Source organism: Zosterops lateralis, assembly GCF_965231275.1.
Source record: "Zosterops lateralis genome assembly, chromosome: 1".
Classification (NCBI taxonomy): Eukaryota; Metazoa; Chordata; class Aves; order Passeriformes; family Zosteropidae; genus Zosterops; species Zosterops lateralis.
Window position 1 is genome coordinate 33384686 of NC_139762.1, and position 136452 is coordinate 33521137.

General features: G+C 41.0%; 1 protein-coding gene across 2 annotated transcripts; it reads right to left on the reverse strand.

The window, feature by feature from the left end:
• Nucleotides 1–1164: 1164 nt before the first annotated feature.
• On the reverse strand, nt 1165–113352 carry IGF2BP3 (insulin like growth factor 2 mRNA binding protein 3). 2 transcript variants are annotated; one of them, XM_083867591.1, is made up of 15 exons: nt 111500–113352; nt 110187–110247; nt 87352–87400; nt 42463–42514; nt 42306–42369; nt 33888–34172; nt 31594–31728; nt 30903–31025; nt 28362–28497; nt 26419–26550; nt 11359–11478; nt 7269–7343; nt 4185–4316; nt 2956–3069; nt 1165–2034 (listed from the first exon to the last, which is right to left on the reverse strand). In XM_083867591.1, exons 1-15 carry the CDS (start codon nt 111672–111674, stop codon nt 1933–1935), a joined length of 1755 nt encoding a protein of 584 aa, XP_083723717.1. In that variant the 5' UTR covers nt 111675–113352; the 3' UTR covers nt 1165–1932. The 2 variants fall into 2 exon arrangements, with proteins under 2 accessions (XP_083723717.1, XP_083723718.1); XM_083867592.1 differs by lacking the exon at nt 111500–113352 and adding an exon at nt 110680–110883.
• Between the last annotated feature and the right edge of the window lie 23100 nt (nt 113353–136452).

Sequence of the window (136452 nt, forward strand, 5' to 3'; positions counted from 1 at the left end):
CTATGTAGTAATGCCTCTATTTCAACATGAACCTAAGAGGTAGATAACAAAATGATGAAACAAATGTTTTTGCTCGCTGTGCCCCTCAAATCAGTGCAGCATGGTGATTCTGATCATCTCATGCACAAAAAACATCACAAAAAAAGGTTCAGAGGTAATAGCATGGCTCTGTCGACCACACACACACAGGCGCGCACGCGCACACACACACACAGCAGTCTTTATGCACCATGTGTTGCCACATTTTTTTTTCTTAAACTGAGGTAGACTGAAGTTTATTGTAGAAACTTGAATGTGTTACTATTACCACAATCATCATTCAAATTACATTTGGAAATTAAAAAATTTGGTAACTTTCCTGTTATCCCTGCCTTTTGACATTTTTTTTTTTGTTCTCCTCTAATGGTTGGTTGCAGAACGTGCATAAATCCTGCTGCATCTATTATAAGCCAGGCTAGAGAGGTTGTTGTTTTGTTTGTTTTTTTTTTTCTTGTAATCATTTTCAAACCTTCAAAGTGGCTTAGTGTGGCCCATAACAGCGGCTGGATATGTAAACTTAGCCTTTCATTATCTTTCAATGTGATCAAACACTGTTTGACCTTCCCCCATCGTGGTAACTGAAAGCAGTATGATGTGATCTGCAGAGAGCAGAGACCCTCCTGGCCTCAAAAATGCTCCAGCAGATCAAGTGTTCTATCAAACTGAAGATGAAGCTTGCTCTTTGAACAAAATGGCAAAGTCCAAATGGGCTGCAAATGGTTAAATGTAGCATTATTAGGTAGTGATGGTCAAAGGCACAAAGGGTTCATGCATTCAATCAAGTAGCACAAAAAAAAAATTCAGCCTCTTGCAGCCTTCTAAATTTTTCCCCCAACCCCAGCCTCTTGCCATCACTTCCTTGTCCTGTTCCCAAAAAAGTACCGTCACAAACTTTTTCATCCCATCTTAAAAGAAAACTAAACGGCATTGCTGCTATCAGAATGTTGGCATCATTCACTATCTTTTGAACATTCATTAATTTTTTTTTTTAAACAAATGATGGTGTTGAAGCCCTCAGGAAATCTGAGGCTGTGTTTTTTTTACCCACCTTACTCCCATCAGCCAGCAGCTAGAAGTGCTCTACTATATTTTTCCCCGATAAGTCTGTAGTACTCCTGGCTGGTGGCTGATCAAATTTTAATTTTTTTTAAAAAAATAAAATGCTCAAGAACTATTAGCTTTATAAAGTATACAAAATACCAAAAAAAAAAGCAAAAAAGGAACAATTTCTCATTGAGGTACTAAATGCCTGAGGTAGTTTAGTAAAATGCATATTTATCTTTTTATGCCCTGGCCAACACCATTCAACACTTCCCTTAGGTTATTCATGGCAGTGTTATGTAAAAATGCAACCAAATTCTTTTTAAAAAATGCCACTTGTTTCAACATTGGGACTAACACTTAAACTCTTGTCAATACCCTTGCTCTAACCCTAGCCCACCCACAATCCCACCCTCCAAATGTGTTTCTTCTTTTACAACTGGACCTATAAGAGCAATGCCTTTTCTTTTTTTTTTTTTTTGTTGTTTTTTTTCTTTTCTTTTTTTTTTTAACCAGTGAACTCAGAAGAGAAAGCTTCATTAAACCAAGTTCTAAAGTTGTTGGGGAATAATAAGAACAATAAAAAAGACTAACGAGTTTATGTTAAATTGTGAGAATAGAACAAAAGGGAAGTGAAGGGGTCCTTATTTTAAAGCTGGGTTTCAAAAGTTTGAGAGAGCCTAAAGAATACATTCTCAGAGACAGCGTTCAACGGTTGCCTGGTCCTCGAACAGGTGATTGGCTTGGTGGATCTTCTGCATAAAACTTCAACAGGTGCTCACCACCTGTCTCTCTGTCACACAGTCTGTCTTTGGTCTGGCATCTGTCTCTGATGGGCCATTTCCTAAACCTTTATTTCCGTCTTGGCTGAGGCTGTCCGCTTTGCAATGTTTTTTGCTGTTGCTGCTGCCTTCTTACCTGAGCCAGTATTTCCTGAATTTTTCTCTGAGCAAGCTGAAGGACACAAAGAAGAAGAAACAACCCATCATGATGCCATGCTGCAGTGACTGCTTTTACAACCAACAAGAGATGCTACTGGGATTAAGAAAATCTGGGATGACTAAATTTCTAATACTGAAAAGACTACTTGTTAATTAAAATACATTTGAGATTAATCATGATGTATAACCTAAATTTTAATTTTTCTTCTTTTCTATCTATCACAACTATTTGCGTGGTTAGTTTTCTCATCTGTAATATAGAAAGCACGAGAATAGGAAGATGACTACTGATGTTGAGATTACTGAAGCCATAGCCTTCATTTTGCTCCTCTGGAAATAGTAAGAACCACTGTTTTAATAAAGAGGGTACAAATTTTTTATACACTGGGGTAACCAGACACTCAAGTCAGACTTATAGGATTTCCCAGCCCCTCATCTCATTTCTGGATTACAAGTCACCTGCAGCAAAATATCAAAAGGAAAGAGTCTGAGTTAAGTGAAGGAAATAATCTTGTGAGCCTTTTCTTTATGATATTAAACCAACAGATTGGGCAATGTGGATGAATTACGTATCTGGGTGTATTCTTTCCAGATACTATGATATAGCTTGTGTCTCTGCTCCTTCTGAATTTCAGCCCAATCACAACTTGGGTTTTCTTTTGATTTGAAAATTTTAGCAGTGCCAGAGCCTGCATAAATTGACAGAAGAATTTAAGGAGACTGTTTTGCATATGTAAACATGCAGTATTGTTATGAATCTCTCTCACAGGCATGAGGAAAGTTTATTGCAGCAAGACAACCAGAGAGGCCTGGCAAGCAGTGCTTTCTGTATCCTGAGCAAAAAATCTTCCATCCCTTGGCTCCTGCACATGGCTATAAAAGAGAGAACATGGAAACATCAAGGCAATACAGAAAATCATTGCAGTCCTCCTACCTGGCATGCATAGAAGTGACCAGTTATTTTCACAACCACCTGATCATTTTCATCAGGTGTCTGGTCACGAGGGACTACAACTTCTGCACTTGTCAAGTTTTGAAGCTCATTTACCTATAAATAGATAGTAGAAGTCAGAAAACTTTAAACTAATGAATGTTATACAACCACCAAGCCTCAAAGATACCGACCATTGAAACATCATCCTCTAAGCTACATTTTTTAAAACCTCTCACTAACAGAAAGCATCTTTATGCAGCAGTGTGCGCTCTACAAGATGAGCCTCTTGTGTCTCAAAATAAATTAGCACCAAGTCCTCTGGGTTTGTAGAAGTGTTTTAAAGACCAAACACAACACACAGAAGGTGTTAAATACATGACTTAAAAAAGGCAAATAGATGCCACAGTACTTACAGTTGAGTTTAAAAGTGTAAGGTCAGAAAAATCATATAATATAGGGAAGAAAAAATGCCAGAGTATTTATACAGGTTTCCTTCTAAAACCTACACAAGATTTCAGACTGAACAGTAGAGAAGTACTGTTTGTTCAAATTATTTTCAGCAGCTTATCAAGCTTCCATAGTTTTAAGTAGAAGTAAGGTTAGAGTCTTTGTCTCATTAAAACTAACTTTTAGAAATGCATTTCATTGTGTAATTAAAGTTTTAGATGAACAGCTTCTCAGACATGTCTGTCCTTAAGCCTCTTACCACTGCAAGTAAATGGAAAAGACCACATTGCGTCCTGACACTTGACCTAAAGACCCTGTTGCACTCAAGATGGACACCCAAGACTGAATCATATCTTTGCAAATATCATCTAGCTCCTGACTTAACCCCATATGAAAATACCTGAGCACCAGCGAAACACCAGCACCTTTTGAGGACTGAAAAAACTCAGTGATGTTATTTTGTACAACAAACTGAGCCTAAGAAATGCCATCAATTTAATTGAAACAAAGATAGGTACACTTTTTTTGCAATTTGAGGTTTCAACATGTCTTAAATTCCTACCACTTATTTAGAAATGAAATAAATCATTCTAAGATTGGCTTCAACTTCACAGTAGAAAAAAAGAAAATGTAGCAAGTACAGCTAAGAAAATAGCTCCTGCTTTAATGTAACATCAAAGAATTAGTTTAGCTAAAAGTGAATATAGTGAATATGAAATATAGTAAATAGTGAATATGAGACGTAACTAAGCACCACTAAGGGTTTTATTTCAGCTACTTACTGTTTTGCCTCCTTTACCAATAACTCTACCAGCAGCATAGGATGGCACTTTTATATGAGCCTCAAGTTTCACTTCTTCTTTAGGTCCAAAGAAATTTTCTTCTTTAAGTTTTCCATAGATTCTCCCTTGAGCCTGCAAAATTGCTTTCAGTTAGAGAATGTTCTTCTTGGAATCTAGTTAATGTCAAGAAATTCCACAGAAAGGAGAATTCTTGGTACACAATCCTGACAAAGTATTTTCCCTAACAAATACATTATTTTTCTAAAAGACGTCTTTGTACCAAACCAGGAAGTACCAGTGTCCAACTTTAAAGATTGCTTGATCAGGGAATCACACAGCAATTTAACAGAGACCATTATCATTCTGCTTTTCAGTAGATATATTGCTTTTAAAAGAAACCATCACATTTCTGTAGAGGTAAAGAGTGGTGGAGAGAAGAACTGTTAGGCAGAAGCTTTTTATTACACCCAGAAGCACAAAATGCAACTGATTCAGAAGCCTATTCTTTTTAGAATGTTAAATGAAAAAAGCCACAACACCCCCAACAAGTCATGGGATAAGGACTCCAATTGGAGCAAAGAGCTTGCTTTTATAATCCATTACAACATATTGTTTAAAAATAAATAAATTTGCACTTGCTCATATTTCCAAAGCAAAGAATCAAACTGCCCAGATCTAAATAGGACCATAGGAACAGTATTATTCCAACTAGCACATGGTTCCTTTTTCTGGGAAACACGCAAGTGCCAGATAGCAAGAAGAATGTCCACTGAGACATTTACAAGATTGCAAATTTGCTGATTTTTAAACACATTTATTTCCTTATTCACAGCCATTTATCTGTGAATTTGTGAGAAATGGTAACCAAATCTTTTACTCTGTGGCTCCTAGATGCTTCAATAGAATGTACATTACTGCCAAATTATAAAGAAAGATGGGATGTGGGCTTCTTTAAAAAAAATTGTAGATGCTCTTCCAACATCTCCAATCTTTCAGTTCTTGAAAAGGTGTTTAGGAAAGGAAACAACCTAACTGGGCTGCAAGCCCCTGCACAGTAAACTGGTGGCTGAAATGTATGAAATGTATGGTCTACACTAGATTCCACTTCACTTTCATATATCCTAGATCTAAGCAACACAGCCATGCATGAATAGTTGTGCCACAGGGATGCCTGAACTCTAGGGAGCACTGCAACAGAGGCTCTGAACAGTGACATGTTCCCTTCCCATTGTCTTGCTAACAACTAGCCCTCCACACTGCAACATCCTCAGGCTGCAGCAGCTGAGGAAGAAAGGGATGCAACCGCTGCAGCTCCCAGCAACATGAATCACAGAGAGCAGAGCACAATGGAGTAAGGAAAGGATGCCGAAGTCACAGGCTCTGGGATAACACTGCCTCTCCAAGAGCTCATTGCTCATTTGAGCAGCAGCTATTGCCTCTTCAAGTTGTTGAGTACCAGTTTACGTTCTTGGTGCCCCAGCAACCACTGTCCCAAGAGAGGAGACCCTTCTTAACCAGAGTTTAAGGAGAGCATTAATGAAGTGTGGACCTGGCTGTAAGGTCAGCTTTAGGTTAACAGCAGTGATAAAAGGAAGGACTGAGCTCTGCCTCTGCCCATCCCAGTCAAGAGGGCATTGCTCAAAGAGCAGCTAAAAGATTACAAGGTCTGGAGCTGAATAAAGCCCCAAGGTATAATCCCTTTCCTTCATAAGGCCAGCATACTCCAGGAGCATTGACTGTGCTACTAGACTGATGCACCTTTGCAAGCAGAGCTCAAGTGTAAAGTATTGACTGAGTGATGTGGTTTTAACCTGCATATGGGGTGCAGAAAAGGGATACTTTCCTCCTTGCATGAGTCAGGTTGGAGAGAAGAACTGCCAGGAGAACTCTATGGGACTCCCAGTTTATCCTGGGGAGGAAATCTGAGGACAAGCCTTTACCTACGCAAAACATCAGAATAAAAGATGTCCAAATTTCCTTTGGCATGCTACTCCTTGAAGTTAAGTCCACCAACATCTGATGAAAAGAAGGAGTAGCCAGCATCTGACCTTGTGCTGATCCTTGTGGGATCTCAGACTCCCATAAAAGAGTACCCAATATGTGGAACATCCCGTGTGGCCACACCCACATCCACACAGAAAATATCAAGGAGACAGAGCTTCCAAGTCATGCTTTGCCTTCAATGGCATCTCAAATGCATATGGTAACTGAGCAACAATCCCAAATGCATCTAAATTTGTTATTACCACTGCAAAAATACCTGGCCTGATAATTTTCCAAAAATCCTAAAGGCATTAATGAAACTGATATCCCTGAAGTTTGTGCACCTCCTTCTTGCAAGATGCCCTGAAGCAAAAATACGAAGTCGAAACTGAGAACAGGCAAGAAAACAATGCCAAGATACAAACTCTCCGGTGACTTTCTACATGCTCCAGGCCACATCTGTGATGATATGAAGCTGCTGCACTGGGCTGCCTGCATCACTTCTAGCACAGTCAACTCCTTTTGGGGTAACTAGATTTATTCCTTGACATTTAAGGCAGAAGGCCACTCTGGAACTTAATTTGAACACAGATGGGATAATCAGGTTGATTATCTCCTTGTAGTTGTAGTGGAAATACAATTAGAAATCTTGCATTTATCTGTAGAGCTACCCAAAAAGAATTTTTCATTTGGCACAAAACAGCAACCTGGGAAGACCTAATTTCATCTTGTCAGCTTTGTTATTTTAATTAAGCATGGAAAACTGTTGCACATACCAAGATAGATTAAAAGACTCAACTCAAAGGTGCTTATAGATAGAAGAGACATTTAGGAACATAATATGGCCATATTTTTATGCTGGACTTGATTCCTACTTACATGAAACACCCATGAGTTTTCAGGTGACCAGAGTGTGACCTCTAATAGTATTGTATTACTCATATTTCTATGAGACATATTTCAGCAAGAGGAAAGCAAAACCCAAGTGTTTATTAAAATTCTGAATAAAGTGTGCTTGGAACCAAGAGTTTTGTTTTCAATATTGTCCCTTAGGATCCAAAGGCCACTACATACATACTGACAAGTTTTTGTATGTTGTACCTTGAACTGAGCTTCTGGAGGTCCAGTGATGATAACCATTCTCAGCTTAGCATCTGGTCCTTCAGCAGGGGCAATCTGGAATGGATAAACATAGCTATTGGTAGCTGTCTTTTAAAGGAATAGTTTAAAGCCAACTCCTCCCCATTTCGGTCTCACATTCTGTTCAGGAGTGAAAAATTATTCGTTACAGCAGCAGCATCACACTTCAGTCATGACGGGTTTGTTCTCTTTAAAGTGCATTAATTAGCTGTAATGAAATATGGAGAAACTGGCTAAATCACCATGAGCAAATTTACTTCTGAAAATTAAAGACACAGCTACTCATCCACACATGGCAGAATCCCACATGGCGTTTTTATGTGGCTATGAGTGATGTAAGACATGTAGCCTTCAAAAAGACAAATCTGGTTAATAAACTGAGATTCTCATCCCTACCCACTTAGCTTGAATAGTCTTTCTAACAAGTTCTGCTCATTAGCAAAAGCTTGCATCCACTCCCCTGAGAACAGAAGATTTCTTTACTGTTGTAACTAATCAGATCCAAAACATTCCTCTATACTGGACAATGTGTGACCCAAATAAAAATTAAGCTCCACCAGAGCCAAGACAGATGCCCGTAGGGTCTTCAGCAGTGCATGTCACCACAACAGTAAGATTTCTGTGGGTGTTGTTCTCAGACTCCAGTGGCATTGAATAATTCAAACTAGCCTCTGACATTCCAAATGAATCTTTTGTTTATCGCAACTGACATTTCCATTGTTGCATCTAGTATTACATAGCTGCTGTTGAATGAGCAATATATTAAACACTACAGAATTTCATCTCAGCTGTTGGCACAGGGATGTTATTCATATTTAACAGCTGTAGTTTATTTCAGACAAATTTCTAGTCACCAGGCATCGTTTTCACTAAAGAATTTTGCTAAGGAAAGTTTATAATATTATTCATGTTGAACCCTAAGATGGAGAAGGCATTACATACTAGTTATCTGGTTTGCATATCTATTTTTTATTACTTATGAATTTCAATTGGATATATCTAAAAATACACATTAATTTTACAGCAGTACATTTATGTGACATGACGTTGTGGTAAGAACAAGCACAGACTAAATCCATTCATTCTTTGAAACAAGTATTTTAGAGGGGCAAAATTTCAGGGCACATTTAGAGGCAGCTGACTGAAAAGAGTTAGCCTAACAATTGTCATTTGTATGAAGTGGACAGTTTTGTCTCTCGGTCACCTCTAGTTTTCTTAACGAACCCTAGCACCTTTATTAAAATTTTAGGAAAAATGTTTTCTGTCAAGCCTTCATTACATCTTATGTGTGTCTAAATGTTCTGGGATGTATCTTGCTTTGATTTTATCCTAGAATATTCTGTTCTCAGAGGTTGGGGTGAAACATTGGCTGAGGGCTGCAAAAGGAACATATACCAACTAACATTTCAATGTCTGAAGGGATAACCTAAGAGAATACTGTATTAATTTTGTCTGTCTGCCCTTGGAAAAAGTAGTTATATGCATACAAATTGTATACAAGTGGTGAATTCAACCTCTGAGATTAAACAACTTTACATTCCTAACCGGAAAACAACCAATCTTCTATATGTCATGCCACAAACTTTATACACCCAAAGCCCACAAGGTTCAGCTTTCATCAGGAAAGGCTGCTCTGGAAGGAATGTATAGCCAAGGAGATGACAATCATTCACAACAGGTCCCAGTAGTGTAGCACAGGGTGGGCAACAGACAACTCAAATCTCTGCCTGGCTCTTTTGCTAAATAATTGCGTCTCTGGAGTCCCACACTGAGCCTGCATTGCCAAGTGACCCCCAGCACTGGGACACAACCTGAGCTCAGCAAGAGCCACCTCTGAGGTGACAGCCTGAACACTGCAGCCTCGTACAGAACCCCAGTGCATGTGCAGTTTAATCTTACATTGTGGGTGACAAGTTTCACCAGATCTAAAAAGCTCAGCATGAGCACAGAGAAGATGCAGAAGAATGTAAAACACTTTCAGCTGTAACAAGCTACAGCACAACTCAAAACAAGCATTATGCACAGACTTACTTCCTCCACAAAGTATGGTTACTGCAGTTTGGCAAGTTAGAAATTATTCAGGCAGCACTTCCTCCAACTCTCAGCTAAAAGCACAGATTCCTGATCCACAATTTATTATTTCACTCCAAAATTATGACAGAGGGCAGGTGGTCAACATGACAGAAAATTAGAAATTTTGAATAATTTACCAGTTACCATATTTAATACTTTCACACAGAAGCAAGCCTGATGCTCCAGATTGTTCTGCCAGATTACAGGTGAAGTTGCAGTATTTTAATAGATAAGTACGCATGCAGCTTCCCAACTTTGCAAGCATACCCTGTATCTGTATACTTTTGTTAAGATTTAATCTTATTTTCACAAAAAGGATCTTTACTTCATTCCTACTGAAGGAACAAAAGACCAGAACTTGAGAAAACTTTTACCTGAATTTAAATTAATACAGAACTGTTAAATACATGGAGTAGAGGGGTGCCAGCCAGTAGAGGAAGCCTGAGGCCACTGTTAGCCAGATACATGAGAAACACTGGAAACTCCCTTTCCACTAAACTCTCTTCCAGGGACCAACTGAAGAACTAGTTTGGACGGGTTCTTGGAGGTCCAAGTTGTTTCACATTTCTCTCTCCACCTAGCAGTACCTTCCATACACTGCTAAAACTTTAGATACAAGCTGCAGGAATGGAGAGGAGAAGAGGAAATACATGTGATACATTACAGCCCCATGCAATAAAGAAATGTTGACACCTCTCACTTTATTCTGTTTCATTTTCCCCTAAAAATATGGTTATTAGTGCTCTACTTAATATAAACTATTGGGGTCATGTAACTAACATTCTGCTCAAAACAGGATGGAGTTGGGCAGTATGTCATTGGTTGGCTGGCCAGTAAAGAGATCAGCACTAGCAAACCACCCACAAGACTTATTCATCAGGTTGTCCAATTATTTTGCTCTGCATACTCAGATGAACAACTTCCAAGCCAAGCTTAGCTTCACCAAGCTCAACGCAGCATAGCCAGCTCCTGCCTTGTGCCCCAGACTTCTGGTAGATCCCCGTGCCATAGCACTCACTAAACATATCACTTCTCTGAAACAAAAGTTAAGAGGGCTGAGAAGAAAACATTTGTTTTATCTGTGCAGTAAGATGTCCATCTAACAGCACACTAAAGCTACACACTGTACTTTAAATGCAGTGTTCTTTAAACTTTTCTTTTTTTTTTTTTTTTTTTTTTTTAATTTAGGCCCAAAACATTATCTTTACATCATAAAACAGCAAAAAATATTATTTGTATGGAAGAAAATGCTCAAGCATCTGGAGAAGATACTTGTGGTTACAAGGGCATTAGTGGCCAACAGCCAAGGCCTTCTTGCAACTGGTACTAACCCCTGTACACAGCCAAGGAAGATTTCACTAAATTGACTAAAACTCAAGCTTCTATTAGAGGTCAGCCTCTGCAAACCATTTTGTCCTTAGCTACACTGAGGTGGCCAATATGCAAACAGCTGGATGTTAAACCTGATAACAAGGTAGATGTGCTGTTTGAGAACTGACTGGCCCCAGGAGCAGCACATGGGTGAAATTTACAACACGAACAATTCAGCATGGAGCCATTTGAGCTTGACAGTCCAGACCAATCCATCTGGAACAGAGCAAGGGCAGCCACAAGAATGGGAAACTTCAACTGTGCTGCTGGGTTTAGAAGAGGAATTTACCCCACCAATTTTCACTTTACCTAAAGCAAGGAGAAAGCCTTTAAGCACTGCATCATTAAGGCACAAGTCTGTTTCTAAGACCACCAAAGTAGTTTTCTTTGCAGCTTATATTTCACACCTCAGGAGACGTTTGAAAACATGCTTCTAATTATCTTGTCTCAAGGAAGATTAAAAGATGATTTATAAACAAATGTACCATTTATCACATCACATTCTAAGCATGGAGTGGGGGAGGATGTTCATGAAAGCACGGCTTGTGCAAACTTGCTGAAAGTGTCACGTAGAATAGGCAGAAAGTTAGAGTTGGTGTAATAATACCTTAATAGATGCGCCTGCAAAACGAGAAAGTTGTTTGATGTGCTGTCCCTGCTTGCCAATAATAGCTCCAACTGCCAAGGCTGGGATGAACAGATGAACAGTTTCAGACTCGGGCTGTTGCTGTGGGGAAGAAGGAAAAATGCAGTGAATGTTTTTGAACATTATGAATCAGACTGACAGGAAAATGGGTACAGAACAGGCATGCATGGAAATGAGGGGGAAATAAGATTTCCCCCTGTGATGTCTGAGTATTAAGGGTCTGGCTTCTTTTGGGAATCACAAAATCCACAGAACAAGAAAACCAGTTTGAGCCAAAAGAGGATTCTTTCATCTTGTATAAAATACAAATTTTAATGCTTAGAGCTTTAAGAAACAATTGAGGTGTTGCTTCTTTGTGAGGCTTTCACTCTTACCTGTCGCTGTCTGGATTCTCTTCCACATGCAAGACCCTGCAGGTGAAGCTACTACAAGCAGAGAGAGGCTACTACAGCCTGAGCAGGCAAACTCTTTCTAGTTTCCTAGTCATCTTTTTAATTTTAGATTGTGCTGAGAGCAGTACAAAAAGCCTCAGAGTTACAGATATGCTACAATTTCCTTTGTGTGGGAGTGATCTGGAATGATAGCCAGCTTGAAATCTGCCAGTGATTCCTCCTGTGTAACATTATGCAACAGTTGGAGCCCTGGCAGCACTCCTCACGCAGGCTAGTAAATTAAACACTGTGTTTCTTAACAGTGAGAGGACCCCAGCATTGCACCCACTGGATACCAGGCATCACTGCATCTTCCTACTGCTTTCAAGCAGACATCCCAGCTAGAGAGCATGACATAGTACCTGAGATCCTCTCTATGTGCCGCATAGCAATGAGCAAACTGCAGGGTTGCATGTCACAGTAAGTCACAGCTATGTTAGCAGCCTCAGGAGAGCCTGTCTCAGATGAAGAGAGCACCACTGAGTACACACTACACTACTGGACCATTGGTCCACCCACTTCCATCAGGGTTACCTCTGAAAAGCATTTCACACAAGCCTTTCATTGAACGAGGAGGTATTTAAGACTCTACAAACTTCTCCTTCTAAAGCTTTTCTTCCTCTGTGTACCCCTCATGTATTTTCGAAATTTGTTTTGCTCATCCTCAATAAGACAAGCCAACAAGTCCTTTTTGTGCAGAGGTCTTGTGAGACAACACAGACATTCTCATCCTTGCTTTCTCGGCACCCACCATGCACACCAGCAAGCAGAGCACGTGGCACCAATGAAGCTCATATAGCTTTGCTCAGCTGTATATTTTAGTAGGGATACAGGCACATACAGAAGGCTCACCAAAACAGCTTTTTCTATGGTATTTTCAGAAAAAAACCCCACACCACTATCTGCAACACAAAGCAAAAAGTACATGCAACCCTAAAAACAACATCCCCACTCATTTTTAAATTTCAGTAAGTTCTTTCAAGGTTAAGTCTTTCAAGGCGAAGTACCAATGCATTAACCATAAACAAATCAGAACAAAACACTTGTTTCCAAGTTTTACCACTTCATTTTCAGTAAATACAAGTCAACTGTAACCTCAGGGGATATGAATTCCAGGCACAGCTCCATGTACCAGGTGAAGAAACCCCAAAACAGGATATTGGGAAGAGAAACACTTTAGGCAATTGCAACAGTTTACCTGGTGTTTTCACACCTACAAGGCATTAGGATCCATAGCCATTTCATGCTGATTTTAGTCCACATGCATGCAGGCCTCCACACCCAGCCTCCCCACTGCCTTGTGTGCTTTGAGGCCAGCAGGTTTGCAGATCCAGCTGATTTTTAAGGCAGGCAGTAAGTCCCTGACCCAAATAACCAGACCAACACACAAGTGGCAGTCTGTGACCAAGGGAGGAAGCAATAACCATTAGGGAATGGGAAAAGGTGGGAGCACCTCTTTTACTCTGCCTACAGATCAGTTTAAAATGATCTCAAAACTATGTTTTTATAATGAAAGATACCAGTTACTTCTGTATATATGTTAAACTCCTTTCCAGAAGATTACTCACATTCTCCTCCTATTACTACAAACATCCTGAGTGTTGTCACAGTAAGTCCTTTTACATATTCACTGTGAATCCAGTAAGATTTCCAGTAATTTGGAAATGCTACTGTAGGTACTCACTTAATCTTAGCACATCAAAAACTGTTTCTAAATGGTTACAAGTTTGTGAAGCATTTGGGCTTTTCCAGTTTTGTTGCAAGGACCCATTGCACTGGGTGTAGAGGCAATCCCTCATTGCAATCCTGACAGCTTATCCACCCCTTTTTGCTTGCTCCTTCTTCTTGACCCCTATAGTCCACATGCGCGCCAGCTTCTGCAAAAATCCACTGCTGAAGTTTTCCCTTTGACATGCTTCTCCAGCCAGCCTCTTCCAACTAATTACAACACTGCTGCAAATCAAACTCTACTTGGTTTTCAAGAATTTACACAGCTTCTACCTAAACCCACCTCCAGACACATTTCCGTACCACAGAAACAAATCAAACTTCATTATTTTTGTTTGCATATATTTCCTGCCTTCCCTCTGTTGCCCATCTGCCTGCTGAGCAGTATTCCCCTCTCCTTCCCAAAGCTTAATTTCAAGCCTTTTTCTTGGCTGGATTCAATTCACCACTGAAATTCCTTTTTGCTGCCTCACCCTTAAACACGAAACATGGGCAGCAAAGGCAACACGAGAGAGAAGAAGTACATGCGCCTTTCTAACTGTACAATCAGCTCACTGTAGCATCTTCCTCCCATCCCTCATAGTTTTGACTTTTTGATACATTTCAACTTCCTTTTTCCTAAAGGATTTTTAAAAAAATATTTCCTATGTGACTGAGGTTCTTTAATACTAAATTGCATTTTAGTATTGTGTAATAGTGATACATTATTAAGAAATAGTGGAGAATCTGTCAATATTTAACTGTTCATACATTGGAATTTTTAAAATTCTTGTCTGGAGTAGCACATTGGCATCATATACATATAACCAAATCCATCTCCTGTATAACATCACAGAAGATTTGGAGAAGTTATGTTATGCACGCTGATTTTTAACCACTCAAAAACCATACTGCTCTTTATTTCTTCTGGCAGAAATCAAGTCTAACTAAGGCTAATTGAGAGTATCACAACACCAAGTTCAAATTACTATCTGTCCATCTCCTTACCCACAATAATTTTTAAATCCTTTTGTATTTACTGGAAACCTAGCCTGCAAAAGAAGCACATCAAAACATAATGCAATGACTACACCACCCATCAATCTTACAGATGCTTCTGGGGATCTCAGGATGGAAGAAAATCAGCTATAATTTCATCTTACCCACGCCATGCCACATAAGTCATAGAGCTTTCCAGGAACTCCTAACATGAGTTATATCAGAAATAGATTCCTAGATCTTAAACATATGTTAGAAGCACTAAATTTAGGGAACTGATTTCCCACTCTGTGAAATCCGAGCTTCAAGGTTCACTCCCTTATAGCCAAGTTTGCTTAAATATATACTTACAATTTAAAAGCCAAAAATATATATGTGTGTATATTTTTTGACAAGAGTAAGGTCTCCTGGACAATTTTCTCCTCTTTCCCATTTAGTTTATTTTTTTCTCCACATAAGAAAATATTTTATTCAAAGTCAGCCCAGCCCTGGGAACTGACAGGAACACAAAGAAAATCTTTTAAAGTAGCAGCCTAGGTTCACCAAGATTTATAGCCCATACATCCATCCTAATTTGCAAGTAACCTTCTCCAGTATCTGTGATGTACAGACCACCTCTTCTACTCCAGAAATATTTGCAGTATGGGCTCATGGCTAGTCCACCCAAATAAGAGAAGTTTGTCTTGTGTAGCTGTGGCACACAGATAGCACTGAGACATTCACTTCAGTGGAGAATCTAGGCTGTTTTGGGGTTCTGTGGGGTTTTCTCAGGAGTTTTGTGTTTTAAGAAAAGAGCTCCAGAAACCAGGATTTCTTTGATATAAGAAACAGATTGTTCAAAAGCATGGGGACCAGAAACAATTAATTCAGTTCATAAACAGCTGAAAATACTTGCTTTGTTTCTACAAAAATCAGTCTGCTTTAGTCACAAAACAGGGTTGATAAGGAATTTTTTTCTATATCCAGCACATTGAACTAATAAAAACAATTTTAAATGCTGATTTTGTTCATTAATTGGATTCCAATTTCCATCCAAATGTTGCCTGATGAAAATCAGAAGTTAAAATTAATCAAACAAATAAGAAAAGCATTCATCATTTTTAACAGAAAATGGAAAAAATACATTACCCAAAGCAAATGGCAAACTGCATACTTGTATAAATAGAAAGATCTATTCACTGTAAGCAAAGGTACAGACCACTCTAAGGCTTTCAGAAAGGTAACTAAACTACACATGTAAAATTTGATAAGTCAACTTCAATCAGATTTCCTTCTTGCTCATTTGAATCATGATTGAAAATGTTGATCTAACAGGGAGACAGAAATTAATCTATCTCACTGGATGACACTAAGCAACTGCTGCAGCGCACTATTAGCTCTGACTTTTTACACTAACACAGCCCTTTCCTGGAGCAGCTTGGATACACCTCCTTCCATACCTCCTGCAAGTCCCTGAGCCCCAGCCATCTGTCCCTAGTCTAACAGTCCATACCAACCATTCCTTTTCTTTTTTTAATATTTCTCTTTTAAATTCCCACCACCTCCATCCAAGAAAAAAAAAATCATCTGTTGGTAAAACCTGTAACCCAGGGCTGCTTCCCCATTACACTGGGCTCACCTGAAGCCCCTGCACTGCAGGTAGCATCAGGATCGTCCCCATCACTCCAGCCAGACCCTGCAGCCCCCTACAGGAGATTTTCCCTTCTGCTGCCAACCCTACCACATTAACTCTTAGGAACTGCTTAGCAGAGCCATCATTTCCTAGTTTCCAGAGCCCCAGCAGGAGTGAGGTTCTTCCCCTCCTTGGGATATTGCCACTAGTCCTTCAGCATGGGGGTTGTTGCTCCACACCAGAGCTAGAAGCTGAGGACTCCCAGCCAAGAAAATTTGCAGATTCACTCTTCTTTCTGCAATCCTTGCTTGCAGGGTTAGAAAGATTTGTAGAGAACATCTGCCCTTAGGATAAGGTTGTTCTAACTTTCCTCTGCCAACTCCTGGTGCATCAGTCCTTCAAACTGCAGAAGGCCACACAGGAGGAGAGCTTTTCCCTTACCTCCTAGATTGTCAGAAGGAAAAGCATTGCTCTTCATCTCATACTTGGGTAACAGCCATAACGCAGCCAGGCAAGAATGAAAACTCAGAAAAAGGAAGCTATGACCCTCCAGGTAGAGGGCGGTAGGTAAAAAAAGCAGGTCCCAAGCCACTACAGCTGGGGGAATGGACATCCTATTTGAAGAATGGCATTTGAAAAACAAAGCAAAGAACAACACAGAACAACCAATAACACACAGAAAAGCCAACAGAGGTTTGCCTCCTCAGTTCTTCCCCAAGACATCCCCTCCTCTCTTGATTTTGGCTGCTGCTGCTGCTAGGTCACTCCGCAGCTCCCTCGGTCATCATGAGTGTGTGGTGTGATCATACCCATGGCAGAGCTCATAAGGGGGCATGTTTGTTATTTATGTCTCTCAAGTTAATTTGAACATTAATCTCAGTCTATTTCTGCAAGCCTGCCAACAGTACAAAATTTTTTCCAGTCTTGTGTGTAAGTGTCTCCACAGACCCCTTGCTCCATCAAATGCACGTGGTTGGTAAATCCTTGGCAACGTTTGGGATGAGGCTGTAAATCTTTAAAAATATTGTACTCAGTGAAGTAAATAGGCTTTTAAGCCAGACATGAATGGGAGAAAAATGAGATCTTTCCTGGTTTCTAAGCCTGTTATGTTTTGTGTTGCAAATTAATTACCTTAGCATGAGACATTTATTTTAAGTCACGAAGTCATGTTATCCATTTTGAGTCAGCATCAGGATTTTTAGTTGTGAAGGAAATAATTAAGAACTGTTTTAAGACTGCATGGAGCTACCATCTAGCCTGGTGAGATACTGTTTTTGGTTTATTTTTTTTTACATTGTAAACAAATCCACTTCATAAAAGTAAATAAATACAGACAGTAGGCAAATGAATTAAAAAGTTCTTTTCTGCCATTCTCCCCCCTTCTCAACAACCATGATTACCAAGACGAGGCAGATTTGTAGACAACTCATTTGGTTTTCAGAATACCCTGAGTTTGTCAGGAAGTGAGGTATCATATTATTCAAACCCTGTACCAGATCCAACGCCAAAATTTAAACCAGGTTTTTGCAATGTACTGTGAAGAATTATCCTGGCCCACAGCTATATTAAATGCTCTTATTTATTTATTTAGTAATAAAAACTTGCAGCAAGGGGAAATCAACATTAAGCCAAGTATCCTCGAAGACATTCTAGTTGGATTCAATGCATTGGTAAGAAATAAGCTTGAGATGATGGTGAAAGAAATCCTAGTGTATTCATTTTGCAATACTAATAGTTTAAGCCTTCATTGGAAACAAGGGACTCATTAATGAAAACAAAGTTTTAGTAGATAGGTCTAACATGATCTACAGTTTCCCAACATCCTTGCAGATACACCTTGTGTCATCATCTTGTACAATAGCCGAAGTGGTGCTGCCACTGCAAATCAACAAACTGCAGCCTGAACTCTCTGAACCTTTTAAAGATTTTTAGGTTTACTTCAAACAGATTTAGGTCCATGCTGAAAGTCTAAAGCTTTCTGCCATATTCACTGCCTGAAAAGTCAGGACCACACTCAGAAGAATTCTGCACTGATAAATTCAGTCACTCAAGAAGCAGCCAAATAATTTAAAAGAAGCAATGTGTATTGTTAACTTTGATCTGCACACTAAAGCATTGCTCATATTACCATGTGTGAACTGTACAGCCACCATCCAGCCAGGGTTTCACCTTCCCATGAACCTCAGGTTAATCCAAGATGCTTCTCTATAGTGTAACTGCTGCATTATGTGAGAAACCCTCGTGTCACTAGGTGAGCCAAGGGCATGGCCCTTTCTGGGACACAGCCCATGGTGAGGCCATGCAGCTCTATCTCTTTTCCCTACAATCAGCCCCAGAAATTTTGTGTGGGTGCTCTCTGTCCATCTAGCTGAGCTGGTCCTCTCCTCCTGGTTGAAAACCAAGAATGACTCACCTCATCTGCATTTCCATTTTGGGGACTACTGCATTTCAATACCTGAAACTCAAAGACAGCTGGTTCTTGCACAATGGTCAGTACTTTCAGTGAGATGCCACTGAAGTCATTTCACTTACTACTACTCCCTTCCACTTCCTGGCTCTCAAATTTAGTACTTCTCATCACAATCATCTTCTAACTTAGACTACAAAAAAATCACTGAAAGGACCACACATATCAGAAGTTTTTTCAACATGAGAGCCTAGCTAACAATAAGGGAGTAGAAATCATGGAAGCAGAGAAGTAACATTTTCTGGCAGGCTGGTTATAAGGCATTTCACAAGCAGGAACTGGTTTGACATATTTCTGAACATGGCATGAACTTTTTGTTTTTGCAAAATCTGACTGGCCACAATGCCAAAAAAAGCAATCTGCCACCTTTTATTCAGAACAGACAGCCAAAATCAGAAATCAACATAAGGAACAGATTGTGAAACTATGTAAGCAGGAATTTTGCTGGTCATTCACAAGCAGCAAGCATAGGTATTCAATGTTGCAACATTGTATGACCATCAAAAAGTATATGTATAGAAACACCTCCACTTCAAAATCATTGCTGTGACACAGCAGCCACAGGGGTACTCAACCCACAGAAGTTGCCCATGAAATCAGTGGCTTTGGAAGATGCAGGTACTAATCAGCTCTGGTTTATAAAGGCACTGCTCTCAGATTCCATGACAGCTGCCAGAAAAACAGGTTGTGTAAACACAAAGATCACTTATTTTCCCATCATGTTTAACTAACAAACAAACCAGAGATGGAGCCAGATACAACAGAACAAGGACTTGACCTATTTTTGTTTCTGGCGTGAAGGAGCTCAGAACACTCTAGTAACAAAATATTTGGCACCTTAAGGAATTAATTTTTCCATTTAGTTTAACATTCAGTAGTGTGGAGCCTGGTACTTAGAGCTTGAGAGTCTGAGATGGTCAAGGGAACTCCAATTAAATCTTCCCATAAGAATCTAAAAGCAGGGAACCAACAAATTCCAATTGTCTTGGTCCAAGAAACTACAAATATCTCTATGAATATTCAAACCTACAGTGAAGAAGGAACGATTTTTATTTTTAAAAATATGGATTACTAGTTAACAAGTGATGCTATTTGCATTATGGCAACCTTAGAACTATCAAAGAAGCTATTAAGAATAACTGAAGGCTTCAACACCTCGAAAAACTACCATTGACTTGCCAGATCTTTGTACATCATATGGTGCCAATTGCATTTTTCCTTCCCTCACTGAGAGGTTGATCCATCTCCAGAGGCAGAATAGTTTGACTGCTCTGGACACATATCCCTGCCAATACAGCATGGCTGAAGCAGGAGACTTTCAACACAGTGGGAAGACCAACCATTTTCTCCACAGGGCAAAACAATCCCACAATGTTACACACCATGAAGCAAATTTTCTAGTTGTCAAAAAATGCGTCATTAATGAATGTAAGAAATTAAGCATCAGTAAAGGTATATTTCAAGGCAGTGAGGTTACAATCTTCAAAAGAAGTCTAATTAGCTGCTAAATTTTTTTTCAGACAAAGCTGTTGTCCTATAGTGCCCTCCTCAAGATTGTATGTGCTGCACGAGTATGGTTCTAATTTTGCCGGTATAAAACCATTTAGTAAAAACACTGGCAAATCCAAAAAAAAAAACCCCAAAACCACATCCTCTTTTGGCTGCAGGACAGCTTCTCAAAAATCATCTACTGCTTAACAAGCTGGGCAAATTAGGGCAAAGCCACTTGTGACTACACACATTATAGATTGTACAGACATTACCTCTGGGTAGATCAGACGTAACAGTTGCACGAGCTAATCCTATCAAACCCAGACATCCAAAGGAGCCCAACTGCACCAAGTAAGAGTCAAAGTACCTGGAAACATAGGGCAGTTTTTCCTCTTCCTTGTCTTTCTCATCTATGCTCAGGGCATCAAATGAAGGCCCTCAATGAAGCAATTTTTTCATTTTAAATTACTTTTCTTTCCTGCCAAAAGCACAATACAGTTATTTCTTCTCTTACGTCTGTGCAATATAGAAGACGTCTTCTTTACTACTATTATTTAAGAAAGTTACTGGAGAATAAAGAAGGAATCTTTCTCTTGACCACAAGATCTTCTAAGGAGAAAGTTTTCCATTGGCATGTTCCTCACCTGCAACAAAAACCTTCAAGAGATGGCAAAAAGAATAAAGGAAAGCAACCTATCAGCCTAACTGTACAAGACCTTTTCTTGTAATCAGAAAAATGTGATTTGATGTCTTGGTTTTGTTTACTGTATGAAACGACCTTTTCTTTGGTTTGTTTTGATATTTTTTTTTGTTTGTTTGGGTGTGGTTTTTTGTTTTGATTTGTTTGTTTGTTTTTGTGGGGGTTTTTGGGGTTTTTTTTGTTTGTTTTTGGTTTTTTGTTGTTTTATTTTCTTAATATAATTTTCCTTTTTCTCCCCCCTCTCTCCTCCTAGAAGCCCATATGCATCTCACATAACCTGAAAATTTACTGTGAGGATAAAGAGAAGGTTAGGAAGAGTGCTTTTTTTGAAGGCAGAGCTTCAAGAAGCTACAATGGGTGTCCAAAAAGGCCAGCAGAGAAAGCAGTCCCACTGCAAGCAGAGGAGCAGCTCTTCACCTTGGCTAAGTTTCAAGGGGCAGAAGTTCATGTATCTCTTCTGTGACTTTACAGATGGAGGGCAGCTGGTGTGAACTCCTCTTATGGAAGCTGTCCACTTCTCACCTTACTTTATGTTTGAGTTTATCTGCCACAAGACAGAATTAATTCTACTACTCTGTTTCAGGACATTCAAGGGTAGGATTAGGTCTCCACAGGTTAGCCCTTCTTCCCCCATATCCTTGAGATGCAAAATTTCAGACCCAGAGGCTGCAAAATAAATGCAGTTGGATATAAAATTAAATATGCAAAGTTCCAATTATAAAAGGAAGGATGCAGCCCACTTAACCCCAGTAGGTGGGCCAGGAATATTAATTGCATGACTGTACACAGTTGGACTTTAAGATAAGGATTTCTTGTTTGTTCAGAGCTTTAAAACCTTCAGTGTTGCATGAGAAGAAACTTCTATTCTTGAGAGACAAGTATGTGCATATTCTCCCCACAGTTCAGAAGACAGAAGAAACAACTCCATCAAAACAGCTTTGAGCAGTACAACACTACATCTGAAGCAGTTTGGCTGGGATACTTGTTAAAACCTTTTTTTTTTGTGGCAACATATCTTCTGGAAAACATAAGCATGGGTGATATTTCCTTTTGCAGAACCTTGCTCTCCTCCTCATAGAAATCCCAGCACTTTGTGTGGGTGCTCAGGTCATGACATTTGTTATGAGTGACAGTGGGCAGACTAGCAAAGCTCTTTGCAATCGTGTCAGAGCTGCAACACACACAAGCATTTAAGTGCACAGCTAAGGAGAAAGATTTAAGGATAAACAAAAAGTGGTGTTTTTTCCAGGCCCAAAAGCAGCTGGACAAGACACTGGGTACAAATAGGCACAGAAAGGCTACTGGTCCTTAATATGGTCACATAAGGGCACAGGTCAATCAAAAAAAAGACCATTAGTTTGATCGTATCACCAGGATCAAAAGAGCAAAATCATGCCCATTTGACAGTAAAAAGAATTTTTCTCTTAACACTTTTAACTGAGACATTTAAGTCCTACTTTTTCCTCAATCCATAAAAAAATTTCAATAGTTCTCACATGTTCTGATTTGTCTTTTAGGAGCCCAGAGAAAAAATAAACAGATCTTGGATTTTTGCAAGAAAAATGAGGAAAATTCAAGAACTGAAACACAATATGCAATTCCATTGCCTCCCTTTTTAGTGACTTCACAAAATCAGTGCTTTGAGCAGGCAAAGAGAACTTGGACTCTGCAAATAAATGATACAATTGCAATATCAAGATTTGTTGCTAGCAGTAGGTAAAAATACAAAAAACGGATGGTCAGCCTGCACTGGTTGTGGTGCTCAGACAGCTAGCCATGTGCAATGGCCACGTGCCCACATGCATGCTTATATCTGTCACCAGACAAGTACCAAGGACAACTTGTGCCTTCCTGTGGGGGCTCCACTGCCAGGAAAAAGAGTAAAGCAGCACTCAGATTATTAGTGAGACACAATCTGCATCTCATTAGATTAAATTAAATGAGGCTTTGTTGTTGTACATCATTGTGAACCATTGTGGAGTAAAGTCTCTGAGTCACATGGAAATCATTCTCCCAAATGTGACCCAGTCCAAGGAACTAAATCCAAACTAGTGTTTGATAACATCAACGTTTCCTAAGTTTGTGATACCAGAGTGTACCTGAAGCAGCTGGAGAACAACGTTTATGCTCTTGTCAGATGTCTTTAAGGTTTGCATGAAGAGGGATAGGATAAAGCATCACACACATGTTAACACAGCTATTTAACTACTTGGTTCCAAGCTCTTGAGTACAGAATGTTTTAGGAACACTTGGCTCCAGCTGTATTTAAGAGCATTCAGACCTGTTGCTAAGCTCTGGCACTGTAACAAAATCCTAGATCTGTCTACTATGCAGGTTTTTCCTCATTATAGCCACGTAAAAAAAACAGCAGCAGGAATGTGATAGATAATTTTTCAATAATTAAGAGGACACTTCAGTTTCTTTGGGAACAAGTCCTACACAAGGTCACAGCCACACCTTGTCACTAGAAATTAGTACGTATGAATTATCAGCTCTGTATAGAAACTCTGCTGCAAATGCCCAAACTCACCCACCTAATTCTTCTGACCCGAGGGAGCATCCCCAGGCAAGTCCATCCCCACAACAAGGTGAAGAAAAGGTCCATACAGAGATATTACAAGAGCTTCAAACCCACCCTCAGACACAGCACAGGAGTGTCCCAAGGCTCATTGTATGGCTTGCAAGCACAGACTGCAGAGACTTGGATCCCAGGAGGCCCCTTGTAATGGTGTGGCTGAAACTGCTGAGGAACACACCTTTGCTCAGTCAAACAAACAGGAGATAGGGAAGAGCAGCCCTGAGCAGAAGGCAAAATTTGCACTACACAAAAATAAGCAGGACAGCAGCAGGATATGCTTCTTTACACCCTGACGCCAGCAGTGTTTTCAGAAAGGATTTCCAGTTGCTTGAAAGGGATATCCTCAGTGTCCACTAATCCCTGCTCCCAAGCATAAAAGGACATGCACTGAAAACAAGGTAAAGAAACTTGGGTTGCCCAAATGCTTTTGTCGAAATAAGGAATTTGGTAACAAATAGCTCATAGATAAATGGACATAAAGTCTCCCTGGGAGATCTTCAATAATTTTTCTTCTGAGACCTTTCCTCAAAGCCTCTTTTAGTTACACAGATTTTATTTTAGGTTTTAAATCCCTCATGAGGGCTCCTAGATCTCCCCCCACAGTTACCTTTAGCCTTTCATATTGTATCAACTTCTCCTTCAAAATGCAGCCAGACTTTTTTTCTTTTTCTACTTCTGCATGCCCCAATAACCTATTTAATCAGTGTCTGAAAAACTGTTCTAGTAGGGGAAAAAACTAGAGGAGAGTAAAACTCAAAAGTTACAAAAGAAAATAAATTCAATACATATACTTAAAAGTCTTCAAAAATGGAAACTAATGAATCCATTAAAGGAATAGACTCGTATTTTTTCCTTGTTTTCTCTCCTCAGAGTGCAACAAGCACTCCAAGTAACTTGAGGAGCTGACTCACCTGAATCCCATAGAAACATCTGCTCTTTTGCAGACACCAACACATCTAAGTACAAACAGGTGAGATAGTTCCCCCTGTTCATGTATTTCCTTTAGAAGCTTTAGTATCTGCCTCAGGGGCTGGATTGGTACCACCCCCAATCTCCACAAAATCTGCTGGAGTTCACCCTCCAAATCTGTGAGTTTATCCCTTCTTTCTGGACATTAGCTTGTCACACATCTAGACTGCATGGAATGAGAGCCATTTCAGAGCACTGAGCACAAACAGAAGCAAGAGAGTTCAGACAGTGGTCCTTCCAGCTGCCCAGTTTTTACAGTTTTACAAAATGAAATTTGTTTCTTGATGCTTTTTTCCAGATGTTGCCATTATCCTATTTCCAGAAACCTGGAAACTGCCAGAGATTTAGCAGGCCAAAAAAGGTGCATTTTTTGGAGTAAAGGTGCATTAGCAACAGAGGGACAGACAAGAGTAACCACCAAATTCAGCACTGTTTAGGTGTATATTAAAAGCAAAAAGAACCACAACAGGGGGGAAAAGTGGGAAAGAAATGAAGATAAACTGAGTGATGAACAGAACTGTGGGCTTACAGTATGAATCTCAAGAATAGCAAAGTAGTCTGCAAATCTGAAGTAAAAAGAAAGGAAAAGCCACACTTTTAATTCCCAGTAAAGAAAGTTATATACTTCTAACAAACCACATCTAGTAGGTCTTAAGAAAAAAAATTGAGGCAATTCATTACCTCAGATGGCATTTTATATAATACAGTGAGGTAGAAACCTGTATTGTTTAGTATAGTCTGCCAATCTAATTGAAGTGCAGAAGGACTGCGAGGGAGAGAATTTGCTTGTCATAAATGGAGGCTCTGTTATTGACAGTAAAATAATTGAGTATAAACATATTTCTATTGTAGCTTTCATTGAAGCACATTTTTCTGATAAAGCCATTATTATACTTAACATAGTTCATAATACATTCCTAACACAAAAGTTGTTCATTCTCACAAACAATGCTACAAGAGTGGATCTTTTCCTGCTTCTTGCAATGACTCTCTCTTGGCTTCTTCCTCTGGGAAAAATATTTAGACCACAACTACACTTTAGTACAATATAATTTGAGTTATTTGACAAAGTTGAGTGTGTTGTGCTGAATTTTCACTTTTCTAGTTCATGTAGAGTAAGTCTGAGTCTTAGCTCTCTAGATGTCACTGTTGGGCAAAGAAGGGGATGAAGTCAAATACAGCAGAGTCTGTAAATCTCTGTCATCTACTTAAGAGACTTATTAGAATTGTGTAGAAAATTCACCTTGCATTGAGTTGCTAACAACCACCAGCACCAGAAACAGGGAAGAGATGAAAAAATCACCTTCTCCTTGTAATGAGGCTGTCGTTTCTTGAAAGCAAAACACCATCTTCGTTTCAGACAGACTCTGGAGCTTTCTGGTACAACAAATGACCTTCTGCTCCATAGCTAAATATCTCATTTATGTTTGCTAGTCAGCACAGAATTTGAGTAAGATTCTTTTAAACTTTTTCAGACAATTTTACAGAGCAAAAGGGCAAGTAAATCACAGCTTTCTGGAGATTAATCCATGCAATTTACATCCTATATATTTAGCAGTATTGCATTTCAACAGGGCACTTATAAAATTGCTACATTCAAACAAACATTTTAGCTACATATAGATCCCCACTTCATGAAAAGAGATAATTTCTTTTTCTTCCATATCACAAGGAATAAAATTACAGACTAGCCCTATTAACTGCCAATTCCAGCAATTTTGAAATGCTACTTTATGTGAGATTTCTTTCTGCAATAATTCAAATTCTATATAAAATATAATCTAAGAGTTTTCTAAGCAGCACTATTTCCCAGTTTCACTGAGCATTTCACTAGAAAAACAATTAATGCCTGCTCCCAACTGCAGCCACATGAAATATTTTTCAGTGTGCAAGCAGGAAGACAGACAATGCTTAGAAAAATGACAGAACACAGCTAGCAAAACACCCTTCTCAGATTTTCCAGGTAACCTGGCAAAAAATGCAGCATTCCTCTTATTGAGGAATATAGTTTTGAGCAGCAGCATTGCACAGATTAGTATCACCATCCAAAATCAGAGCTTCCCTTACCCCAAATGGTGGATATGAAGCAGCAGCAGCAGCAGAGGCAACACTCACTGCGGGAGGTGGTATTCCTGAAGAAGAAGGTGGGAACAGACCCAAGGCATTCAGATTTAATCCAGGAATTAAATGTGCTTGAAGCTGCAATGGCAGAAGAGTTAAGATTTAGAGTCCTGGTTATTAACTTTAATAAAATCCTAGTTGGCATATGCTATTAACCTCATGGGATGTTATTTTTTTTTAAATTGTCTCCATTACCCACAAGATTCTCCTTCAAACCTGTTTCCAAGACACAGGTACAGACCAGTAACATTAAAAACATAGTAGGAAAGGCAGATGGGGATCACTTGCTACAACTTAATCACCAAAATACATTTCAGATTTTACAGCAAGATATTCAGATAATTGTACTATTTACTTTCAAAGTGAACAAATTTATCAGAAAAATAATAGTTTTGTCCTTATATAAAAGGACAGCCGTGTAGAAACAGAGAAAGATCATGCACAAACCCCTGCTTTTCTTACTCTGGGGGATATATATGTGACACTGTCACCTCATCTTTCCTCCCTTGCAAAAGATGAAGTAAGATACCTCCAGCAATTGCTGGGAAAGGATCAACTATAAAGTTTCATGTCCCTTATTTGACCACAACTGAGAAAAGTGACATCACCATGTGGTAGGAAGCATTTGTTGTCTGATACAAAACTTGTCAGCACCCTTTTCCAGATTATTACTCAAAAACATGATTATGCTTTAGAAATATCTCAGCTAGAGAGACAGACACTATCTCAGGCCATTAAGACAAGTCAGAAGACACCAAGAAACCTCAAAACTTCACAACTTCAGAAACTACCTTAATAATCACTACAAACTAAACTTGAAATCTATACAGTAACAGAGTAGTTTTTGACTTTCCATACCTTTGTGATATAGCAATGCAGTCTCTAACTCACCCCATGTTCCTGCTTGTTATATGAAACAAAAATGCACCACTGAATGCTTTGTTCCTCATGTGTAGCTCCTGTATTGCAATTTACTTTGTGTGGGGGAGGCAGGGGGGAAAAGTGGGGAGAATATTCTCTCCACTCAGTAGGATAAGCATGAAGAACAGACATTTCTAGAAAGTCAGGACTACCGTAAACTGAAAAAATATTTCCATTCTAACTGTAGACCATAAGATTTGGATACACATGCACATACAAAGCTTTTTCTAACTATCAAAAATCTCAGTCATTTCTCAATATGGATTAGTAACCCTTTGGCAAACTAATGAGGTATGTTGTTTTCATTATATAATCACCAATCATCTTCAAATCGCTAAATGCCTTTATTATCTATATCAAGAAAAAAACTTTAATAAAACCTTATTAAATTAAATAATTAAAAACAAGAGATCCTTCTTCCATATATTATTATGCTATTTATGTGAAGAGACTGAATCACTACCTTACAAAACATGCAAGCCAAAGCACATAAGCCACAACAGCACACCCTCCTTCAGGTTCTTGCAGCAAGGAAAAAGTTAAATGCTCTGCAATTTTCGCAATCTAAATAAAGTTTTCAGTTTCTCCACTCAAAAATAAGCCAGAAAAAGGCTCCATTAAAATAGCACACACAAATAAATAACAAAAATGCTTGCCCACACTCCCACAAATAAATAAGAGAGGCAACAGGGAGGCTGCAACAGAAAATTCTGGTGGGATATTAGGGAAAAAAAAATCATCATGAGAGCAGTGAGACAAGACACAGGCTGCCCAGAGACATTATGGGCTTTCTATCCATGGAAACGTTAAGGAGAAGATAAGTCCCCACACAACCCCGTTTAACTTTGAAGTGGGGCCTACATTGAGAAAACCCACTGCTGAGCCAGGTGACCTCCAGGGGTCCCTCACACTCAAAATCCTTCTGTAGTTTTAGCCCCAGGAAGAGCCCACACCCTAAGAAAACTCACATTCATAGCAGCAATATCATTTTCATAGGACTCCCTGATTTTCTTCATAATTTCTTCCTCAGCCTTGGCACAAGTTTCAATACTGCCTTTAACTGTAATGGTCCTTTCCGGATTATAGAGTGTCAAGTCCTGCAATCTGCAAATGACACAGAAGCACAGTTAATTAGCAAACAAAGAAGATAATCCAGATTTATCATTTGAGCGTGACAACATCCAAGCATGTTGAGTTTGCCTTCCAAAGACTGTAGCATCAATTCATAGCAGGGCTCAAATAGAGTTCTCAGATAATCTGGGGAAGCCCTGTCCCCGTAGGAAACACAACAAAACCCCTCTCAGTGAGGTTTGGCAGAGGATGGTTGAGACAGGCTTAGGTGCTGCACAAAGTGAAGCCACCAGGCTGTGGATGAACACAGGGAGCTGCTGTAGGGCAGGTCAGCAATGTCCCACTTCACACCCCACACCAGCACTGCCAACTGGAGAGAGCTTCAGGCACCCATTTTAGACATCCCAGAAATATGCCATAAGAAACATTCTCTCCTTGAGAACTACAGTGTATTCCTTAAGGAAACGTGAGGAAAGCCCAGCCTCAGTGAGACTGCAGGAGAGCCTCCAAACCCTCAAAATGGGAAAAAGAAAACCTGTGTGCTGCTCAACATTTGCTGCTCAACACTAGTAACTCCTCAGGAACACAAAAGAGTGACAGCATTAAACCAGTTCTTTATTTGGCAACAAATGCTAACCTGCTGTGATAACATGGATTAAACACACTGGGAAGCCATGGCATATCCATGTACTGAGAAGAGCTAAAGGAGTGATGACAACATCGAGAGTACGATGCAGGAGTGAGGAAGCCCATGGCAGGAAGAAGGGAAGCAGCATCCAAGGCCTTGCCTTCCTGCACTGCGTGGCAACCTGCACATCTCTGCCAAGCAGTGGCAGGCACAGACACATCCAACTAAGCAGTCCCTAACTTTCCAGTGCCTGAGCACTGAAGTACTGCCTCAGGAAGGAAAGTGGTGGAAAACACCCCAAAGAAGAGAGGAAACACTTTCCCCAACCAGCTGCCTTACTTTAAATTTGTGGAGAAGCTTACCAAATGAAGAGATCGTGAGAAAGATTAATTAGGTATAGCAAAATCAATGGGCATATATGCTCTAATTTATCTATTGATTACACCAGATGAGTTCAGGAGGCTATTTTAGGCATAGTATGACAAATGCAATCTTGAGGCCAAGATTTTAATGCAAATAAACCATTAACTTGCTAAATTGAAAAATACTCTGTAGCTGTTTACAGACAATGTGTTATTTGTGTCATCATCAATAAGGACAAGTGGATTTCATGGAATGAAGAAATTTTTTTTCGTGTATGCTGTACACATTTTTTCTCCTTTTAGCATTAATAGTCCGTGTACTGTTCACAGACAACATGTTAATGCAAACACATTCAAGGGAGCATGCTGGCCTTGCAAAATCTATTCTTGAAGCATACTTATTTTAGGTGCTTTTTCTCTATTTGATTTGTTTCTTCTTCCTCAGACTAATTCCATAAATATACACCTTTAAGGAAGATCTCAGATGCTTTCACCCAAATTTGTTTTCCTCTTTTTGAAGAGCCACATTTACTCCCAGCTTCCTTGTCCTCATCTGAGCTATTTCCTGCAGAACTTTTTTTGTCTCCTGCATGTATTCACACCTCTTCATACACCTTCATGTGTCTTCCAAACCATTTCCCTTTCCTACAGCCTGTAAGCCTAATTCGCACCCTTCTTGGCAAAAGCCAAATCCAGGATGCCTTCAAATGCTTGAAAGTTCATGCCAGAGCATTCATTATTCGGAACAGGAGGTTCTCTGAAGATATTACTCCAGGGTAAAACTACTATTGACTGCCAAGCTTCTACAGAGATGTTAATCTAATCAGTGATTTACAGATTTCCAGTAAAGGTGAAAACTGTTTAATCCCAGCTAAATTTGAGCAGGTCTTGGTTACCCTCACAAATTCAGACCAAAAGCTATTACTTTGAGGCAGACAAGCCAGTGCATTGTAATTTGGCTGTCAGTGGCCAAGAGGGACAGAATTGGTACTAAAGATACCCTTCTCAGTATTCAGTTTCTCCATTTCTTTCCCTCTAGTCCAAAAACTTAATATATACCAGAAACTAAAATATCATTAATTTCACTCATTTTCATACATAGCTCAGAACTGATCCAGACTTATAGTTTCAACACTCATCATTACATATGGTATAATATGTTAAAAACAACTGACTTAAAATATAGTAGTCTAACACAGGCTCCACACAGCCTATGTTATTTTTAGGCTTGCTCTTGACTGAGTTTACAATGAAGACTCACTGTTTACATAAAATTTAACTGAGCTTAAGTAACAGTTTAATCCATATGATGGAAAAGCCTCTGAAGGGCAGTTACCTCAGCCTTCAACACGCAGGATATTTTCCTAAGAACTCTGTACCTGAATGTCCCACAGCAGCATTGCTGCCATTTGACATCTCACCGAAAGGGTAGGTCACTAAAAACTTACGGCGATATTGTGATTTTAGTATCTGTGTCCTGCTCAATTTTCTTCAGGTTTCTTCCTTCTTTGCCAATAAGTCGGCCGACAAAGTTGTTATGTGCCAGGATCTTCAAGGGAATTTCTTCTGTACTGTAATGGAAGTTACACCTAGTGAGACTTTTGGAGACCAGAGTACAACCTTTTATGCAAATTATGGACAAATTTTATTTTCATAGAAATATCCACAACTCCCATTTGCATGTTTTCACTGGGTGCAGAATAAGTTCAGGTGCAATGGGCTTCTCAGCACTATCACCTGTAGCTTAATTGCAACATACCTTGAGCTAAATAAAGCTCAGACTGAAGTAACAAGAGCTGTTGGGAAGGAAGAAATATATCTGAAAGCTTTTAGTGAGGGTTCACAGCTTGTTACGTTGGCTCTGACTAAAAGCTGTCAGTTGCTCAAGAAACTTCCATATTTGCTCCAATTCACCTCAAAATCACAGCCAGACAACAACTGAAATCATGGAAGCAACACTGTGCCTAATTAAGCAAGTAGACTGCTCTAAAAAGTAAAATACGTCTGTTCCCATACCTACTTAGATACAGATAACAGCAAATATTCACTTGTTAGCAGCTTTAAAAACTACTTCTTTAAATGGAGCTTGTGAGAACTCAGAATTTTTAATGTTTCCACAATGAAATGCTTTTTACTCACAATTTAGTATCTTGAGCTTCCTTTTGCATGATCTCCATAATAATTTTACAAGCTGTTGAGCAGCCTTCAGGAGTTGAGTGGATGGTAATTGGTTTCTCAGCAGCACCTGCATTCTCTTTACGATGAATATCAATTCTTGAAAGAAAGAAAAACACTAACTGTAACCATATACTCCATAGTAAGCCTTGTGTATTTCCGACTCTCGTAAAACTAATTTAATTTGAGCTAACAGTGACTATTTATTAGTAGTTTAATTTTGAAAAGCTTACAATTACTTAAACATATCCTAAATACAAATTTGTGTGTATGAAGAGCCTCTCCTATCCTGATTTTACCAGCTAAACCCCACCTTCGTGGACACTGGGATCTCTTTTTCTTGCTAAATCCCCATCAAGATATTCAGGGGAGTTGTTAGACAATGTGGCAAACCCCTGAGGAAAACATCTCATCAAGTTTTCCCAGTGCTTCATCTCCATCCCCACTGCTCCACTTAGAATGACTGTGCAGCTATAGACAGTCAGGCTTTGTCCCATTGTATTTTAAATACCTCAGCAGTAGAGTTTCCCAGCACTCCCCCGCTAGCAAGTGGCATGGTAGTTCTTTGCATCCATCCACAAGATTAGTTTCTTATACTTTTCCAGCCTGATTTTGTCCTGATATTACCTTTACTCTACCCTCCGCCACCCTGAAACTACTAGTCTTGTTCTAAAACAGGTTTATGTAGCTCTAAGAATTTAGCAAAAATGAATTATGACCTGCATAAAGACAATGCCTCGGCTATTTCTTTTCCCTGCCAATAACTGCAGCTCACATATTCTTTCCACCTCTGCTTTTTGTTTTTGCCCCTCTTCCACATGTAATAGCTGTTTCCTAACTGAAACAATCATGCTGCTTTCCAAGAAGCCCCTTTATTTTTGCAGTTCTTTCAAGTATTGAAAACTCATTTTGTTTCACAATGAAGCATTCTCCAAGAAACCCGTGGCAATCCTTGGTGGAACTGAAAGTAGATGAAATTTCCTTTTTTTATCCCCAAACCAGTGAAAACATAATTCTCAGTGTCGCGTATCTGTAAAGTTAGCAACCTGCAATTATTTCTGCTCTACCCACCCTTCTTTTAGATGTAAAAGCTTTCCTTATGCCAGTCTTCCAGGATTTTTATAGTCCAAAAATCAGATATTTTATATATCACGTAAAAAATTGGTTACCCATAGAAAAATTACAACCAACTGTTGTCAGGACACCACAAATCTCTTAAACCTGTGCTGTTAAACACACTAAATAGTCTCCTGGGTTACATCGTGCTAATGAGAGGTTGGAAGGAGCATCATGATAATCCTGGGTTTGGGGAGGGGGGGAAAGCCTGTTTGTTGGGGGTTGGGGTGTAATTAAAGAGGAGTCCCTTACCCTCATTAACTACTCTCAAAACTGAGGCTCCCACCCACCCTCATTCCCCTCACACACAGCTCATTCCCAGGTCCTGCCTGCTGCAACTGTGGGACTGGGGGCTCCTACCAGTGGGCTGCTGAAGGCAGCATTTAAATTCTCTCTTTTAGGGGTATCCTAGACAAATTCTTGGAATAAGAACCCCACCTCCCTCTGCATCTGTGCTGAGCTCTTCCTTGTGAGTAGGGATTTAACACACACTGAAAACAATCTCTTCCAGCGTCTCTAGACCCGGGTGCTCTAAGCTTCTTAGGTCACTTAGCAGCTTGCTTTTTGCCTCCCATGCATTTCCTTAATCTATGTTTTGGTGTGCTCTGCAACTTGATAGCAACAAATGTATTCTCCAGAAGCAGAGGGGGTTAAGGTGTAAGAAGCAGTGAGGAGAGATAAAAGGGTTCTTTGTTTAAGGTTTTTTCCCCCTACATCTTCAATTGACAACATTTACAAATCCTAAAAATGCCCTAACCAAACTAAAACTAGAAAAAATACCCAAAGGCTTGGATACATCACCCCACTGACTGTATGTGCCCCAGAACAGCATATTACAGCTCTTTCAGTTTCACTTTTTGTGCCAGAACCATATTAGTACATTTGTAAGCAAAACTCTCCAACAGACTACCATCCAGCTAGCACTCCTCTTTTAAAAAGGGATAAAGTCAGCTAGCATTTGAACATGTGTCAAGGACAGAATCCAGTCCTTAACTAAATCTTGCAAAATATTTCCTGTTCTTTGTTATCTTCATCTGCTCTCTGACCATGCAGATCAGTAACAGAGTTTTACAAATTCTTCTCTAGGTGAGCAGCGATGACACAAAATTAAAACCATTAATTAGTTTTGTAAAATAACTTACTTGGACTGTGTCTGCTTGGTAATGTTTCTGATTGTTGCTCCTTCTTTCCCGATGATGGCTCCCACAAACTGTGTGGGGACCAGCATCCGCAGAGGAACGTCCGACTGTGGTTTCTGCCGTGTGGTTGCGCCGGGCGACCCTTGCCTGGGAGGACCCCTCTGGCCAAATCCACGTCTTCCCTGGGGGTGCTGTTGTGGAGGTTGCTGGGCTGCCATCTCATCAGGGATGTATGCAACTTTCAAGGAATAGTTCTCAAGCTGAAACCCGTTCAGTTTTTCTATTGCTCTGTTTTTTTGGAAAGGGGAGGAGAGAGGAGATTAAAAAAAAACCCAGGAGCACACGCAGGTCCTTATGAAATGACAAGTTATTCAGATGTAGGCTTCTGTCCTTTCTAACTTGCGTGGTGAAACTAAAAACTCATTCCAAGATGAAAAGTTACATTTGAAATCCTTCAGCCAAGATTTTGATTACACAAAGTCACCATATTAAGAACTACAAGTTAGCTCTTGCTTGTTCTGGGCTTCTACGCACTTTAAAGGTTTTCCTGGTCCAACCCTATCAGCAAAACCTCACAGGAGACAGAGCTTATACACTCAAAAGCATTCTTTTGCCTGATTTAATTTAAATCAATTTCCCAAATAGAATTAAAGCTGCACCAGAGGGAAAACTTTTTAGCTGCTATCACAGCACCTTCATTAGGGTTTTTGCCAGCACAGCTATTTGGCTGGAGTTTTTGCAATAGCTGATACAGCTGTGACAGGAATAAAAAAACCCCCAACAAACCACATTCATATGAAAGAAGACAGCACCTTCACCTCAGCAGGAAAGGAAGCACTCAAAGCCAGTCAGTGGCATCTGAAATACCCCTTAGACTGCAACAGCATCTTGCAACTTACTAATTAGTCATGTTATAGGAAGGTTTAAAAGTTAACAAAAAAATTAAAGCCCTATGTCTGTGTTAAACTCTCCATAAAAAGCAAAGATGTTAGAAGGCAGTTAAAATGTTGTTTCAACTTCTCTTGTTCTTTTAGTAAAGCATCACAGAGGGACACTGCCCAAATGTACACAAGCCCCTCTCACCGTGGTCCCTTCACAGTGGAAACCTCCTGGTTACTCAGCATTCCCTCTGCTAAGTCCTTCTTCCCAAGCCAGGACAAGTCTGAAGGCCAACCTGACCTGCTCTTGGGTCTCCTCTTCACAGGAAGAATACAACTCAACTTAAAAATGACAGATTTCCAGAAGGTAAAATACCTTCCACTCACAAACAGAGTGGAGTCAATATGACTAAATATCTAGGGCAAACAGTAGGAATAACTCAGCTACATGCAACACATTGGTAAACCGTGGTATAAAATAAACACATTTGCTCAAAAAAGGCATTTCAAGTTTTTGCTATAAGGGGTATTACTATTCAGATTATCAGTAATATACTGATCACTGAAATATGCACTGATTTGAGATAGTTTATAAATGCCAGACTTAATATTGGACCAAAGATTACTGACAGATTTTCCTTAAAAACAAAATTTAAATTAAAGGCAGTAGTAGAATTGAGGGAGTCTCCACCTTTTATTAAAGAACTCAAAAATATTTTCATTAAAAAGCTCCAACAATGATGTGCTCCGGAACAAGGCCTCTGAATTCAGAAATTTAACCCAGTCCCTCCATTCATATACATTTGCAGGACACTCTGCCAGTTTACCAAACACTGGCCTCAGCAACACTTTTTCTCCTGCCTCTACTACAGAGATAAAGGACGATAATAGCCAATTCACTACATTTTCAAGGGCAGCCAGTAAAAAGTACTATTTGTCCCCTGGGTGTCCCATTTGACAGTCTGGGTCACAAGCAGCTGCTGAAGCCCAGATAAGAAGTGGTATTTGGGGACTGAGGATAACATCTCCCAGGGGCTGAACCAGCATCCTCAAAATACTCCAGTCAGACAGTAAAGAGCTTATGAGAAAACAAGTAATTTGTGTCTTTGGAACAATGTTTAATAAGGGCTGATAATAAATAAGGCCCAAGGCAATGCCAATGAACAAAGAAAGCAAAATATTGAATAACTGATCACTGTTCATTAAATACTTCTGTTAACCAAATGAGACACAAGCCCTTTGGGAATTGGGCAGGAGTGTAATTACTCCCATAACAGAAGAATCCTTTACAGCAAGTAGGAAAAGTGCTGGATTAAAATTTGGTGAGGTTATTTCAGAGCTGACATTTTTAAACTTTTACTCCATGGACTTTGAAGAGCATTTTATTACACAATAAAACAGTTTTACAAAACAGTAAGAGTAGTGAGTAGACCAGCAAGAGTTGTGTTTCTATGGATTTGCCTCAATTTTCAGCTTCTGCATAGATTTCCAATGTCTGAAAGGCATTTCAGTGAAGTCTCTCTCTCTCAGCATCCTATTTGGAAATAGGGTTTGAGACCTTTACTTTTTATACACCGTGAACATGCTAATTTCTTGTTGGTTGCATTTCCAAGACCTCTCTCTCTAGGTTGAGTTTCACTGAAATCAACCAGAAAGCTGAATTGCTACCACGAAGGGAACCAGCACTGCCAGACCTTCCAATAGCACAAGCCCAGTTTCTTTTGAAATCAAACATTGAGATGTTGGAGCAATGAATGCCAACAATTTTGCAGATGTGCTGATAGGCTCCGTATTAACGTCCATCCCAACTCATTTCCCTCCACACATTTGACAAGTTCAGACATTGCTTCTTTCCCAAAATGCGTCAGCCTCCTCTGTCTTTAAAACGTCTTGGACCAGAATCTCAGCATTAACATAAAACCTGACAGTATATCAGTGCACCAGGCTTCTCATTCTTCCTTAGAAGTGGTTGGGAAAGGAAAGACTAGGCTTATTGTTTGCAACCAGGCTTCATACCTATCACAGCTTCACAACAAACATTTTACAGCAACAAACATATATATATGCAACATATTTTCCTGGAAAGAAGGTTGGAATTTTTCTTTTTAATAACAATTTATAAATTGCTAAATGGTTCCACATGCCTATAAGTACCTTAAATTCAAAGCAAACTGAGAAAAGTTCATTTGCCATTGTGGAAAACTAATTATGTCGGCAATGAACAATCTCTGGCCACCAAAGCCATATGATGACATGGAAAAATAACACACTAATTCACCCCTGTGAGTCACTGAGTTATCCATATTTTATAGCTTGACTTGTTTTATAATTTGACTTGTTCAAGTGATGGGAAGTCAGAATAAGAATCAGTAATTAAGTGCTGATCTCTCAAGTCTTTTGTGGAATTGATATTTCCTGGGTACATGGTCCCATACTCTACACTGATTTGGGTACACACAGTGGAATGCCAAGATAAGGGATTTTCAGTGCACATAGCACATATACAGTTCTAGTGCATTTCTTACAGAGGAAAAAAAAAAGTTTTTGAAAGGTCCCTTTGGCTGTTGATTCTGGCCTCCACATTCCAATATTTGACAATTTTCACTAGGTTTTTAAAGTATTGTCATACACTTTTCTTCAGTTGTTCTGGACTTTTTTTTATCAATTTTGTGGCGTAAAACAGAGGGCTAGAATTAGGCAATGTGATGACTCAGCAGCCCTTCAGCACCATAACAAGTTCAATTTTAGAGGCATCTAGGCACTGCTTTGGGGGCTGGAGAGATGTGTAAGAAAATCTATGAAGAGACAAGTAGTTAAAAACTACCTTCTAGATCGATGCAAAATTCCTGTAAAACAGCATCTAGGACAGCACTTGCTATCAAGGAGAGGCAGCCTTGCTCTCAGGAGAAGTCTGAGCCTCAGCTAAAAGCAAGTGACCAGTTTTCCACAGCACTGGGGACACCAGTTTCAGGCAAAGCTATCATCATTGCTACAATCCACCAAGTACAGGTTACATGGAGCTCCTTCTGTAAAACACACTCACTCATTGACTGACCACCTGAAGAACACAGAACATAGAAACAGTGCCTCTGCCTTCCCAAGTGCTGTGGGGGTCTCCTCCCATGACCACAAGTTAATAAAGGCCATGCACACTACATCTGTCAGGGAGCACTGCTGAAACAATGCACAAATCATCTTTTACACAGAGGCTAAAGAGAGATTCAGTGAGGACAAAGATGGAGAAAAATTCAGTTAACTGCCTTCCTCCCTGAAGTAATTTTTTAAAATTTATATTTAGTAGAAATGGAAAATGATTCCATTTCACACACCAATGAGAGCTGGTACACAGAAATTTCTTAGAATAGTTCAGAATTTTTTAATAAAATGAATTCATTAAGAGACTGCAGCAACTACTGTCCACGCACTGATAAGATGGATAGCGGCCTGGCTTATGCTCATGTGACACTTGCTCAGAAGCAAGACTCCCTACATAAAAATGAAACCTTTAAACCAGTATTCTGTGAATTAGTCACCTGAGTTTTTTCCCCATCAAAATGACATTTTACCACTGTCCTCTCATGAGCTCCCTACAAGAAGATGCTTGCCAAGCCTTCTCCCTCCTTTTGATGCTAGTAGAGGTTAAACACCCTAGATAAATTATTACAGTAAAAGCATTGAGTCTTGTGCTGGAAATCATTCTTCCACTGATAGCATGATGACACTAAGCACTAGAAGGAGAACATATTTCACTCCCACATGCGGCTTTTACATACACCACTTTTCTTTTTTCTTCCCTGAACAAATGCAATTGCATACAAGAAGACAGACATACATGGCAAATTTTCTTTAGGTGTCATCAGTACTTCTGAAAACAAAATGAAAACAAAATCTAAGCTTATAATACACCGCTGAATTTTCAGTATTATTCATATGGCAACATTAGCCCTGACCCACAATGGCACGTAAAAGTATTAGTTATGTGAACCTTTGTTCATTCAAGGCTACATATTGTGGGCACACACAGATGTGTGATTCATTGAAAGTGTAAGAAATATTTTTTTTGCAAGTAGTCTGGTTAAGAGGTGATCACTAGTGGACTTGCAAAATCCTGGGTAGAGCTAATCCTGTAGCATGTACTAGACTCCTACACATAGGAACCTTTTGGGGAGGGAAAGAGAAGGTGGTATAACACTTGAAGACAGCAGCCATAATTTAGGTGGCAGCATGTCACAAGGACACAGTCAGCATGTCCTGCTGGTTGCAGTCAGGGATTGATATCAGGAGGAGGGGGGGTGTCTTTTTGCAAGCATGTCCCAAGCTGCCTCAGCACCTGCATGCAGCTGGTTGGGTTGTGCAGGGTGAACCACAGGCTCCAGGCTCTGTCCCTCACCCTCTCCTCTCTTCCAAACATTCCACAACCCACCACAACGTTGAGTAATTGCCTGTGCCAGAGCAGTGCACACACTTAGTAAAGCCCTCTGCAGTTTCTGGGAAGGAGAGCAGCAGGGGAGTTTGAGAGCTGGAGCGAATCTCTCCTCCTCCACCTGCAGGAAGAGGAGAGGGATGTGGTGTCAGACCGGGGAGTACCAGTTTTCTCCTTGCTACTCACAATCCTAGAGAGCAAAAGGTGGTTTTCCAAGGTAGGTACACACATTGCTCTGCACACCCCTCCTGGGCTGCCAAAAAGTACCTGATCTGCCATGCTGCCTCCCTTGCTCTGGCCACATTGGCCAGAAGCATCATCCTGCTTTTTCTGACAAGATAGGCTATGCTTCTTCAGCTAGGAAAGAGGTACTGCTACAACAGGTCAAAGACACAGACCTCTCTCCCAGCTAGAAGTTAGGAACTGTGCACATCTCAGATTTTGGGTGCTCTGTGCTCTATGACTTCTTAAAAAGACTGCAGCAATCTTTGGTGTTTTCATTTTCCAAGTTAATTTTGGATGCAGAACTGAATTGAACATGCCACAGCTGTAGTACCAGCCTAGAGGAAAAAAACCTCTGCCACAACTACTTAAATTTGCAAGACAGAAGGCAGCTCAGTTTCCCAGCTGGGTGGAACCACAAGTTTTATTCAAAAGTACTGTCCTCCAAGCAATGCATACCACAGTTGCTTAGAACTGCCTATCAAAAGTATCTCCAGATTGTGTTACAGCACCCTCACCACAGACTGCCAGTACACACTCTAACAGTGATGGCAATGCCATACAGATACCCAGCAGGGAAATAGCCAACTTTGTCTGTTCTGTCAGCCAACACTACTCGAAGGTTAGTGTGTGCATTGCAAAAAGTACAGAAAAGGTGCAGTTAGAACTAAGGACTCGCTGTATGTGGCAGCATAGAGATCTTCATGTCATGGTGTTTGATCCAAAAGTCATGGCAAAGAGCACCATTTACCCTAAATTTCAAACGGGAAAGCTTGTTACCAGCTGCTGACTCTTCACAGCCCTAAACAGCTTTTGATAAAGTTAGTTCTTGTTACTGCATGTCTTCCATAGGATGGCCAGCGCTGCCTTTATCAGTTATCAGCACTTTGCACACTGCTCCCTCTCTCTCCACTGCCACTGCTGTGCCCCACAGCCTGTTCCAAGCAGCAAAGCTAGGTCATGTCTGGGAAAACCATTTCACTGAAACAGCACTGCGGTCACTATGGAAAACCCACACACGCAGGTCCCATAGTGAGCCATCATTCCAATTCCTCACAGGTTTTTTTTTCTTAAAAAATACCTTGATCTAGCCACTTCTCCTAGCAGTTTCTGAACGGTTGCAAGGTCACCTCCCAAACTCAGACAATCTGAGCTAAGATTTTTTGTACAAAATATGGACTCATCTGCTTAGAAAACCTGTGTCCACATGAAACCATCCACAAATGCAAATCAATGCTCCTCCTCTTACCCTTCCTGCTCCAAGGAACCAAACTGCCATCATTCAACCTGTATATTGCTTCAGCTCCCCTACAACCTCCATGCTGCATGCCAATTTGCCTGCTTCAAACTCAAGAGGTTCTTTGAAAATGGTTTCTTATGAAAAAGAAAAAAAATCCTCAGACACTTCTTCACAGTCTTTGCTAACCCCAGCATTTCCTTGGGATTGAGTTTAAAATTTAGCAAGTAGGGTTGGGGGAGAAACTGTTGTTTTCATCTTCAGAAGGGAGTGCACAAGTCCAGGAACCCACATCACAGATGATAGCTTAAAAAAAATACATCATGCTTCTTTCCATGGTATTTTTACTAATTCCCTCTTATATTTTCAAAGGAGAAACTGGCAAATGTAGTGTTAATCTGTAACATTGCACCATAAGTTTCTTCAGAACTAGAAATACAGTCTTTCTTAATTATTGTGCAACAGAATCAAAAGCAACAGAAGAACCTGAAGAACTTGTTAGAACAATTCATGTTTTGAGGAAAGTTACACAGTGATTTCAAGGAAAACATCATTTCCTTCAGCGCCAGTGTACACAGGAGATACCACTGACACAAGTTTCCCATCACATTTGTTTATAATACACTTACAAGTAACCTAATGCTTTGAAAGATTAAATACATGTGTTGCATTCAAGTTACGCACAGATCATAATTACTTAATTATATGTACAAATATTATTTCATTTGTAATTTTGAATTAATGCATACCATAAGCACACACCGCATCTTAACTGTTGGTTTTAGTCTGCCACAAGGTGGCAGAAATTTCAAAGTTAAAATAGAAAGATCATTGTAGGCTGTTCCACGAGTTTGGTTTTGTCTGACCTGCTATGAGTAGAAAGAGAGGAAGTATGTTTCTGTCACCAGGTTAAAACTTAAGGACCACACAAGTCCTTTTTTTGTGGCAGAGAAGCAAAATGAAACCTTTAGCATAGTACATAATACATATTTTTAAAGGAAAAATATGCACAAACAATGAGTAAAACATTTTTAAATTTTAGTATCTACATTAAAAATTCTCAATTACTGAAGATATAAGCAAGCATAAAATAGGTGGCCTAAATTTCAAAAATACTAAAATTATTTTAGGTATAGAGATTACACCTTTTGTGTGTTTGGAAGCAGCATAATTTTTTTTCTTTTTATAAAAAAACCCCTGTATTCTGGTTAGCTACTACTTTTTTTTCCCCCGTTATTTTTGCTATGATTGTTTGTTTAAAAACAGACAAAACCAATGCATGCTGCAAGACGGTATTGCTAAAACATAATTTTTAAAAATCATTAAACAGTAACTCCCATCCTCTCTCACTGGCAAATTAACTTTCTACTCTCCCCAGTAAAATATATTCCTTAATTTCTTCGGTTTTTTAAATTATTAATTTACTTTTTTCAAAGTGAAAGAAAAAGATTATAAAAAATTATAAAAAAGATTATAAAAAGATTATAAAAAAGATTATAAAAAATGTTAATTAAGGTTAATTACACCAGACATTCTTAAAAGTCTAGGCTTAATTTAATGTTAAAATGGTGATGTGATCAGAAGCAAAGTCACATATAAAGTCACAACAACATGAACTCCAAAATGCAAGTTAGATGACAGAAACAACTAAAGATACTTACTGTCTAGCCTGGTCCTTATTGCCATATGTTACATTTACAACTGCAGTCTCCGTGTCAGTGTTCACTGGAAAGGAAAATTCAACAGAAGGAGAGTAAGTTCAGAGTACATTCACTTCCCACTACAAATTTAAAAGCAAATTGAGAGTGGAAATAGTACCTTGCTCACAGTTCTCCACAGTTCCATACTGAGCTAACAAACTATCCAGCACCTATAAGAGGTAAAAGAAATGACAGATTTAAATTTCAAAACAGATTAACAAAACAAAAAAGCCTCTAAAATTTTACCTCTTTAAAGCCTCTTAAAAATTCACCAGAATTTTTAAGATTGTTGTAGGAGAATATAGATCATTTAACACAGCCATTCCAACAAAAAAGAAATTATTATTCCAAGAACAGCACACATTGCTTGTTTTCTCTCTCATATCAGAAAATTTCCATTTAAAATTTCATAAATATGAAAATACAAAGTATAACTTCAAATCACACTACACTGTACATTCCAAACCTCGAAAATAAACCTCCAAGTCACATGTCCTCAGAGTAGACTAAAGCAGAGCCAGAAGGAATTAGAGAACAGCAAATCAGAAATAAAACTTTCTCCATGGATTCCAAGAACATACATCTAACTTTGTCCCTGTTTGGAGTTGTTGGGGTTTTTCCTCCCAACACATTTAGGTTTTACATAAAAATGTTATTCTCTTCCTTAGAGGGGAATTATCTGTGTAGAGAAAGTAACAAGAACAACTAGCACATAGAGAGCTGTTTCACAATTATTTTGACAGATTTCTCAAAGATCGCCATTCCAGAGGAACCACACACAACAGTATCTTCACTATTATTTGAAAGTCACAACTAATTTTTCCTTCAGTAGAAAGCTAGGAAGAAACAGGTAAATGTACGTGACAAGGGACAAAAGAAATCTAAATTAAGTAGTTTTATTTTGAATACTTTGTTTTATTCTAGTCAAATGGAGGATGAAGAACGGGAAAGTACAAAAAATTCTGGGGAAAAATCAGGGTGACAGAGTATTCCAGTAAAAGCATTAGCACACCCACAGTTGTACCACATCTAAAATTCACATGGTATAGAGTTTATTTTCTTCCTGGCGAGAAATAATGTTGCAGAAAATGGTGACTCTGGCAGTAACTAGCACAGACACAAGTGTATCATTGTGGTGTATTGTATCCTAGTTTTGCCTCAGATATTTAACTGATGCTGGAAATGTTCACAATTTACAATAAGTGAAAAAGTAAGCTTGCAATCCATTCTGTAACTAAAGTGACATTTCTTCAGCTAGTCTCTTCAGGGGAAATGTAAGTAAGAGAGGGAGGAAACCCCTTTGGGAAAGGAAGGAAACAAGGAAGCGAAGATAGAAGGAAGGCAGTAGGCATAAAAAAGCATCTGTGCTTCTTCCCGTTGCAGTACACTTCCCTTTGCTGTATCGAATGTGCACAAAACCCCAGTCCCTAAAAATGTAAAAATGTAAAATTCAGTCTATATCTTCATGAGATTAAAATTCCTAAATTATAATCTATCAATTTACTACATACTTTTACTGCAATGCAAAAAACGTTTCTAAGATAGACTGTGGTTTATACCCCTAAACCTGAAGACAACTAATATCAGTGTAATTTCCACTCTTTACCACCTACTAAAGTTTAAACTGCACATAGAGGTTTCAAAGGTAACATTTCAAACCAGGTATTTAAAAGGCAGTGCAGTGCTCGCCAAGTTTGAGCAACGCATTACTGCTTCTAACTGCAGAATTTCCCCATCCTTCTTGTCGAGACTCTAGTAAGTTTTCTTGGCAACTGTTTTGTTTTCATAGACAAGTTGTTAATTGTCCTCTCATTCTACAAGTAGATATTAGCCTAGTCAGAGAGTTTGGCTTTTCAATCCCCTAAAAAATAATTCTTCTGCCACTCCTCAGATCTGACAATTGGAATCTAAGTGAACGTTTGCTCTGAAATTTTCTAAGTATTACTGAAGCAGAGATGCTCCAGGGGATTAAAATAAATTAAAAGTCTGTGGAAGATCCTTTTAAGACAATTGAAACACTGGCACAGATGAGTGGGAGAGTTGTGAGGTCTTGCAGGTCTGCAGCTGTACCTCACACGAACCAGGAGAGCCACAGCATGCCATTAGAGGAAAACCTTCTTCCAGAGACTGCTCAGTCTCAGGTGGGGTCAGTGGTTTAAAACAAGAAAAGCAAAGCTTTTCCTAACTTAGAAATCCTTTCTGAGATGTTTAGTTGAAATAGGATACCAAAGAGTTCATTAGTCTGATAAAGAAATTCCTTTGTCCCTACAGTGTGGGAATACCTGTGCTGTTCTACACTGCAGACCATGCCACAACATAAGTAAATATGTTTAGTTGTTATTACATTTGAACTGTGCAGAACAGCAGCTCATGGCCACTCTCCTCCAAAGCTTACATTATTTCAAAACAGAATTTAATTTTCATCCTTATCCATACAGAGCTGTGCTAGGGTGCCAGAGGTACCACAACAGTTTGCTTGGTAACAATCAATATTTTGTAAGGTATATCATATTAAATTTATATTCTGGGCTAAGCATACCATTATATTGAGACCCACATATTAAAGTCACCACCTTCACTAAGAAAAGAAATGCTTTAAAGCTGAATCTACAACTTTTAAAAGACATTTTCTCTAAAAAGTACTTTCAAGATGTTTGTGATCAGCCATCGGAAACTTCTCAACACACTATCCCTTGCATCTGCTCCCAGGAGCCTAAGAACCCAAAGGATGCTTTGCTGTTAATGCTGAGGAGCAGCCCAGAATGGCATATTCAGCATCCAGCAGGAGTTCTCCAATTATGCTGCACCTTAATCCTCTCCTGATCCATTTCAGTCAGACACAGTGTCCACCTGGGCTTTAATCCAAGCAATTGGGTTCCCATGTTCTTAAAAGAGTTACTTTACTGAAAAGATTTATGAGAAGTTTCCTCAAAGGATTGGAGCGTGCTTTAACCAAAATGAGAAACAATCCTCTTTGGTCAAAGACACTTGTTCTCTACAGCATTGTCCCACCAGGAGAAACTTGAATTTTCATCACCATCAGCCTCATGCAGCAGGATTTTAAGTGTGATCAACACTGCAGAGTTGTAACTAGACTACTTAAAATGCACTAGTACAAAAGTTTCAGCAGCTGTTGGGGTATATGTGTGTGTGTGTGTGTGTGAGGAGCAAGTTTCATGGGTGAGAACACTTTTAACTGAACCAGCTGATCCAACTGGGAGAAGTCATTGCAATCATATTCAAAGCCAGACCCTCTATCGTAACTCATTTTGAAAGCACAGAACTCGATTCCTGCATGTGTTTTTTGCTTCACATGTATTTACTGCAACAGTCAGTTTCTAGTCACATCTTTCATTTCTTCATGTCTCTCACTGTCTTTTCCCACTCCCCAAATTTTTCTCTCTAGCCCAAAGCCTATAGTTCTGGTGCAAAACAAACATGTTTTGTTTGAGCTGCGCTTCCGTAACACTCTTCGTGTACAGCCTTGTTGGGCAATCAGAACAAAATTCAAAGCCAAGTTGGTGCTGCAGCAGCAATTCTGATGAGCAGCTGAAAAGTTTATTTGTACAAATATTTAATCTGAGCTAGAAAAAAAAGGTCTTTCCTTTTCTTGAGCTCTCCTTCTAGCAGTTGTCTAAATTGGGTCTCCTGCTCTTGTTATAGCACAGATGTCTCTCTCACAAAAAGCTGCAGTCTTATACTGTGGACTTTCATTCATCAGGCTCTAAAAGCCAATTCTGACTTCATTATAAACAGCATTACCCTACACCAAGCCCCACAAATCGAGGCTGCTTTACATGGAAAAAAGAAAGAAGGAAACATTACTCTTCAGTGAAACCGAGAGCTTGATGCACACGCTAAAATACCGTAGTTCTCATACGGATTTCACAGGTTTAGAAGCAGCACTTATGAGCAAATCAGACCAGTTGTTTTCTGCACTTTCAGAGCAGACTATTTTATACACATCATCTTATCTCATCTGTAAGACTTCTGCTGTACACTGTAAGGAAATTAGTCTCAAGACATCTGGTCTGTAAGCACAGATATCCATATTATTTCCCTCTCACACATGCACTTAGCGACAGGAATGTCACAGTGGTGCTGTAGAACCCAAAGTTATTTCCTCCACTCATGTAGACCAAATCCATTAGACCACCGCCACCCCCTTGTTTCCATGACACGTGTGTCATGTTGGCAGGGAATTGAAATTAGACAACACAACCGAAATCATAAATAGCAGGGGCTAAAAGAGACAGAAGTATTAGGGATATTTGGTAGAAAAAACACATAGAAATTCTTGGCTGCAAAGACTTTGAGTGTACAATGTGATTTAACAAACAAACAATTTTGATTTAACAGAGGAGAGGTAGAGGTGAAGGAAAACAAAAGAGCCAAGTAAGGAAAGGAGAATATGGATGGGTAACAAATAGTGCTGATATCACAGATACTGAGCCTGGCTGAACCACAAATGCCATCTGCAAATTTCAAGTAATTTCTTCATATACTAAGTCCATACACACCAAAGGAAAAAAATATCATAATGCCATTTTTTAATTAAAAATATTAATTGAGCCTAACTAGTCTGATGTGGTCCCCATCAGGCCCTGGTGTACAAGAATTTGCAGTGCAGCAGAAGCAGACCTGGCTTTTTGTGACATTACCTTGGCAGAAGTGCTGTTCCTCTCACAGACACACCAGCTGCAAACAACTGACCATAGCAAAAGGGCTCTTCAAAGCACCTTCAGTTTGGTGTTATTTTTGATTGGTAAGAAAGAACAGTATCCCCAACAAGGGTCCCATGGCTTTGCAAGGGGAATTAAACTGAAGAAGCCCCTAATAAATTACTGAGGTTTGTTTTTGAAAGGCATAATAATTGGATTACACTGCATTGCCTGAATGGAGACTGTGGTGGACAGGTGAACTCAGCTCCAGGTCACCCAATGCATCTCCCACCAGCCTGGGCAGCCTCTCTGCATCACTGCCACCCCTCCATAGCCCAAACATGGCAATTTTGCCCATTTTCACTAAAGGGGGTCAGAGCATGCTGGTTCCTTTTAAAGGCAAAGCAGCATGGACATGGAATACCCAATCCAGTATGTGGTCTGCCAGGACACAGTTATTTTTCCAAAACCTCATGAAGGCATTTGAATAGGCAAAGCCAGTCTGCAATGGCTCAATGCGCTGCAGCGTGTGGTGATGGTGTTTTTCATCTTGTAGGCCCTCCAAAACCCAGTTTACTGTCTCATGAAACCATGACCATAGTCTTGAAGAATCAGAAAAATAAGCCTGGAAGCTGCTGAAGTCATTGTTTGCACACACCAGAAAGGCAGTGCCTGAAAACAATAACTCTGGCTTATTTACCACATCCCATACAAACCCTGGAGTGAATTCTTCTCCTGGGAACTTACAGTTATATCCAAATGTTCAAAACTAATAATAAGTTTACCCTATAATACAATTCTGTTTAGGTGGCATTACCAGGGTTTTAAGAATGTAATGCTGAACCACAGAGAACAAAGACAAAATTGTCAAAGGAACTACTAATTGAGTGACCAATTTGGACACCAAGGGCTTGATTTTCCATAGTGCTCAGCACGTCTGCGTGTTCAAAGGGCAGCTTCAAAGCCACTTTTGGTAGTAAGGAGAACAGGGCACTTCTGCAAGGAAGACCTCAGGCTCATCACAAGACAAGCTGAAGACATTGTTAGCAACTAACAGCAACTTCTGCTTCAGGAGGTTAGCACAGCACCAGAGACCAGAACGTGCAGGATTCAGTTTGCCGTGGCAACATTCAATTCCCCTAACCAAAAGGGTTTGTCTTCCTCAAAGCCCTCGACTTGCTACAAAATTAAGAAAGTGTGTGGTGAATAACTGGGTCACAACTCTTACAGTCTAGTCATCTCCACTGCACAGGCTGGGCTTGTTAGTGACAGCAGAGCCACCCTCTGGCCCCAGCCAATGTCCCTCCCTACAGTGCTAAGAGCAAACACTGGGTCCCAATTTACCTTGCTGTTATATGGGACTTCTGAAATGCTCAATTTAAAAAAAAAAAAAAAAAAAAAAAAAAAAAAAAAAAAAAGGTAAGAGATGTAGACTATTTCAATTTCAGTGTTTCAAATTAAGCAAAAGATAGAAAGCAACTGAAAATAGGTCTCAGGTAGAGCATCACATGCAACTATAACTATTACAACTAAATCCACATACCACGTGTTTAAGTACTTCCAGATAACACTGCTGGACCATTTAAATTTTTATATATATACACACACAACCCTGTGTATATTTAAAAAAAAAAAGCTAATGGAAAGAGGACTAAATGCTTTAAAACCACACTATTTTTAAATAACATTTAAAAGAACCTGCCTTGAATCTGCTAAGTCAGAAATTGCTTAAAGGATAATTACCATGATCTACCAATAGAAGGTTGGTTCCTAAAAAAACAAAGAGAAGGAATCCAACAAATATAAGCAACATGATAAATCATTACAGATAACATCAGCATCAAAACTTCCTCTCTCCTTTTTTTAAAAATAACTCATACAATAGAAAAACTCACTGAGAGAATATTCTAATGAAGCTCTGAAAATAGAAGAAATTTCAAAAGAAATTTTTGGGCTACAAAATTAGCCTAGGTACTGAACATAGCACACAAAAAATTCTCATGTGCTTTCATGTTCCCACATTACACCCTAAGCTGGAAATAGTCTCTTTAATGTCTGATATGGAAGAAAGATTAGTGTACATTATACTAAGGATGTATGAGATGGAGAAAGAAAAATCATAGTATCAAGGCTGACAAATGGCATTAAATGGTCGGCAAGGCTAAAAAAAGTACTTGAGAAATGTTTAAGAGAAAAGCAAAAAAACTCACTTATTAGATGCATGGGTGGCCTCCTTCACAAAGAGATTAAAGGGAACAGGATAATTCAGTTTGGAATAGAGTGAGAGGGAATATGATACAGGTATTATGAAATAACGAATCATGTAGAGATGGCCAAATTGGCAGCTTCTATTCACCCTTCATCTAAATTAAATGAAAACAAGTTTGAAAACACAGAGAATAAGTATTTATGCAACATTATCTGAATGCAATTAAGCACCTCACAATATCTGCTACAATCCTTCATTAATCTCCCCTCTCTTCACGCTGAAGGTATAACTTCAAGCGCAGTTTCAGATATCATTGGAGTTTATGAACAGGTTAACACTAATGCTAATGCTCCTGATTCAGTACCCATCCTTATTTCCAGAAAATTAAAAAGCACTGCCACACTGATTGGTCCTTAAGGGCAGGAACTGCTGTTTTATAGAGCTAATCCCCATTCCCAGTAGCTCCTTGTGGGCAGTGTAGGGGCCCCCTCCTCCTCAGGCAGACGGGCTACCAGGACATTTCTGTGGCTCGGCATGAGGGAAGGATCACATGCCGGGCTGGCAGATGGGTGTTGTGAAACGTAGTAGGATGCAGCAGCAACACTAGCTCGTGTTCATCTGCCTGCCCTCGAACCGAGGCGGCCAGCTTAAGTGGAAACACTCTTTGCTAACTTCTACGATGTCATTTGTAGTTTGCCAAAGGGAAAGAAAAAAAAAAAAGTAATAAAAGCATTACTATCCAGTGAACACTCATTACCCAACTCTGATTAAATGATAGACTACACAAAAGCAAAGGAACCAGCACATTTTAAAAGAATGTTTGGAAAAGACCCTGGGAGATAAAGGATGATTTTTCTGCTCTACTCACAGCTCTATACCAAGACACAATCACACCCTCATTGGCAGTTTCGACACTTTCCTGTGGAGGCATCAAACACTGGTCTCCATCAGGAAGGCTGTGGCTCAGGCTGACAGTGCAACTGCCATGTCCTGCTTTAGGCCATAAAAACTAGAACAGAAACGTTTATGTTTTCCTTCTCCCCTTCAACCTTTCAGTCCTCTCAATTTTGCTACCTCCATGTCATTACAGAAAATGTGTTCTTTTTAATTGCAAGCTTTATCAGGGAAAATTGTATTTCTCTTAAACACTTTACTCTCTTTTGTCTGTGTGTGCAAAAATAGCACCTTTAAAAGCTATTTTCTGTAGCTATTTAAAAGTCTTGATGCCACTTCATTACTGCTCTACAAGGCTGGTGCTAGCCTGATATTTTTAGTTTCAGCATAATAATAGTTTGTGCATTCAAAAAAATGCCTTCTCTAAAGTTGGAATCTTGCAATTATAACAAATATCTGTCAGAGTAAAAAAAAAAAAAAACAATTTTCAAATCATCTTTTGGAATCTATCAACAATTACAAATTCCAAGAAATCTCCCCAGAAAGGTACAGGCATAATTTCAAGAAGGGGACACATATATGAAAAGTGTTCTCTCTGGAACAGATATGGTTGTGCTTAGTAGAAACAGAGCCAAGTTAGAGTTGAATACCAGGGAAATCTTTCCTGGGAAGGTTGTCCCATATTTGAACACTAAGAAATTCTTCTAAGATCTGCTTGTAACTATCAAAAAACGATAGAGGGAATCACAGAGGAAAATCCTGTAAATGGATTTAGTTCACAGATCAGTGCAGATAAAAAGGAAGTATATTATATATAACTCAGATGGAGATCACATCTGAGACATTCCCTCTATTGTGCATGAGATGCAAAATGACAAGCTTTCAGGAAAGAGATAAGTTCTTAACAAGCACTTCATTAATATCTCAAATCTTTTTATAACCAGGAAAAACTATAAAAAGATTGAAGCATTTTTCTGGAGTTATAAGATCCCCCTTCTCCCTTTTTTAAAATGGTCATCCATAAGATGCATGCCATGCCTTTGGCTTCCCAGCAGTTTTGCTAAGGTACACCACTGCTGTGGACGAGACAGGTTTGGCCTCTATAAACAGTGAGGCTCTGAAATACATGAAACTGCTGAAGGGAAGGAACTATTATTTGCCATTACAGAGGCTCACAGATACATGGGGTTGCATTGCTGGATATCCTCTTCCAAAACTTTCCCTCAAGCTGTCAGGACACATCATACACTTCCCCTCCCTAGATATGCTTGCAGGACAAACCTCTTGCCCCTGAGTGTGGACCACCAGTAGCTGTCCTACAACTCACAGGAGAAACCAGTTACCCAAGTAGTTGTAACAGCTATGCCTGAAATTATGCAAGTCACTCCCCACAGCTAGAGAAGACTTCTTCCTTCTTTTCAACACACCTCTCCTCATTTGTATGGCCATTTCCATAGAGAGGAGAGGAAAGAGGACAACCTTACTTAGTTCCTACTGTGAGGACTGGGCACTGAAAAAAGGTAGTGGAAAGGAGTTGTAGCAAGACTCAAGAACTGAAGCCTGGGATCAAACAAAAGCAAAAATTATATACACTTTATAACAAGGAGGAGTGATCCTGGTAGAACAAGTACCCCACCTTCAAGTGCTTGAGTTACTTGAGCTGCAGAACTAAATTGAAATAAAATCCACAGTAAAGGTCTCCACAGTGCTAACACAGAGATGAAAGCTTTGCAAACAGCAACAATTACATGCTGTCAAAGCCTTCAGACTTCAAAAACATGAACCTTGGAACAAAGGGGAAACAGGATTTTTGAGTGCAGAAAATTTGTCTAGTAAAACACGTATTCTAGTAGCTACCTAATCACTCAGTCATAAAAACTAAGGTATAAGTATTTTAAACATTCAAAACCAAGTTACTAAAACCCCCCTTAAAGAAATATTATAATAAAATTCTGTTAAACACAAATTTACCAACATCTGTGAGATTTTCAAGTCCACCTTAAAGAATCCCAGTATTAGGGCCAACTCATACATTAATCTGACAGGTAAGGTTTAAGAGTATGTTTACAAATAGCAAGAAACTTTTGAATGCAATTATCTAAACTAGAAATTGAGATTTCAAGAGATGCACTATGTTAATACAATTTGACCTATATACACCAAAGCAAAACAATTCAGAGTGTGAATACTGAGTATTGGCTGACAGCTTGTGGACTATGAATTACTTTTAAGAGCCAGTTTTGAAGGAGCAGTCAAATGAAAAGTAAGATGACTGGAACAACTCAAGGAGAAGGGCCACAACTAAATGAGTTAATTACAGCTAGGGTGTAAGAGTGATATTTGCTTCCATCTACTTGCATTCAGGGCCTTCTACAAAGTAGTGAGTTTTCCATTTGCAGCCATGCAGAATGTATTCAGTCTCCAGCAAGCTCTCAAACATTGAAGTTTATTGTTCAACCACATTATTACTAAAATTAGAATGTTTTCCCTAATTTTAATGGGAAAACAAAAGAAATGCTGTCACAAAGGAGGCAAGCTTACACTGTTGCACTCACTCTGCAGTAATTATTACTCTATAATGGTACAGATCTGAAAAAACTACCCTCATTCCTTTCAAGCTTTGGGATACATAGAGGAAAGAGGAACTATTAAATAATGTGAACGATAAATGGCTTTGGAGTGTTTGCTGTTCTTTTATTCAGCAGAGCTGTCCTTTCTAAAAGCATCCTTGTGCAAGGGGATATGAGCAGTTTGGTTATACCAGGTGCTAGACTGATTCACTTAGTTTTAAGAAAAACCCATCAACACAAACCTGCTCTTTTCCAGAAGCCTGGATTCAGTTTTGATGCAACCTCTTTCTTATGCTCTGAACAGGCACTGTGAATATTTGAATAAGTGGCTCAAGTTGCGTTTCGTTGTTACTCCATAAGTAGCTGCATAAGCCATCCTCTGCTGAAAGTACTATAACCCTCTACAGCAACATTTCCCTGAACATTAATAAAAACAATCTGTAGCAATAAAATTTAAGAGTAAAGGTGAAGAATACTGCAGATCACAGAGAAGCTGTATGCCATTTACCACTTTCACATTTACTGTACAATAAACTATGTTCCCTTGTCAAAACAACTCCTTCTCTATAAAAAAACTTTAAATTTAAATTTTTTGACATTTAAAAAGCCAGCACTGTTTAAAATAAGGGAAGTAGGAGTGTAAATCCCAGTATACGCCTGTATGAATGCACACTTCATTCTGATTTTTCACTGATTCATAGCTAAATACTCAGCTCAACAGAAGGGGAAATAGATTTTTAGGCACTGAGGGAAAGAGTACTTCAGTGCTTTGCTATTGACATGGAAAGAAAGTGGAGGCGGTGTAAGAGGAACTAAGAAATCTTGGTTATTCGCCTGTTGAATATTTAGGGAGCCACGGATCTTGAAATCCTTGCTCATGGCATCTGGATAAGAATGAACATTCTATTCAGAGCTAAGGATAGCAAGAAGATGCAGAGAGCAGTAGTAGAAGGCTGCTAGAACAGGGGAGAACTTTATTTTGAAGCATAAGCAGCACTCACCTCTAGCATGGATCAGCAGCTGTGCATGACAAGCAGCACCAAACCAGGGTAGCCCAGAGAGCCTGCAGGTGTAGCCAAGGGCTGCCCAGACATCAAAATGAAGAACAGGCAGCTGAAGGAAATGTAGCCTAGCTGGGAGGCTGGGGAGGATGGGTGGACACAAGGACCAGTGGTCAGCCATTGCCAAGTCTTCTGGGGATGGAGGTGAAGAGTGAGGCAGGAGGGGTCAGGAGAGATTTCTGAGGGAACTTGATCTGTGCCTTGCAGGAAAGGACACTGATGAAGTCTCCAGCAATTATGGAAGCAATAAGTTCTAGAGGTGCTTGCAAAATGAGAGGCATAATGAAAACCATCCAAAAAAATCTCAACTACAGTGTTTAGGGACAAGCTGCATCACAATCACATCAGAGAAGGGAGCAAATAGGAAGATCAGGATCCCAGGTCAGTGAGATCCATACAAAAGCAGCTTCTCAGTGTAAGGGAGCATAGGATAAACACAAATGAGAAAGATGGAGAAATGCAGTAGCAGAAGCCTTAGAAATCACTTAATACACACTCCCTTATAACTGCATATCCTTATACATAGCACATCCCCTGATGCTTGGTTTCAGGGAGACGGAAATAGCTCAGCATGCTTAAACAGTCATATACCAGAAGCCTTGAAGCCAGAAAATACAAGACAACACTGACAACATAATTTTCGTCACTCAGATACTTGCAACTAGGGGAGCAGGGTGGAGAATCAGAAGCATGACAGACAAGGACCCCCTAATAAACACAGCAGAGTTGTGCTCAGCACAAAGGTACTCCAAGATGGTCTTCAGACATGAGTCAACTATATAAAGGTGGGCATGGTTGCACACATTCTACTATAAAGGCAGGTTCTTAAATCATGAATAAAGACCACAAGACGCAGAGCACAGCATCCTAGAGGAGATGAGAAATATTTAAATGCCAAGAAAATAAATGCAAAAGCCCAAAGAACCCTCTTCCCCTGTGAAACTAGAAGCAAACTTCCCAATAAGCAATGCAAATATGTCAGAAACTCTAAATAAAGCATGGACACTGAATGTGGAGACAGGCTTCTGCACTACCACAGCTCCTGGAAGTACTACATATGGCACCTTTCTGCTGACTTACTGTTCCAAAGTGCAAGGCAGGACAAGCCGAGGACATCACAGGGATTTTTACTTTAAAAAGAGAAATTGCTCCACACATTGGGGACCTTTTACCAACATTTAAGGTCTTTGACTTTAAATCAGAGAGTTTCAGGCTAACAGGCTGCCATATTGTCCCCTCCAGGACATCACAACATCCCTGGCAGCAGGGCTGACAACACTAGAGGAGCTGCTGCCAGGCACAGAGGCAAGCTTAGAAACCTGAACACCCTTGGCTAGAATTTAAAGTCTAAACACTCCATACCATCCCAGAAATACATGCAAGCATTTGGCTATTCTGCCACATAGGAACAGTAAAATCACTTTTCCCTCTGCTTACTTGAGAGCATGGTTAACTTTCAAATCAGCACAAATAGTAAGCTCAGTTATGGCAGAAAAAAAATTATGGGATGGGGTAACATGGCCGAGTGTACTGCAGCAGCCTGTGGAAACCAATACCCCATGAGGTCTGGCAGCAGATCAAGAGCAGTCACTTCAGTTGCTTTTCAGATTATATAGCTTTGTGAAATTATTTTGGTAATATTCAGCCTTCTTAAAACCCCTCTATGGAAAGTGGTCTTTTCCAGTCCCTTATTGTTGAGCTCTTACCCACCAGTGCACAATGTGCTACTGTGGTTGTGCTGGCTACCATGCCAGCAGCACAGTAGTGGTACACACTGCTGAACCAATGAGACCAGTCCAGAACACGAGGAATGCCTCCCTTTCCAACCTCCTCTTTAATTTTAGTGCACACACAGCTCTGCTGCCAGGGTAGGCCATGCCAGGCAGATATTTGATTCGTAAACAGACACTCCAACATGCTCATCTTAGCTGCAGGCTCCAACTTATCTGTTGTTACTCCCAACTAGCATGCAGGAAAATTTCTGCATGTAACCTTGTCTCCAATAGTGAGCTTTCACAATAAAAAGGCAGCTAGTTCAATACATTTTGATTACCATATTAGTTTTTCATTAAAGAAGCAGGGGAAAACCCAACCCAAATTTTCCTCTTGTCACCCTCCAGCCCAGTTCTGGGGGGTGTTCAGGAACAAAAGCGCAATTAAGGCAGACACTTTGCCTCTGCACACTACAACATGCACAGGGTGTGCCCTCTTTGTGGTTAATAAAGGTTCTCATGCCTTCCAATATGATAAAGGAATCACCTCAGGGTTAACGCTCTGAAAATATGAATAGATGGTGACAAGAAACCATGCAAGCTTTATTCCTTGTGTTGTCTCCCACCAGGACAATGCCGGGCACCCCTTAACCTCCATCAGCAACGGCTATCACGGAACAGCTCCTGAAGTGCACACCAGGCATTATCCCACACAGACTGAACTCTGAGAAATTACCTTGGACCCTTCCTCCTTTTTCTGGCAGCCATTTCAATACAGTCTTAGATATTCAATTTCAGTCAACTAGAGTCTTCTAAGGTTAAATTTATAAATAGGTTCATTTAATGTTCATTTCTGCATGTCCAGAGACAGACAAGACAGATTTCACTTTCAGTTTGCTTGTTATTTTTTCCTTGACCCTTTCAGAAGAGTCCTCACAAGAATGGACATTCACAAAAACGTCAGCAACCTCTTTCTAGATGAAAAAAAGAGCAGGCCTTCCAGACTGATGGACCAACTGCTCCACTCTCAATCTTCCAATCTTTCCCTTGAAGTCATCTCAGTGCTAACTTATAGTGCCTTTTTTTTTTCTTCTGTGAATCTTGATTAAAACTAGAAGACAAAATTTCCCCTCAGTACATTTCTAAGAACAGGGCACTGTATGTGAAGGGATCTAACACGAGATAATGAAGCAGTGGACTTTCCAAGGAATCAGAAAACACTAACTCCTCTTGTCCTCCACCTCACCCCTATCCATTTTGAGGTTTTTTAAGTAGAAAAGTTACCTCAGTAAATCATTTTATTCCCAATATCTAGCTAACAAAGAAATTCTAACATGACACTAATAGAGAACCTAAGTCTCTGAACAAAAATGGCTGTATGAGATGATGTTCCTTACTGTTTTGGCTGCATTAAAACTCCTGTTAAAATCTTTAGTGCTCATGGTATTTTTACATCTTCAGACAAGAAATGAGGAAATATCTCAAGAGATCTCTGTCCAAATTCTGGGAAAAGGAAGCCTGATTTATCTGCACTCTTGACTACATGTTATATAAATACTTGGTCTAATTTTTTGAAAAACCAACAAATAACCATTACCCACTTCCTCTCATCTGTTTCTTGTTATGGTACAGGTAACACCTTCAGCTGGCTTTTCATCACAGGAGAAATGCTAAAAGCAGGCTTTAACAAGAAAAACATGAAGCTAGTGAAGATACTTGTCATATTAACCATGTTAGTACATTCTTTTAAGTAGAACATCTGGAATATTGTTCTCCTAGAAACCTTTTAGAAAAACATTCAAACTAGTTTTGGCAGTTGGCAGATGTAAGTCAAAGCAAATCTATCCTTGGGATAACAAATTTGTTCACAGAAGTGGTCCAGCCCCACCTTTCTTCTCCCCACACTCCTGCACAGGTCTTCACTGTCACTGCTACAGATGTGGATGTGGCAGCTGCTGGGGCTTGAATACATGCAGCTGACTATATACTTTTTCTAGAAGTTAAAATAGCGTCCTTCTACCATGTACAAACGCATATCTACACACACAACATACTGTGCATATTCATTCATAGCCCTCCCACTTGCAGGATAGCAGGACTCTCAGCATGGAAGAGCAAGCCGACTTGAGAAGCTGCTTCAGGCGTAAAAATACAGGTTGTGGGATGTATTCACAGCACACACATCTCAAAGAACTCTGCAGAGCATTAGCATAGGACGAATATTGGTCAATTCTCTCACAATTGGTTCATTTAAAAAGTGACATCTCCAAGTCTGGTAGGACATACCAGAATATTATTTATTCAATTCAGCGTCTTGTCATAGCATTGTGTTTATTATAATAAATACAGGTCAAGTTGCCCTCCTAAAAGTATTCATAGCTAAATATTCCTCAGGCAAAACAGAAAAAATATGACTAGAACTTGCATCAGCAGCTGAGAGCAGGTCTACCAGGGACAGTTTTACAACACCAAAAATTACTAATTTGGGAAAAGATGTACAGCAGACTTACAGTACACAATAGGCTTTGTGCACATCTTTTTATAAGACAGAAACCCTGTACTCTGAGACATGAATAGCATGCTTTGGACATGTACACACTCTGTACTTTTGTTCCCTTATCTCAATATTTAGGCACCTGTGCTGTTTTCCCTACACACACTATTTTGAAGAGGACAATGCCAACATGGACACAAACAAAGTTGCATGCACAGAGCATTGGCTGAAAGTTCAAATGTTTTCACTGGCCTTCAGTATCTGCTGAAGTCCATCCAATCCAACCACCACTGTTCATGTCACAGTAGGACTGCAGCTGAGGACCAAACCTAGACCTTGACCCACGACAACTGCAGCTACCTGGTGTCAGAACCAAGACCAGTCTGATACATCAGACTGAAGTTGGTTTTGACTTTTGCTGGGGCTCCCAAATTCTGCAAACAGCTATATGAAACACCATCACTAGCGGTATTCAAGGTCTAAACACCAGGTCATTTCACCCAGCATAAGGCACAATTATCTACACCTCAATGATTTCAAGTCAGCCTTTGAATCTGTACATTTGGAGTATGGGTGACTTTTAGACACTCACCACTACAGATATCCTTCCCATATCACCCTGGATTTTATAGTTAAGACTTCTACCATTTCACAACAGGTACTGAAACATTTTATGCACTTGGAAAGACTTGGTCAGGTTTTACTTCTCCTGCTGGAGATACCCTCAAAGTTGTCCACATACATCTTACAAAGAGCAAACCCAAGCCTCCAGAGAGACACTTGGGTAAAAAGACTAACAAGACAGAAGTAGCAGAGTAGGGAGGAGGATGTTAATCTCAAAGGAGGTGGTAGTGTGAAGTAAAGGGAAATACCTACAGCCATTCCACACAGCAGTGGGAAAATATCATCTGTTAAAACTCGTCTCTACAAATACAATTTGATATACCAGTAACTGGTGTGGAATAAGCCTATATTCATCAAATCCTTGAATAAATTTCACTTTTAAATCATCCAAGATACTCCAGAAAATGAATGCTTAGATTCTGCACTTCATCATTGTCTATTGCTTTAGAAACAGTACCAAGGTGCTTGCAAGCTCCTTAGTTTTGTTCTCAGTTCAAGCCAACTACAAAGTGCAAGTTATGCAGCATTAAAAGACAGAAATGGGGTCATAAAGCAAAACATCATTTGTTAATATAAATCTGTACATGAATGCATAGGCACAAAACATTACCATCCGTCTCTTATACAGTTCACATACTGGGGGAGCAAATAAGTACAGCTGTGTAAACACATTCACCCTTTAAATACAAAATATGTAAGGAAAAGGCAGTCTTACAAGGATTTATTTTTTCTTACCTTTATTTTTTCCAAATCTACTTTATCTTGTGTTCTTAAATGGAAACTAAAAGCATTGTAGAAGTATCAAATAGGTGTGCAGATATTTGAAGGAAAACTGAAAACAAAGCTCTAGAACTGGTGGATGCTAAGATTATGTGATGCTCATTGCAGCTGTAAATAGAAAAATATAGCAAAGGCTTGGTTTAGAGGTTTGGAGGCTGACACTTACATATGATTTTTGCTTTAAAAAAAAAAAAAAAGTCCTCTAAGTATGGCAATGGGAACTGAGCATGAAAAGCAGTTAGAGTAGTGCAGAAAAAGCGATGGCACAAGAACTCCTCACCACTTATGGCAGTGCCATGAACACAACAGGCAACAACCCGAGTTTGTAACAGGAGTGCATCAAGATGCAATAGCACAGAATACAGAAGTCTCTTAATTCTTAGCCATAACCAGCTTTGGAAAATAAAGTTGTTAATAAATATCCTTTATAAAAAGTTTGGAAAAAAACCTTGCAATTCCAGCTTCAAAGCTCTGAAAAGGTTTAACTGCAATATGCTAGTACACATCACCAGCACATGACCCTCAAGAAGTGCTGTGAGTGTCCCAGGCAGGAAACTATCTGGATGCCTGTCCTTCCTTTGTTACACCACGAAGAAAGAGCAGCCATCGCTTGCACTAAACCTTTCAATTAAACACTCATTTTCTAACCATTAGGGAGAAGGCAAATAGTTCAAGTTCTGGAGTTACCAACTGCAAGCTAAACTAGAACCATAATTACAAAATTCCAAGTGGTAAATTATGTATGAAGAGGCTGAAATATTCTGGGGTTTTGTGCAAAATACAATCACCTCTTCACACTGGCCAATAATAATAAAAACTGAATAAATGCTCCATTGTATATACCTCTAAACTACCCCATGCAAGTATAAGTTGTGCTGTCACAGTGGTTACAAACCACCAATCAGCTCCAAAAAAGCACAGTTTTCTAACTTGGATGTCAAAACCAAAATTCCATAATCCAGAACGAGCCAGCCAGCAGAAGAGCTCAACACCCCTGCCCTTCCCAGAAGGGATAACAAATATTCTAGATCCTTGAAAGTGTCTAGTCTTGCTTATTTTGCTTCAGATAATCAAACCTTCACAACAAATATATTGGGGTTTATTTTTTTCCCAGTGTCAGCTGCTAAGTAAAGAAAGCAGCACTGTTCTCTACCAGGCATCACCAAGAAGAATTGTATCTATGCAAACTTTAAATATGCAGGCAACTCTATGAACAGCACTCACACACAGCTCCAAATCTAATAATGAACATGCAGTTGTAAATCTGGTATGAACCAGACCGTGTGAGGATACGCCATCTGTGTAATGACTGCAACGCACGTTACTGGTGCAGCGTGCAATGTTCCTCCCTCATTAAAAACACCAGCACAAAACCATATATGTGAAGCACATGCGTGTTTACAACAATAACTTCCCAAGAAAAGCTCAAAAGACTGCAAAGCTGGCGACAAGACGGTGCAGTTCAGCCTCACACAGCTGTGTGAAGTGTCATGAAAATGAGCTCATGCCCTGCAATGCTCATCCCTGCTGAGGAGGTTGCACTCCCAGCACCCAGGAGCAGAACCAGGCAGGAGTGCCTTGGAGTGGCTACAGCAGGCAGAGCTGCCCTTTGCCCCGCACCTCTGAGTGGAGTGAGCATGTGAGCAGCAAGGACAGAGAGGCTGCCTTTTAACCAAGAGAGAGGAGGGAGAAAGTCTAAGGTGGGAGCCAGATGTGCACCTGCAGCTTCACCAGCAGCAGCCCATGTTCTCTTGCATTGTAGCTCCAGCCAAGCCAGGGTCACCGGATGCCAAGAGCCATTGCAGATGGTGACAATAGGGTGAGAGGCTGGAGAGGGTGGCTGGCCACAAATCTCAGCAACTGAGTCCAGGCATTGCTTACAAAGCTATGCAGCCACCCCACCAAGGGTGTCAACCTGTTGGATGCCAACAGAAGAGACCCTTTCATGCTTAGATTTTTTTTTTCCTGTTTCTTCTCCTTTTAGATTGTTGCTTTTGAGCTGTGAAAAACTGCAGTGAATTATATATTTTCATGCATCATGAGTCACGTTCCTCCCCTTTTCTTTGTCCCAACCATACGCTGTTTCTGCAACTGATTCAAAAATGCAGGGACATGCATTTCTCTCATACAACAGGGTTTTCAGAATTATTCATGATTTAGAAATGCACAGCTTAATTTGTACTGCTTTACAGCCTGGTCTCTGTCTTTTAATGCCATGTAGCTTGTTCTTTATAGTGGCTCAAGCTGGGAAAGAAACTAAGCGCAGCTTGCAAACTCCTCAGTTCTGCCTCTAAAGCAATAGAGAATGATGAAGTACAGAGACTAAACATTTGTTTTCTCAAGGATCTCAGATTATTTTAAAGTGAAAGTCACTCAAGAGTTTTGTGGATATAAGCATCAAGAAATTCCATGCAACACTAAGTGTTGGTAAAAGGCAGGATATGGTGCAAGCCCTAAGAGCTATTCTGCTTAAAAGGGCAATCATTTTGCCATAAGCCAAATTATATTTGCATAGCCAATGCATTTGCTCCCTGCAAATGCTGCTTCCCAGGACTGAACCTCTGAGTCTTCCCTCTACCTGGCTAGTCCCATTAGGATTTTGCCCATAGCACCAGTCACACTCCATGTGCCACCACTTGAAAAAACACAGAAAGTGCTTTGAAGGCATCTGCAGCACAGGAGCGAGAGCCTTCCAAAGCCCACAAAACATGGAGGGCTTCTCCAAGGAACAGCTGAAAGATCTGCAGACATACCAGCTACAAAAGAAAGGCCCGAGGGAAGTCTCAAGCCTGTGGATGTATATGAGGGAGTGGAGAGAGAGGAGGCACAGGGAATTTCTCCACCAAGAGCAGCAGATCTGCTGAGTTGTAAGCTGGCTACAACCACACCAAGAGAACAGGTTGATTAGCAAGGCCATATCAGGAGGCTATGAGATGGACTACTGATCTCTCATCAGCACCAACCTAGCAAAGCCAAGCCCTGCTCTACCAAAATCAGTGCTTGCTCCCATCTCTAACACTTTCACAGCCTGTCCCTGGCCCACGGACACTGCTTGCTCAGCCAGCCCCGCTCCCCACACACCACATTTCCGCTGCTGCAGAGTTTCCAGGGCTGCCACACCAACATGTTTCCACTGCCTGGGCTGGGGGGTGAACAGAGTCCTTGCTCACACAGCAGCCACCCCAGCACCCTCCCCTGCTCAGAGCCTGCTTTGCCTGTGCCAACCTCACACCACTGCCACACCACATGGCACAGGCACACTGGGAGGACAGTCTGGGGCAAACCCACCCATTTTTCTTGGGCAGCAGATATAAAGATACACAGATTATTGTATGCTCTTACTGTAAAGGTAAAGCCGGGGGCAAAGGAAGCAGGGAAGGAAGGAAGCTACATTAAGCTTTCAGTTAGTTAAAATAAATCTCTCTTCCCCTCCCCTTCCCCCTGGCCTCACATACCAGCTCTAAACATCCCCCTTCCCACTCCCAGCACAGAGAGCTGTCTCTCAGGATCAAGCTCCAAATGCAGGCTTTGTGCTTCAACCAGGCTGTGCTCTGAGGAATTGCTTCCTGAATGACCAGTGGGAAACACCACATGGTGTCACAGCACACAGGTCCAAAGCACAGGTTTTGTGGAACACATCTGAGCGAAGTACAGCAACCTTCACATGGTGCACCCAGTGTCACACCAATAAAACAGCATTAAATGCTTTCAGAGGCTTAACTAGTTCAGCTTTTTTGGACAAAAGATACGACAAAAGCACAGTCAAAAATAGACCAGCTTTGGCTAATATAACTGATTATACTTTTAACAAGGTCTCAACCACATCTGAAGTATTTTCAGTAATGGTGACAACAACCAGGAAAAAAAGACAGCAATATGACTTCATAAGTGAAACAAGTGCTTAAAATACTCAATAAAGCACAAATATCTAAAGAGCACAGATGCCTTTAAGAGGCCAAAACCCACCTCTGCTCTTTGACTGTATAAAAAGTTACTGAGAGCATTACAGATATGCTGCCTAACTTTGCTCGTACACAGAAGAAATAAAATTGGAAGCTCTATGTATTAGATTAGGACACAAAAAAACCCATCCCAGAACACCTCTGAGTGAAAACGTGCCTATTCAAATGATTGCTTGAATAGGGGAGTGACTCTTTAGCCCTAGGAAGCCTGTGAGTTTATAGCCATGTCAAACTGCCCTATTTTTAGCATTATGTGTCAAGGGCACATGCCTAGAAAGCACTTTCACTGCTTCAGCATTTTACAGGAAAAACAAGGTAGACAAGCACATGCTCATTTACAGACAGATGAGTCTAAATCTTGTGTGTGAATAATCACATGGGACTGCTTCAGTTTTACAGGGTGACTCACCAGGGCAGCATCAGGGCTCCTGACACAGCCCCAGAGCTCAGCACTAGCGGAAGGAAATGGCTGCATAGCACTCAAAAATCCTGAAGCAGCACAAGAGGGGCTGGGCAGTAAACTGAAAGCTAATGGACTACATTAGCTTTTTTTCAAGTGAAAAGTAAGTCTTTCTGATTGGCAAGAATGATAAAGGGTCTGCAAAAAAAAAAAAAAAAAAGTGAACTGTTGTCAAAGACCTTACATTCCCCACTGGCATTCTATTTTGGGTTCTACATATGACTAATCCTCAAACTTTTCAGTACCTCTAGCATCAGCTGTTCAAAAAAACCCAGAAAAACATTTCATCATTGGATGAAAGCCTGTACAGCCATCTAAAGCCTCAATCCTGACCACCATTTCTACTTCCAAAACTCAAACATAGTGCATAACACCATAAAGTCATGCTTTACCTGGTAGCTCTCATTTGTTAATAGAAAAAAATTATCAAAAAATGAAGGTTTTGCCAATACGTATAATGCTTCACCTTCTGCTTTCAATTAATACCTATATACCCACTACTGTCTCTAGCCACTGTCATAGACAAGTCTGCTACATTTTCCACTATCAAGTGCCCTTTATTTGAAATATCATCTGAGTAGCTTCAAGCAAATTCTTTACTGCAAGGCACCAGCAGACTCACTGAGCCCCTTTACACTTAGCTAATAAGCTTTGCAGTGAGGATGACAACAAGGACTAAAAAATGCACAATTCTGGAAAACAGAATATAAACTCCTTTCTGCACTCCAGTGGCATGGGGGCACTGCAAGAGCTGTGCTTAGGCCATCTACAAGCAATTAAATCTTTGGTCAGATCTCCAAATCTTCACCAGCTGTGTCAGAAAGCTAGCACAGCCGTATGTAAACAGACAGAGCAACTATGAAGCACTGCATTGCCTGAAAACATGGCAATAAACAAAATAAGATTTTAATAGGACAAAGGTATATGCAAGACAAGCAGCATTCTACCTAAGACTATAGAAGGGTTTCTGTACTCATCAGTTTTATTCTTCAAAGTTATGTGTATGCCTGTCCCACCAAAAATCCTTACAACTTAATGTGTGGCCCACAGCATCCTCAACAGGTTTACAAGGAACAGAAATACTAATTAACAGGTACTAATAAACAGCCCATGGTACACTCTGCTCATTCTGAATACAAAGATGAAAATTAGCTGCCACACACTCTGCAGAGTTCTAGTGGAAGAAGCCATTCAGCTGTTACAGGACCAAAGAAAAAACTGGAAGAAAAACAATGTGTCTGTGTACTTGTGTTTTCTAATTACATAGAAAAATAGTCACAACTACGCTAACTTCAACATTCGTTTTCACTAGTTTGAGAACCTACCTTAAGTTCTGTTCAAGAAAAGTTAACAGAACTTTCAAGAGTATCTTCCTTTCCAACTCTCACAGATAATGAAGCACTTAAGTGCTGTGTGCTGACCAGCATAATCCACAGAACACAGATACTGCAACAGCAGGGACATGTGAGAGCTACATCCAGTGTTATCCATACAGAGTTCAGGGAAGAAGACGATGTCCAACCGCAAACGGGTCTGAAGACAGGAGCAGATGGCACAAGATGTGGTCAGACACTGCTCTGAAGGGTTAACAGAATGACCATGCTGCTTTAACAGCTTCGTATGGCCTTGGCTGCCGTGACAGATGCACAAACTGTGCTGTTCTTAGGACAGTAAACAGGGACAGCACAAGACCACTGTGTAAAATTCCTGTTGGCAGCAAAGCAAGAAAACAAGTACAACTTGGGACTGGGGAGCGGGGAGGGAAACAGTGGAGAGAGATTTGCATCTCTTTTTGGCTGCATTAGTAAATAAGGTGTTGAGAAACAAATCCCACTAATTTTCCATAGGAGCAGATGTTTGCTTTACACTACCTCACTTTCAACACTTGCTCATAGAGAATGCATCACACAAAACATGCTGCTAAAAAAATAAAGGAAAACAGGATAAAACAAAAGACAGTTCCAAGTTACTGTGTCGGCATAAGCAAAGTAAGACATGGACCTAATCCCAATATTGCAGCTTCTCTCCTAAATATACATACTCCTGTGCTACTACTCAGGTGATCTGTGTAAACCACAGTGACATTTTCACAAACTAGCCCAGCATGAGTGTTTTGTGAGCATCCACACTATGGAAATTTAGAGAGCTCAACTTTAAAGATTTGTTCTAAGGATGTTCTATTGCTGAAAAATTACCCAGCTAAACCCTACAGCCCAGGAGTGAAGGCTGCAGGTGATCTGCCCTCCAAGCCCAAGCAATCACTAACTAGGTTGCTGTATGTTCACCTCAAAACTTTGATCTCAGGTATGGCACGTGGCTACCTTCATCCTTCCCCCACTCATGCAAAGCACAAATTGTGTCACCCCAGGCTACCTTGAACCTCAGTTCCAACCAAAGGCTGCCTGCACCAGCAGCCCTCCAGCTCTCTGACCCTCTGGGACTGCCACACCCAGACAGTTTTGCACATGAGATCCAAACTGGTCAGTCAGGGCAGCACTCTGTTGGGAAGGGGAGCAGGGAGAGCAGGTGAGACTCAGGGAAGAGAAGCAGCAGCAAAGTGGAAAAAGATCAGGAAAGTAATAAAAAAATAATAAAAAAGAAAATAGGTAGATAATTGCATAAATCTCAAGGCATCAAGGTTATGCTCAGGGTTGTTTATCACTTTGCCTCAAACTATTAAGTAAGTGAAATTCTTCATTCTGAATTAATTTAAATTAATTAAAATGAAAGCAAATACTGTTTTAAAAACACTGTCTTAATACAAAATGCAACAACCTTTCACTGACATCTGTTAAAACTGTGTCACATCAAGTGTCCACCAAGTCAATAGCTTGCTTATAAATTGTAGGTCAGTGTTTCTAATCTAACAGCAGTAATACACTACAATGTTATTCAAGGCAAGTGCTTTATTTTAAAACTTCAGTTAATAATTCTAACTCTTTGTTGGAAGTGTTCTGAAAGTCTAGTTGTCTTTTTTCTTTCATATGAGCAGAGGGTCTGACAGAAGGATCATCCAAAATCATGTATATCTTTTAGATAATGGAAAAGAACTATGGATTTCAAGACCTGATTATACACACATGAAGAGGCAAGGCTGAGAAAAGCAGACTGGTTTAGAACCTCCCACGAGTCACTGAATTTGGAGTTCCCGTTACTTTAAGCCCAGCCTATCTTTAGAATTAAGTTCTGCTAATTGGAAGATGTAAAGGCAACAATATTACTAAGAGACATTGCTCAAATGCAGAACACACCTCTATCCCTGCAACTCCATGCATAGACAAGTTTTTGTAGTAAAATGGACAGGAAATTACACTTCTCTGAAATTTAAATACATTAATTTTTTTATTGATGTAACTTAGTTCTTCTATTTATGCACATTTTAGGAGGCATGCATACTGTTTTTAAGTGCAATACTTTCAGTCAAGTGCTAAATAAAACACAGTGATTTATATAATGAATCATAAAAAGAAGCCTCATTCTGAAGAGCTAGTATATAAGATATAGAGCTTTAAGTCTTCTAAAGCTTAACGACTGCTTATTTTTTCTTCTAAAGATTACTACCTGTGCCCAAGAAGAGGAATTTTCTTGCATATAATGGAATTGGCCAGCCAAGAATCATTGAGGTGACACACTTAAAGTTAGAATTATACTGGGGTTTAACCATAACTTCAATACAGTAAGAGGATAAGATCTGGTAGCGTAACAAGTAACAAAATTTACCCTCATTTTAACATGACTTTCATTGTAGCCCTTCTTTAAAGTTCTACCTTTAGTTAGCTTTCCTGGCAACATCATTTCCCAGTTTGTTGCCGCTGTGTTAAAGGCAAAACCAAAACCAGCAAGGTAAGCAATCTCAGTTATACTGCAGAGAACTCCTAGGATTCCACTGAAAGTAACTCCCAAAATATCTTAAAAAAACCCAACAAACCACACACAAAAATAGCTCTCACACAAACAACCAAGTTTCATTTTTACTATACTTCTTTTAAACCATTAATGAGTCATCACTTAAATCACTAGCAATGTTTATAAAGAATTAGTCACACAGTAAACTAGAATTCATAAAACGAAACAGTATACATTCCATATACCATATTTTTTTCTTTTTTAAACTAATTAGAGACACAGGAATTTACTGATTTGCAGGAGGGGGTGTTGATTTTTTTTAAGACTAGCATTTTGAAGTGCATTTACCACAGAAGTTGTGTTTCACCTCATGGCAAAAGCTCACTGTCTCCTACTTACTTAGCCTACACAAAATTTTCCTCTTTACCAGAAGGGTTTTCCACCAAAAATGAGACCAAGAAAGATCGTGGTGCAGCTGAACAACACAAAATGCAATTAGTGGTAACGTTTTTGTAGGTTGTGTCATTTCATATTCTTTCCGTGCCTTCATGGGGCAGCAAAGGCTCCATTAGAACACACTCCAAGCAAAAACTGACTCCTGCAATCACTGCCCACTTTGATTAGCCTTAATCTTAGTGGAAGCCCAGCAATTTTCACTGATTGCTTGTTTGAGGGCCCGGCGATTTGCGCAATGTTTATTTTGGGCCGTCACTGAGGGAGGGGTGCAGCCAAACGGGCAGCCTCCCAATCCGGATCACACAAAATCCAGCCGTCCGTCGCACTCTAGGAACATCTCAGCCTCCGCCAAACCAGGGAGCCCGCCCGTGCTGGGGAGGGCTGTGCTCGGCAGGACCCACCCAGAGGACTCCTGCAAGATGGAAACTGCATCTTCACGCCCTGCCAAGCCCCACCAGCCTGAAGCAGAGCCCAGAGAAAGCAGGAGAGGGTGGAGTGGGCCAAGTTTGTATCCAAGTATCACAGGTTACGAAGTGAGGAGCACAAATATCCCCCAAGTACTGTGAGAAGCCGCTATGAAGAACTGAACAGCACAAAGTGGATTCATCATGAACAAGAGGGAACAGTGCCCAACACACTTCAGGAATATTTTTTAAAAAGCTCTTTTCCCCTCCTAAACATAACTAGAATATCCAAACAACAAATACCTTTACTTATGGTGGACTTCCATCTACACACAGACTCAGATGTCACTAAATCAGTGAAATATGCAGGACACACATTACAGAGCCAATGCCCTGCTCAGTCAAACGCCTCTGATGATCCCAAAACAGACTTTAACATGGAGCACACCACTTCCAGTACAAGTGGTATGCATCATGGTACCTGCATCCAACAGTGCTGCTGTGGGTTGTGTGTTTTGGGTAATAGCACGTGTTCCATGTTCTCACATTACTTAGTAATCAGTTTGATGAAGTAGCTATTAGAAATAAGAAACTTAACATTTTGATATATTCCAAAGTTACTGTATAAATCTTATGTCACAAAAAAACAGAAAGGAAGAAGCTATGCCTTTTAGTTTCTTACATTTCTCTCTAATCTTTTTTCTTGCTTCCTGGAGTAAAGAACTTCTCACTGATAGATTGTGAAAGGCTGGGCTGATTAATAAATTTGACAGATACACAACAGAGGAGACAACAGTTACAATAGCATGGGACTGTAGGAAAGAGCAAAGACCATGTTAATGACCCCCTTATGACTGCAGCTGGAGTCAAGCAGCAGGATTTCCTTAGACAGCATTGTTACATCTGGATCGTTCTCCAAGGGAAATGAAAAGCAGCGCTTCTGCAAGATATTCTGCCAGATATGCCAAAGCTACAAAAGCATGCAAGAGGCAATAGTGATGTGAATTGAAATGCTAGTAAAAATAAAGGAGAGATTAATTCACCCTAGCACAATAGTTACCTCTGTTTCAGGTGACCATCATACCTTGGCAAGGAAAAAACACAGGAACCAACCAACAATGATCACTAGAAATTAGTTACAATCAGATGATGGGCAGTTGAGCAACACAAGCAGTGGGGTGAAAAAAAGTTTCATGAACTCAACAAGGTAAGGGAGACCTTAAAAAATGTGAGCAAGCAAAGTGTTATTCAGACATTTTTGAACAGAAGGTCAGCCTGCAGAACTACAAACTAATACCTCTAGAACTTGGTTCTAGAACTTGTTGGTTCCAGAATCCACAATCAGTTCTGTAAGAAACATTTGCTGTACTGACAATGTTTATTTTATAAATGTCTTGGCCAAATTCAACTAGTATTTTTCTAAAACCGTAGCAGAGTATGACTTGATAGCAATGGATAGAGAATTAGAAGGTCTAAGCTTACTTATGGTCATTTCCCTCTACCAATATGGCATTTGGTAGATTTTTGCATTCATAATGACCATGATGACCATGATGGAAACTGAATATTCTATAGGTTATGTACCTTTATACACAAGATAGCCACAACATAAAGTCTTGCTTTAGGATCCTGTGTACATCTGATACACATGCTGACATTTATCAAAGGTGCAAAGATTCCTTTTATGGGTTACCACAGAATATGAAGGCTTTATATTAAGAATACCTCCTTGACCTAACACAACATAAAACTTCCTGGCAGTTCTGGTTATACAGATCTTTTTTCTTTTTTAAATTTAAAAAATTAATTTTCATTTTCCTTAAAATTAAATAGGATGTTTTAGAGAGAATTCATAGAAAGCATTCATAAAGTTGCAAGTCATTAAATAATCCATTTGTTCTAAAGTAATGCTTGCCACATCACCCACCAGATATTTCTTATGCCTACAAACAACTATGGTGTCTCTATACTTTTAAGTAATTACCTCACTAGAACTAGAAAAAACAAAGGGATCTGAAAACATACTTATTTTGGTGAAACAAATACTCACAATTATATAATTCCAACTACTTATTTCTCATACTCCACAAAAAGAAAAGGTTTAAGATTTCCCACCCCTTTGCTCTGCACATCTTCAAGCACTGTTGAAATGCTAACTGTCTCTGTATCCTCCAAATTTTGGCTATCAAATTATTTGGAAAGAATGACATCTTCAGCACCAGGACTACACAAAAAATTGGAAAAAAATCCACACGGAGATTTAAAACTCTTTAGTTCAAGCTCATAAAAGACCTTCTCCATACCAATGTAATCAAGCACTGCTCCCTGGCAAGGAGGATAAGACACCCTCTGTCCTCACCCCTGTCCTGATCTTTGAGGGAAGCAAAAGGCCCAAGAAATCTGCATGTCCGACAAATCCCAGGAGGCCCTCTAGCACCTGGGGAATACAGAATAAGGATGTTACCATGTAGCTGCTGTGGTTAGAGCATGGAGGATGAGGAGGTGGGAGTCAAGAAAATAAAAAGCATCTTCCTCCAACAGTTAGTTGAAATGAAATAAAAAGGGAATGGCAGAACACTCTTATTTGCCAAAAAGGACAGGACCCTTGGCTCACAGGCTAGGAGTTTCCTTTTGGGGCAGTAAGTCTCCAGGTATGAAGCCTCACTCAATAATTTGCAAGCCTAGAAAGCCATCAGGTAAACTGCCTGCTGAAAAAACACACCCCAGTGAGCACCACGACAGCTCACAGCACCTACACTTATCTGCTAACACCAACATCAGAAAGGTCACCAAGCAGGTAAGATAATGGAAACTTATTATTTAGCTCATTTTTTGCTCAACTCAGAGAAAAAAACAAATTGGTGAAAAGCAAATACTTAGCAAGGAGAAAGACAGAGACCTCAAATGAGAGAATAATTCATGGACAACCATGTTTGTAGGGTTTTTTTTCAGGTAAGGTTATGAAAATGCTTATTAGCACGTTTAACAAACAGAGAAAGGATTGAGTTTGGGGTTGTTGTTGGATTATTTAGGGTTTATTTTTTAACTTTTCTTCTTTGCAGAAAAAGAATGGGATTCAGCTGATGGTAAAATTTTCCTCTGCTGATTTATAGAAATACCCCTGCACTGTTAATCTGGCATCAGAGTAACAGTCTGCGAAAATCTATTTAAAAGCATTTTTAAAAGTTTAAGTAAGTGTGCATGAGATGTTAGAACTCAGCTAGAGACTTTAATTTTCAATCTTTTTATAATCTACATTTTTCTTTTGCCAAGCTTAAGATGTCAAAAAGAAAAGCAGAACTAATATTCAGTATCTATAATTAACTTCTTAGACACAAATTGAATGTGATGATATCAATATCCTGAAAACTAGTATTCAAATGATCCCTCACTTGATTATAAATTTACCACTGCCTGAATGAGAGAAAACTCTTGTGAGAGGAAGTGCCTACCTTTATCTGCTCTAATTAGATGACAAAAGATAAACACTCTCGAGAAATATTTCTTTTTCCACATTTTCAAAAAAACCCAACTTCAAACTCTTAACTTTTACAAGTAAAAAGTTTTTGCCATGACCTAAAGAAAGTGACAGTGAACTAAGCCAACACGCTGCAGAAGTCTGGGATTTCTAGGGGCTTTCCCTCACACACAGATCTCTCTGGCAGAAAAGGTCAGCAATGCCTGCTCTTATGCTTTAGACAGTAGCTTTATCATCATTCATTGAAAATTTCCCATTGAGACTGAAGGCAACTTTTTCTCTTACTTGCAGAATGGAAATTTCTTCTGTCCCAAATCCGATCACATGAACTTGGTTAGATATGAGAAGGCAGGAGAGATCATGTTTTCTACCACATACAGAGTAGAAAATAGTTGAAGTTCTGCTGGAAAGGTTTTGATCGTTTCTGGTTGTACTTCCTTCCACTAAACTAGAAATCTAAAGAGAAAAACTGCCAAATGCCACTGCACCATGAAGATTTTTCACTGCACTAGTTACAGGGCAGCCTACAACCTGTTTACTCCTCAAAGATGATTTTTTTTTTTTTTTTGAGTCACTACAGAAAACAGTATATTACTTTACTTCCACTCCGCCTTTCCACACAACCTGTAACACCTGCTTCTCTGAAAGGGGCAAATTCTGCTGCAGGTCAGAAGCTCAGTGATCATCTCACTTCTGTATTTGATCTAGTGGTGTTCATGTTTATTAAAAATATTTTTAAAGGCCTTAAAATATGTGGACAACACTGCAGAGTTCCATACCTGTGATGATACTAGCAGGGTAGTGCATGTAGGCACACTTCCTGGTGCCAAGCACTGCAAGGGATGGGCTTAAGGAGCAGCAGTAGGGATCTCCAACAGACGCTCCTGTGTTCTACCACCAACAACCTGCTGACCCTCAGCCAAGCACAAGCACCTCCTGCCTTGCAGAATCCTGGGGTCAGCTCCAAGCAGCTTTGCATCAGCAGTCTGGCATGGCCATGAACAGATTTTCAAGTTTGCCACCACCCCAGCACAGGAAAGGTCATAAAACCAAACAGACCTGATGAGTTCACTCCTTAATCTCAAGGTCAGAAGGTCTCCCCTGCATTTGTGAAGCTCCCATCAGCTACTAAAGCAGCCAATCTCGCTGCATCAAAAATGCAAGCAAAAGACAGCATTGTACATTCTTTGCCAACAAAAAGACATCTTACCAGTTACATGTGGGAGGCAATGCTTTTAATCCCACAAAACTCAGAAGACACTACCACGCAGAAGAACTGGGAGCAATGCAGAGCAGTCAATGTAATCCAAGGATACTGGAGCCTACAGCCCTAACACCCCTCACACATCACAGCCTCAATGACCCATTCCTTGCCTCACCTCTGTGAGACTGCATTACTTCACTGTCTAAATAGAGGAGAAATTAACAGCCACTCCACAATGGAAGCATGTACAATGGAACACAAGGGTGGCCACAAAACACGTTGGTTATGGCAAATTAGTTGGAACTGTTGACATGCATAAGCTCAGTAAATCAAGTATTCCTGCTGCAAGAGCAAGATAAGTTGTTCCTCTCTTTGCTTTGTAGACAGTAACTTTCCAAAAGAATGGAGGAGATGATTGCCTGCAGACTTTAAACAGGAAGACACAAAGGCCAGTTGCAAGCACATCAGTGCCTCATGCATCCCAGGAAAGCTGCAAGACCAGTCTTTGACAAGCTGAAACAAAGTATTGCATAGCTTATATCTATTTTGGAAACAAACCCACACTTCCATGTTGAAGCAGGTTAAGATATTTCATTAGTCAGGTGAGGACACAGCTTTGAGAGTTCTCCTATTTGTTTTACAAAGGCAAAAGTTTCTTTTAGAACATATGGCCACACAAAATAACCACCAACATGTGCATTTCTGTAGGCTCCAGAGGCACCACTAGACATTGACTTAGACTAGAAGCTGTCATGTAGTGAAGTAGTGGAAATCATGGGCACTTGCTTCTAACATTTGTTAGGAACACCTGATTTTTTTTCTTCCTCTCAGCTGCTGAACTGGCAAAAGTTTATGTTCTCTTCTGATATATTTCATAGTCCTTCCACCCTCCTCCTAGATCCCACAATGAATTTCACAGCCAGTGAGCTCAGATATCTGAAGGCTGGTCTTGTGTGCACACTACATATCTAAAAAGGCATAGCTAAAAAGGTCATACCTTTTATACAGCCATCTGCATATGCTAAAGGTGTTCAGAGTCCATCACAATTCACAGGAGATTGTGCAGTTGGGAGAGTCCCAGTCACTGATCTAATCATGAATCCTCTCTGCACATTCCCACTTCAGTCCCAGAACACAAAGCCATGTTTTAAATTACTTCCCATCACAGTTTCTTCTACTACATGTTTGAAAAAAATGGGATGTCACCCGGAACAGATTACCTCCTGGGTATGAAACCCAAACTTGCTGATGGATTACACACATGCTGTACTGAACATTACTGAATTACTGATAATTACTGAACATTAGCAACAGGCTGAAATGAAATGGCAACAAGTAAATCTATAAGGTTGCAGTCACTAAAGTACTTAAATTGTCCCAGCTTGTGACAGCAACCTAAAACAGCAACCATTAGGGCTGCAATAGGCAATACCCACAAATCATAAAGTTAGGGATAATGAGCTGATCCCATGCTGCCTGTGAGAATGCTGCAGGTCCACATGGGTTCTGTACCCTAAAAAAAGAAACAAAAGAAAATAATTCCTGTAGTTGGGATGCAATCCACATCATTTCACTGTAAGCTTGCATGGATCATTCCTGTAAATTCCTATAGATTTGGACAGAAAAACAGAAATACTAGAAAACAACATGCTAAGAGAAGGAAACAAGTGCTGAGAAGGTAGGATGTAAGATTTGCAGAGACCAGAACTTTGCTGAATCTCCACAACCACATTAACACTCGCTAATGGGCAGCAGATTGATAACCACAACCAAAAGGGCAGTAGCTACTATGTGCAGTCCTGAAGGCTACAGGTTTAATTATAAATCCAGTGCAACACCTTCTTAGAAGCCACTACCTCATCATTATAACCCCTCCGATTCAAAATACACAGTTGAGGTTGGCCTCCTAGCTGCTGCTCACACTGGGTAACAATGAGTTCAGTAAAGGAACTCTGTGAGCAAATAAGTGAAATTGTTGCATGAACAGGTATCTACTACTCACATAACAACAGCCTGATTTTATTACTAAGAGCAACAAAAAAAAAAAACCCAGTACCCAATAAAAGGTGTTGATTTGGATTCATTTCTTACACATGCATTCAATTCCCTATTAGGTTTTATAACAAAGCAGCTGTTTGCAAGGATAGTTTTAATCTGTCTTCCCTCTGCAAGTTAATGGTGGGCTACAGTTTTCAGAGTGATTTCCTGTTTGCATTATATTCTAAAAATCCTGCTCATTTGCTTCACTGAAAAGCATGTGCTTGGAAGTGGTTTTGATGGCTTTTAGTCACATCCCCCCTTTTTGATTGCCACAACACTCAATGTCTGAAAATAAGGAAGCTATTTCAAGTTACATTCCCTTCCCTCCCTGCCCACATGTATTTGGCTACCAGTTTGGGACATAGGATCAGAGGGAGCTTCAGGCTTTAGAATAACACAAAATTAACAGACCTTCACTTCTCTTCCCCCTGCTCAGCAGATTTGGCTCTGTTGGCGTTCACCTACTTCTTAGAGACCTCTTACCTATAAATTCATGTCCCCGTTGCAGGTTTTGAAGGCCTCAGCCCAGCTGCCAATGCCCAAATCCCAGGAGCATGCAGCTCCTGGAGTGAGCACTAGGGATGCAATGGCATTGTGCAGCTGCAGATTGTGTTGGTATCTCTTGCCTTCCCATAAGACTCTGACACTTCCCCATGCTTGATACAACAGCTTCACTGCCTGCCTCAGTTGTATGTCTCCCTTTTTCTGCAGGAGATTCTGCAGCTGAGCTCATTTTCTTCCTTTATTCCCCTCATCCAAGAAACAACTCAGGATTTTTCTGTAGCACTGGATGAAAGCAAGTAGGAGCAGCAACAACGGGTACAGATGGGGCCTCAGTGTTGAATGGTCAAGTGAAAGGCTACGACCAAAACAGTGACTGGGGGGAGCACAGGGGCAATCCAGCAGTGTACTCGTACAAGTAGCAATGAGGTAAGTTTTTGTCAGAAGCAGCCCCACAGAAGACTTGTTCATTGGAGAGAGAGCCCAAGAGCCAGTTTCTACTTGGCTAGCAAGAGACAAAAATCCCATGTGCCTAAGCACAACTGTGAGCAGAGATGTGCTGACTAGCATTGCATTATAGCATCTACAGGAACTAGCCAGGCCCTTGAAAATAATCACAGTTTGTTCCCCTCCCTCCACAAGAGAGTCAGTTGCATAAAGTTAGGTCAACATGTGGTACACATATGATTCAAATGTAACATTTCCTGGCAACCAGCAGCATGCCCAGATGAGGATACTGCACTACTGATCATGTCAATTTTTGCCATAGCCATCATAAAAAAGAAAAGTCTGCTAATCTCTTGAGATACAAGAAGCAACTCCTATTCCACTTACCAGATTTCCACTGGTTTTACTTCAGGTTTTTTTGGTTGGTTGGTGGGTAGGGTTGTTGTTACTCAAAGGAGCAAAGCCTAATACATACACAGAGAGGTGTCTGACAGCAACTACCTTCAGAAAGTGAAAATCTAAAATGAATAATGCCAGATATAGTTAGTCAATTCCAAATCAATAAAAACTTCCAAGAATGGACAAAGATAATCAAAGAATGGGAAACAGCTACCAAAAAGAGGTTCTACCTCTTCAGCATGAAAAAGAAAGGGCTGAGGAATAAAAGTCATTAAAACAATAAGGAAAATAGAGAGGGAGAATAGGTTAACAGAGCTATTTCTATTCACTCTTCCTTCCAATGCAGGAGCTGGGAGATAGGTGGAAGTTCAAAGCATGTGAAATGGGACAGTTCTTTCTTCAGCATGCCCTAAGACCATGCCACTTCACTGCAGTGTATTGTGGATGTCAGGAGTTTGCATGGTTCAGTAACACGCTTACCAGAAACTCTGAATTAATTTCTCAAATACAAACTCACTGGTTTTAGGTCAGTAGGTTTCTGGGCTGCAAAATGCAAAAAGCCAGTAGAGTGCTCTGGTGAACTGTCATTGTATCCCTGCCCTTATTCCTGCACCCCTCCCAAGGCACAGCAAAGGTGGGTTACATGACTGTACACTAACCTCTCTTCTGACCCAGTGATGCTGATTTCATGTTCTTAATGCACAAACTGAGTAGAGGGGATTAAAAATAATCGAGGCCACTTGAAGTTAACATTTTTCTACTCCTTTGGCTCCTGCAAACAAGAGCTCAAAGTTTCTTGTACTATTGCCTGAGGAACAACTCTTCTATACACTTCCTTCAATTCTTTTTCAATTTATACAATAGATAAATCTGAAGCAACATTCCCTGCTAGTGGCCTCTTCTTTCAAGGCAGGTAACTGAAATTAGTTCAGAACTTCCATAAGAGCAGGACAGGAGTAACTATTTTCTTAATCACACCAATTTTACAACATCTGAAGGACATTTTTGTTTATAAAAGCACGTAGCTTTACCAGCAGCTCCATACATGCCAACAGAAAAGCTATAGATGGCTTATCTCTTCAGGATTTTTTGGGCTGCACTCTGAGCATCTAAAATCAGCACTTCAGTAGAAGACCCAACACCAGTAGGAACTACTGGTTCCTTATTTGACAGACAGAAACCTAAGTGAGTAAGATTTGGATATCTGGCAGCATGAATAGTTAATTAGGAGACAGTAAATTTTCATGAGAAAGGCGAAGAAAAATTATGTCAACAGCTTTGACAGGGATAAATACATTTTTCTTCTTTAAAAAGTATATTACTTTGTGGACCAAAAGCATAATTTGAGATTTTTGCTATGAGGTTGCAAGCTTCAGAACCAGTAATTTTCATCACATAGTCCCTCAGCAGTTTGGGGTTTGTGCTATTGGAGTACCAGTGGTAAACAAGCTCATGCCACTACATGTGAACTGAAGCTCTTCCCAGAAGTGTGGTGGTGCTGCTTACTTGATTTCCAGGCTGTCCCACCTAAGGGTAGTTTAAAAAATGGCTTAATTTATCATTGTATTTAAGGAAATTTATCCAGCAGTGGCATACAACATCTAAGTTCTATCTGCAGAGAAGCAATACCATTCCCAGGCAGGTTTCCCTGCTATACACAGGTGACAGACTTGCAGAAGTTCCACATCCAGCCTAAGTTCCAGGAACGATGCTATACTGAATAACATTTGGTCTGAGATGATGATACTCTACCTGGACACTTTCTACTTGAAAGGCAGAAACAAGTGTCTGTGGTCTGCCAGCAAAGAAGGTCAACAACCTGTATTAACAGGAACACAGGCAATGGATGGAGGAAAGTTAATGAATACTGAGTAAAAGGGGATAATTAATCACACCCAAATACTTCATCCAGTTTTGAGACCTCCAGTACAAGACACCCGTTGAGAACCTGGAATGAATTCAGTGAACGGCCACCAAGATGACTGGGGACTAGAAGACTTCTGCAGTGAGGAACAGCTAAGGAAAATGGGCATGCTGAGCCCCAAAAATGGGCAGGTTTGGGTGGAGCATAGCAGCGGCCTGCCCCAGAGGTCACTGAGAAGATAGACCCAAACTCTTCACAGAGATGAAGGGTGGGAGAACAGGAGACACAAGGCTTAAGTTGACACAACTTAAGATGTCCTCACCAGGTATAAGAAAAAACCTCGCACCAATAGAATAATTAATCCTTAGAACTCATCACCCAGAAAGGTAGCATGAACTGCATTTCTAGAGATCTCCTAGATGGGACAAAACCTTAAGCAATGTGGCTTGAATACAATACAGACTGCTGATTTGAGCAGAAAGTTGGGCTATAGACCTCCTGAGACCCCTTCCAACCTGAATGGTTTTGTAATTCTCAGAACAAACATGCCACAATGTTGCATAAAGTGGTTGCATCATGATTAAAGTGACTTCTTAAGTAGAAATTATAGCTAAAGAGTACAACACCTTGACAACTGAGTCCTTGAACAAAGGTTTTCACCAACACCTTTCTAGAACTGCAAATAAAACGTAAGGATTGGTGGCTGGTTTCCCAAAAAGTTTTGAATCAAGAAAATTTTGTATGTTTATTAAGATTTCTCAAGTTTTGGAGTCACTGTTAGTGACAGGATAAACAAGTAACTATTATTCTAGGCTTGTGAGCAACACATTGTTTTAACAGTGCCAAGCAACTCTGTGGTGACAATGCCGAAATTCTTGCACACTAACAGCTGTTTTAGGTATTAGAACATTCCTGAAAAGCTAAGAGATTACAGATTGTGATTTCCTTCATCATAGAAGACTAAAATCCAGTAATGAAAACAGACTTTTTCTCATCTCAGTCACAGGACAATGGAGCAAATTTGGATGGGGGAGAGTTTTCGATCAAACAGTTGCACTGAAACATTTCTTCCTTTTTCTATACCCTTCACTTGGCTATTTCTACTGCTGAATTCTGAAAGGGAAGTAAGACACAGGACTATAAATGCAGCCTCAAAAGACAAATATTATGCACATAGTAGCTGGAATGGCCACATTTAACACTTAACACCAGTTTGCTGTGTTTTGACCATTAGAGCCCGTCACAGCAAAAAGCAGCTTACACTCTAACACAGATATGTAGGCAACTCACTGAATTACAAAGCTGTGTGGCTCAGACAAGGCAACAGATGAAAAGTCTCAGGTCCAAGTGGAAGCTTTCCTCCACTCCTTGTCCCCTCCACAGCAGCTCACAAACCTTGCCCCAAAGTCACTGCAACTTACTACTCAGCTTAAGATCGTGGTCAAAAAGCTGAGACCTCACAGCACAGTTTAAAACTTGCTCAGCCAAATTTCCTTCCTCTGGCACACAAGTCCTGTGGCTGCCTGAACATCCACCCAACACCACATTTCCTGCAGCACAGCCTGAAATCTTCTACTTCCTCTTATTTTGGTTTAATTACCTGGGCCACCTGGAGTAAGAAGAGCAACTTTCACACCTCTGAACTAGGTCAGTGAACCAGCCCTGATCCTGTGAGTCTTTTGGTTTCTCTAAAACAGGGATTTAACACTATGTCTATTTCCTCTGGTTGGAAGACCACCCTCTGTATCTTCTAGCTCCTCAGTGCAACAGAGCCCTGACCTCATCTCTAATTTCCCCCCTCATTACAGTACAAGTTTCCTAGAGAAACCTTTGTGTTAACTAATGCAATGACTTTTCTAAGCCTACAACTATAATAGAAGAACAACAAAATACCTTCATTAGAGACTTCTAGGATTTTAAGTCTTACAGAGGGGCAGATGCTTGATAAAAGTATCACTATCAAGTGTTTTTAGTATGACTCTGATTTAAATGAAAAAATGCTGTAGCCCAAATCTCAAAGAAAATTAAACTTTCTTCATTGGATTTTCCCCTTTGCTTATAACAATTGTATGACAATTATCAGCAGCACTGTAACCAACACATTTGTATGAATAAATCAATCTAAGTGAGAAACATGCTTATTGCATATTTATCCAAGGACCTCCACTCCCACATTGTATTTTAAACACCTGCAAGTGGTGTTGATTACCTCTCATATACTTGTAAATATCACCCTCTATAATTAAGCCAGTCAATTAAAATCCCAACATAAGCCAGTATGTCATCTGAAGTGGAAAACTGGGTGGCCTGCCATGGTTACTTTTATATATCAGATTGCCTCACCTGCAGGTAAGCCCAGGCAGATAATGGGAAGTATGTGCAGAGCAGAAAAAACAGTTAATTCAGAGTGTGTGTCCCAGGTCAGATAACAAAGGAGTGATGATCACTCTCTCTTTTCTTTTTGTCAGAAGAGGAGCAAAGGCAGCCCCCCATGCTCCCCTTGGTATAGATCCAAGCCCAGGAGGAAGCAGTGCCTTTCTGAGGTTGTGCATTGCCCCAGAAGCTACTCTGCCCTCTATCCTGTAGTTAAGAATCAAGTGAAGCATGTGATCAAGATTCAAATTTTGTTTGACGTACATAAGTCTTGATAAATCTCTCTAGTTTCTCATTATAACAAAATTAATCAGGGGAAGGGAATCTCTCTTCCAAAAGCTTTTAACATTGTCCCCTACAGCAAACTCATAAGGCAAACACTGACAACAGCACAACAGCAGGTGAGAAGCTGACCTTGGGATCCCTGTCAGGTAACAGTCATTACCAGCCTACTGCCAAGATAAAAGGCTCGGTTTCACAGGGTTTGCAGGGACTACACCATCTAGTGTTGTATCAGGTTTCTGTTCACTAAATTTGAAGATGGCACAAAGCTGAAATGGGGTGGCAATATACCTGGGGACAAGAGCTCAAAGCAATCCTAAACTACAGCAATTACTCTGGAGAAATCTCATGGGACATTCCCAGGTAAGAGACTTCACAACAATCAATAGCCTAGAAATAAGAGTCTTGAGAAGAGATTGAAAGAACTTAAACTCCCTCCTTAACCCTCTCAAAGCATCATAGGTCTTCCAATATGTAAAAGTCTGCTGCAGAGAGCAGAATAACCTGTTCTCCGTTCACCTGCTGAGTAGGACAAGTAGTAATTGACAAGAAATACAGCTTAGTGCCTGATGTAGCACACTGTTTTCTGTTCCCTTCTCAAAGATCCCTACCAGAGATTCCCAGACCTAGCAGCAGCAGCAGCAGATTTGTGCATGGTTAGCTTTCTGCTTGCATTTTTACAACTAAACATTATTTTTATAGTACTACATTAAGTTAGGATCCTTGGAGGAAGCTTGAGGTGAGACCATATTTCAATATATTTTATACATCTGTTGAGTCACCTTACTTCTAGAATTCTTTTCGTTGTGCTTACAGCTCATTCCTGCATCTCCTCTTTATGCCTTGTTTTTATGAGAAATATCTACTTTATATAATTGTAACTTATTGCTATAGTTTCATTGGATTTCTTTTCCTAAAACCCACAAGATCCCCACTTGTCCTCTTCATATCCTTGGTATTCTAAAATGGGCTGCATCTTAAGCAGGTACCATTCATCAATGTAAGTTTTTACACTGCATCTCTGAAGAGCAATCAATCCACCCCACAGAGCTTAGCTGCTTTATTCAAACCAGCAATACAAGCTACTACAGATCCTCAGGACAGTTACTCAGTGCACTACAAGACTTACAAACATTTGCTCAGTGAGAATCAGTCTCTATTCTTTTAATGATACTGAAAGTTGTCTTACAAAATATGCAGATAGGTTTAAGTGATCTCCGCCTTCCTCGCACTGTCAGAAATCTCAGGGTAGAACCCTCACTTTCTAGCTCTAGAAATCATTTTCCATTACTACTTCTGCTTGGGGAATCTGAAACATTGGATCTCTCAACATAGCTATGAGACTTCATTTTTCATTTCCATGAAAAAGTGAGGAAAAGCAAACCCTGTTTAGTAACATTCTTTTGCCTTCAGAAAAGCCAAATTAGACCTTCCTGCCCACACATTTCTGTCCCCGAAAGCAACCTGCATGTCTCACAGCAAAGCTAGGAATACACATTCACAGCATTTTTCTTGCTTTCTTTGCTCACTCAACAGGTTCACACTTAACAGGCTCGGCTTTTAGTCTACCTTTTTTGTTACCAAGTTCATCAACACTGTTTATCTGCTCCATCCAAACCGATAAGGAAATAAGCCTACAGAAGATAAGTGGGAACTCTTCAACAGCTACCTTCCTGCTGAGCCAGCAAGTGCCATTTCTGGCACCATCTGTGTCCTGAAAGTCTGTTCTCTAGTGTTTTATTCACTATACATGAAAAAAATATTTGCAAAGAAAATCTCTTGAAGCATCTTCTACACCCGTAGATGCTAATTTTAAAATGTTTTAAAAGAAAAAGAAATAAAAGGAGTTGGCATTGCACAGTTCCTTCTCAGAATTCTACTCAAATCTCCATTGTGTTACACCAGAAACAAACTAAGTACTTCAGTTTTAAATCGCCATACCTAGATCTCCTTCCAGAGGGCCTATATTTTTGTCTTGCAAATACACCTCCAGTGCTGAATACACACAAGCTAAGAGGGTACTTGCCATCACAAATTAGGAGCTAAATCAGTGTGCTACAAGACTGCAGTTCAGGAAAGAGTAAGAAGAGATCTATTTACTTTCCTGCAGTGACCACAGAGCCAGAGTACTTGTTTCCAATGAGTAAGAGATGAGACTGGTATATGTGGAGAATGGGAAACAAGGGTGTTCCAAATCCTTCGCTAGTCGTGATTCTTAGCATCAGTCTAGGCTTTGTATTTCAAGAGTGAGGACAGACAAGGGGAAGAGCACTAACACTACATACCTACACTACTACCACCCACATACTACCACTAAAAACGATGCACTGAGAGTTTGCTTCACAAAACAGACTTTGTAACAAGATAAACTGATTTATTTGAATGATAAAATCTGATCATGCATGAATTCTCCAAATTACAAATTATGGATGCAATAACCTCTATAGGCAAATTATGTGTAAGCAGCAGAAAAGGAAGATCATCCATGAGAAGTCATGATGTTCTATGGAGCTAGTCACTGATCCAGAATCCTTAGACAATCCAGTGAGGGTAGACATAAGATACAAGTGAACTCATGGATGAGTAGAAAACATGATCCTGGCTAATCCTCTACCAGTCCAGACTCCAGCTGCAGTCTGAGGCAACTTCTAAATTTTCTTAGTTCATACAGAGATGCTGTCTTCCCTCCACCTCCAGTTTCTCCTAGCTGGGCAAGGAGCACAAGAGTACCCAACCCACACATACAGAAACCTTCAGAACTTTGCCAAAAATCTTGTGAAGTTCAAATTAATTACCAGACACGTTTTGTACAAACTTAACCTTGAATGCCTTGGAATAAATTAGAATTTTATCTTTTACAGCTGCACTTTTCAAGTGAGCTCTTCAGGATAGCAACCTTATGGTTTTGTTTCAAAGTAGTAACTCAGCAGATTACAGCAGTTCATTATCTGCCTTTTTCTCCACCACTTAGCTCTGAATATGGTCTAAAAGGGTTATCTTACCTTTTTTGCTTATGCCATGATGGTCTGATAAGTGCACAGTGAGGTCTAACATAGCACAGAGGAAACAAGTACAAGCCAAATTGCTATGACTGATTTTAAGAGCCAGTATTTTAATCAATATCAACCTACATGAAGGAGAACACTAGTTAGAATATTTTTGTCAAAAGGGGCAACCAGGAAAGCAAATAGTTAATCTGAATTTCTGTACTTGGTTCCCAAAAAATCTTGCCTGTTACTCTGTGGCCATTTATACACACTGTTTCCCAATCCATATGGAGTAACTGTGGGCCAAGTGTCTCACCATGAGTCTTAAGGACACCTCAGTTATGTCCAAGGGAAAGTCAAAATTTCCTTATCGCAAAAGTTCAATGTTTTCTCTCTTCTGTTCTATGAAAGGCACTAGATTTTCCTAAATAGACATGCATATCTCTTAGAAAAATAAGAGAGTACACCAGTGAACAATTTCTAGGTTTTCACCAGAAACAGATTTACTCCAGTATTCCACAAATCTCAAAAGCCAGCTTCTACATGAACGGAGAATAAAGGACCTGTATCAACAGTGGGCACCTTCCTCAGGTGATGGATCTCAAAACATTTGCAATTCAAATTAACCTTCAATATTGCCTGAATTTTTTTCTGTTTTTGGAAACCAGGAGGCAAAACTCATCTGAAGTGCTCAGAAATAGAAGTTATGACCATACCTTGCTGCAGATGAGCTGTATTTGAGAACATTATAGATGCCTTCCTTACAAGAGGGCCCTGTGGGTGTTTTGTTGTAAGCCAAAGGCCATCTCTGTGCACAGAGAAGCTCTCTAGGTCCCAGTCCCACATGACCCAAGGCATACAGGTACCACTGTGTGACAGCCTGGCAGCAAGAACAGCTGTGAAGCACTGAACTAGAGGCAAGCACACTGACTTCTAGGGGCACCCCCACTGGCTTTATAAAGAGCTTGTTTTTATAAAGAAAAAAAATTAAGACAGTTTCTACAGTTTTTGCAAAGAATGACACTAACCTTCTCAATAGTAGCTATACTGGGGAAAAACAGTTCACGAGAACAATAATCTGCTGTTCTTTTCACTTTTCCTGTGTCACAGTAAAAGGAAAGGTGTTGCAGAGTACAAAGTGTGTTTTGTATTTCAGTATGGAACATGCATGAGGGCTGGTAGACTAACTAACCTAGAGACCTCTTTCATCAGTTGGTTTGGTCTGGTTTTAAGGATTTCACGCCTATTAGAAGTTAGTCTTGATTCAAGCAATTAACAAAGGGGTGATGAGGCAAGCAAATTGGCACAGAGGGACTATAAGACACAATCTAAGTAAAATCACTCCACCTGCTACACGTGCACACTCACATACCATCCACTCAGAAAATATTCTGCAAGAACATTGCTTCAATATAAATACTTCTCTGAACATATACATTTCTACTCTCCTCACTAAGAAAGACTTGTTTTAAGGGGGCATCATCAAAAACCTTCTTGCAGAGTTCAAACGAAATTTTTTCAAGGATTTTAACACCAAAAAAAAGATATCAGACCCCAAGGTAAACTGATTTAAGACAATTCCCTGATGAATTTAATCACCAGTTGCTGTACTTTATCAGCACTGTTTTAAGGACATACAAAGCTTACCTGCTGAAGTGCAGAGGTGCCAGACCACCAGCACTTACAAAGAACAACTTTAGGAAGTTAGTGGAAAAACTGTACTTGGTAGGTGACTCTGATGTTGCAAGAGAATGCAAAAAAAATATTGTAGAAATTTTGGGGTCGATAAATTCTGTGCTCAAAGGGTCAGGTCTGTAAAAGTAACTTGCGGACATGTAGGCAAGTCTGAGATTATTTTAATAAAGAAAATTTTAACTCTTCCTTGGGAACTTTAGGAAGACAAAATATTTTCAAAAAGATGGCAAGAGAAAACATCTGTCTGAGATCAGATGTCACCATAGAAATTACAACAATGGAGAAGGATCATTTAAAAGTCAGAAAGCAGATGAGAAACAGGCCAGATACCTGTAATAAACAAGCAATATTAGCTACATGTGTAAGGAGTCATGAGCAGGTAAAAGCATTTCTAAGTACTCTGCTCAACAGTACTTCTTTTAAACATCTGTTTATTCACATCCCTAAGTTGCGTTCTTCTGCTCTGATACTATTCTTACACAAAATCCTCAAAGAAATTTTGTACCAAAAAATAAGTTAATCTTCAAATTAGTAGTCTCAACCATTTGTATTACTATGATTCCCAGAAGCTTGATATAAAAAAGCAGTTATGAAATTGAAATAAGAGATATCAAGTGGATACTGTTGAGATGAGGGGTATCCAAGGCTTGGGAAGCACAGAGGAAAAGCTCACATGGGCAGCAGGCACCAGAAAGGCAGGCTGGAGCAATGAGAGGTGGTGTGATACCTCAAAGGGGCCCTGTCGTTAACAGCCTTGATTCAACAGACCAATGCCTCCATTTTCCTTCAAAGCTGGGAGGCAATCAGGCAGTGCAAACAAAGAAGTAGCTGCAGATGGGAAGTCAGATGAAGGGGGCAGACCAAACCTGCTGGAGAACAATGCTACTGGAACTTTATCCCCAAATCCACCACCCTCTAAATTCCCTCAGGCAAGAGGATGACTTACCACTAATGAAGAAATATTTTAAACATATACAAGGCAGAAAAACAGTAAAGAAAGCAGATCTATCTATTCTCACAGTTGGCCATCTACTGCAAAAATTAGAACACTATTTGTGGAGTAAACAGCAAGTATGTGTTATACTGGTGAGAGCCAATAACCAGAATACTGTGAATGAACAATTTGCCATAATGCCATCAATTGAGAGGAACAAGGAGAACAAAGAAGAGCCCCCAAAAAAACCCTCACCCACACCAAAAAAAGAACCAGAACTAATTTTCCGCTTCTGTAAAAGTTTCTGACCAAGTATTTAAATAAGAACTTTTATTAAGTTTGCTGAACTCATACACCAAACAGCAGCAATGTCCGAAATGGATGAGCTTTCAGTCAAAGAGAGTGACTGCATCAGGAAGTCAGCATTCACCAAGGAATCCATTTCAACATTTTTTATGGTTAACTTGGAAAACAGAAATGAAGGCAGTTATCTGAATTGCTTAGAAGGCTCTATTGTTCCCTCTTCCAAAGGATTTTTCCCCAGAACAGAATGGGTGGTGTGTGCGAAGCAAGTGAAAGGTGGGGGAAGGGGAAAAGTCCTGTGGATAAAGAGAGAAACAGAAACATAGTTTTCAAGCAAAGATATAATTTTTTTAAAGTAACTTCCTACCTCCCACTGCAAGTGAGGCGGGATATTCCTGATCTGAAGCTTCCGACTCCTGCAGATAAATTAAAGAAAATAGTTTTTAAAAAAAACCCAGAGAAAACATTATTGCAAGATAGACTATACATAGCAGTGTCACACATTTAAGCATCTGTCATACTAAAAGGGGCAAAACCAAATACAGAATTCAAAAAAACCAACAGATCGCCGAGGGGGGAATGTCAGGTCAAAACCATTTCAAGTCCAAAGAACTGTTACAGAAATACTCGTTACACATTTGACAGCTGTTACATTTCATGAAGCCTCCACTTTTCTTGAAGAGTATTTCTATTTTAGCTTTAAGGCCTTCAGTATTTAATTCTCTGTTATAAATGGGTGCGATAATCCCATGTATTTGTACTACGTTCTTCTTCACATATTTTAAGAATTTTTTTTGTTATTTTGTTGTTTTTTTTTTTTAATCCACCAAGATCATACATTCTTTCAAGGTAAGGAATATAAATTTGAATAAATACATTTGTTTTAATATTAAACTTTTCATTAATCTAACAATGGACTGTTTTCTAATATTTATATGACTAACATTCTTCATTCCTTATTGGGAAGAGAGGGTAAGAATCAGTAAATTTATTGTATTTTCACCCCAAATTTACATCAGTTTTCACTTATCTAGTAAACAAAACATTTACTTTGAAGTGCTACTGCAAAGCCTGGCAGTGTGCTGGCTGCCTTCACAGCCAAGTCCTTTGTCTCCTCCCTTCCCCCAAAGTGAGAGAACAAATAAATGCCAGAGATGCCACAAACCCCTTGGGATTTACAGGAATGTGTAGATTAACACAGTTTCGGCTAGGCTCAGGTATGTTGAGCTAGTAGGGTCAGCCTGACCATCCTGGGGGGCTCTGGGGAAGGGAGAGGAGAGAGAGAGAGAGCAGTCGAGGCTTGGAAGGTCTCAACTGCATTTTGGTACACCAGACCAGCTAAAGTAAATGTCTTGTGTTCAAACACTTAGTTCTACCTCACATTTTAATTCCTCAATAATGGCCTCTCTCAGAAAAAAAAAAAATGCTTAACATTTTAAGGACTTTTTATAACAGTTCAATTTTTACAAGCCAGTGAAGTCTTGAAGCAAAACAAGTTTTAGAGATGTTCCTGTCTAGCAATAAAATCAAAAGCGTTCCTTTTCGCCCCCAAATCCTTTTAAAATACACGCCTTTCCCTAACACCACCACCTACCCAGGCCTGCATTGAGTGTTTTACATCTTGAAATGCTCTTTCCAACAAGCTTTGTTCAAGGCAGGAGCACAGGTTACAGCACAAACCCACCTTGCCCCAAGTGCTCCTCATGTGGAGGTGTCACCCCCAACACTACAGTAACCACGAGATCAAGCAACAAACATGATTTGGCCAGAAAATAGGAACAGGTCTTGGTTTTGTAGCATTTCTCAGCTGTTTCCACTCCCTCTCAAGCAAGTAGGAGCAGATTTCAGCATTTGATCATATAAATAGGCAGGGAAGGGAGAACGAAAACCCAAAACCACACAACCTAGTTAAGGTTTCGTTTTCAATAAAACAGGGAAAGTCAGAAGCTGCTTCACTGTAATAGGGAGGGCAGAAAATTTCCTTGAAGGCTGCAAAGTTTTCCTTAGACCGTCATCTCAGCAAGTGATACTGCTGCAAAACAGACACCCTAAAATAGTGATATACTGCTCTGAGACATCAAAATAATCTCACACAGCAACCTGAAACTTGGAAGCTGGGTCCTAAAGTAGAACATAAAAGAGGATGCTCATTCATTATTAAAAATACTGGGAATTTTTCATACGGCAAAACCCCAAACCACAAAATTGGCAGCCAATACACTATTCAATGAGCTTCAAATTGTATTGTGCCATTACTCTCTCACACTTGTAGACTCAAATTAAAATTCATGATTTTCATAGCAAGGAGGGCCATTCACAGAAGGATCCCTGCACACCAGCCCTGCCACCATACCAACATCACCCCAGCCCCACGTCCAATTTTGGCCACCAGTGCTCACACTGAACAGGGTATCTCCACTGGTGAGAAGGAGGGCAGGGGGGAGTTGGGGAGAAATCCTTTCCAGAAACACTTATACAAGTTTCACAAAACTACACCTCACGTTTCATTTCAGAAGGAAAACCTACACCACCTTCTCTACTGCTCAACACCCAAAAGATGGACCCCCAAAAAAACCAATCTGTGCTTTTAATCATCTAATCCTGAGGACTAGCACAAAGTTTGGAGTCAGGTTTTTTCCTTCCCCTTGTGACTTCAAGGGACTGAAAAAGTTTGATACAATTTAAAACTTTAGCCAGCCAACATTTGTAGCACAGAAATGGCTTAAACCTCCTGAAAAGGAGAAGGAAAGAAGATCAGCAAGGAAGAAATGCCACCTTAAAATTACTACTTCCCCTCCCTGCCAGATTCATAAACAGCAAAAGAAAAAGGCAAGCTAAGTACAAAACAGGTATGGTCCTGTTGTGCACCTCAATTTATGGCAATAGTGAGACACCTATTGTACAAAACTGAAAGGTCACTTCAAAAGTACAAGAATAGCTATAAACACATCATTTAATATGGAACTATTGGTACCTTCATCAGCTTCTTGGCTGCAAGTAATTTTAACTTGTCACCTAGTGCATCAGTTTGAAATCTGCTGTTTACTGATGCATGAGAAAAAAAAAATATTTTTTGCATTATTTCTGTATACCAATTATCCATAAGGGAAAATTATAATTGAATAAAGCTTTGCATGGCCAAGAGAGGAATCACACAGAGCCAGCATAAGAGATCACGCGCACATTTGAGATTTTGCCCTTTCATTCCCTATTCGCCCCTGTCTAAGAAGTCCTAATAATATTCTTCAAGAATGCCTGGAAGTACACCAAGCTCGTACCCCTCTCCCCCTCTACACGCAGCAAGGATAGCTAGAAATGACCCAGCTGGTTTAGTGTCGGCAGGGGCAGAAGGAGCAGCAAGCACAGAAGGAGCAGCAAGCAGACCGGGAGCGGCCGTGCCCCACGTGCTGCCGAGCCCGCGGCTCCTGCCGGGATGGGATCGCTCCTGCCGGGATCGCTCCTCCCGCGCGGCTCCCGGGCTGCAACAGGGAATTTCGCGGGCACTCTCTCTCTCTCTCTCTCTCTACCGCGGGCGTGCCAGCCCACAGAAAACCCGCTCCCAAAACTCCTCCAGAAAAATCCCGAACCAAACGGAAAAGTGTAGCAAAGGGTAAGGGACAAAGCTGGGTCCTGACGGAATTGAACAGAGCAGCCACAGCTCCCACAAGGATGCGTTCTGACTTCAGCGAGCACTCTTCTGCACGGGGTAAAAACACAATAGGTGGGGAAAGGAAATAGAAAAGTATAGAGTATCTTCCTGGAAATACACTCCCATCTCAGGCAGTCAGCTCTTGCAGGATGCTTTCCACCTTCCTCATGACCCTATTTTCTTCAGGAAAGTAGAAATGTGCAAAGATCCTATAGCTTTTTTATCCCAGGCAGCAGAACCCTACAGAGGGTTTTGTTATGTTCTGCTTTGAAATAATCTCAAGTTTTGTTACTTTATGACTACTTGCACTCACACCGAGTGGGTAAAACAAGAAATAGTCCTTTCTCATCCCATGAGGGTATCTTATTACAGTAGTTTCATTTAATATTTAGCCCACCTTGTCTTAAATCCTTAGTCAAACCCTGCCAGCACCTCTCACCAATGTGACTCACATAAGCCTTGTGTATGCACTTTTTCCAGTTTAAGCAGATTTCTTAGTTCACTTCTCCCATTCTAAACAGGCATTGCAAATAGATGTCAACTGAAAAAAAAAAGTCTGGGCAAATTAGGTTTGTGCTCTGTATCATACTAAGGTTTTGGAAAGCTACTTATGTTCACAGTATGTGAGCAGGTATTCCCACCCATTTCTCTTTTTCAAAGATACTCAAAAAGCATTTTGGGTAAGAAAAGAGACTTTTTTGGTTTCTTTACAAGGTTAGTCCATAAGCAACTCTTTGGCAATAATTTACTTTTCTTAAGAGGAACTGCACACATTCTGGTTCTTCTTTCCAGGTACTATTCAGGTAACAGGATTCAGTTACTTTAAGCCACTAAGGACAATCATATGCCAACATATTTATTCTGGCAATGTTGATACCTAGAGCCTTGTATTTGGGGACATAAATATCTCTGCCACACTGAAAGCAAGTAAAACAAGCAGCCACCATCGTGCCCCTTCACCAGGCAAGCAGTGTATTTGTGCTACACATGCGTGCAGAGACAGAAAGGGCAAAGTACCATAAAGATGGATAATTTACTAAAAGCCATTTTGGTGATCTCTGAAGGGGTAAACTCTCTTAAATCAATACACAGAACAAACATGCACAGGAACACCCAGTGCTCCCAACCCACAAGAACCCTCCACATATACAAAACAATACTAAACATGTCTTAGGAAAAGGTGGTGGGAGAAAGAAAATTATGAAATTGTGGCTTTTCTTTATTTCTTTAATTTCTTCTTTCATGAATGCCCTTTCATTCTCTCTCTGCCCTCAATATATACACCAGGATTTTTCCCTTCAATACGTCAAGTTCCCCTTTAGTTAAAAGGGTGTCAAAATTGTCTATTTTTGCATTCCTGTATTAAGTCTCAGTATACACTTTCACTAATACAATCACACTCTATGCTTTATATGACACTTAGCAAAGGCAAATCACATCAGATTGCACCTCTCCTTAGGGGAAAATAATTTTAAATAATAGGAGATAGACAATTATAAAGCAAAGAACAATAAAGTATCACGGTTTTGATCACAGTCCCAATTTTTTTAAATCTCATGGATGTGTCAAAATTTTACTGTTACAGAGGGAAAAGAATGCAAGTATTAAAATGAGTGCACTTCCACACAATTGTACTTGCACTCTTACCAAGACCCTTCTTACCATCCTCCCTCCCCCTTCCCAGAGACATGCTGCCTCCTACTCCTTAATTCCCATTTCTCAACAATAACGCCACTTAATAGTCTCTCATTTCAGCAGCCACATGAACTACACACAACATTAATGCCTTAAACCCGCAGAGCATAAACGTACTCCTTTAAACAAGAGCCTATGGAAAAAGACTTAAACATGTTTGAAAGGAGATCAAGAGAACATCTACAATGTTAGTCCATTCAACTGTTTGAACTCAATACCTATGGGACAGAAAGCAAATGGTCCACACCTTTTCCACTCTTAAGAGCATGCAAAGAGAAAATGCTTGTTCATTTCCTCCTTTCTAGGGCTGCACTACCATGCTGGTTACCTGGAAGAAGCCTTGGCACGTCACACCAAGGTGCAGGGTATGCCAATACCAGTGCCCCTCAGCCCTGCCTCCCAGCCTGTGCTGCCCCAGCTGTGACAGCTACACACGATGCCACGACAAACCCACTCACTAAAACAACCCTTCTTCCCCAAAAAGCAGCACCAAGACAAAAATTGTCAGTTCTCAGGCTTACTCCACTGACAACCCAAACTGAACATAGACAGCTGTAGATGAAATGTTAAAAAAAAAAAAAAAAAAAAGCCACACAGCAAAAGATCTTCTATGGAGTGTGGGTAAGGCCATATGGTAAGAAATGAGTTCTGTATGAAAAGGTCCTGACAGGAACAGCCATAGAAACAAAGTTAGCAACTCTTATAGCCAAATGGAAAACTGCTGGTAATCAACTGAATTTATAGGGGAAGGGAAAGAGGTGTCTTATTGTTTACTCTGCAGCCAGCAAAATAAAAACAGGCAAGGAAAATCCCACACAAAAGCTACCCTCTCACAGAGTTCATTAGTCTCTCCCCCTCGGGTTGCTTCAAGTAGCTGATGCTTGGGCACAACAGAGTGAATCAGTGTTTTTAATGCTCTTCTAGTGGGAAGAAAGAAAAAAAAAAAGAAGCCAAGTTTACAGGACAAAATAAATAATCCTTAACTCTCAATTCAGATCAGTGTGGTTGAGGGAAAAAGCAGCAGTTTTCTAGTTACAGGGTAAGGGAGGGGGAATTTTCATTTTTTTTCTTTATGGTAAATGTAGCTAATGGTACAGACTGAGCCACTGGAGTGGCTTGTCCTGCAAGAGGTTCTGCAGTCTCTGCCTGCCCTACTCTTCATACAGAAATTTCATGGGTTTAAGCAATCTTTTCGCTCTGAATTGTTCACATTTGATCCCTAAAAGTACCTCACGAACAGCAGTAAGTCCATTCAAATAAAGCTTATTGAATGGACATTCTAAGCCATTATTTTCTATAAAATTTTTGGGTGTATATACTCATGCAATTAAAAACCTCAATGCGCTTTTTCCTAAAAAGTGGTTCTGATAAATACAAAACCAAAGGGTCACACTTCCTATCTAAAATGAAGATATTCTGAACTTCTTTCAAAAATAAACTCAGGTTCAGTTAACTGACAAACAGACGTGTTTATATCACTTATATTAAAAGGTATTTAATTTCTAGTATATATTACAAGGCACGCTGATGACACAGTTGCTACATTTTCACAAATCAAGCCATTAGCTTGTGAAACAGCCAGTTCATCTTGAACTTACCTAGCAGAAGAAAACAGAAGGATTTATAATATTGACTTGTTAACAAACATCACCACTTTTTATTTCTACACACTGATCTGGTCAGCACAATACTCAAAGAGGAAATGTTATTGCTCCAATTTCAGACCCAATTCCGCAATTCAAGCGGACAAAACTTGGCTAAGCCACAGGCAAACTGGAGCAATACTTCTCTTTGTGTTGACTCATTTAATCCCAGACCCAGATTTAAAAGCAGTCTGTACTACCACTCAGAATAAGGATTTTCCATAAAATTTAGACAAAGAGAATTTTTCCTCAAAGCTCATGCAAGGCACAATAGTTGGCTCCTAACTACACTTTTCCCCTTTCATCTTGCACACACAACCCAGCAAAGCAGCCGCTTTGGAGAGGTGCATTGTCTCAGCATTCAGAGTGAAAATATGACTCTTGGATTACCTCACAGACCCCTCTGTGCTGATGATCAAATTTCCTACCACTGCCTACAGAACATGGGTTTTGCTCCCTGCCTCTCTCTGGGGCCACCCCAGCCTGCCCAAAGCTGTGCTCTCCTTGCAGGACTGACTCCAACACCTTGCCAGAATCAGCACCTTTGTGGACAGACTGATAGCTCAACAGGTACAGCCAGGAGATTTATATGGGCACATCCCAGTCACAGACAAATCAAGCAGCATAAGCCCAGCTGTAGTTCTTGTGTTTATGTGGATTACCTGGATAGTAGGCTCTCTTCACCTGTTATAATTTGCTTTAGGATTTTAGCCTGACCATTCTGTACATCACTAATTGGACTAAAAGCTTATATTCATTATTTGTGAATTCCCTCGAATGAACCATAAAGGCATTTAAAAAAGAAAATTCAAAAAAATTCTGCCATTAACATATTAATGTTGAATTCCTCATTAAAAAAAACTTTCATTTTTCAGGTGTTGCTAATAGAAAAGGCTGTTAAGATATTTTTTTTATAAAGAATTAAACACTGCTTTAAATCTAATGGGAAGTTGTAGTGTCCTTTAGAAAAATGGGCCTATTTTTGTGGCTTATGACATTAATGGTTGGGTTGGTTTTATCTTTAATTCCTCCCCCTCTTTCTGCGCTCAGGATGTATGTTGTTTTTTCTAAATGCTACATTTTCTCTCTCTCCTCCTCTGAGCAGGGGTCTCTATTCCTTAAACAACTGTACTATGGAGCTGATTTTGCTGACCAAACTTTTTCAAGCTGTGGTCACCTGTCATTTATTCTCTCATCGCACGACCAACTTGCAACTAACTGGGATGTGGATAAAAGTTAAAACACTCATGAGGTACATGAAAGATTGAAAATAAACACCTTTAAAAGCAAAAGGACTTCTAAGCATGCAAAAATACTTTGTTTACTTAATATCCTTAATGGGACACAGCACTCTGCTTTTATCTTTCTTCTCCCCACCCCTCATTTTCTCCAGCCACCAAAATAGCCAAAGGCTTCTTCTCTCCCATCACCTGTTTTCCTAGTGCCCGCAGGGCCCTGCTACTTGGAGGAGTCACTATTTCCATTATGAGCTAGCTATGAAAATCTACATCAGCTGTAAGAAGCAGCTCCAGACTGAAATTTGCATAGGATTCCCCTGCATTATGTGGCTATGTAAGCAGCTAGGGAGCAGTAGATTACAAAAACAAAACAAACAAACAAAAAAAACCTCTTTTTTTTTTTTTTTTTTTTTTTTTTTTACTTTCCAGTGAATTCAGCTCCCTTTAAAGAGCCCAAGCAGCAAAAAGGAATGGTGAATGATACTTCAGAGTCATTTCTGAAGCAAAAAAAGGTACCAGGACTGCAATAATTAAAAAGCCAACAAGATACTTTGTTCTAAGCATCTGCTGGATAAAGCCTCACAGTTTTTATTTTTCACATCTTCCCTACTACCATCTCTTACTCAGCAGGAGTTTGCAAACCAGTTAGAAATCCAATGGAAAGAAGTGACACATAGCACGTACTATGCAAAATTTTGGCAACTTTTTTTTGGTATGGGAGGTATGGCACCAGATTAGATCTCATCTAACAATAACTCAGTGATTCACCCTTCTCAGACTGAAATATCCAAATAAAATTAGCAGCACTCATAGACGAATTCAGTAGCCACCATGCTGCTGAGACCAACTGCTCAACCACGAGCCCGTGTGTGCAGAGAACATCGGAAATGCTTCCCAGATTCCTTACACCACAGCGATAGACAGGGAGTCCAGCCTATTTTAGTCTCTTTCAGGTCACACAACTGAAACTACAGTTGTTCATACTCATTTGAGTTCACTGTACACTCCAGATTAAACAAATTCTGTTCTGGTTGGGGGGGGGGGGGGGGGTGGGACTGGAGGGGGAACAAAATAGCAAGAGTTGTTCCTCCTCCTATCCACTTATAACATTTAATTGCAATACCTCTGTTACACAATCTCAGCATTTGCTACTTTTTTTTTTTTTTTTTTTTTTTTTTTTTTTTTTTTTTTTTTTTTTTGCTATTGAATAGAAGATTTAAAACATTCAGGTTGAGAACAAGCTGTTTCAGAACTTAAACTGAGCGTGGCATTAGGGCAGTTCAGGGACTCAGCCCACTCCACCACCACTTCACTGTTTCACCCCACATGCACAATTTTTCAAGAAAAGTCTGTTTGCTGCCTCGCTCAGGCAAAAACTGACACAAATTAACGTCCAATTCCTAAAAGGATCTCCATAAACAAAGATTACTGTGAGGTCTAGAAAATGGAAGCACAAACACTCATGCTGCTGGAAACACCATCTAATTTCAAAAAGCTTATATGCTATAACCAGAAAGAGTGAAATATCTTTTTAGTCTGGTTTTAAGTGCATATGTGAACTTCAGCTACCATACTGGCTTCTCTGACATTTTCAGGACTCTTCCACAATGTAAAAAGACAGCAACAGCTACTTCATTTGGGCAACTGTATATATAATAATATCTAAAAATATTAATACTCCTAGTGCTTCAAAGATCAAAATAAACTAAAAGTAAAATTAACAAATGCACAGAGCAAAAATATATCTCCAAATATACAGCCACGGTTTAGGGTCTTTCCATTGTTTAGAGCCACTCAAAGTATTTAGAGTGTGCGTGTGTACGTGCACACATGGCTTTCACTTTGCATCTGTACTGACGAACTTCCATTTTTATTACTGTTTTTCAAAAATACATGCATTAATCAACTTTGTCAGCTTACATTGACATGATAATTGAGCATTTGAAAGATACTATGCTCATCATCTGATGTTCCACCAAAGCCTAACAATGACCTGCAGTTAATTTGTTCACATGACAAAACACTTTTTTTTTAATTGAAAAAAAATTCTACCTTTCAGTCTCAAGACAAATCAAGAAAAAAATTAAAAGTACTGGAAAGAAAAAAATGTTTCTTTTAAATCTTCTAGACCACACTAACATAGGAAAAATGTAGAATACTCCAGGAGCTTTACATCAAAAATGTCAAGTTTACCATACATTTCCTATTATCTTTGATATCGTTAAAATAAATAAGTTCTTCTGTCTCAATAGCTTCAGTACAATAAGCCTTAATAACACAAGTTTAAAACAAACTTTTAAAGTACAAACTGATGCAGGCTGTAGCTAAGACTGCAGAGTTCCCAATTCTCACTTTGATGCTCTAGTCATCATCTCACTAGTACAACACTTTGTTGAACTAATGGAATGCCAGCAAGAAGAGCACTCAAGTGCTGTCCCTTACTAATGGCAATTCCACGTGGCCTTAAACTGATTAAGTGACCTAAATCAGATGAGATATAACACCTTCACCAGAGGAAGGCTAGAACCCACAGGGCTTGCACTATCACCACCAAACAGCTTCCTTTCCTTTCTCTTGCCCTATCAAAACCCAAAAGTCATCCAAAGTGACCAGTCTGCTGTTGACTTGTCATTTTTATGCTGACTGTCAATAGATGCAGAAATTTATTTTTTAAATACCATTACCTCTTCTGTATTTCTGTTACTTGTAAAGAGAAACAAAATTGGTCTGTGGTTTTCAAATGTTATTTTTGCTTTTTTAGTAATTTTCTCTGAAGAATTCTCCTCCACAAATTTAATGCTACTCAATTGCACCAAAATTTTGCAGAGTGAACAGCACCAAATAAAATTATTTTCATAGCTGTACTTTCAGAAAAATATAACATGTTATTTAGAAGACCTACACATTCCCTCCTCAAAAAAATTATACCCTTGAAGTATAGAATGCACCGTCCTTCAGCTGGTACATAGAACTAAAGAGACATCTTGCGCATGTATGCAATATTTTTTCATTAAGGTGTGATCTAAAGACTGATTACTGAGATAATTTTTTAATTGACATATTCCAAGAAGTTGAATTTATGCAGGAATAACCATCAAATTTTTCTCTTTTTTTTCCTTTTTTTTTTTTTTTTTTAGCAATAAGTTTGGCCAGGGTAAGTATATCTACGCTAGTAAATCCCCATGCACAGTAAATAATTTGTACTGCCTTAGTTAAAGCATCACAAATTGTGTGTAAACAGTCTTTTGCAATATTTTTTATTTACTTAATAGAAATGCTATTAATTATATCTTGCATTAAACTTCATTTTTAAGAATTACCAAAACAATCTTCTGTGCTTTTGTCATAGCAGCTTTGATTAGTGCACACAGGCTTATATAGCATAATATATGAAAGCAATCCCTGAGCTTTCATACCAGGGCTTGATTAAAGCCTTAGAGTATCATTTCATTCTGTTCAACTGGAAAAGTCAACAACTAAAATTCAATTGTTCACTGACTTTAAATTATGCAACATTTCAATTCTACCATTTCTTTCAAAGGGAAGTTATGTTGGAAAACTGCTTTTATTTAAGAAGCGTATTTTCTTTAACAACCGTTACAGTAAATATATAATAATTTCCCTTGCATTAGTAATACTATTAAAAAAATCTGTTTTGACTTTAGGTAGTCATATATAGGGCAATTATATGATAAATACTATCACCTTTTAAATTATTTCATTATTTTTGATTTCTTTTTCACAGAAAACAGGATGTACCACAGGTTTTGATGATAAATATCACAGTCAGCACTGACTTTTTCACTGTCATGGTAGATTTGAATATACTGCCATGACCAGAGAACAAAAAATAGTTTACATTTCTGCACTGGAAAATACACTCTTTACATAGCATTAAACACTGACATTATTTTAGTTCACTTCATATTAAACTAAGCAAAATGGTAATTTTGGATTAGTTAACTTTAAAGAAGACAAAAGGCTTATATCATGCTACAGCTAACCAGTTAAATCATAATTTGTAAGTTAATCATCATTAACATCAAGATTATTTGCATTTAGTAAGTTGCAGTTTTCAAAGACATGGCATTTTGCAGGCTATTTTAATCAAAATTATGAACAAAGTTCATATGAATGAAGATAATAATTTTGACCACATTTAATTAATTATTTAGCAGATAATTAGTTTGAATTTAGTTTGTATACAGATGTGCAAGCTTATTATCACACCAAGACAGTAATTACTACCTTATTTTTACAATCATATGGTACTGATTTATAAACAGATACCTAAATTAGGTGGAACTTGCCTCCACATATAGATTGAGTTGCTTTTACCTTACAGCAGAGTTTAGTATTGTTCAAATATGCCTTTCAAAACTTCAAATTCAGCCACTCCACCTGCATATTGATATACTCAACAACTGAGGATTTAAGAACATTCTTTAAAAGAGTTGGAGAAAATTAAAATAGCAAATTAAAAAAACCCCAACAAAAGCTTAAAGACTATGGTATTTAAGATATTTAACCACAGATACAAATCATCCTCCTTTGGGGGAAACTAACCATTTTCTGCTAACACTACTGCTTGTGTGCCTTCTTTACTCCCCATCATCATCCTCCCAAAAATTCAGTTTATTTCAAATGATGCTGACACCAGCTTCATACCAAGTGCTGGACTATGCAGTGAGACAAAACTACCAATAACAACCACAACTGGAGTTTCCAAAAGCCCCAAAACAAAGCAATCACTCCCTCCCTCTCCTCCCCCAAACCTCAAAGACATGCTTTAATACCTCACAACCACATACACGCTATACACAGAGAGCAAGGGAAGTTCACAAGGCTGAATGTTAGAGAGAAAAGAGGTCAGGACACCTCCTCAGCACCCCCAAACCAGGCCAAGTTCTCCTCATCTTGCCCCAGTCTCAACAGGTAGGTGACACACCAGAGCCACCTCTAGAAACTGTCGCTGCTCCCCTGGAATTTTCAGGCTTTCATCAGGGTAAAACATGACTAAGTTTTGGACAGACTTTTTCATGCTTCACCCTTTTTTGTTCCTTTTACTGCCCTTTTCTCCCAAAGGTACCACCCAAAATGATAAATCTGGTGACACAAGTGAGAACTATGTCAAAGAGAGGCTTTCTGGAATACAAAAGTGATTTCCACCAGCAGTCTCTAGCTTAGCAAGTTAATCTTAACTTCAACTTTCATTTGAAAAACCATTTTTTGAAGTGCTCCAGCACAAAACAGCACCTCTATACCACAGGAGATGCTCACAACCACATGTGTGGTGCTGGGTCTGAACTGAAGTCTCAGTTTCATGTTGAGGTGCTGAGCTTAGCGTGGGTAAAACCAGTAAACAGTCATACTGGGTGAACTGTGTGGCTCAGGTGACGTGAGCACAAGGGTCAGGAAGAAAAGCAATATGCATAGGCTTATTATTTGCCACAGAGGCAGGCAAAATGCAACCACGGCCAGTGAATGCAATTCTGTGATTTTAGTGAAGCTAGTCAAACACAAAGGTAGAGCAATCCTTATAATTTCAAGACTTCAGTTAATGACAAGTCTTCAAACTGTTTTCCCAAGATTACTTTCAAGAAAAAATAGGTAGCTTCAATTATAAGTAGGTTAAACACAATTCTGCTCATGCTTTTGAGTTCAATTGAACAACTGCCATAAAGCCCAGTTGTACAAAGGGTGTGTACACCACTCTTATCTAAAGCTTACCATTCTATGTTAAGAATTATAGGCAGAATTTGGGACATATTTACATGTCAACAGTCACTTCTGGTTTAAGAGTAGCCAGTGCAAAAGAATGGGTAGAAATTACATTATTTATAAAAATTGTCCCTCAAGTGCATAACAGGAAAAAAAAGAAAATTTCTAAATAGAGGTATATAATACACTCTAAATAAATAGAATAAGCAGCAACCCAGAGCAAGGCATCAAATAGATGAAACTCACCATTTGCTGTTAGGACTCAGACTATCACTGAGGAAAAAAATCTTAGTATTTAATTTTTTAAAAAAATTCTCTACTTTTTTGTCTAATACAACAATGTGGGGCATTTAGCTGCTTTAAGGGGTGCATCAATTTTTTAAGTATTTTAGCAGAATAAGCATTCTGATGCATCTTCAAATGAACTCATATTAGCAGTACAAGAACAATTTTACACCACTCCTACTGAGTTCCAGAATTAAACTCTGAAAAGAAATTTAGTAATGAGTACACAGTATTTTAAAAACTCCCAAACAATAAGAGCTGTCCATTTCTCATTTATTTCTCATCCTGTGTTAAAACTTTCTGTGCAGGTAGGAAATTCATACAACCAGGTAGCAAACAAGTATTGAGATACTGCAGCCCTTCTCTCTGGTCAATAGTGGTGCCTCCTGATTAGCAATGGCAGCTTTTAACACTTTTGGTTAGCATAACACCAAGTTATGCTGCTGCCCACCACCACCTAGAACTTGCTTAAATAATTGAGCTCCTATTAACACAGACCTCACTGTGAGAGAGCTCTTGCTGCTGATCAGCAGCAGCACCCACTGTGATCGATAGAGCTGAGAGACGCTCAGCATCTCATCCCCCTGGCTTGACCCTGGTGAATAGCTCCCTCTGTACACCACAGCACTGGTTTTCCACCAAGAAAGATGTGGTTCATTAAGGAATCCTGTTGCCTTGCTGGGACAGACCCTTGTGCTCTCCCTACAGCACAGGAGTACATAACTCTAACAAACCAGTAAGCTCAATGCTGAGGGGAGCCTGTGCAAGCTGGTGTAGTTAGGAAAATCATTTGAAAAAATGATTTCTAAATTAGCAGCAATAGTCCAAGATAGACTTTTTTTTCCCCTAGTCATTACCTGCGTAAGTTTGACACCAAACTTTCACCAGAAAAATAATTTAAAGCATGTATATCAGAATTTGCATTTTAAAGAAAATATTAGCAATTTACATTATATTCTATAAGTATATTCTATAGTAATGGATTAAACTATTACCTACATTCCTCTAGCATCCCACAAATTATGTTTTCCAGGCACTGTCCTAAAGAGACCCTTCTTTGATGTTTTTACTTTAGATGTAGGAGGAAAAATTGAACTATCTTTCCATGATAACCAGGAAGCCACCATCACAAAGAATTTCCCCAAAGCATATAAACCAAATAATCCACTCTATCACCAAAAATAAATTTCTGGATTATCTGTTCTGCAACAGTTTTAAAACTGCTGTTAAAACAAACAAACAAACTACTGGCGTATTTTGCCTTTAATAGATACGTGCATTTTCCCTTCTCCCTAGCGACATTTTGTCAACTCTGTTTCCCAAGAGTCTCCTGGCAGCGCACTGGGGATTCAGGATTCCCTCTGACAGCAGGGCAGAAGGGGCAGGGAGAGTGCAGGATCAGGCCCTTGGATAAAAGTTGTGTGGAGCACCTGCACAGCACAACTCACCGAGGCAGGGATTCCCCCATCCCTCCCCTTTCTCATAGCCAGCCCTCCTGTCCTGATTATTCCTAGAAAATTAGAGCCCAACTTTGATCAATGTATGCTAGATATTTAATTAATAATTCCAAATCCAAGCCCAACAAGCTTTTTACTCCATCTCTGACCGCTCTTTAGTATGAAATTTCAGGAAAATAAGTAACTGCAAAGCCAACTAATAACTTAAGCTTATTATTTTTTCTTACAGATTTTTTGTTCACACACACTAGACTTCCTTTTATTGGGAATTTTTATTTCTGTAGTACAATTTTTAAGGCTCCATTAAGGTGAAGTGAGTTCCATTTTTGAGGGAAAACATATAAAACCTGTACATTTAACACTTAAAAACTAAAAAACAATTTACCAAAACAATAAAACACTGCTATTTGCAAAGAGGAAAAATGTATTAGACACATGGTGTAGACTACATATTTTAAAATAACATTCCTAAAGTTCAGCTGAGCATGAAAGTTAATCTTTGAAAAGTGAACATTCAGCTCCAGTTGTGTTCAAGGGTATTGGTACTAGGACAAAAAATAAAATAAAATAAAAAACCACACCAAAAAAAACCCCAACCTTACTATTTTTGTAATTTCTCCAGATATTTTTAGCTGGTCTCTTCTTAAACTGCAAATTATTTTATGGTAATACAATCTTTTAAAATGCATATGTGGATATATATATACACACACACACAAGAGACACACACATACATACACATTCTCTTTGAAGCCACTGATTGGTGAGAAATAATGCAGAGGCTACAGTCACAAGATAATCAAGACACCAAAAAATTTAAAATGGAGTAAAGCCCTTCCCAGCTGAAGATCTTCTATTTCAAGACAGTTTCATTTCTCTACTTAGTCCTGCACCCAAGAAGGGTCGGATCCCTCTTTGACTCATTATCTGTGCTCTTATCCAAATTTTAACTTAATTAAAAGCACAGAATTCCTCCTTTTGCACATTAGTGGCAGTTTTCCATTCATTCAGGTCTGCAAAAGGGCAGTTTGAATAGATGCCGATTCCCCTGTGCCATGAAGAGGCAGGCTATAGGGGAAGCTCACGGCTGCTGAGGCTACGTTGAACAGGAGACCTTTTATGCTATAGGTTCCTCTTGTGCCAGCTGTCACAATAATACAAGTCAGCAAAATAACAATGTTATAATTTTCCATTTTGAAATTTCAATGCACTTGCAGAAAAAAAAATAAAATGGAAAACCACCTTTTTTGGCACCACTCTTTTATTGCCATTACACAGAGCATTTTAAGGTTTACTAGGGTCAATATTAGGGTAATGCACCTTATTTGCTAAGTATCCCATGACATATATCAAGATTTTCTTCTCTGTTAAATATACCTATCTTTAATAACACGCTCACAAACCAATATTGCAGATCTGGAAAAAAGCAAATCCAGGAGGTCATACAAGATTACAGTTTTTTGATACTTACCACAAACACACAGGAGCTCTTGCTCCCACACAGAAAATTTTCAAAGCCAAATTACATATTCCAGTTGATGGCAAGGAACAACTGTCACTGGAGTATCCAGATGGACAGACATGCCCAGAGAGGCGTGCACTGGGCTAACTGGTCTCCCCAGCATACCCCCAACACAGACACACAGGGAGGTTTTTGAATGGTGCATTCCAGATATTTTCCTCATTTGGACAGCAGAGGTAACACTCACCCAGCAAACGTGCTGGGTGAAAAGGCATTAAAGTGTCTACATTTGATAGCCCCAGGAAAAAAAATAAAGGAAAAATTGTGGAAGTCTCAGACTAAAACTATAAAATAATGCTCAAGTATTTGATTCCACCACGTTTCTACACAAAATAAGGGAAACTTAGAGTTTTATCTTAGCTTTCAACAGTAATTAGCATATAACTTAATATAATTCTATATTCTGCATCGTTAGAGATGAAGAATGAACTGATGTGGAGATAGACTTTTTGCATATGAAAATAAAAGTACATGAAAAGAGAATAGTCTTTAAGCACTCTAGAACTACATAAAGCACCTTGACATTGCTAAATGTGTCAAACCTATTCAAACTTTCTAATCCATCCCACTCTATATACAAAACATAAAGTTGTCACTTAGCTTTTAGAGCATTCAACTTTTGCACATGCTCTCTATCCATTTACTGATTCTGAGTAATCAAATTCCAATGATAAATTTTACTCTTAAATTACAAGAAAAAAAGTCCTACATCAATATTGACCTGTCTCACTGGACTCTCATAAGGATGAAATCACTAGAATGAAGTGTCTTTAGCTGTGGTCCATGCCACTATATGTATTTTTACCAAATTCCCAGGACAATAAAATACTAAAAGATAAGATGACCCTAAGGAGAGGAACAGGTTTAAGGAGTGAAGAATCTTTTTTGTGAGGCTCCCTGAAGGGCTAGTCCTGTCCATGGCTAAGTATTAGGTGTATTTTAATTCTGTCCCTTTCTCACAGGCACTATGGGAAGCATCACATCTCCTGTTAGGTAGGTAAATCTCAAGCCATTTAAAAAATTTTCAGGTCAAAACTAAGCATTTGAAGTCCACCCAGTAGCTCGCCAGAACCCATAAAAGGACTCCAGCACTGTAGAGTCCTATGCTCTGCACTTAAAAGAGCAACTGAAATGAACACAGCCCCATTTTACAAAAATACCACCTTCAAGGTCTCAAAAATGTGGAAAATGTTATTACCCCATGCTTGAAGGGAAAAAAAAGGGAGAAATAAAAAAAAATCTTAAACATTTCCTGATCATATTTTTACTACCCTTGAATTACACATCCAAAATGTTATTTTTTATTCCACCCCTTTAAAATTTACCATATCTATGCACAATTTAAAGTCCACTACAAGTATATTTCTCAGGGTACCTTCTGTAAAGGGAAGTTAGCAAAACAAGAACAGGACCAATCTTTCAGGACACACATTTACAGCTGTGTTTCACGTGTTTCAACTGATTTTTAAAAACTGCAGCAAGAAGGGATTTTTTTAAAATTAATGATCAAAGAGTATGAGGAACTATAAAAATTAAATTTCCCACAACAGAACAGTTAACATGGTTGGTGAAGATTATCTGGTTTTGTCATAACAACTCATTGTCTGTGTAGGAATAGTCACAACTGGTGTTTCCACTCTAGTTGTAAAATTTCAAAGATTAAAACAAAACAAAAAAAAAAATCTTCTGTTCACATCTGCAAAAGCAAATGTGGAAACAGAATAAAAACTTTAAATCACTATGTGACGCTTTGGCCATTCACTCTTCAAAAACACTAAGTTTGTGCAGAGAGAACAGAAAAGAGAACAAATACAGCTAAGAAATGGCGTATTTTCTAACAAGTCTTCTTTGAGCATATTTCTACCTACTTGGTATTTACAGAAGCAAAACCAAAAATCAGTGCTACTAATTATTTTTTTTTTTAATAACTATGACCATTGCAGCTACCATGCATACTTGAGCCTCACAAAACCATTTCCCACCATCTTGTGCACACAGGACACAAACCCTCATTATACTGAAAATTAGCAACACAATCCAATTCCCATCAAATGGTCGCCTGTGGAACACAGGTGGCTGCACGAGGGGGACTTGGGGCCTGTTTTCCCCAAATCAGCCTTTGGACACCTCAGCACCAGAAGTGAAACCCAGCAGGCCATTGCCCTCCCCATAGAGCACCATTACCTACAGGGTGCAGCTCTGTTATCCACTTCTCCCTGCTTCCTTCCCAAACCAGTCCCCCAGAAGAGACACAGTTAATTTATTTTCTCAACAAAGAGCCTTCCAGGTGGGGGGAAAAAAATAACTAACCTTCCAATTGGGAAAACACCTCATCATTACCATAACTGAGGTGCTTGTGAGCATTTTAGGTACCTGAGGGCCCCAGGAGCAGGCGGAGTGGATCAGGTCTGGGTGGGAAGCCCACCTGGACATGGAAGCCAGGCCGGGAGGCTGCGCCAGGCACATCCCCAGGTGCCCAGAGTTAGTGCCTGCCCTCCCCCCTCATTACGCACAAGTGACATCAGGGCCATTTGAATAATCAGATTGCAGCCTACATCGCCTCGTGAGATGCCAGCTGCTCTTGGATTGCTGCGAGGTAGTACCCAGAGCCTCGCACCACAAGTTGCACATACGCCATGGGCAGCCACCATCCTCCTCCCGCACTGCTGGGCTTTGTCAGGAGAAAACTCAGCTCCAAGTAGTGGATGTGACTAACGGTGCCCTGCCTTCCCTCGCAGAGCGTGACTCGCAGTCAAAATCATTACAATGCCTCCTCTAACTTTTGCATAAAGTGACCTAAACCCTTAAATATTGCAATAGCCTTCTTCCACACCAAGGGGTCTGAATGCAGAAATGCTGCATTCCTTTGGCATTCCCTTGAGATTTCAATAGTAAGTCAGGAATCTACTCCTGAGCTTATTAAATGCTTTGCACCTCCCCCAGAATAATTCCCCACCCTTCCATCAAGAAAACCTTGACCAGGGCTCTTTTTTCATCGACAGCATTTCTCCTCATCTGTTTTTCAAATACTTCCAGGGAAGTGGCTGGGGGGAGAAAGCCACACACAGGCACTCTCCTCACTTCCTTCCACAGCAGGTAGGAAGGCAATTTTGCAAACCTGGGTGTGCCCACTTCAAATCAGAAGATCCAGCAAAGACTGGAATGCAGTGACTACTGGGCCCAAGAATTTCGCCCTGAATAACAAGCCAGGCACACTCCATGTCTTCTAGATTCAGCTCAACTTTATGGCAGTGCTAGCTGACACCACCTCTTGACCTTCCTTTATGTGACAAGGATATGGATTACCAAACCCTTACCCTTTCCTCTTGTGCACCTCAGCTGTCACTGGAGAAAGATACCCACAAACTACCTTTCTGAGTGATTCTGAACTCTGGTTAAAAAAAAAAAAAAAAAAAAAAAAGAAATTCCCATAAAAATCATGTTTAAGGAGGCTGTGAGGAGTGGAGCTGGGAGTCTCCATGAGGCAGCCTCAAAGCAGCAGAGGTCAATACAATGTATTGAATAATTTTGTTGTACTACAAAACAACTTTTTCTCTTATGAAGTAATCATTTGACCGAACTATTAATTGTACACTCGTGCTGAAAGAGACTTGACGCATCCACTTTTTTTTTTTTTTTAAATGGCGTCACTCCTGCAGCCATATCTGGCCCAGGGGAGAGCACAGGGCTCTTGGGAAAGCGCTTCCCGGCCTTGCAGCGAGCACACACTGGGTGGGCCTGCCGAGCAACCCCCACCCCACCACACCCCGGCTCTCCTGCACCTTTCTCTGCTGCAAAAAGATACAAAGACTTCAAATAAGTTACTTTGGAACCACCTCAACCACTCTCACCAACAATACTCAACATTTGAAAACTGTGCTTTTACATGTAACTAACACTAAATACACGCCCAGTAAGCAACATTTAGGAAAATAAGGGGGGAAAAAAAAAAGATCTCCAACTTTTTCACACCCTCTCCCCCCACCAAAAGAAAAAAAAAATTAGACACTTATAAAAGGAACAAGAGAGTCACTATTACATATGGAGGCCACTGAATGAATTTTAAGTGGCTCTCTATATTAGATTTCAGGAGAGGGGCAACGGAAACAAAGGGGAAGGAAGTACAGTCATGAGAAATACAATTTAATTTTCTGTTAAACAGTAGCATAAATCTGAACTATATCTAATACATTCCAACATGATAATGCAGGATGAAACAGTGTTGTAACAAATAAGGGCTTTGGGAGAAGCAATATGGGTATGCTGATACAATTACATTTGCAATTTTTTCTATATGCAGGCAATGCATGCCTAGAAAAGTGTTTTAAGTCCAGTGCAGAATTCTTTTCAACAAGTTACAGACAGATAAATGTTTCTAATAATTGCTAATTCACAAATAGAACACAGTATCCAGTACAAAGAATGGACTTTTACACCATCTGAGGGGGCAGCTGAAATAATAGAAAAATACTTTTAAACACATTAAACAATGATTAAAAAAAAAAAAAAGTTGGGGAAGAACCAGTGATTTTAAATTTACCTTTATATGAGTGTCATGAATTTCTTTTCAAAAGCATAAATAGAATGGTCTTTGTGCAAGATTAAGATTAATAAGCATAACAGTAAATTAATTTATTAGACTAAAAGAAAATCACCAATTTTTATATGTCAAATGGAATTTTCTTCTTAAATCTAAAAGTATATTCCATCCACAACAGTATTTTTCTATACAAAATATATGAAATATAGGCTACTGTAATTCAAAACTGTATGCATTGCATAATTAAGGAGAAAAAGCACATACACCATAATAATTTTCTATGAAAAGTATCAAATAAATATAACCATAAAGATTCACATGCAATGAATTTGTCCAGAGAGGGGTTCAACCTACCCTTAACTAGAGCAAGAAACCTCCATACTTCTTCTCAAGTGAAGTTTTCTTCTAACACTAAACAGATGATCAAACTTCTAATTCTCAAAATACCATGATACAATGCCCGTCGAGACACATAAACCATCTTTTCCAATCAACTATCTTAAAAAGACTGCGAATTTAAAAATAATCCTGAAATAGTAGAAGTCCCTTGTAATAAAGTTTCACAGACAGACATACTTCCCAGATTGAATAATGGAGTGCAGGAACAAGCACGTGGAAAGTTTGATCTATTTTTTTTTTTTACTCTCTAGTGCATGCCAGGTTTTCTATCATATAAATATTTGTGAAAGAAGCAGGCTGAATTGCTATAGGCAGTGTAAAAATACTACTGCTTTATTCCAAATATTGCTTCTTTACATGAGCCCAAACAAAATTACTGCCTTGCAAAAATTAAATGTATGTTTAGAAATTAAGGATGTATAAATCCTGCCCTTACTGGGAAGGAGTCCTTCTCCTGCTGCTTCTATAGACCAGCTCAAAATAACGATGATAAAATCCTCTCAAATACAAACGAGACTTCTACTATGTGCCCGTAAAATGCTGCAGACTCCAACATGGCAGGATCAAAAAAAATATAAGCAGCAGTATATTTACAAGGTGCTTTTTGTTGCTGAAGCAGAGCTCACGTGCTTGCCCGTTATACAGTGCACAGCACCACATTTCATTTCCTGCTAGCACTCGGATTTTAACTCTTCTCACAGAACTTTAAATTTTAAAATCTACACAATCATTTGCCATCAGCCCATAATAATTTGCTTCTCTCATAGAAAAGTGCTTTTTTTAAAAAAATAAATAGTAATTAACGGCTGCTGCCTGGTCAAGACACTGTTAGAAATACATGGAGTGATTCTAGAAAACCTCTCGGACTGCACTGAGTGCATACCTATGGTTTTGAGAAAGCGGTCCATTTATCTACAGGGAAGAGAAACACAAACCTAAGCATTTTTCAAATTGCTTCTCACTGGATAACTAAGGGCAAGGGGCGGTAAGGGGCGGGGGGGCGATGGGGGGGGGATGGGGGGAGGCTGGGGGATGTGGATAAAAATAAATTACCTTTGTCTTTTCGGGACCGAATGTTCAACTTCTATGAGTTTCCCGTGCAGCTCCACTTTACCTGCCGAGATAAACAGAAAGGGGAAAATATTCGAGCGCGGCTGTGCGTGCCCGTCTCCAGGAGCGGGCTCGCAGGGGTGCGAAGCAGGAGACGGGAGCGCAACACGTTAGCCCATTCATCGGCGGCGGAGCGGGGCCGCGGCACGGCCCGGGGAGGCGGCACGGCCCGGGGAGGCGCCGCTGCCGCGGGGGAGCCGCGCTGCCCTCGGCGGGGCCCCTTCCCCCGCCCCGCGCCGCCGGCAGCCCGCGAAACGCCGTGTGCGGGAGAGGGCTCGGCCCCGGCCCGGGGAGGGGGCTCCGCCACCCCCCGCGCCGCCAACTTGGGGCGATTTTCTGCGGGAAAGCGAGCGGGAAGGGAGCGGGAAGGGAGACGAAGGGAGGCGCGGAGCGCAGCCCGAGCCCATCTCCTCGGAGGCAGCCTCTCCCGGCAGACCTGAGCCCATCTCCTCGGAGGCAGCCTCTCCCGGCAGACCTCCGCAAAACCGCTTCACGCGAAATTTTTTTTTTTTTTTTAAAGCACACAAAAACAGGATGTCGGGGCCGGGAGCCGGCGCTGCTGGAGGCGGTGATGGGTGCGTGAGAGCAGCGAAGAGAAACCGAAATAAATAACAGGGCAGCGCGGGGCGGGGGGGCGGGCAGGGCTCCCCCTCCCAAGTTTGGAGGGATTCGGCGGCTCGCCCCCAGCCCCGCGGCCTAAGCCAAGCCGAGGGAGCCTGTGCCCGCTCCGGGGGGAGGCGGCCCCCGCCAGGGGCTGCGGGGGAGCCCAGCTGTGCCCGGGGTGGGTGTGTGCGGCCGCTGCCCCGCGCAGGGCTCCGCGCCCGCAGCCCGCCTCCGCCTCGGCGCGCTCACCGCCCCCCCCAGCCCGCACCCCAGCCCCCAATGCAGCCAGGGCCCCCGGCCGGGCAGGGCTGGCCCTGGGGCTTGGAAAAACATGGGAACCGCCGCGCCGCGGGTCCCTGGGCCCAGGCTCCCGCCCCTCCCCGGCCACTCCCGGGGGGCCGCCGCCGCGTAAGCCCCGCGCAAAGGCTCCGGGGGAAGGCCGGGCGGCTCCGGCCGCGCTCGGAAAACAACAGTTCCCACCTCACCCGGGGCCGGAGGGAACAGGGACCCCCCCGACCCCCCTCAGCACCCCCCAGACCCGCGGCGCGGCCCAGGCCGGCGCCGTAGCCGCTCCGCGGCCGCGGAAAAGGGCGAGCGGCGGGAGCCGTCGGGGCTGCGGGGGGAGGGTGGGGGTGGTGGAAGGGGCCGCTCACCTGAAAGTGCCTCGATGGCCTTCATGGCCCAGCTCTCGTCGGGGCAGTCCACGAAGGCGTACCCCGTCTTCACCAGGAACTGGCCCGAGAAGGGTATCTTGGAGTCCTTAAAGAGACTTTCCAGGTCGAGAGGGCTGACGTTCTCGCCGAGGTTGCCGATGTAGAGCTTGTTCATCTTCCTGGCGGCTCGGGGAGGCGCGCACCGCGGGCTGCAACCCTCGTCTTGCGAGAGGAGGTGGGGAGGAAGGGGGAAATAAAACAAAATGCGATGGAGGAAGGAGAGAGCGAGAGAGAGAGAGGACGGGGAGAGGGAAAAAAAAAATCAGATCTGCAGCTTGTGTCCCTCCCTCTCTCTCTCTCTCTCTCAAGGGGTAAAAAAAAAAAAAAAAAAAAAAAAAAAAAAAAAAAAAAAAAAAAGAGAGAGAGAGAGAAAGAAAGAAGAAAAAAAAGCGTGGCCAAACGGGAGCCCTAAGTGCCTGCCGTGCTACCCGGGCGCATGGGGGGCACGGGGGAAACACCCAGCGCCGGGGCCGCGGATGGCGGGCTGAGAAGAGGAAAAGGAGGAGGGGAGGGGAAAAAAAAAACTACTTTTTTTGTCTTGCCCCCAAGCCCCTTTGGCAGCAGCAGGCGGACTATGAAAATGTCACACTACGTGCATGCAGGCGCCGCCTCTCCGTATTAAAAAAAAAAAAAAAAAAAAAAAAAAAAAAAAAGCGAGAGAGAGAAGGGGAGGGGGGAGGGAAGGATGGAGAGAGAGAAAAAAAAAATTACTTGAATATTCCGGCTTTTTGAATGAGCCACGTGTTCAAACTACAAATCAACTTCTCACGTGAGGAATCCCAGCTCTTCAATTAGCGAGTGGATGGGGCGCACACACACTCACGGAGGAGGAGGAGGAGGATGGCCGGGGTGAAGGACGGGGAGAGGGGTGGGGGGAGGCTGGACAGGACAGGACAAGTTTAGAGAGGGCCGGAGGGCGGGGGAAATGGAAACCGGAGTTGGGTGGGCTCCGGTCTGCGCCGCCTCTGCCCTTCCGCCGGGGGAGTCCGCTCTGCGCGCCCCCTCCGCCCAAAAACGGCTGGGCGGCCGCACCTCCCCCCGTGTGAGCGGGGTGTGATCCTGGGGAGGGAGGGGAAAAGGCACCGCAATGCCCGCCCCCCCGCCCCGCTCCTCCCCCGCCGTGCCAGGCGGTGGGGATTATTCATCGGGGTCGTGCCTGGGCGATCCCGCTCCCCGGCAGTATGGGCTGGGGGGAGGAGGGAAAGGGAGAGGAAAAAAGAGGGGGTGCGATGGCGGGGGGAGGCGGCCGGAGGGAGAGCGGGATCCGCTCCCGCGCAGCGCCGCCGCGGCTGCGTGCTGGGGGGCTGCGGGCGGGGGCGGGGGTCCCTCCAGCCCCCGAGGAGCCCCATATGGTAATGATCCCGCATTACTCGCCGTGCCTCTCGCGCCGAGCCTTACGGAAAGCAGAAAGAGGGGGAGAGGGAAAAGAAAAAAAAAAAAAAAAAAAAAAAAAAAAAAAAAAAAAAAGACAAAGGGGTGGAGGAGAGTTGGGGGATGATGAAGAAGAGAGTCCTGGGGCGAGGGAGCTGCCCGGGCCGGGGAGGGGCGGGGGGGCCGCGCTCCCTGCCCATCTGGGCAATGGTGGACGGCGTGGGGGGAAACGAGAAGGCACCGTTGCCCTCGGCTGGTAACGGCACACAAAGGGATTTGGCGACCCCCCTCTTTTCCTCCCCCCCTCCCCCTGCCCAGTCTAAGGAACCATTCATAATTCTCCACATTCGTACAGATACAATGGTGGGCTTGTGGGGGAGGGGTTTGGGGGTGTGGAGCCTTTCCAGTGCAAACAAAACGTTGCCTGAAGATGAAGAAAGGATACGGAAATGAAAGCCAGCACTGTGTTTAATATAGCGATCTACTAGGTTTTGTTTAATAATTCAACGCACTTTAGCCGAAGGTTTCATTTATTCCGTGGTAGGCTTCTTGCGGTACGTTTTAATAGGTATATCCATGGAAAACGGTTAAATACTTTTATTAGTGAGCAGTGACTGGATTTCCACATGTCCTGTAGCATGTCTGGAAATCTGCAGTAAAGAGGAACGCTTTCCTAGCTTTGTGCCTAACTTCTAATAAGTGTACAATTGAGAGGGGTGGTTTAAATCTCCTTGGAAGCCGTGCTGGGGTCAGGCTTTTGTTAGGCACGCTGCGGCCGCCGCAGCTCGGCGATGGTGGTGGTGGTACCCAGCGCTCAGGGGGTGAGTCACCGCCGAAGGTTTCTCTTGTGGTGCTATGATGATGCAAGGAGACATGGCTCACCATGAGGCTGGAGCCCCAGACCATTGTGAAATTGTCTGGGGCTGGGGGAATGCTGCAGCAAGTTGGAAACACGGCCCTTTTGTTGTGTGCATCCAAGCGGTTGGCTGACCAAAACCCTAATATTTGTAATTTCAACCCATTGTTTAATCTCGGGGTTTTTTTAAATGAACTTTTAATTGTCAGGTTGTGATTGAGAAAATCGAGTGATTTGTGTTTCAGTAATCAGAATTTAATCACAACTTCCATTTTGTAGAAAATCAGCAAATAATTATCTTTGGGTTAGAAAGATTTTTTTTTTCCTAGAGATTTAACCTGTTTAGGACTTTTTGTTGTTGGATGTGGAATTCTTTCCTAAATCAATTTGTATTTCATAACTCCACTCTGTATAGTCTGCTTAAAATAAATAATTGCTTATCTAAGTCAAAAGCAGCCCCCTCCAAACAGCTGAATTCTTAGTTAAACTTGTGAAAGGAATTAGTCACTGTTCCTGCAGATTAATTGCATTCTTCGTAAATTTGATTTGTACTGCATCTATAAGGCAGCCTGCATGTGATCATTTCTACATGGTTGCTCTATAGCATTATCTGGTATTTCCTCTTAAATTGCTAAAACAGGGTGCATATATTTAATTTAATAGTCTAGTCTGAAAAATCTGTTTTGTTAGAAGATTTCTTTAAGAAATGAAGATTGAATGTTCATGATAACACTATGCATCAGTTGTCCAACAACATCATAAACCGCTTTGTAATCAAGTGGTTGGGGGGGAGTGTGAAAAAAACCCTTACTTATTAGCAATCCCCCTGCTTTCTTTTTTTTTTTTATACTCTGAAAACCTCTTGCTAATAAGCTGAAATATTTCCTGTAAATCTAAATAACGTATAGCTTTGTTTGTTAAGAAGTGTGGGTTGGTTAGTGGTTTCAAGAGTAATTCCAAATCTTGAATGCCAAAAAAGGCAATTCAACAACAAAAATTGGTTCATGTTGCCTGACAAATCTCCACTTCTCTGCACAGATGAATATAGTTCAGACCAGTTGGGCACTCCCAAATGTTAACGTTATTGAGAATACAGCCTTAGAATCTGAGACGTAATTTATTTTGGCAGTCACAAATCAAATGCGTGCGCACACAACAGAGCATTCCCACATATTAATGTATTTTTCGATTTACCTCTGTAAGAAAAGGCATTATTAAAAAATTTAATTTTTTTTCTATATTTCATTTGTTTGTGTTTATTGCCCACAGAAGCCAAGAAGAAGTTGAAATACTTACATAAATATTGCACACAAGGAAGCACAGCCAATCTTTAATTAGCAAGGGGTTTTACGACATTCTGCCGTTTAGAATTAAAACTCAGCCATGTGCTTCCCCCCACCCCGGTGAGGCTGCAGGGCTCTCGGCCGTGCCCGTCCCCCCCCCGCCCCGCCGGGCTCCGCGCACCGTGGGTGGGTGGCACGTCGGACCGCCCGCAGCCCCGGTATTTCCCAATAAATTTATTTTTTTGGGCTCGATCGGGTTGTGTTTTTGCGGGGTGTTTTTGGAGCACGGGAGGTTCCCGCGTGGGCCGGCGGCCGAGGCGCGATGGGCGGCGGGGCCGGGCAGGGGCAGGGGGCGGGGGGCGCTCCCCGCGGGCTCCGGGCGGGCGCCAGGACGGCGGGGCGGCCCCTGTCCCTGTCCCTGCCCGGCCACTGCCCCTGTCCCTGCCCCGCCACGGCGGCGCGCCCGCGGAGCCGCCGCTCCTCGCGGGGCGGGCACCCGCGCCGACGGGACGGGACCGGACAACCGCGCTGACCCGCCCGGCCCCCGGCCCGGCCCCGCCGCGCCCCCCGCCTCGTCCGTTTGTCCATCCATCCATCCATCCATCCGTCCGCCCGTCCCCCGCCCGCCCTCGCCCGCCGCCATCCCCGGGGCGCGCACCCCCGCGGGCGGCCATAGCCGCTCGTAGTAAAGCGGCGCGGCGGCGCCGCCTCCCATTGGCTGCGCCCTGCGCCTACCAGCGCCGCCCGCCGCCGCCGCGCGGCCGCCCATTGGCTCCCGCGCCGGCCCCCGGGGCGCGTGGCGCGAAAGCGGCGGCGGGGGCGGGGAGGGAGACGAGACGAGACGAGACGGGCGGGGGGCGCGGCGCCACCGGCCGGGCAGGGCAGGGCCGGGATGGGCCGGGATGGGCCGGGACGGGCCGGGACGGGAGAGCCGCCCGCTCCCTCCCTCCCTCCCTCCCGCCGGTGGGCCGGGGCTTTGTAAGGCGGTAAGTGGGTGCCACGCCGCAGAGGTGCCGGTTCCGGGGGCCGCCCTGCCGCAGCCGCGCCGGGAGCGCCGGCGAACAAAGGAGCGGGGGAGCGCGGCTTGTGCGGCACCGGGAGCGCGGCCGGAGACACCGGGGATGCCCCACCGGGATGCCCGCCCCGGGAGCCGCGGGATGCCCGCCCCGACAGCGGCTGGTCTCCCCGGGCCGGGGGAGGCGGCGGCCCCTCGCTCCCGGTGCGGAGCGGCGCTCCCGGGGGTCCGGCCGCCGTTCCCGTGGCCAGCCCGGCCGGGCGGCTCCTGGAGGCAGCGGCGGGTCGGTGCCGGGGCCGGTCCCGCTGGCGGAGCGGGGAGCGGTCCGGTCCGGTCCGGTCCGGTCCGGCTCGGCTGCCCCGACAGCGGGGCGTTCCGGGCTCGGGGCTCGGGGTGTGCCCCGCTCCGCTCCGCTCCCGCTGGGAAGGGAAGGTTCGGTGATAAAACGCTACAAAACTCGATGAATCGGCAACGGAGAGCGCGGCGGTGCCGACGTGGAATGAAAGAAATAAAGCGCACCGTGCACCGGAGGGGTTTGTTAGAGCCTGAGATAAAACAATGTAGCCAGCTCTGTTCGAATTTCTTTCCAATAAAAAAGAATTGCAAAGAGGTTAGCTGTCTGTGGTCTTTTGCTGACCGGAAAGTTGCAGGAGTTCTCGATTTTGTAATGCAATGTGATCACAGTGTTACTGCACTAAAATAATACAAACAATTTCTAAATAAGCAGTCCGGGTATGAAAGGTGGTGACTGTGGCTTAGAGCGAATCTCTACATGCTGATTTGAAAGTAAGTATTCTTTTTTCCCATTTTGTCCAGAGATCTCTTTATTCAATTACTGAATGCTTGGTGTATCTTGTTTTCATCTCTCAAACATTTGCAAACAGATCTTGCAAAACAAAAATGTGATCACCTACATTTTAATTACATTAAAATAATAAACAGCATGTATGTACATATGTATATATATATATATATATAAACTTTTCATCAGTGTTCACTTCACTTGGCACAGCTGGATTTAAAATGGGACTTACAAAGGAGAGCTTAACCATATTTCAGGTCCATATCTGAAATCTGAGATCTTTGCTATTGTGTTGGAAAGAGCACGTAGAAAAAAAAAATATAAATATATTTATTACAGCCAGGCAAAATCAGAACTTTATTTGATCAAGTGACGGGAATAATTGCCAATATGGCTTCCTCTAGCTAAAGAATATTTTGTGGGGCTTTTACAAGGAGCCAAGAACTGAAAATGAAGGTGTTATTTAAGAAGTAAAAATGTTTCTCACTAGTTAAGTGTGTTTTAACTGGTTTCAGACGGGGTTTTGTTCTGGTTTTGTTTTCTTACAATTTGGAGAAATCAGAATACATTTCTTGTTTGCTCCTCCTTTCATCAAGGAGATCTTTTGCCAAGAGGAAAAAAATATCAAGTAAGGGAGTAAAATGGGGCAGCAACCCAAGCATGAAATCCCTTTGGCGAGAACAATGAGACCCTCCTCCCCAGAATCTGTTTTGCCTTACTGGTATGATAACGGTGTTCTCAGCTAACATTATCGTAGATCTGTTGTGAATTCAGCCCCAGGACCTTCCATATCTTAAAATTATAGAGAAGGAGTATTAAATTTGCTTTTTAATACCTGGTATTGGTTAGATTTTGATGCCCAGATTTCCTTCCAAGTAGCCATTTTTTATTAATAAGGATATATCCCCTCCCTTTCTCTAAAAAAATGCAAGTGTAATGTTGGCCTTTGAAGATATTCTGCAACAATTTGGTTTTAATATTTTTTAAAAATCCTAATTTGGATACAAATTAGTTATTTTGTTACATTTAGTCAAAAATTTAAGATAGTAGCTGCTGAAGTTTCATACCTAACTTTTTTTTAAATTTTGTTTTAATTTGTTTGAGTAACTTAAAATACATTTATTCTGTTGCTGGATCCAGTTCAGGCAATCGTTTGGTCTTTTACAAATTTCATCAGAAATAAGCATTCCAATTTCAATGTAACATTCATGAAAAGAGCTGTTTAAATTGGCCATTAATATGTATATCCTTTGAAGAATGTGGTCATGAATGTTTGTCTTTAAAGTGTGTTTTCCCACTACAATATATGTTCTGTCGTTTGCTATGTATTATTTTTCTCAAGATCAGAAACCATCCTAATGCTAATTATAGTCATGTTTTTGTTTCCGGTTTGTTTCTTAAGAAGACTGAATAGTTGAGTCTGTGAATTATAGATTATATGGCAATTTAAGACTACCTGTGAAGCTGAAGGCTGAGTTTGTGGGATTGTTGCCCCCTCCTGCAGATGTTAGTGCTTATATATGAATAATTTCGTTAGGTCATTTCAGTTATCATTTATCTGGTCTAAAATAAATTAGGTTCAGTCTTTTGTGTTTCTCATGAAGGCTGTGCAATATAACTATTTCCTTTGCATTGGATTACCTTAGTGCATTGTATATGGTTTTGATATTAAATGCTAGAGAACTTTGATTGCAAGAGATCTATTTGGGTAGGTATTGTCAGTATAAAATGGCTGGCACAATCTTTTTATGTAAGGAAATCTCCATATTTTTCCCCCAAGTTATAGTTTTCTGACAGTTAAATAGTCAATGAAGCCTGACTGTATTATTTCTAAAACATTTTGTGTAGAGTCTAGCTATTTCCCAGAGTAAGGTGAAATAACCAAAAGTTCTACAAAAATAAGTATTTAAGTAGCAGAAGAGAGATCTGTAAAACAAAAATCCCCTGCAACTCCATAAGGCAAAAGCTGTGAAAATAAATAGAAGCCTTAGTCTGATAAAATTAAAGTGCATACATATAGCATTAGTTTCATGCTAATTAATTCCTGTTTTAAAGCCCAATTTACATTTCAATTGAGCAATCCTTGATACAACTGGAGGCACACAAACATATCTTAGACTAAGTAGTCGTTTCTACAAATTTCAGATTCAAGTTTTTCTTCTAGAAATGTTTTTGGTTTCTTTAAAGTTCTGCAACAGCAAACAGTTTATCTGAGCTTTTAAATGCTCTTAAAATACTAGTCAAACCAAAATTGGAAAATCAAGTAGGAAAACATGAAACAAGTGATATATTTAGGTAAACCTAAGCCTGCAAGGCTAGTTTGAGGCTATTTTTTGCAAGCCTGTTTTGAGTCCATTGTTTGAACGTATAGTCATGCTGTAGGAGTGGGGCTGAGCTCACAGAATGCACACTAACAAAGTACCGTAATGGGGTCACAGAGGCCAGAGAAAAAATTCAGCTTTCTTGCATCAGACCTGTGATAAAGCCCCAGCCTGTATGTAAACAGTGAAACATTCTCACAGGCAACAGCTAGAGGCAAGGCTAATACCTGCCTTATTTGCCTTAAGTTAGCAAACTAAAAAATATAGTCAAAGCTGCACTACCAAAAAAAAAAAAAAAAAAAAAAAAAGAAAAAAAAAAAAAAAGGCAAAATGTGTTTCTTTTCGTTCTTTGAGTGGAAAAAAAACACCTAAATGTCAATTGCATGCTTCAGTCTACTTTCTTACATTGAATGATGGCTGCAGGAAAATTTAAGCGTTTGTGCCCCTTTGTTTTAGTCATGTGTGGATTTCTAATGTTAATACTCAATGCTGAAATGCTAATTTTGAACTGAAATATGGTTCTAGTCAAAATATGATCTGAATTTCTTTCAAAATAAAACCTCCAAATATCTGTTTTAATATCAATGAGACATAGATACAAAGTAACTTAATTGAATTCAGTGTTTATATTGCTTAAGTAAACCCTGAAATTTACACAATTTTTAGTTAAATTTACTGCAGTTTTGACAAATTCATAAAAATAGAGCTTTGTCTCTTGGAGTAAAAAAGAAATCAAAATAATTAATTCACTCTTTCTAAAAAGATAACAATTAATGGGAATGTTTCATACCAGTCATATAATCTAATTATTCAATTAAATATTTTTTTTAATGTCTTCACTTTTTAATTTTAATTGCACCCTTTTAATACTGTCTTAAACTTTAAGAGTCTAAAACTCACCCAAGAACTGCTGGTTTTGGAAGCACATGTTTTTAGCAAGCTGTGGTTATTTACTTAGATAAAAAGTGTGGGCAGGGGGAGTTGAGCAGTGGAAATAACAAGACAAGAGTGTTTCCTGGCTCCACCAAGTCAAAAGCCAACAGGTGCCCCCTCAGTTCCTTAGGAAATCTCTCCCTGGCCTGGCTAAAGGTTACACTCCTGAGCTGCAAGTGGGATTTTCAGTTGCTGGCTTTTGAAGAAAGAAGACAAACTAGATCAGCTTTCTGGATGCAAAAGCTGTCAACCTAATTTATGGTTTTCCCCCTGTCCTGTAAATAACTTGCAGAGGTTCAAAACAAACTTCAAAGTAGTTCATGGCTGTACCCCAATGAGAAGAAGCAAAATGTCAAGTTTTAAAGTTCAGTTGTCTTAATAATTAGAAAAGAGGGAAAACCCCTTTCTTTTCCCATAGAAGAATAAAGTTTACCCCATATATACCTCCAGACAGCATAGAAACTCTTTTGACCAAAAAGAAGGAAAAAAACCCCAAAAACCTGGCAAACTGTACCCTTGAGGGAATATTTTGTTTTATCTATAAATTATGTCTGAAAAAAAAATGAGTGTAAAAGATACGAGATTTTTATACCTGAAATCCCTACAGCAACCCCATTGTACAGACAGCCACTGTTTCCCTCTGCTGCAGATAAAGTTGCAATTGATTTAGTTTTAATTTTGTACAAAATGTTGGGGTTTTTTTGTTGGTTTGGGTTTTTTTTATTTCATGTTGGACATCTTGTTGCAAACTTATAGCATGAGACATATCTGTGCAGGCATAGTCTCATCCTAAATTTCTGTGGAGGCTGGTGAAAACAAGCCAGGACATGCTTTGCAGTTCTGAAGTTGTAGGTCAAGCAGCGGAAAGCTCTGAACACCTTTGAGATCTGGTTATCAAATTACTATCTCTGGTTGTAAACATCATGCTTGAAAAACTCATATTCAAATTTCAAAAACATATTTAAAAATCTAAATTTTTTTTTCAAAACGGTTGAATTTCTAAGTTAATGATCCTATTAATTTTTTTTAATCTGCATTATACTTCAGAAATGTATAATTTTTCCTCTGTATTAATGTTCTTGCTAAAGTGTTTATTTACTGACTTTTTTAACAAATGCATGTTCTGGTAAGTTTTTTTTTTAAGATTTTGTAATGCCCAAACCAACTTAATTCATTATATCTTTATTATTATTAATTATTTTCTTTTTATACACTTTAGGGATACCAACAATTTAAGTCCTGAAGAGGTGTATCCTAGATTAAGAAATAATCTTAAAAAAAAAATCAAAAAATACCAACAATATATTAAAATAAAAACGGTGTTTGGTTGTTTTGGTGTGAGAGGTGAAGACTTCCTTGCAGTTAAATACTGAACACAATACTTAGTCTTTCCAGGGTATCTATTATTTTCCATCACTCTTTTTACATGATCCCTGAAATAAATTGGGGAAAAGCTTTAGATATGGCAAAACACTCCATGCCCGTCTGCATCAGAAATTCCTATCAATGACTAACCAAGTAACAGATGAAAACCTTTCCTTGTCTTGGAATAAGGACCTGCATTATGGTTAGTTGCTATTTTAAACTCTGATCTAGGTGTAACTGAACCAAACAGAAAACAACAATGAGAGAGAATACTTAAACACAAAATTTTAAACTTATTTCAGCTATGGTCAATATTGTCTCTTAACAGTAAGGAGTTGCCCTAAAATAAGAATGGGTTTCTTTCTAGCAAACTTCTCTGAAGAAGTTCAGCAATTCTCAAGGAAAAAACCCAACAGGGTAATGTGGTGAGAAATATCCTGGAGGGAATTGGTGGGGCTCCTTTGACTGCAGCCACCAGGACCTAAAGGAAAAGCAGAGCAATAGGGGCCAGTGGAGCTCATTAGCATCACAGATGAAATGCTGCCTTTTCTTTGACACATCCTAAGACACTTGCATAGGGGCACACAGAACTGTCCTTTGGGAATGGGGGAAATTATAATTTTTCCACTCATCATGTAGTATTTCTTCAAAAAGGACATCCATGCCCCACCAAAGGAGTCAAATCTACACTGGTGTTGTGGCTACTAGGTGCCTCCAAACACACCATTTTAATTTCAAAATGTAATTTTTTTTCTATAAGGTTTACACTGGAATTCCCTGATTGGATGCTAGGTAGGAACATGCACTACTTGCTGAAACCCAATAGATTTCATGGCCTTTACAGGATCATAAAATCGGTTCTGCAAACACATGGCCAAACAAAGAGAGAATGTAAGGACAGTAGCAAACTTGGGTTTACATGGACACTGTCCCCTCACACTGCTCCCCTCAAGCTGAGTGCTTGAAGGGAAAACTCTGGGGTGCACTGAGTTCACCTACATCCAGTGGGGCGTTGACAGCGAGGACACTGTGGTGTACCCAAAACACGAGTGGGGAGGCTTATAAAATCAACAGAAGATGCTCTGTCCTCTCTTTTTTCCTTTGCAACAGTTGCTGCCTAACCATTAAATAAGGAGCCTGTCAACGTGTGGGGGACAGGCTCATCTGGGCGGGCATCTGCCTGGGGAAGGGGCTTGAGCTGCTGAGGCAGGGCTGGGGCAGGGCTGGGGCAGGGCTGGGTCAGGGCTGAGGCAGGGAAGGGGCAGGGAAGGGGCAGGGCTGGGCTAGGCGGTGTCGGGGCTTGACGCCGCTCTGGACGCCTGGGGAATGCGGGAGCGGTGGGCGGGCAGCAGCGCAGAGCGGGGCTGTGGGCGCCAAGGTGGCCTGACGGCTCCGGGGTGTCGGGCTCACCTCCCGGCTCCCTTCCCTCCGACAGCCGCTTCCGTCGGATGCTTTCTTTGGGCGCGGTTCCCGCACCGGGGGGACGCGGGGCTCGGGATGCGAGCGGAGCCGGCGGCGCTGGGGAAGCTCTGCCGCCCCCGCCGCCCCGGACCCCGCTCGGCCCGCGTTACACCGGGGAGCCCCCGCTCCAAACCGGGGCGGGGCGGCTGCGGGCGGCCCGGGGCTGCCCCCGCTGGAGGGGCGGCGGCGGCGGGAGAGAGCATCGCACCGGGAGCCCCCCGGGAGGCGCCGGCGCGGCCCCCGCCGCCTCTCCTTCCCCGCCGCCTGCCGCTGCTCTCCCAGCCCCCCTCGCCCTGCCCGGGTCCCTTCACAGCCCTCAGAAATCCCTCCCCAGCCCCGGCCGCCCCCGCCCCCAGCCCCTGCCCGCGCCGGGGTCGCGGAGTGCCGGCAGATTGCGGCGGGGGGCCCCGGCTGTAAAAGGGCCGGGAGGGCATCGGCCGCTGCAGGACAAGCGCTCGGTGCCTTCTGGAAGGTGCTCCTTCGAGTAGCCACAAAAGACCGGGGATAAAGACAACAGAGATCCCGGTTTCCAAGCAGTGGGAGAAAGGAAGACATCAATATTTTCTTTTGCACTGACCTCGCGAAAGATGCCCCAACTTCACCGCCGAGGAAAAGCCAAACCGCCCCAAAATGTTTGAGCATGTGCGGGCTTTTGCATTAACAATTCACACTTGGCTCTATACATATTTAAATTGGGACATTATTAAGCTTGTGCCTATTCAGACATATGCCCCTAGCTGGGATGCTGGCTCCTCACTCTTTCTTTGTGGTGTTGAAGATAGTGGAGACAGAAGAAGAAGAAGAGTGTGTACATGTGTGGTTCCCAAGAAAGTGTATTTCACATCCCTGCATAGATAAAGCACAGCATTCTTCCCAAACGCTGTAGGCAAATGTGATCTCAGAAAGACTGATGTCCTAGGGAATGATTTTCAGGTTTCCTTTTCTGCCAGCAAAAGCCAAAATGAAAAGGGTAGCAAGCTCTAAGCCAGAGAGCAAGTCACCCTGTGGGAGCTGTATCCCACAGACAGGCTGGATTCAGCCCTACCAGGGTACTGGTACAGTCCCTGCAGACCTGTCCAGAATCTCTAATTTTAATGAAATATAGTCCTATCCTTCCTAGTGCCTTCACACTCTCATTTTCAGGGCAACAGAATCCTTGTTGTTTGACAGAGGCAGCTAGTCGTGAAGTTTGATGTGTATTTACACAGGAAAAGCGTGACAAACCTCTGGTGCTGCTCGTTTTCCTACTCGGTCTCTACTCATCTTTGCCTAACTTGTAGCCATGCCTTTTCTGATTCTTCTGGGTTTCTTTTCTACCCCCTCCTTCCCTTTACAACTTCTGACCTTAATCTTCCACCCAATTTTCTTTCCCCAGCTGTTACTCTCTGTCTCCCTGTCTCTCTACCTGGTTCCCTCCCCTCTTCTCCTTACCAAAAGTATTTGGTGCCTCTATCCCTCTGGAAGCCCATTTAGGCAATGAACTATGGAATGATAAACTCCCCACGTAAGTTTCCCCATTTCCAGGGTTCCCACTTGCCTCTGAGAACAGATTTGGTGAGTGTCAGGCTTTGCTGGAGCTTTACTGCTGCTTTAGGGAATCCCTGTGAGTTCAAACTGGGTTTTGGAGGAAGGCAGAGAAGAAGCAGCCCCAAGGGACAGTGAAAGACTGGTTCAATATAATATGCTTGAGCAGTTCCTTCACGGGATTTTTCTTGAAAAACTGTGCTCAGATATCTTACAAGTCTATTTTGATGACTAGTCTCACATGAATAGGACTTTGGTGGTGGAAATGCCTCAGCAGAGGTTTGGGTGGAGCAGCTGTGGGCTCAGGAAGCTGCTGGTGATGGAAATGCTGGGGTCAGCACGCTCTGAAGCTTAGGCAGCTCTGAAGCACTGGCTACAGCAGAGGCAAGCAATTGGCACTATGCTGGAGAAGAAGGAGTGCAGACTCTGAGCTGAGAGGAGGAAGTTAAAAGCAGATGAGATCTTTGTGGGTTTGCAGTAACCGATGTCTGACAGGAAGAGCAAATTCATGCCAGCATAGAGGAAAGCAAAAAAAAGGAGGAGAGTGGTAGTCAAAAATCCATATTGTTCACTCAGTAACCAAAGGGTTGTCTGACTCCAGAAGAAAAACACTGTGTTAACTGCAAGAAGAAAAAAAAACCTCTTTCTGTAGCTCACTCTGAAACTGAAGTTTTGTTCCTTTATTAATGACTTAAAGGACTGTAAACATCACCTTCTCCTCCCTGCAAATCTCTCAGCTGTTTATGTAATTTTACAAGTTCCATGGTTATTGATTCAAATGTTAATAGTTTGTACTCAGCAATATACCATACAAATGGATTCATCACAAATCAACTTTATGTAATAAGAACCTTCACTGCAGCTGGAAGTGAGGAGGTGACAGTGCTGCAGAGAGATGAGGTAACAGAGAGGGGTTGGCAGTAGGGAAAGTCTTAGCACTGGTTGCAGAAAGTGGATAAAACACGAAGCTCCAGGTAGTGTCATCCACTGCCAGAACTGACTTCTTGGACAAGCATAATTTCTTCTTCATTTTCATCTTCATCTTGTTCCCACTCTTCCCATCAGTCCCACTCTTCTCTATAGGCAGAGATTACAAAATTTCCACAGCCACCTGCTCCACAGTGTGTTTGTTCCATGGTGTGCCCCAGAATGTCCTCTTTCCACGAATTGTTTCTCTCCAAATTCTTGATTCTAGTAACCCCTTCCCTTCCCTTCCCTTCCCTTCCCTTCCCTTCCCTTCCCTTCCCTTCCCTTCCCTTCCCTTCCCTTCCCTTCCCTTCCCTTCCCTTCCCTTCCCTTCCCTTCCCTTCCCTTCCCTTCCCTTCCCTTCCCTTCCCTTCCCTTCCCTTCCCTTCCCTCTGTAACTTCCTGAGCAATTTCTGAATTTTCCAGTTTGCACTTCAGTCCTCAGCCTTGTACCTTGCTTTCCCCCCTCCTTGCCCACATTCCAGTGTGGTTTAGCAAAGCAGCAGGAAATTCCTTCCTTACACCTCCTTTCTCTCTTCACTTCCGGAGCATTCATTATTCCTGCTGCTGAAGCTCACAAATGCCATTTAGCTTTTGCCACACACCCAAATGACTGGCAAACCCTTCCTATCTCTCTCTTATATATGACAGTTTTCTTCTTCTATCTTTGCCAATGAGGAACTGTACTTTGATTATAAAGGTGATGCTGGTTTAGACAACAATTTCTCTCTTTAGAGGGGAAGACCACCTTCCCAGGAAAAGAATCAAAAGTGGAAAGAATCAAAGTGGAGCCTTTCCTGATTAAGCCTGATCCAATGCACCTGGTGAAATTTTGGAAATTCTTGGGTACCTCCTCAGAGTTCTACTCACATTCCTCCTGATTAGTAGAAGATTATTGGAACTTTTTGCATGGATATCACCATCAAGAAAGCAAGCTGGCAGCAGGTTTCAATGAGCCGTTGTCATGCTGATATTTAAGAAGCTAACTCATAAAATTATCACTACAGCCACGGAGGCTCATCTTTCTTACTCCAAACAAGTTAGAAATCAGAGAATCAGAGACCATAGAATATCCTGAGTTGGAAGGCACCCACAAAGATCAACAAATCCAACTTTTAGAAAGGACGTGTGACAAAAAGACCTCTGCAGTGTTTGGAGCTGTCAGAATTTTTGTGGCAGCTTCTTCCCTGGGGCTGTTATTAATTAGGGACTCAACACTGGTCCGTGCTGATTTTCAGCAGCAAGCAGGTCAAACAGCTGCTCAGATACATTCAGTTGCCTGTGACGTGCCTTCGGTAAAAGGCAGTGAGACAGCAGAGTGTAGTCGCAGTGGAACTAATGAGCTAAAAGTAGAAAGCAGGAGGGGACAAGAGCAGGTGGCTTTAGCAGGCGGGAAAAGGAAGGTTTATATTTCCACATGCCGCAGAGGATGATTTTAGCTATCTGGGTAGGTATTCAAGTGGAAATCCTCTCTGCCGCTAGGCAGGCTCAGCAAGAGACGAGCAGAGATGCTGCTCTTAGACCCTGGTTACCTCCCCATATCCATTTCACCAGTCCCAATGGGGTAGGTGGGCGCTGAAGCCCAGAACTGGATACATCGACAGCTGCTCTTGGTTCAGCTAGAGATGGGAGCAACCCCCTTCCTTGGATTTGCTGAGCTTCCCCACACGATGTGCTGTAACAGAAGCAGCAGCTGCAATTTACGTTTTCCTCAAGAAGTTGCAGAAGGAATGAGTTTCATCTTTGGGATACAGACTTTTCGAGAGGAAGCCACAATTTATCACCTGCAGCCTCAGGACAACATGCTGGGTTGACTCACAAGCTCGTGCTGGCGAGAGACATAGCCCCTCCCTTGGCACCGTGGGGCTGGACAGGCTGGGAGGGCAGGGGGTGGAAGCCACATGCTCCTCCTGGGTGAGACTGGGATCACTGTGACACCACACACCACAGGTGTTGGAGGGTTGTGACTGTAGGTTTGTGCCAGACAAACAGGAAGCCCATCAGGGCAGGAACCATGAGCTCTCTGCTGCGTTTCCAGGGACATTTTCCCCATTCCCTCTCCTCTGTGTGCTTTACAGGACAAGTGGGGAAGGGGAAAGAAATTAGATGGTGCAGAAAAATTCATCCAGAGAAATTCTGAAGAGAGAGCAAGCTCTTACAGAAGCTAGAGAGGTTTTTATAGTGTCTCTGTGATAAGCATAGCTTTCCTGTCCATCAAACATCTTAATAACTTGGTGCTCATAAGACATCCCACTTACACCTCTGGGACCACTGTTCCTGTAAGAGTGCATGGACTAAAGGGTGAATCCTGTACCCAAATCACCTTCAAGAAACAAATGTTTCCAAACTTGCGAAGGCTGCAAGGGCACCTTTGCAGCACTCAACAGCAAGAGCATTCCTGAGGCACTTTTCCACTTCTTCAGCCTCCTGCCAAAAAATTAACATAGGGAATGGTTTTATTAATGTAACAGTACATGGCTATCCAAAAAAATTACCTTAAATACTTGGTGTGCCAGAGGTTTTCCTTAACTTCACATCCCAGTGGCTAAACTGGGTGCAGAAGCTGAGAGGCAAAACTGTCTCAACCCAGGAGAAACAGTGCAGAGGTGGGAAGTCATCAGACCTGCTCTGCTTATTCTCTGCTAAGGCAGCCCAGCTCATCCTCAGGGCAACACAGACCAGCTGTGTGGAGAGACAGAGTGACACTGTCTCCAAGGGGATATTTGGTCATTTGGGCTGCTTACTTTAGAGGAAAACACTTGTGACATCTAGGAAGCTTGCTGTTTAAAAATGGTATTCAGTGCTTTTTTCAGGGCAGAGGAGGGAAAAGCAGATGAGTGTCTACAAGTGATTAGCCCAGGTAGTGTGGGCTTGGAACCAGACATTGTCATTTAGAAGGTTACTACACTTTATATAAATAAAAACTGTCTGTTGAGGATGGCTAAACCTCACTAGTTTTGTTAAAAATATGAACATAAATAAACATTACACATTGTTTTGCCATGTTTCCTAATCTATTGCTCTAGCATGTCAGAAGAAGCTGCAGTTTTCTCCAGGAAACAAGTTGTGGAATGAATACATTCCTGCCCCCATCCTTCTCTTCCCCATCCTGCTCTTCCTCCTGCTTTCTCATTATATTACCTCCGTTTCAGCAGACTAACAGCTGCCACAGGAATTTAAGAATCTGCACCTATTCTAAGACAAAGGGAGTTGCCATTAAAATTTCCTTTAAAAACAGCCATTATCAGAAAATCTGGTCAATAAAAAAAAATAAAAATGTGTTTTAAAATATCAGAGGGGTTAGATCCAGGCTGGAGCAGATTTTGGTCCTATTCAGAGAAGCAAAAGCTGTAGTCTTGCCCCAAAGGACACAAGGAGTTGCTTCCCCACTCACTTCTGCAGTGTCCTGCCAGGAAGGAGGGGTCCCAATTGCTATGGATTGCCAGTGGGTTTCTGACCACATGATGGGGGAAAGGAGTCACTGTTTTTCTCCTCATGCCAAAGAGCAGCAATAAGAAAAAATTTTGAGTGATTTATATCACTAAGGGCAGGATAAGAGAGTTCTTGTATCTCCATCAGTAACCTGTCATCTCCAGCCTTACTGCAGAAGTCTTCTCCATGGCATTCATTGTCTGTAGATCTGCCTCCTTCAGATCTCTGTGGTGCCTGTCTCATTAAACAAAACCTTCCTCTGACAGTGGCTTTCTTTCCCTGCTAAGCTCCAAAGCTGATGTTAGAGCTCTCCATCTCCTCAAAGATGCATTTCTGCATGGGAACCCCAATGTTCTGAGGCAGGTTAATGCAAAACCATCAGCTCTTCTATGCATCCCTCCATGGAGTTTGGGCTCGGGATCCCTTGCAGAGGGATAGGTCCATGATTAGAAAGCAAAGGTTTTGCTTTTAGAAAAGGTTTGGTTTGCTCATTCTGCCACAAATTTTAGCCAAGTTTTCATTTGACTGGTTCCTCCACACTTCCCCCACTGTGGATACTCCAGCCCTATTATCAACTTAATTTTCACTGTATTTGCTTACTTAGCCCTCTTATGGATTAGAGATCTCTTGCCCACTTTCTCCTTTCCTATGCAGCTTGCTATACCCCAGAAAGTCAGACACGGCTGGCCACAGCAAGAATAGGAAAAACTGAGAGCTCTAAAATGTTCACTTGTGAAAAAGTATTTTGAAGATGGTAAAGGAAGAAATAAGCAAGTAATCTGCCCACTGTGGGGAGTTAATTTAAAAAACAGGCATATCCTTCAAAGGTTTAGCAATTTCCCAGCTACCTGTTTCTATTAGTTAATCAAATTGATTAATGATATTCTTAGTCAAAGTAGAATTGCAAGAGTCACAAAGAAAAAAGACAAAGAAGCAGGCAGATGCTGCTTTTGTATCCCTGGTTGTGCAGTTCCAACAGGCAATGAAGATTTCCTCTCTGTGAGTAGCTGGAAATCCACTGCTCCCCAGAGAAGTTGCTTCTTTTTGCAGTTTGGGAACTCAGGTAAAATGATTTCATTCAAAGTTTTCCCAGTTCAAGGTTTTGATTCGTTCCAGCCAGGTATCAGCCTTTTGATTTCACACTTCTTGTCTCTCCCCTCAGGATTTCATGTGTGCTGTCTGAACAGTATTTGACCTGGTTGTGTCACCATACCAGGGTTTGAGGGAACACCTCTGCATTTCTGCTATTGGAGACAGCTGAGATGCACACAGGCATGGAGAGCCAGCAGCACCTTGCTCAGCTCGAGGTACATGTGGAAGTGACAAATTATCACCTGGTGTTTCACCTGGACACAGCCCAGAGGGGAAGTGCTCAGGTGTGGGGTCCAAGCCCCCATTCTGGCTGACCACTCACTGTGCAGGCTTACCTGGAGCCACTGTTGTGCTGCAGCATGGCTGTGCCTTGGATGAAGACTCCACTGAGTCTTCCTCACAGGTGCAACACAGAAATATCTTTCTCAAACCGAAAAGAAAATGTTAGAGGCATCACAAGGCAGGGGTTAAGCACAGATAAAAGCAGGCAGAAGCAGGCATAGATTCTCTTTCTCTCTGCTCCACTGTCTGAGATGGGCATCAGGGACCCTCGTGAGGAAAAAATGAACTTTTTTATTCATTCATTTCTGGACTCCTCCAGCCACTTAAAAAGAAATTAACATCTAGAGCACAGGTAGCACCTTCTTTCCAAAGGACTCAAATAACAAGATGGCCACAATTCAAGCTTTCTAAATACTTCTGCTCCCCACAGCCCGAACATGATACCAGTCACTTCCAGTCCTACCTGCTCAGACAGCCACTGGAGCAGCTGGGCTGGCAGCACAGTGTGGTTGGTGGATTTGGAAGCTGCCCCAGAACAGGTGATGGAGCTGCTGAGTCTCTGGCTGAGCACATTTCTCTCCCTCTTCACCTGGGACTGGCAGGGCAAAGGATGAGGAATCCCCAAGGTGCTCCTGGCTGGCATCAGTCAGTGCTCAGCTGCAGGAGGTTTTCAAGCTTAGGAATCCTCAACCCCCAGTTTTGGTAGCAATGGGAGAGAAATGGGAGAATATTTTGGGAGCAGAGAAATGAGAGAATGTTTCATCTTTCCTGGGGTTGGGCGTGAATAGAGGATCTCCCAGGTTTTGCCCACAGCAGTGCCCCAGATTTCAAGGTGAGGAACAGCTGCAGCCCAGGGACCCTGTTTGACAGTGGGGAGTTTGGGGGTTGTCAGTAGGGGAGAGTGAGCCAAAACCCATTTGGGTGGTACTGGTGGGAGGTTTAGATGTATGGTCAGCCTCTGGACTGGGCTGTACAACTGCTTTTTGATTAAACCAGGTATAACCACTGTCCTGAGTGACTCTGATTTCTGTGGTTAAGATCTCAAGTTTCTCTGGCTTTGAAGACCTTAATTAACTCTGTGGTACAATCGAAGATGTGCTAAACTTTGGAGAAGTTTAAGAGGTGGATTCTGTAATATTTTCAAAATGTCTTGGTTTTTGAGGCTGCATTTCCAACTGCTCTGCAATGTGCAGCTTGCAGGCACTGCATGGGTGCTCAGCAGCAGGGGCCTCCCCACAAGCACTGGGTTAGGGACATCACAGGTGGGCTAAGCATGGACTGAGATGTGGGGCTCAACCCCTTCCTCAAACTGAAGAAAGCTCTCTGTTCCTTTATCTTCTGAATTTACATGAGAAAGAAACCTCTTGTATTTTTTAGTTCCAGAACTGGATCCTCTGGAAACTCATCTTGTGTGACATCTGCTTGAGACCAGACAGCCCAGTCATTAAGGCCGTCACTGTGCATGAGGCCACTCTCACAGGTTCTGCATCTGTCAGTACTAGCTTAGACTTTATAAACTCTTTTTTATTATTATTATTATATAACGTTGTTTCATCATATTTCACAGATCCTCTTGCAAATTGCCCACCATCGTCTGAAGCTGGAACAGACAAAATAAAAAAAATTGGAAGAAGTGCATTTATTAACTTCATCTTCATACGCAGAAAACAGAGCAAATCTTCTCTATAAGGTTACCTATGCACTCATCTAGTTCTCCTGCATTCCCACCACACCTGGTGACTCAATCCCAGTATGAATTTTCCTTTCCAGGGAATATTTTCAGCTATATCAATATTTAGCCCAGTTGTTAACTTCCATAAGGTTTTGTCTTTTTATATTTTGAAGATGTATTGTTCTTAACTCCTTTCTACGAAATTTGCTGATGACTTGCTGCATGGGTTCCCTTCTAGCCTCCAGTAGGTAGAAATTAAACACACTGTATAAAAAACATTCTGGAAATCTTGACTTCAATAGAATATTTAATTTTAAAACAATAAAAGAACTTTACATTCTACTCTGTGTGTGAGCCCAGCACCAGATATTTTTTTGTTGTTGTTGTTTTTTAGTGAAGTTTTGCTCTTGCTATCTTTTCTCTCCAGTGCCAGCAGTGGATGTGATGGTATCACGCACGCCTTTGGGAGAGCCAACTGCATTAGAGGGACGTTCAGGGCCATGCTGGCTGCACAGCAATAGCCGTGATTATTTATGCTATTGTCACTGCTCAGGCAGAAGTTTTGGCATCAGCCACTTTAAATATTACTTACATTCGTTGTAAACAGATGAAGGACACTTGGACACAAGCAAGAATATGGTCTTCAGCTCGGAAAATAACTCTGCCCCTTACCTGCTCTAAAGAGGCAGCAGGTCTGCTAGACATTCCTTTTGACATGGTCCAGTGGGATGAGGCTGGCACTTCCCTCTTCAGATGTCCACTGATATATAAAGAAGAAAGGCTTTGGAATGTGAAGTGCAGGTTAGGACCTGTTGTCTCTGCTTTTTCCCCCCTCTCTGCCAAGGAGAACAGAGCATTCAGTACACTCTCCTGTGCTCCGTATCTTGCAGTGTGGGGAGAACAGAGCCAGTGAGAGCAAGAGGTGCTGAGCAGAAACTATGCACCTGGCTTGGGGCAGCAGCTGGGCAAGTCAGTGTTTAGCTAATGGGAAGCTTCACTACCTGTAATTAACCTTCCTCTAAAGTTAATTAATTGCTCCGAAGGAAGAAGAATATTCATGCCTCCCAGAACTATAAATTGTCAGACTGAAGTTGTATTTGCTGCACTGTAAAATCTTTGGGGCTTGGGGTGGTTTTTTGTTGTGGGGGTGAGGATAATTGTTTTGCGGGATTTTTGAGTTTGTTTTTTTGTTTGTGTTTGAGGGGTTTTGGGGTATTTTTGAGTTTGGTTTGGTTGGTTGGTTTTTTGTGGGGTTTTGGTGGGCTTTCTAATTTTTTTTTTAAGAGACTAGTTCCAAAGCACTTATCACACAAAACTGTTAAAGATACAGTGCAGAAATCCAAATTAGTGGGTCTGCCTGTAAGAGAGGATTATCAACCAGACAGAATTCAGCTGTAAAATAACCATGGGATTTTTCATGAGAAAGACATCACCTTTTTGTTCCCTAGATGATACTCCTCTCAGCCCAATCCTGCACTGAATCCAGTGGTCCGGTGAAAGGGGAAGGCTGACATCTAGATCAAGGAGGAGACAAGAAATAGGAGCACTAGGAAAGCATGTTAGACTGTGAAAGGTGAGAAGCAGGAGACAGCTGCTGGCTGGCAAAGTCTTCCATTCTGTTGCCACCCTACCACAGTTGAGATCACACCAAAATATCCCAGCAGTGCACGTGAGAGTCGTCACCCAGTTGAATGTTCCCCGGTGAAGGCAGTTTGTGTGTTTATTGTGAGATTAGACACTACACAATATTTGTAATGATGTGTGTTGTTAGTGTAGTGGAATCATGTATCATCAACAGTGATTTAGTAATCAATGCTCCATGGTTACTCTCTCCTGCACTGCTGTGGGAGTTCGGCATCTGCTTCCAGAGAACCTGTAAAAGACAGTTGAGTCACTGCAAATTATTAAATCCCAGCATCATGAAGGGTATAAATATTGGCTAACTTTAGCCATCCATCAGGTTATCTTTATCTCTACAAGTTTTATGGGATTTCTACCATGAGACAAAGAAGGCCATCCTAAAACTATTGAGGTAGTACTGCAAGTACACATCTCCCTCATAACCTTGGATCTACAAACCAAACTGGCAAAAGACTAGCTGCTTATCATGCTGAGAACAGCAGCAAAAATGGAACAGTGAGAAAAAGGGCTCCAGGCAGCCCATGGTTCCTCCATCTAGAGAGCTGCAAGACTGGACTCCACACAGAACTGATCCACTGTTCTACCCCAGTTAGTTTACAGTTTTAATTATTTATTTAAAGCAAATATAAAGGTGATACACCCGAAAGCTACCTGAGGACTACTCTGTCTGTACTTTCATTGGGGTCAATCTTGAAAGACAAGCATGATGGAGGATTACCTTGTGCCTGTGCTGCTTACCACTACTGCTATAATCCAAGTATTATGGGACTGGATCAGCACGAGAAAATTGAGCCTGGAAGTTTTGGCAGATTTGAAATTACTGAACTTGAGGTGCTGTGCAGGGACTGCGTCCTTGTCCTAATGCAGTACTGGAAGAAGAACAAGGGTGGAATCATAGATCAGACTGGTGAAACAGTTGCACCAATATTGGCTCATGGTAACCACGACTCTCCGTTCTTGATCCCTTCACAGCTGGAAGGCTCCACCAAAAACAAAAGAAAAAAAGTGAAAAAGGGGGGTACACACGAGACAGAAACAACTACATTTTAACCTTAAAAAATAATCTTACACAGAAAGCACCACTAGCCTATTGCATAGTGAGACAATTATTTGCACCATAGCTGCTTGTTAAGAACTGAACCTTAAAGAAAGGTTTGCAGACCTTTGTTGACAAAGATCTTCGTTCATATTTTGCCAAAACAATTTAGTTGCTATTTGAATGTGAAAGAGATCTACCATCAAATATCAAAAAAGTAGCCTCAGTTGCTACCACAAAGGTTAAGAAATCATTCTGTGCAAGGTGGTCTCTCACTTCCTCAGGAAATTCAGCAATAGACCTGCTGAAGTGGCTTGTAGCCTTTCCAAGGCCATTAGTGGATCTGCCAGTTTTAATGAACATTTCAACCTATGTATCTAAAGCAACAGAAGGAAAAGTATTAGGGTTTATTTGTTCCAGTTTAATAACAAGTTACCTCCAACCGAGGAAGTGTGATGATGGTATTTTTTGTGCTGTCTTGGACATACCGACCTACTTAAGGCAAATTTTTTTCTACCTTTACTTGATCAAAGTTTTGTATTTACATCTATCCATGTACAGATGCAGTGCTACTTGAAAGATTTTATGCAGAAGTAAAATGTCAGAAGAGAAATTATCTACAGGTACTACAGGTGAGGCGGCTTAAGTGCATTTTGTATTCTCCTTTATGCTGCAGTTTAAAAGGCAAGGGCAGCGACTGGGAGAATGAGGGAGATTCATTCACATCATTTGCCCAGCCGAAAAAGAAATTGCTTTTGTTGAAAGCAATAGAAAATATTTATCCTAGATTGTTCTTCTCTGCTTATTCACATTAGTTCTAGAGGACAGCAGCAGCTAAGCAGACTGATAGCAAAGGGTGGCAGTGGTGTTAAGTCTGCCTGACCTGTTACTTTGTGAAGCCACGCAGCAGAAGGTGCTTTCCCAAAAAGCATGCTCTAGCTGCCTAGGCCTCACCATTTCCACATCAAACAGCACCACAGTCAAATGTTTTGCTGAGTACTGCAATACCAAGTCTTACTGTCACTACAGAAGTGACAGTGATTTGAAGTATAGTTACACAGGACAAACGACTAAACAACAGTCTTAATAAACTTCATCTCATGTACATTGTCTTCATATGCACCCCCCCTTGGAAGGTATTCTGTCTCCACATGTAAACCAGAATGTCTCTTAACTGTTGCCATCGGGTGCAAATTTTCCATTGCATACACAGTCTCGGACTAGCCTGGGTAGCAGCTGTTCTGAACTTCTTGTGGCCACTTCTTGGAAGCATTTGGGAACACGGCATATTTGAGAGCAAGTGTTATCTCACATTCTCTTGGCTACGCCTAGAACTGAGGCTATACATAAACCTTGATAAATGTCAGGTTTGTCTAAAGTCAGTATTTAAATATTCCCTGCAGTTCCTTCTGAACTTCATCTTCTTGTATACTAGCAGAGTACACAGTACTAATAGAGCAATATCAAAGTTTTTTTTTTACTAAGGTTGACTCGTTTTCACTTTGTTGCAGAGTTTGTTCAGAGTTCTGACTACACTTAATAATTCACCTAGGACTAAAAGTACAAAAATGTCTAGAGAAAAGTATGTATGTTTCAGTAGCTGTGTTTGCAGAAACAGTGTAAAAATTAATTTCATATACAGAACCTGGAGCTTAAAGAAACAGTGTTCCTGAATCCATTTGCAAAAAAGCCAAGATGAGACTCCCATTCCTGGGGAGAATGTAAGCCACAAAAGTTAAAAAAACCCTGCTAACCCAGAGATCTCTACCGAAGTGATCTCACTAAAAAGCTCCAACAAACCAACCAACCAAATCCCACCCACAAATGAGGAAACAGCTGCA

Coding starts and splice junctions, on each gene's coding strand:
- IGF2BP3 (XM_083867591.1), bottom strand. CDS start 111,674: ATGAACAAGCTCTACATCGGCAACCTCGGCGAGAACGTCAGCCCTCTC. Junction 31,026..31,593: donor GAAGCTCAAGATACTAAATT/GTGAGTAAAAAG, acceptor CTTCCATTACAG/TACAGAAGAAATTCCCTTGA. Junction 26,551..28,361: donor ATGATATTGCTGCTATGAAT/GTGAGTTTTCTT, acceptor CTGCCATTGCAG/CTTCAAGCACATTTAATTCC.